This window comes from Stegostoma tigrinum, chromosome 6, assembly GCF_030684315.1.
Source record: "Stegostoma tigrinum isolate sSteTig4 chromosome 6, sSteTig4.hap1, whole genome shotgun sequence".
In the NCBI taxonomy this organism is placed as follows: domain Eukaryota; kingdom Metazoa; phylum Chordata; class Chondrichthyes; order Orectolobiformes; family Stegostomatidae; genus Stegostoma; species Stegostoma tigrinum.
This window is the reverse complement of record NC_081359.1, coordinates 107,045,406-107,165,992: the sequence shown is the minus strand read 5'-3', so window position 1 is coordinate 107,165,992 and position 120,587 is coordinate 107,045,406. Positions and strand designations below refer to the sequence as shown.

Here is a 120,587-nt window from a genome sequence, read left to right as displayed (position 1 = left end):
TTGTCAGACCACTATTGAAATATGAAACAAAAACAGAAATTGTTGGAAAACCTGCTGAGATTTTCCAACAATTTTTGTTTTTGTTAACGGTTTTCCAGCACCCGCAATTCATCTTTGTCACATGTGTGTAACCTATGTACAAGGCTGCCTATCTCTGAGACAGGAATCCCCAATTCAAGTCCCAGCTAGTACAGAGGTGTGTAGTAACATCACTGAATATGTTGTTTAGAAAATAAAATAAAACACTAATACATTTGAGGTGAGAGGTAAAATTCAATGGAGATATCAGGGACAATTTTTTTCCACAGAGAGCAGTGAGAATGTGGAAGATGCTGCCAGGGTGATGGTGGATGCAGATATGACTGGGGCACTTAAGGACTTTTTGATAAGCACATCAATGTGCAAGCAATGGACCAAGGGCAGGCAGAAGGTATCAGTTTAAGTGATATTGGGAACTGCAAATGCTGGAGAATCCAAGATAACAAAGTGTGGAGCTGGATGAACACAGCAGGCCAAGCAGCATCTCAGGAGCACAAAAGCTGACGTTTCAGGCCGAGACCCTTCATCAGAGAGGGGGATGGGGAGAGGGAACTGGAATAAATTGGGACAGAGGGGGAGGCGGACCGAAGATGGAGAGAAAAGAAGATCGGTGGAGAGGACAGTATAGGTGAGGAGGTAGGGAGGGGATTGGTCAGTCCAGGGAAGATGGACAGGTCAAGGAGGCGGGATGAGGTGGTAGGTAGGAAATGGAGGTGCGGCTTGAGGTGGGAGGAAGGGATGGGTGAGAGGAAGAACAGGTTAGGGAAGCAGAGACAGGCTGGGCTGGTTTTGGGATGCAGTGGGGGGAGGGGACGAGTTGGGCTGGTTTTGGGATGCAGTGGGGGGAAGGGGAGATTTTGAAGCTGGTGAAGTCCACATTGATACCATTGGGCTGCAGGGTTCCCAAGCGGAATATGAGTTGCTGTTCCTGCAACCTTCGGGTGGCATCATTGTGGCACTGCAGGAGGCCCATGATGGATATGTCGTCTGAGGAATAGGAGGGGGAGTTGAAATGGTTTGCGACTGGGAGGTGCAGTTGTTTGTTGCGAACTGAGCGGAGGTGTTCTGCAAAGTGGCCCCCAAGCTTCCACTTGGTTTCCCCAATGGAGAGGAAGCCACACCGGGTGCAATGGATACATTATACCACATTGGCAGATGTGCAGGTGAACATCTGCTTGATATGGGAAGTCATCTTGGGGCCTGGGATAGGGGTGAGGGAGGAGGCGTGGGGGCAAATGTAGCACTTCCTGTGGTTGCAGGGAAAGGTGCCGGGCGTGGTGGGGTTGAAGGGGAGTGTGGAGCAGACAAGGGAGTCGTGGAGAGAGTGTTCTCTCCGGAAGGCAGATAAGGGTGGGGATGGAAAAATGTCTTGGGTGGTGGTGTCGGATTGTAGATGGCGGAAGCGTCAGAGGATGATACGTTGTATCCGGAGGTTGGTGGGGTGGTATGTGAGAATGAGGGAGATCCTCTGGGGGCGGTTGTGTCGGGGGCAGGGTGTGAGGGATGTGTTGCGGGAAATGCAGGAGATGCAAGGGCGTTCTCGACCACTGTGGGGGGAAAGTTGCGGTCCTTGAAGAACATGGACATCTGGCATGTGTGGGAGTGGAATGCCTCATCCTGGGAGCAGATGCCGCGGAGGCAGAGGAATTGGGAATAGGGGCTGGAATTTTTGCAGGAGGGTGGGTGGGAGGAGGTGTATTCTAGGTAGCTGTGGGAGTCAGTGGGCTTGAAATGGACATCAGTTTCTAGCTGGTTACCTGAGATGGAGACTGAGGGGTCCAGGAAGGTGAGGGATGTGTTGGAGTTGGCCCAGGTGAACTTGAGGTTGGGGTGGAAGGTGTTGGTAAAGTGGATGAACTGTTCGAGCTACTCTGGGGGGCAAGAGGCGGCGCCGATACAGTCATCAATGTACCGGAGGAAGAGGTGGGGTTTGGGACCTGTGTACATGCAGAAGAGGGACTGTTCCACGTAACCTACAAAGAGGCAGGCATAGCTTGGGCCCATGCGGGTACCCATGGCCACCCCCTTTGTCTGTAGGCAGTGGGAAGAATCGAAAGAGAAGTTGTTGAGGGTGAGGATGAGTTCGGCTAGGCAGATGAGGGTGTCGGTGGAGGGGGACTGGTTGGGCCTGCGGGACAGGAAGAAGCGGAGGGCCTTGAGGCCATCTGCATGAGGAATACAGGTGTTTGGTGCATGCTCAGCATCATGATTGGCGCAACGTCGTCGGCCAAAGGGCTGTTCCTGTGCTGTACAGTTCCATGTTCTAACTGTGGATGCTGAAGATCTGAAACAAAAACAAATGCTGGAGGAAATCCAGCACTGACACTCAGCAGCAGCAGGATGTAATTTCTACAATATTCTCTGCAGAAGTTCACCAAAGATCCTTAGATAGCAGCCTCAAAACCCATGATCACTTCCACCTGGAAGAATGCAGGTACGAGGGAACACAAGATCCCCCCCAAGCCATTCACCACCCTGACTTGGAATTATATTGCTGTTGCTTCACTGTCACTGGGTCAAAATCCTGAAATTCGCTCCCTACAGGCGTCGTCAACCTACAATGTTGGCTGCAGCAGTTCAAGAAGCGAGATCATCACCGTCTCTTCAAGGGCATCAAGGGATAGGCAGAAATGGCCACATCCCTTGAGTGAATAAAAAAAGTCAGCAGGTCTTGCAACATCTGTGGAGAGAAAGCAGTATTAAGATTTCAAGTCAAGTGATCCTTCTTCAAGACATGTGTCAGGACAGGTAGACAAAACTGTTCCAGTGCCGTTATTATTCAAGGAATAGAGTGTAAAAGCAGGGAGGTTATGCTGGAACTGTATAAGATGTTGGTTAAGCCATAGCTAGAGTATTGTATGGAGTTCTAGAATCATCAATATAGAAGGGATGTGATAGCACTGGAGAGAGAGCAGAGGAGATTTATCACAATGTTTTTGGGCTGGCGAGTTTTGGTTATGAAGAGAAATTGGACAGAAGAGATTAAAAGGGGACATGATCGAGATGTATAAAATTGAAAGGCATAGTTAGGAAGAAACTGTTCCCCTTGATGGAGGGATCAATGACATAGCATAGTTTTAAGGTAAGGAACAGAATGTTTAGAGGAGACGTGAGGAAAACTTTTATCACCCATTGATCAATGTGAATCTGGGACTCACGGCATGTAGGGATGGTAAAGGGAGAAACCCCCGATAATATTTAAGGAGTATTTAGATCTCCACTTGCGACGCCAAGACATGTAAGATTGTGGGGTATCAGAGATAAAATTCCCCTCTTTCGACATACCACCCCACCAACCGTCGGATACAACGCATCATCCTCCGACACTTCCGCCATCTACAATCTGACCCCACCACCCAAGACATTTTTCCATCCCCACCCTTGTCTGCCTTCCAGAGAGACCACTGTCTCTGTGACTACCTTGTTCGCTCTACACTCCCCTCCAAACCCCACCACACCCAGCACTTTCCCCTGAAACTGCAGGAAGTGCTACACTTGCCCCCACACCACCTCCCTCACCCCCATCCCACGCCCCAAGATGACTTTCCATATTAAGCAGACGTTCACCTGCACATCTGTCAATGTGGTATACTGTATCCATTGTACCCGGTGTGGCTTCCTCTACATTGGGGAAACCAAGCGGAGGCTTGGGGACCACTTTGCAGAACACCTCCGCTCAGTTCGCAACAAACAACTGCACCTCCCAGTCGCGAACCATTTCAACTCCCCCTCCCATTCCTCAGACGACGTGTCCATCATGGGCCTCCTGCAGTGCCACAATGATGCCACCCGAAGGTTGCAGGAACAGCAACTCATATTCCGCTTGGGAACCCTACAGCCCAATGGTATCAATGTGGACTTCACCAGCTTCAAAATTTCCCCTTCCCCCACTGCATCCCAAAACCAGCCCAGTTCATCCCCTCCCCACACTGCATCACACAACCAGCCCAGCTCTTCCCCTCCACCCGCTGCATCCCAAAACCAGTCCAGCCTGTTTCTGCCTCCCTAACCTGTTCTTCCTCTCACCCATCCCTTCCTCCCACCTCAAGCTGCACCTCCATTTCCTACCTACTAACCTCATCCCACCTCCTTGACCTGTCCGTCTTCCCTGGACTGACGTATCCCCTCCCTACCTCCCCACCTATACTCTCCTCTCCACCGATCTTCTTTCCTCTCCATCTTCGGTCCACCTCCCCCTCTCTCCCTATTTATTCCAGAACCCTCTCCCCATCCCCCTCTCTGATGAAGGGCCCAAAACGTCAGCTTTTGTACTCCTGAGATGCTGCTTGGCCTGCTGTGTTCATCCAGCTTCACACTTTATTCTCTTATTATGTAAGATTATGGGCCAGGTGCTGGCAAATTGGATTAGAATAGTTAGATAGTAGTTTTGACTGACATGGATGCAATAGACCAAAGGGCCTTTTCCTGTGCTGCAGATCTCTGTGACTCCATGATCTGAAACATTACCATTGCTTCCTTTCCACAGATGCTGCCAGACCTGCTGAGTTTTTCCAGCAATTCCTGTTTCTGATGAACAAACACCTATATTCAAGGCTGAGATAGAAGAGATTTTAAATAAATAAAAGAATCAAGGTTTATGGAGACAAAGAAGGAAAATGAAGTTGAGGATTATCAGACAACCCATGATCTCATTGAATGGTGGAGCTGACTGAATGGGTCAAACTGTCTACTTCTGCCCCTACATTTTATGGTCATAGGGACCTCACCCATAAAATAAATCCAGCCTTTGGACAGACCAGAATACTTATAAGCGCAAACCACTTGGGCCTTCGAAATTACAAACACAGAGAACATTGGAAAACCTCACCAGATCTGGCAGCATCTGTGGAGAGATTCTTGTCCAACACAGGTAAACTAGTAGTTGTGCTTTTTCTATATGAGGGAGATTGCTCTGTTCAAATTGACTGCTTTGTTTTCTTGATTACAACGCTGATAACAGCAATAACATGTATTCGGATAGTAGTTTTTCTTGTTTATTCATGTGATGTGGGCACCACTGGCAAGGTTAGCATTTATTGCCTCTCTCGAATTGCCCAGAGGGTGTTTAAAAGTTAACCACACACAGATTTCCTAAATGACATTAGTGAATCAGTTGTGTCTTTACAACAATGTACAGTAGTTACATGTTTGCTATTAAACTAGACTTTAATTCCAGTTATTTTATTGAATTCAAATTTCACCACTTGCTATGGGTGTGATTTGAACCCATGCCTACAGAAGATTAGCGTGCAATCCTGAATTACTAGTAATTGTTATATCACCTTTTTACAGAATGGGAAAATCCCTGAGGAAGCCTGTGCAGCTTTATAGGAGTTGAGATGTTGCCCTTATGTTTTTATGTCTCAGTAGCATTTTATTAACATCTGGACCACTTAAATCTTATCACATTTTTCCTTCCATTACTGACAGAAGAATATACATTAAAATCATATACTAAGAACAATGGACTGAATGGTCTCCTGTGTTAAAAGTTTCACTTCCCTTCACTGTGTGCTGTGCTTTACTGAAGTACATTCTTTTCTATGATGTTACCTTCATGTTAACTCATTCAAGATATGCTGACCACCACACAGGAAGTTGTGGTGAATGTAAAATGCTTGTGTGTGCATTTAAAGAAAACAGCGCACTTCACTGGAAATCCTGACAAATGATGAATTAAGTTTAGATTTGTCTTCCTAATTAAGTGAATGGAAGACATCTAAAAGAAGAAGGTTTTGCAGTCAGTGATCATTTAAAAAGTAAATACAAGTAACAATAACCAAATTCAAAATTCCATTTGTTCACTTGGAATTTGGGCATTCAGGCAACATTTATTACCAATCCATAATTGTCAGAGGCCATCTAAGAGTCAACCATTTTACTGTGGACCAGGAATCCTATGTAGGACAGGCCGGGCAAAGATGGTAGATTTTCTTCCCCCAAAGTTAACCAGATTTGGTTTTTGCAACCATTAACATTGGTTGTATGGTCACCATTAGGCTAGGTTTTTGTTCCAGATATTTCTACTTAATTTAAATTTCACGATCTGCCATAAGTTTTGTTTGCCATTCTCTTGTATCTGTTTATTTACGGTACCTGAGTTGCCATGGGATTTGAGCCATGCCCTCAGAACATTGGTGTGTAGTTCTGGATTAGTAGGCAAGTAACAATACCAGTATGCCACCACCTTCTCTTAATTTGACACAACTTTCGTAGTTAAAATCATCCCGCAGAGCTCGAGTCCATTTGGCTCATTGTGCCAATGCTGGAACTTCTGCAGCAGAGAGCTATCTGATGAACTGCACTGACCTGTTCTTACCCAATTGTACTGTAGCTTAAATTGGAACAGGTATTTATTTTTCCTGCTAACTTCATTTTCCTCTCTTTGCATGTAGGCCTGAATGGTAAATGCAGGAGGACTGTGTCGTTTCAGCCACAGCAACCACGTGGCCAAGCTGATCCTTTTATTGCCTGGAGTCCATCCACACATGGGGTTGGGGTGGTCCAGTGGTCATGTCACTGGGCAAGTAATCCAGAGACCCAGGCATCATGACCATAAAATCTTCCGGCTGATTTCCATCAACTTCCACTCCCTCTTCCCCCAGTCCTGAAGGTTTTTTTTTCATTAAAAAAATGAAGGCATCGCTGGCTGAACCAGCATTTATTGCCCATCCCTAATTCCCAGCTGACAGTTCAGAGCCAACCATGGGTCTGGAGTCACTTGTAGGAAAGTCCAGGTAAGGATGGCAGTTTCCTTCCCTAAAGGGCATTAGTGAACCAGATGGTTCTGTCAACTGACAATGGATTCATGGTCATCATTAAATTCTTAATTCCAGATATTTTTATTGAATTCAAATTCCACCATCTGCTGTGGTGGGATTCGAGCCTGGGTCCCCAGAATGTTATCTGGGTCCCTGGATTAACAGTTAAATGATAATGCCACTAGGCCATTGCATCTCCTTAAGTATGAGACTTCAATATCTATCACTAAGAGTGGCTCGGTAACACCACTCCTAACTGAGCTGGACAAGACCTACAGGACATGCTTCATAGATTAGGTTTCAACAGGTGCTGAGGGAACCAACAAGATGGAAAAACCTACCTGATTTCATCCTCACCAATTTACTTGTCACAAACGCAATCTGTAATCAATTTCTAATTCAAGATGGTGGCAGAGTAGCTGTGCAACGTGTGGGCTCCTGCCTGGAGCTCATCTGCTCTGTCTACTTGTACTTATTTCCCCCCTTCTTTCTCTGCTCCTTTTTTCTTAATTTTAATCTACTTACCTGCTGTGGAGAGTAAGGTTGTGCAGCGTGGAGGAGATCGAGCCAATGTGGCAGCGAGAGAGGGCCCACAGCAACTGCACCAACGTGTGAGCAGGCTGTCTCCCAGCACCTGCAGCGACATCTAGCTCAGTGGAGATATAGCCAGCATGGGGAGAGGGAGTCCATTGCAGTAGAGGTGATTGAAACCTTGAGGACTACAAGGCCGTCATGCCTAAAACACTTATGAAGGACTGTAATGTTGAACCTGTAACTTTATTTCTTTATTTTTTCTAGTTTATACCCAAGTTGGTGCTGAGAATGGTGACATTGTAAGCTTTTCACTGTACTCCTGCATCCCTGTGCTTGAGAGCATGTGACAATAAACCTAATTCTAATTCTAAGATGCACCTGTCCATGACATTATTGGCCAGAATGACAAGTGCACAGTCCTTGTAGAGATGACATGTCATTGTCATGTTGAGGATATCAGCGTATTGTATGGCGCTACCACTGGTAAAAAGGATAGATTTCAAATAGATTAGGGAACTCAATATTGAGCATCCAGGAAAGGCCATCAGCCTAATTATATCCCATCACAGCCTGTACATAGGAATGGGTCATTCAAACCATATAGCTTGCCCTATCATTCTAAAACCTAGCTGATCATCACCTCAATGTCACTCTTCCACACTATCTCCATATTCCACAAAGCCATTGATCTCCAGAAACGTATGGGGTTCTGTCTTGAATTTCCTCAATTATTGAGGTACCAAAGAACACTTCTGAGGAGAGGTCACCGGACCCAAAACGTTAACTCCGTTTTCTCCTCCACAGATGCTACCAGACCTTCTGAGCTTTTCCGGCAACTTTGTTTTGTGTCTGATTTACAGCATCAGCAGTTCTTTTGTTTTTAACCGAAGAACATCTCAGTCTGTAATGGGCTCCACTTTGTTGTGCATTGAATTGGAATTTGGGAGAAGTGGCAGATAGAATACAATGTGGGAAAGTGAGGTTATGCACTTTCCCTGGAAGAATAGAGGCCTAGATTATATTATATATCAGAAAAATCTGTTGAAATCTGAAGCACAAAGTGACTTAGGAATTCTCATTCAGGATTCTCTTAAGGTTAACAGATATGTTCAGTTAGCAGTTATAAAGGCAAATGCATTGTTAGCATTCATTTCAAGAGGGCTAGATTGTAAGACCAGAGATGTACTGCTGAGGCTGTATAAGGGTGGCATGATGGCTCAGTGGTTAGCACTGCAGCCTCACAGCACCAGGGACCCAGGTCAATTCCAGCCTCGGGCGACTGTTTGTGTGCAGTTTGAACAATCTTCCTGTGCCTGCGTGGGTTTCCTCCAGTTGCTCCAGTTTCCTCCCACAGTCCAAAGATGTGCAGGTTAGGTGGATCGGCTATGCGACATTTCCTGTAGTGTTTAGGGGTGTGTGGGTTATAGGGGGATGGGTCTGGGTGGGATGCTTCAAGGGCGGTATGGACTTTTTGGGCCAAAGGGCCTGTTTCCACACTGTAGGGAATCTAATCTAAACTAATCAATCTATAAGGCTCTGGTACGACTGCATTTGGAATATTGTGAGCAGTTTTGAGCCCCACATCTAAGGAAGGATATGCTAGTCTTGGAAAGAGTCTAGAGGAGGTCCACAATAATGTTCCTGGGGATGAAGAGCTCAGTATATGAGGAGTGGTTGAGGACTACTCTGGGTCTGTACTCTACGGAGTTTAGAAGTATGAATAGAGAATCTGATTGAAACTTACAGGATACCAAGAGGTCTGAATAAAGTGGATGTGGAGATGATTCCCCTAGTTGGAGAGACTAGAATCCAAGGGCAAAACCTTAGGATGAAGGAACAAAAACAGAGGTTGCCGGAAAAGCTCAGCAGGGCTGGCAGCATCTATGAAGAAAAAAATCAGAGTTAATGTTTTGTGTCAGGGGACCCTTCCTCAGATGGTAGCTGGGAAAATGTTGGTTTATATGCAGAAAATAGGGCGGGGAAAGGGGTAGGGACTAAACAATAGGATAAAGCCCGAAGAGAGAGAAGAGCAGTTGGCTAGACAAAAGAGTTGATAACAAGATAGCAAGGTGTGGGGCTGGATGAACGCACAGGTCAAGCAGCATCAGAGGAGCAGGAAAGCTGACATTTCAGGCCTAGACCCTTCTTCAGAAAATGATAACGATCTGACTAGTGGGGTGAGTAGCTGTGAAGAGAAAATCAGAGTTAACGTTTCGGGTCCAGTGACCCTTCCTCACCTTGGGGTGAAGTGATGACTATTTAGAACTGAGTCAAAAAAGAATTTCTTCAGTAATAGCATGGTTAGTCTGTGGAACTCATTGCCACAGAATTCTGTGGAGGGCAAGTCATTGAGTGTGTTTAAGGCAGAGACAGGTGTGTTCTTGATTAGTAAGGGAGTCAAACTCTTTGTGTAATTTAGTAGTTTTGGAACACTGTTAATGTCTTCTACTGTTAAGACTGATGTCAAACTTCTTCCTCAGTCCAACCCAAGCCAGCTCTGCCCTCATCCCTTTGTAATTACCCTTAGTTAAGCATAGCACAGTATTTTTCTGACACAAGTCTCTCCTTGTCAAACTGAATGCTTAGTTTTACCATATAATGGTCACTGTTTCCAAAGAGGTCTTTCACTGTAATGTAATTTATTAAACCTGCCTCATTATATAAGACCAGGTCCAAAATAGCCTGATTCCTGGTTGGGTCTACACATATGGTAGAGAACTGTCCTGAATTCACTATATGAATTCTGCCTCATAGCCTCCTCTACCAATCTATCCCAAACTACAAGAAGGATCAAGTCAACCATGGTCAATATACTGCCTTTGTTACGTATATTCATTATCTCCTGATTTATTCTCTGTTCCGCTGTACAGCTACTTTAGAGGGCCTACAGACTACTCCTATCATTATCTTCTTTCCTTTTCTACTTCTTACATCTACCTGTATTAATTCAACATCTTCTAATTCAGGATCATTTCTTGCTATCGTACGTATTCCATCCTTTACTGATAATGTTATCCCACCACCACTTCCTTCCTGAGATAGTAGGAACTGCAGATGCTGGAGAATCCGAGATAACAAGGTGTAGAGCTGGATGAACACAGCAGGCCAAGCAGCATCAGCGGAGCAGGAAGGCTGATGTTTCGGGCCTCGACCCTTCTTCAGAAATGGGTAGGTGAAGGGGGTTCTGAAATAAGTAGGGAGAGATGGGTAGGCGGATAGACGATGGATAGAGGAGAAGATAAGTGGAGAGGAGACAAACAGGTCAAAGAGGCGGTAAAGGTGAGTGTAGGTTGGGAGGTAAGGAGGAGATAGGTCAGTCCAGGGACGATGGACAGGTCAAGGGGGTGAGATGAAGTTAGTAGGTAGGAGATGGGGATGGGGCTTGAGGCAGGAGGAAGTACAGGTTAGGGAGGTGGGGACGAGCTGGGCTTGTTTTGAGATGCGGTAGGGAGAAGGGAGATTTTGAAGCTTGTGAAGTCCACATTGATACCATTGGGCTGCAGGACACCTGCCCCTACACCTCCCCCCCTCACCCCCATCCCCGGCCCCAAGCAGACTTTCCACACCTAACAGATGTTCACCTGCACATCTGCTAATGTGGTATACTGCATCTGCTGTTCCCGTAGTGGCCTCCTCTACATTGGGGAAACCAAGTGGAGGCTTGGGACCCACTTTGCAGAACACCTATGCTTGGTTCACACTAAACAACTGCACCTCCCAGTCATGAACCACTTCAACTCCCCCTCCCACTCCTCAGATGACATGTCCATCTTTGGCCTCCTGAAGTGCCACAACGATGCTATGCAAAGGTTGCAAGAACAGCAATTCGCATTCTGCTTGGAAACTCTGTACCTCAATGGTATCAATGTGGGCTTCACAAGCTTCAAAATCCCCCCGCCCTCTACCGCATCCCAAAAACAGCCCAGCTCGTCCCTGCCTCCCTCACCTGTCCTTCCTCCCACCTATCCCCTCCTCCCATCTCAAGCCCCACCTCCATCTCCTATCTACTAACCTCATGCCGCCCCTTTGACCTGTCCATCCTCCCTGGACTGACCTATCTCCTCCCTACCTCCCCACCTACACTCACCTTTTCTGGCTCCACCCCCATCTCTTTGATTTGTCTGTCTCCTCTCCACCTATCTTCTCCTCTATCTCAATCTGACTCCCCCTCTTTCCCTATTTATTTCAGAACCTCCTTCCCTGCCCCCATTTCTGAAGAAGGGTCTAGACCCAAAACATCAGCCTTCCTGCTCCTCTGATGCTGCTTGACCTGCTGTGTTCATCCAGCTTTACACCTTGTTATCTCACCACTTCCTTCCTGCCTGTTCTTCTGGAAATTCGGATCCCAGATCATTCATGTATTTCCTTGTTTGGTCTCATTGTTTTATGAATTGGATAATTTGCAGATGAGACTTTCACTTCCACTACTTGAAATTTATGCATAAATGTGTAAATTAAATAGAAAGGCAGCCAGTTTAAAAATGTTTAATGCTTGGTTCCGATTGTCTTTGTTTATCTCACTTTGGATTCACAATGGTCAGATAATTGTGGTGGCCTTTTTAAGACTTTTATTTTCTTTGGTGTATCTGCTGCCACCACACTGGTTCAGGAAATCGGTGTCGCTGACTACTTTGCTCTGTGCCTGGAACAGGAAGCTAGTGCCAACTCCACTCCATCATATCTGAACTGTCTCTCACTGAAAGTGATGTCAAAAAAATTGATCCAAAAATGACCAAGAGTGCAACATATATACAGTGCTAAATTTGGACATGATCTCCCTTAGTCTCTGACATATCATGGATTGCGGTATTTAATACTGTCTCTGTGTCTGGTACAATATCAAGGAGAGATAAGAGAGCAATGTACATCATGCATAGTGACCCTTTAGAATAAAATAAGTCTTACAGGTCAGATTGAAAGTCCACTTTTCTCTATTTCTATCCATCATCTTATTTCTCAAGCCAATCTCTCTCTTATGTCAAACAGCATGGAAACACCTTTGCTTCAGAGTCATAAAGACCCATTTATAACAAGCGCAATATTGATAATCCCTCTCTCTCAGAGAGTCATACAGCACAGAAATAGAAACTTTGGTCCAATCAGTCAACACCAACCATAATTGCATACTAAACTAGTCCTACCTGCCTGCACTTGGCCCAAGTCCCTCCTAACATTTCTTATTCCTGTATGAATCTAAATGTCTTTTAAATGTTGTAACTGTATCTGCATCCACCACTTCCTCTGGAAATTCTTTCCACACACGAATCACTCTCTGTGCAAAAAAAAATTGCCCCCATGTCTTTTTAAATTTTCCTCCTCTCACCTTAAAAATATGTCTCCTAGTCTTGAAAACCCCAACCTGGGGAAAAGACATCCTCACGAATTTACGATTTTATAAACCTCTTTAAGGTTACCCTTTAACCTCTTGTGCCCCAGTGAAAAATATCTGCGACTATCCAGCCTATAACTCAAATCCTCCAGTCCCAGCAACATCCTGGTAAATCTTTTCTGAACCCTTTCCAATTTAATAATATCCTTCCTACAGTAGGGTGAATAGAACTGTACATTGTACTCCAAAAGTACTCACAGAACTCACCAATGTCCTGTACAACCTTAACATAATGTCCCAACTCGTATGCTCAATAGTCTGATCAATGAACGAAAGTGTTGTAAACATTTTCTAAACCATTCTGTCTACCTGTGATGCAACTTTCAAAGAACAATGTACCTGAACCTCTAGGCCTCTCTGTTCTACAACACTACCCAGGACTCTACCATAAATTGTATTAGTCCCACCCTTTTTGTTTTACCTAAATGCAATACTTTGTTCTTTCACAGGATAAGGACGTCACTGGTTAGGCAGCATTTATTGCCCATCCCTAATTTCCCAGAGGGCAGTCAAGAATCAACCACATGGCTGTGGGTCTGGAGTCACATGTAGGCCAGACCAGGTAAGGATGGCAGTTTCATTCCTTAAAAGACGTTAGTAAACCAGATGGGTCTTTTGAACAATTGACAATGGATTCATGGTCATCATTAGATTCTTAATTCCAGATATTTATTGAATTCAAATCCACCATCTGCCATTGCATGATTCAAGTCCAGATCCCCAGAATATTTTCTGGATCTCTGGCTTAGCAGTCCAGTGATAATGCCACTGGCCATCACCTCCCCTAATTCACTTCTCAAATCACACAGAAGAGGCCCTCTGGCCCAGTGAGTCTGCACCACTAAAAATATTCTACTATCTACGCTTGTCCCACTTTCCTAAACTTGGGGCCATAGCCTTGAAATACTCATGCAAGTACCTTTCCAATGGTTATGAGGTTTACTGCTACAATTACCCTTCCAGATAGTGCATTTGAGCTTTGCACTACAAAAATGTTTCACTCTAATCCCCTTTAAACCTTTAAATCATGCCTTCTTTTTATTGATGCATAGGACCTGCCATAACTGATTGGCCTGCATTTATTGCCTATCCCAAGTTGCCCTTGAGAAGGTGAGCTGCTTTCTTGAACTGCTGCAGTTCACCTGCTGGAAGGTTCACCCACAATGCTCTCCACCACCCAGCCTTTCAAAAACCTATCTACCCGATCTTTAAATATCCCTTCTCTCCCTCTTTGCAAGGTACCTGTGCCCTTAAGTGATTAGAGATAACAAAGTTTGGAGCTGGATGAACACAGCAGGCCAAGCAGCATCTTTTTGTGCTCCTGAGATGCTGCTTGGCCTGCTGTGTTCATCCAGCTCCACACTTTGTTATCTCGGATTATCCAACATCTGCAGTTCCCATTATCCCTTGAGTAATTAGGCTGGAATGGGACAGGGATGGGTAATAACTGTGATAATGGGAACTGCAGTTGCTGGAGAATCCAAGATAATGAAATGTGAGGCTGGATGAACACAGCAGGCCCAGCAACATCTCAGGAGCACAAAAGCTGACGTTTCGGGCCTAGACGCTTCATCAGAGAGAGGGATGGTTTCTCTCCATCTTCGGTCCGCCTCCCCCTCTCTCCCTATTTATTCCAGAACCCTCTCCACATCGCCCTTTTCTGATGAAGGGTCTAGGCCCGAAACGTCAGTTTTTATGCTCCTGAGATGCTGCTGGGCCTGCTGTGTTCATCCAGCCTCACATTTCATTATCTTGGGTAATAACTGCCTTGGCCTATGGGGCAGACAAGCACCTTCTGGCCCCGCCCCTTTGGGAGGTGGCGCAGTGCTGGCCGGGATACTGGAGGACGTGACAAGCTGTTGGCGGTCGTTGTTGGCAATGCCGGCCGTGAGCCGGAGCGTCGAAATCTGGCGGCTTGGGTGCTTCGTGATTTGCTTTCAATTATAAATAGATAACAAAAAATCCGCACTCTTCCTCCTCTATCCTTGGGGAAAATTAACATAAAAAGTGAAGGATGCCAAGTTTCGGCAGGACTCCTGAACTGCAGCGAGATCAGCACCGAGAGCCGTTGCCCAGAGACGCCGAGAGGTGAGGCGGCTTTTTTTTTGGTTATTTGTGAGTCTTTCCTTTCCCTGACTCTACATAGAATGTTGTAGGCACGGAGAACGTAATCACTGCTTCCCTTGGTAACCGATGGAAGCCGTTGTTAATATTTAACTGTCGCCGGGCCGCTCTGAGGAGGTAAACATTGGCCGCTGCGCATGCGTGCCGCCTTTTGAGGTGTGGATTGGGGTTTGGTTTGGGTTTGGGGTGCATGGCAACACCCTTGAATGAAGAATCCGTTTTTTCTCAGTTCATGGGATTTGAGCATATTGCCCATCCCTAAATGACCTCACTTGGCTGAGTGGCTAGTTTGCAAAACAGATTGGTGCCAACACTGTTGGCTCAATTCCCTCAACACCTTGTTATCAGGAAGGACTCTGCTTTTCTCCTTCTCCTTTGCCTCAGAAATGATGACCCTCAGCTTAACCCATCACCAGCTGCCTCTCGGTAAGGAGAGAGCAACACTATGGTCTGGTAGAACTGTGGTGACTTAATGGACCTAGAGATGGTGGTGCGGTCTAGGTGTTCCAGTGAAGGGTCGTATTGGACTCCAGACAAACATGCTTGCTTTCCACAGATGCTGTCAGAGCTGGTAGCTTTTATTGTGTTTTTAATTTCAGAATTCTACCATCCATAATATCTTGTTTTTGTTAAATAGGCCAGTCTCTGTGAAGGTGGCAGAGATCTTTCAGAGAATGGTATTAGTACAGTAGATATGTGTTTATGATAGTCTGTTTTAGAAACATTAAATCCCTACAGTGAGGAATCAGGCTGTTCAGCCCAACAAGCCCACACCAACTCTCCAAAGAGCATCTCCCTCCAGATGCGCCCCCTACCGTATCCCTGTAGTCCTTCATTTCCTGTGGCCAGTCCACCTAGCCTGTATATCTTTGGACTATGGGAAGAAAGCAGAGCACCTGGAGGAAACTCATGGGGACAATGTGCAAACTCTGCACAAACAGTTGCCAGAGGCTGGAATTGAACCTGTTTCCCTGGCACTGTGAGACAGCGGTGCTAGCCACTGTGCTCATGGTCACCAGTATTGATCTCATTGTTGCATTTGCTTAATCAGTTGAGTTTGAATTTCCTCTAGGTTACTAGTTCTATAGCAGAATCCCTACATTAGTGTATGGTATTGTATGTGCCATTTCTCCTTGTGTTGGTGACCAATGAAGTAAGCTCCCTCTGTGCGACAAAGCTATACATAACTAGAAAATTTGATTGACGCTCTCTGAAATAACTTCTGGAGTTAATTGTGGAAGTGGTTTGTATTTGATGGATGAGATAGCCACTTCCATGCTATTTTGTCATCTCAGACATGCAGTTTTAAGCTGATCTGTTACCCTGTCGAAGCCTAGGAAAAAGTTTCTCCATTTCCCCAATAGTATGTGTATGCAGTTCTTGTTAGGACAGGAACAGGTTTGAATTTGATTTCTGTGACTATTTTATTCTTCATTTTTGATATGTGGGCAACACTTGGAAGGCCAGCATTTCCTCAATTGTCTAATTGGTCTAGAGATGGCAGTGAGCTGCCGTCTTGGACCTTGCAGCCCATTTGAAATGGGGAAACACAATGCTGTTAGGGAGTGCTCTAGGGCTGAGTCCCAGAGGTAATGGAGAAATGATTGTTTAGTTCCAAATCAGGGTAGTACTGATTGACCTGGAAGGACACTTTCAGGCAGTCGTGGTCCCATGTTTCTGCTGTCCTTCATCATGTAGATGCTAGAGGTTGTGCATTTGCTGTTGAAAAGTTCTTTGACAAGTTGCTACTGTGACCCTCAGATGGAGGGCCTTAGCTATTGACTTCCTGTCTAAATGTATAGTAACTTGATGATAGTCCCAGGACATTGTTGCCATTTGGTAGAATTTAAACATCCAGAAAGTAAAACCAAAATTTTACAGACTTGTAGCCAGTCCACCTTCGTTTGCTGGTATTATATATTTTTAACTTTGGGCTTCTATGCATTATGTCACAACTAGTTGTTAATTTTAATTATTTTATGGGATCTGATTTTGCTGGCAGGACCACATTTGTTGCCAATCTTTAATTGCTGTTGAACTGAGTGGCTTGCTATGCCCTTTCAAATGGACAACCATATTGCTGTGTTTCCATGACATTCGGACTTTATTATCATGAAGCCCCCATTTAGGTGAAGACCCTTGGATGACAAGATATGTGGAACATCTAGTCGAGAGGAAGTAGGAAGCAAGGAGCAGACAGGGCTTTAGAGGTGTACAAGGTCACCAGGAAGGAATTGAAGAATGGACTTAGGAGAGATAGAAAGGGGTATGAAAAAACCCTGGCAGGTAGGATCAAGGAAAACCGCAAGGTATCGTGTGCTTATGTGAGGAACAAGAGGATGGCCAGAGTGAGTGCAGGGCCAATCAGGGATAGTGGAAGCAACTCGTGCACGGAGTCAGAAGAGGGAGGGGAGGTCTTTAATAAATATATTGCTTCAGTATTCACCAGTGAGAGGGGCCTTGACATTTGTTAGCACAACATGAAACAGGCAGATATGCTTGAACAGGTTGATGTTAGGATGGAGGATGTGCTAGAAATTTTGAAAAACATGAGGATAGGTAAGTCCCCTGGGTCAGACAGGATATACCTAAGGTTTCTACGGGAAGCGAGGGAAGGGATTGCCACCCCTTAGGCGATGATCTTTGCGTCCTGGCTGTCTACTGGAGTAGTAACAGATGATTGGAGGGTGGCAAATGTTATTCCCTTGTACAAGGAAGGGAATAGGGATAACTCTGGAAATTACAGACCGGTCAGTCTTTCTTCAGTGATGGGAAAATTGTTGGAGAGAATTCTGAGTATTTATGATTATTTGGAAAAGCACACTCTGATTAGAAATAGTCAGGATGGCTTTGTGAGGGGCAGGTCATTGCCTCACAAGCCTTATTGACTTATTTGAGGATGTGACAAAGCACATTGAAAGCAGAGCAGTGGCAATGGTGTATTTGGATTTTAGCAAGGTATTTGATAAGGTTCCCCATGACAGCCTCATTCAGAGAGTAAGGAGGCATGGGATTCGGGGAAATTTGGCCGTCTGGATACAAAACTGGCTGTCCAATAGAAGACAGAGGGTGGTAGTAGATGGAAAGTATTCAGCCTGGATCTTGGTGACCAGTGGTGTTCCACAGGGATATGTTCTGGGACCTCTGCTCTTTGTAATCTTTATGAATGACTTGAATGAGGAAGTGGAAAGGTGGGTTAGTATGTTTGCCAATGACAGAAAGGTTGGTGGAGTTGTGGACAGCATGAAGGGCTGTTATAAGTTTCAATGGGCCACTGACAGGATGCAGAGCTGGGCAAAGAAGTGGCAGATGGAATTCAACCCAGAAAAGTGTGAAGTGATTCCATTTGGAAGGTTGAATTTGAATGCAGAATACAGGATTCTTGGCAGTGTGGAGGAACAGCAGGATCTTGGGGTCCACAACCGTAGATCCTTCACAGTTGCTACTCAACTTGATAGGATTGTAAAGAAGGTGTATAGTCTGTGTGTTGGCTTTCATTGGCACGGGAATTCAATTTAAGAGCTGAGAGGTTATGCTGCAGCTCTATCTAACCCTCGTTAGACCACACTTGGAATATTGTGTTCAATTCTGGTCGCCTCATCATGGGAAGGATGTGGAAGTTTGAGAGGGTGCAGAGGAGATTGACTAGGATGCTGCCTGGACTGGAGGGCAGGTCTTATGAGGAAAGGCTGAGGGAACTAGGGATTTTTTTCATTAGAGCAAAGAAGGATAAGAGGTGACTTGATAGAGGTGTACTAGATGATGAGAGGTATAGATAGAGTGGATAGTCAGAGACTTTTTCCTAGGGTGGAAATGACTGTTATGAAGGGGCATAATTTTAAGGTGATTGGAAGATGTAGGGGAGTAGGTTCTTTACACAGTGGTGGGCGTGTGGAATGTACTGCCGGCAGTTGTAGTGGAATCAGCTAATTTAGAGACTTTGAAGTGACTCTTGGAAAGGCACATAGAGGATAGTAAAATATAGGATATGCAGGGTAGTTTGATCTTAGTAGGATAATAGTTTGGTGTAACATCGTGGGCCAAAGGGCATGTACTGTGCTGTTCTATGTTCCTGTCTATAAACTCATTGGCTTGACATTAGGAGAGGAGGGTAGTGGTAGAGGGTTGTTTTTCAGACTGGAAGCCTGTGACCAGCGATGTTCCATAGGGATCTGTGCTGCGTCCAATGTTTGTTATTTACATAAGCGATTCGGATGACCATTATAAGGAGCATGGACAGTGACTTTACAGGTGACAGCAAAATTGGTGGTATGGTGGACAGTGAGGAAGGTTATCTAAGATTTCAAAGGGACTTTGATCAATTGGCCAATGGGCAAAGGAGTGACAGATGGAATTTCATTTAGATAGATGTGAGGGTGTTACATTTTGGTAAGGCAAACAAGGACGGGACTTACATCGTTAATGCTAGGGCCCTGGGTCATGTTATAGAACAGAGAGACTTAGGGGTTCAGGTACACAGTTCGTTGAAAGTTGTATCTCAGGTGGACAGAGTAGTAAAGAAGGCATTTAGCAGGCTTGTCTTCATTGCTCAGACCATTGAGTAGAGGAGTTGGGACGTCATGTTGGGGCTGTACAGGATGTTGGTGAGGCTGCTTTTGGAGTATTGGGTACAGTTCTGGCCACCCTGCTGTAGGAAGTACGTTATTCAATCAGAGTGCAGAAAAGATTTCCAAAGATGTAGCTAGAACTGGAGGATTTGAGTTACGTTGAAAGGCTGGATAATCTGGGACTTTTGTCACTGGAGTGTAGGGATTTGAGGGGTGACCTTTAGAGGTTTATAAAATCATGATTTGTCAGAGGCAGGTCGTGTCTCTCAAACCGCCATTGAGTTTTTTGAGAAGGTGACCAAGCATGTGGATGAGGGTAGGGTTGACGTGGTGTACATGGACTTCAGTAAGGCCTTTGATAAGGTTCCACATGGTGGGCTGTTGGAAAAAATACAGAGGCTTGGGATTCAGGGAGATTTAGCAGTTTGGATTAGAAACTGGCTTTCTGTAAGAAGGCAACGAGTGGAGGTTGATGGAAAATATTCAGCCTGCAGTCCGGTCACTTGTCGTGTGCCTCAAGGATTTGTTTTGGGACCACTGCAGTTTTTATAAACGACTTGGATGCAGGCATTGATGGATGGCTTTGTAAGTTTGCGGATGACACTAAAGTCAGTGGAGTGGTGGACAGTGTGGAAGAATGTTGCAGGGAGACTTAGATAAACTGCAGAATTGGGCTGAAAGGTGGCAAATGGAGTTTAATATGGATAAATGTGAGGTCATTCACTTTGGGAGGAATAATATGAAGGCAGAATACCGGGTCAATGGAAAGATTCTTGGTAGTGTGGATGTGCAGAGGGATCTTGGTGTCCATGTACATACATCCCTGAAAGTTGCCACCCAGGTTGATAGCGCTGTTAAGAAGGCTTACGGTGTTTTAGGTTTTATTGGTAGAGGGATTGAATTCCGGAGCCGTGATGTCATGATGCAATTGCACAAAACGCTAGTGCGGCCTCATTTGGAATATTGCGTGCAGTTGTGGTCGCCACATTACAGGAAGGATGTGGAAGCATTGGAAAAGGTGCAGAGGAGATTTACCAGGATGTTGCCTGGTCTGGAGTGCAGGCCCTAATGAAGAAAGGCTGAGGGACTTGGGCCTGTTCTCATTGGAGAGAAAGAGGCTAAGAGGAGATTTAAAGAGAAATACAAGATGATCAGTGGATTAGATAGGATGGACAGTGAGAGTCTTTTGCTAAGGATGATGACTTCAGCTTGTACAAGGGGGCATAGCTACAAATTGAGGGGTGATAGATTTAAGATAGATGCCAGAGGCAGGTTCTTTACTCAGAGTGGTAAGGGCGTGGAACACCCTGCCTGCCAATGTCGTTAACTCAGCCATGTTAGGGGCATTTAAATAGTCCTTGGATAAGCATATGGATGATGAAGGGATAGTGTAGGGGGATGGGCTTAGATTAGTTCACAGGTCGGTGCAACATCGAGGGCCAAGGGGCCTGTTCTGCGCTGTATTGTTCTATGTTCTATGAAGAGCATAAGTAAGGTGAATAGCAGAAGTTTTTGACCTAGGGTTGGGGAGTTTAAAACTATACCCTCTACTTCTGAGGTGAGAGGAGAAAAATTGTAAAGGGGCCCGAGTGTCAACTGTTTTCACACAGGGTGTGGTTTGTGTGTGGAATGAACTGCCATAGGAAGTAACAGATGCAGGTACAGCTACAACATTTAAAAGGCATTTGGATAAATACATGAATAGGAAAGGTTTAGAGGGATATGGGCTAAATGCATGCAAATAAAACTAGTTTGGTCTGGGAAACTTGGTCAGTATGGACAAGTTTGACAGAAAAATCCAAATCCATGCTATGTGACTCTGACTGACTCTGAAAGACCAATAATGTTTGACAGTATCTATTGTACTGTTTAGAAATAAGCTTGGACAGGAGAGCATAGCCTCAAGATTAGAGGGAGCAGATTTAGGACTGAATTGAGATGGAACTTCTTCACCCAGCGGGTTGTTAATCTATGGAATTCCTTGCCCAGTGAAGTAGTTGATGCTACTTAAGTGAAAGTTTTTAAAGCTAAAGTAGATTTTTTTTGAACAATAAAGGAATTGAGGGATACCGTGAGAGCGCGGATTAGTGGATCTGAGTCCACGAGCCATGATCTTATTGAATGGCGGAGCAGGCTTGAAGGGCCGGATGGCCTCCTAGTGGTTATGTTCTAAGCACAGTTCTATAACAAGGTGTGGAGCTGGAGGAACACAGCAGGCACCTTCAGAGGAGATGGAAAGTTGATGTTTTGGGTCTGGACCCTTCTTCAGAAAAATTGTTTTTGTTATCTCAGACTCCAGCATCGGCAGTTCCTACTATCTCCGAGCGCAGTTTTATGTTGGTTTGAATTTGGATTATTTGTGGGGTTGAAGCCTACCTCTTTTATGTCATTTGTGATATTTTTCTCGCTGTGATTTACCTGTGCCTAAATATTTTAATAGTTCTTCCTACAAATCCTCTCTTCAAGGAGCCTTCCAAGAATTCTGTTTCACTTGACATCAAATAGGGCACTTTGGAAATCTCCAGTCGTCCCATCATTGTGAGCTCCATTATGTATGGTAATAAGAGATAATGGGAACTACAGATGCTGGAGAATCCAAGATAACAAAGTGTGAAGCTGGATGAACACAGTAGGCCAAGCAGCATCTCAGGAGCACGAAAGCTGACGTTTCAGGCCTAGACCCTCTCTGATGAAGGGTTTAGGCCCGAAACGTCAGCTTTTGTGCTCCTGAGATGCTGCCTGGCCTACTGTGTTCATCCAGCTTCACACTTTGTTATCTATGTATGGTAATAAGCTTGTTTGCATTGCATTTGACACTACCTTGTGGCTATGTTTACAGTGGACTCCTTTTAAATTGGCATTTGTAGTTAGTAGCTACACATCCCTGATTGATTGACAGCCAAATGTTGGCTTGGTAATTGTGTTGTTCACTGGAACCCCCCCCCCCCCCCAAAAAAGTAAATTGAATTTATAGATTTTTAACGTTTGTTTTTAGGATGTACACAATACTAGAAAAGTCACAATTGTGCCAATTCCTATTTGCTGTCAAAATAGTGACTGGTATTATGGTCCCAGTTGATATTACTACTGGACAGGAATGAAACCTCACCTAATGGAGTTCTTTTAAAAAAAGTCATGGTGGTCATTCATTGAGCCAGATGCACACAAAGCCGCAAACCTCTTTTAATGATAATCATTACAGTCGTTGAATTCCCTACTATCAAAATCCTGGAGTGTTACCATTGACCATGAACTGAACTGGAGTACGTCAGAGGCTAGGAATCTTGTAGCGAGTTAATTGCCTTCTGACTCCCCAAAGCCTGTCTGCCATCTAAAAGGCAAGAGTGTGATGGCAAACTGCTAACTGGCCCATGTAGGCTTCAAGAACACTCAATAAATAAACTTAACACCATTTAGGACAAAGCAGCCCATTTAATTGGCACCACTTCCACAAGTTTCACTGCTGATATTCACCAATTCATGAAATTTACCATTTAGACAGGACCTTCCAAAAGTAAGATCCCTACCTACTACTTAGTAGGATAGGCACAGCAGATACATGGGACCACTTGTAACTAAATCTCAATTTCATTGACCTTACTCGGAAATGTATCACAAATCCCTCATTTTCATTGGGTTAAAAACCAGGAACTTGCTATCTAAAAGCATTGTTGATGCATCAACACCGAAAGAGACTGCAGTGGTTCACGAGGGCACTTCACATTGATGTTTTCAAGGGCAAAATGGGATGAACAATAAATTCCACTTCAGCTAACCAAGCTCTCATCCCATGACTGAATAAAAGCAAAATAAAACAGAATTTTATGTAAAGGGACAAACAGTAAACTAAAACAATCATGCTCTCCAAATATAGAACACGATTTGAAAGATCTTATAACACACTGGAAAAAAGGTCATCCATTCCCCAGCACCATCACTTTGCAAATCCAGAGAGATTACCCTTGCGTCTCAAATCCTTAAAGCCAGTTCAGTTGTTCTTTTCTTGTGAACTGTGAAGTCATCATATGTGAATACGCTTAAAACTGAAGCCTTGGATGACTTAAGTCTTTAAATAATCTATTGATTTCTAACCAGATATTTCTGGTCTGGAAGTTACTTGACCAACTTTCTGTTAAGGTAACTTATTCCCTTAACCATTCTATACTCCTTGGAGAGGAATTTATACTGTTGTTTCTGACTCAATCAGGTCTAATCCTAAACTGCACTTAAATTCCAATCTTTGGATTTTCTGCGCCAACATCAAATAAACGTGCACTTAAAGTAACAAGAGTAAGTCACTTAGTTCTTAGGGCCTACTCCACAATTCAGTAAGATAATGGCTGATTGGATTTAACTTCAACACTACATTCCTGCATATTCTAACAACCTTTAATTCCTTTGATAATCAAGAGTCTATCTACCTCTATTCTACATCCACTGCCTTTTAACCAAAGGAATTTCAAAGACTTTCAACCCTGTGAGAAGAAAAAAATTGTTTCTTCTTCTTCTGTTTTAAATAGGTGCCCCTTTCATTTTTGAACTATGATCCCTCATTCTAGATTCTCCTTCAAGAGAAAATATTGTTTTGACATCTACCCAACAAAGCCGTCACATGCAGGATCTTGTATGTTTCAATTAAGTCACCTCTGAATCTTTTAAATTCAGATGATACGGGCCTAGTCTGTCTAACCTTTCTTCTGCTCATTCCAGTAGTGAGTTAAGTAAATCTTCTCTGAACCTCCTTCCAATACGACTAGTACTGAACACAGTACTCTATGTATGTTCTGTATGTTCTCGCCAATGCCCTGTATAACTGATGCATAATCTTCCCAATCCTGCATGTGATCTCCTCACAATAAACCAAAACATTGTTGGCTTCCTTGATTACTTGCTGTACCTGCATGCTTACCTCTGTTAATCATGCATAGAGTATCCAGATCTCTCTGCTTCTCAGAGCCTTGCAACCTCTCACCTTGTGCTGCTTTTTTATTCTTCCTGCAAAATGGAGAATTTAACACTTTGCCACATTATACTCCGTTTGACAGTACTTTTGCTTGATGATCCTTGATGTTTCTAAATTAAATACAGGTTAATGGCCCTCGATGTATACACTCAAAATTAATGAATTAGTGCCACAACTGTAGGTTGAGTATGATCTTGTGATCATATATCCACCAGGGTTATAAAGAGTTCAAAGTTGAGGACTAAATAGGAAGGAAGGAAGGAGTGGTTGGCCTAACTCTGAGTACAGGATGGAACAAATACAATAGCAAGAAATGATCTTGGATTGGAAGATGTAAAATCCATATATGCGACAATAAGAAAACACTGGTAGGTGTAATCTGCTGGCTTCTTAACAATAGTTGGGCATTGAACAGAGGATAAATCAAGAGATAACGAGGGGATTTTTAAAAAAGGCAGCACGTTAACCATGGATGACTTTCATCTTGTATAAATTGACAAAATCAAATTGACGGAACTAGCCATGAGGAAGTGTTTTTGGTTCCCTAGAACAATATGTGGATCCAAACAGGGATCAGGCTATTTTGGATCTGCTGATGTATAATGAAAAAAGTTTTTAATGAATAATAAATAAAATATCCCTGAGAAAACAATTACCATAACGTGATCGAACTTCTCATTCAATCATGAGAGGGAGTAACTTGGGTTGGATGCAGCTGTGCTGCTTTAAAATAAATGGTAATTTTGAATGAGTGTAGAGAGCTGGAATAGACACGGAAAGGTGTTCGGCAGTAAAGATGTTCAAGAAAATAGTTTGTTACTCACCAAAGATATATCACAATGAGAGAGAATGATTTGTGGAAGGAGATAATTATAGTTAACCATTGGAAATTTAGAATACCATCAAATTGAAAGAGTAAAAGACATACCTATGTAAAGATGAGCAAAAAAGTGGGAGAGTGTAAACTTACAAGTATTAGCAGTAGCCACAACAAGAGTTTCCTTAAATATATGAAAAGGAAGAAGAAAGCTGAAGTGAACGTCAGCTTCTTCGGGAACAAAGCTGAGGAAGTAACAATGGGGAAAGTGGAAATGGTAGAGGAGTTAAATAAATATCGTACAACAGTTCTACAGAAAACACTAATAGCATTCCAAAAATACTAAAAAATCAAGGGGCAAAAGGAGGAAAGGAAATACATGCAATATACATCAATGCTCCTGTACTTGAATTCGATTATTATATAGGGCAATGCACCATTTGCCTTTTTAATATTGATTTGTGGAAAGTGGGTGTTGCTGGCTAGGGCAGCATTTATTGCCCAGAGGGTAGTTAAGAGTCAACCACATTGCTGTAAGTCCGGAGTCACATATAGGCAGGATGAGGTAGGGATGGCAATTTCCACAGATTTATCCACGTTATTCTACATTTGCCCACTCACTCAACTTGTTGAAATCACGCTGAAGAATTTCTGCATCCTCCTCAGCTCATTCTCCCACCTACCCTTGTGTCACCTGCAGATTTGGAAATATTACAGTTGGTTCCCTCATTCAAAACATTATATATGTATATTGTGAATAACTGAGGTCCAAGAACTGATTATCTGTGGTACCTCACGAATCACTGCTTGCCGCTTGGAAAATATTGTTTATCCTTACGCATTGTTTCCTGTCTACTAACTAGTTTTCTGTCCACCTCAATACTCTACCCCAATCCCATGCGATTTCATTTTACACACTAATTTCTTCTGTGGGATGCTTTCAAAATAATCTGAAAGTCCAAATAAATCACATCCACTGGCTTCCCTTCATCACATCTATGAGGTACATTCTCAAAGAATTCCAGTAGATTTGTTAAGTATGTTTTCCTTTTTGTAAATTCATGCTGACTGTGAGTGATTCTGCCACTGTTTCCAAATGCTCAGCAATTAATTTTTTTATAGTGGACATGAGCATTTTCTGTGCTAGTAACATCAGCAGATTGGTCTATAATTCCCACTTTTCTGTCCACGCCTCCTCCCTCAATTAGACAAGTTACATTAGCTACCCTCCAATCAGTGCAAACTATTCCAAAGTGTAGAGATTCTTGGATGATGACCAGCAAAATAACCACTATGTATTGGGCCCTTTCCTTAAGTACTTGGGGATGTTGATTAATAGACCCTCGAGATTTGTTGGCTTTCAATCCTGTCAATTTCTCAAATATCACTCCCCTACTAATACTGATTTTCTTCATTTCCTCCCTCTCCCCAAACGCTGTCTTTCCCCAACATTTCTGGTATCTTACTTGTGTCCTCCTATGTGAACACAGAACTAAGTTATATATTGAGTTGATCAGCCACTTCCTTTGTCCACATTAAAACTCCCCTATTTCTACTGTTTGTCTTGCCTGCATAACCAATTTTTTTCGCTTCATACAATGATAGAAACATTTACTGTCAGTTTTTATATTCCCTGCAAGCCTACTATTGTACTTTATCTAACCTTAATTAATCAATTCATTTGCCCTCCTTTGCTAAGTTCTGGACCACTGCTCAGGTTGGCTTTGGCCAATTTGTATGCCTCCTACTTGGGTCTAGTACTATCTCTAATTTCCCTTGTAAGCCATAGTTTGGTCACCTTTCTTGTTCTACTTTCGCATCAGACAGGAATGAACAACTGTTGGAATTTACTCATGCTATCTTTGAATGTTTACCATTGCCGTTCCATTGTCCTTCCTTTCAGTGACAGCCTGTATCTCTATCATGGTCACCTCATGCCTCATACCATCATACCTGACTCTTATTTAGACTCAGGGCCCTGGTTGTAGAATCAACTATGTCACTCTCCATCTCGATGAGGAATTCCATCATACTATGGTTGCTAATCCCCGCAGGTTTGCCACAAGTAGACCCACAATTTATTCCTTTCTCATTACACAATACCCAGTCTAGGATGACCTGTTATTTGATGGGATGCATCCCACCATATTTTGAAAAAAAAGTAGCTACAGAGAGAGACAATGGTAATAGGCTTGCAAGAATCCTTTATATTCTGGAAAACTGACAGTAAAACGTTTTATCTTTATTTTAGCGCCACCTCTTTTTAAGTAAATTGGATCAGTTAGTATCTGGTCGAGAACGCCCTTGACCGCGTCTCCTGCATTTCCTGCAACACATCCCTCACACCCCGCCCCCGTCACAACCGCCCAAAGAGGATCCCCCTTGTTCTCACACACCACCCCACCAACCGCCGGATACAATGCATCATCCTCCGACACTTCCGCCATCTACAATCCAACCCCACCACCCAAGACATTTTTCCATCCCCACCCTTGCCTACTTTCCGGAGAGACCATTCTTTCCGTGACTCCCTTGTTCGCTCCACACTGCCCTCCAACCCCACCACACCCGGCACCTTCCCCTGCAACCGCAGGAAGTGCTACACTTGCCCCTACACCACCTCGCACACCCCTATCCCAGGCCCCAAGATGACTTCCCATATTAAGCAGAGGTTCACCTGCACATCTGCCCATGTGGTATACTGTATCCATTGTACCCGGTATGGCTGTCTCTACGTTGGCGAAACCAAGCGGAGGCTTGGGGACCGCTTTGCAGAACACCTCCGCTCAGTTCGCAATAAACAACTGCACCTCCCAGTCGCGAACCATTTCAACTCCCCCTCCCATTCTTTAGATGACGTGTCCATCATGGGCCTCCTGCAGTGCCACAATGATGCCACCCGAAGGTTGCAGGAACAGCAACTCATATTCCGCTTGGGAACCCTGCAGCCCAATGGTACCAATGTGGACTTCACCAGTTTCAAAATCTCCCCTTCCCCCACCGCATCCCAAAACCAGCCCAGTTCATCCCCTCCCCCCACTGCATCCCAAAACCCGCCCAGCCTGTCTCTGCCTCCCTAACATGTTCTTCCTCTCACCCATCCCTTCCTCCCACCCCAAGCCGCACCTCCATCTCCTACCTACTAACCTCGTCCCACCTTGACCTGTCCGTCTTCCCTGGACTGACCTATCCCCTCCCTACCTCCCCACCTATACTCTCCTCTCCACCTATCTTGTTTTCTCTCCATCTTCGGTCCGCCTCCCCCTCTCTGCCTATTTATTCCAGAACCCTCACCCCATCCCCCTCTCTGATGAAGGGTCTAGGCCAGAAACGTCAGCTTTTGTACTCCTGAGATGCTGCTTGGCCTGCTGTGTTCATCCAGCTTCACACTTTACTATCTTGGATCAGTTAGTTTAATGTGTGTTATTGGGAAAATGTTTGAGAGTATTAGAAAAGAATATAACAGCAGAGCATTTAGAAATACACAATATGATGAAACAGAGTCAGCTTGGCTTCTTGAAGGGAAATTGTGTCTGACAATTCTATCAGAATTCTTCCGAGGAGACAAAAAAATGGTACAAATAAGAGAAGCAGTAGATGTAACGCATTTGGATTTACAGTGTTTGATGTTAGGGGACTTACACTAGTAGCATCAAGTTGAAAGAACAAGCTTACAGTGTGGTTACCACATGTTAGGCTACTTAATACGAAAAGAGCCCGTGCTAGAACGTAAAACAGTACAGCACAGTACAGGCTATTATCCTACTCTAAGATCAAACTAACCTGCACACCCTTCATTTTACTATACTCCATGTGCCAATCCAAGAGCCATTTAAATGTCCCTAATGTATTTAACTCTACCACTGCTGGCCGTGCATTCCACACACCACACCACTCTCTGTGTAAAGAACCTACCTCTGACACTTGCCCTGTACCTTCCTCCAGTCACTTTAAAGTTATGCCCCCTCATGGTAGCCATTTCTGCCCTGGGAAAAAGTCTCTGGCTAGCAACTATGTATGCCTATAGTCATCTTATATACCTCCGAGGTCCCCTCTGATCCTTCACTCCAATGAAAAAAGCCCAAGCCTCCTCAACCTTTCCTCATAAGACCTGCCCTCCGTTCCAGGCGGCAGCATCATGGTAAATCTCCTCTACACCTTCTCTAAAGCTTCCATATCCTTCCTATAATGAAGCGACCACAAATGGACACATCATCTGTTCTTGATGAGAACATATTTACATGGATGATCGTTAGCTAACTAATAGAAAACAGAGATAACAAAGTGTGGAGCTGGATGAACACAGCAGGCCAAACAGCATCTTTAGGAGCACAAAAGCTGACGTTTCGGGCCTAGACCCTTCATCGGAAAAGGGGGATGGGGAGAGGGTTCTGAAATAAATAGGGAGAGAGAGGAGGCGGGTCGAAGATGCCTAATCCGAACAAGTTACCCTCCTTCCTCTGGACAAACCTCTGGGGATCTCTCTCCCACTACAACTCTCCAGCTATGTTCTCCTCTATCCATCTTCAATCCTCCTCCCCCCGTCCCTATTTATTTCACAACCCTCTCCCCATCCCCCTTTTTCTGATGAAGGGCCTAGGTCCGAAACGTCAGCTTTTGTGCTCCTAAGTTGCTGCTTGGCCTGCTGTGTTCATCCAGCTCCACACTTTGTTATCTCAGATTCTCCAGCATCTGCAGTTCCCGTTATCTCTAATGGGAAAAGAGGGTTATTTTCAGAATGGCAATCTGTAACTAGTGGAGCACCACAGGGAACAGTACTGGGGCCACAATTCATTAAAAAAATGAATTGCTTATTTGGATGAGGGAAGTGAAGATACTTTTGCCAAATTTACTGATGACACCAAAGTGAGAAGGCATTCAATGACGATGACACAGTTCGCAGGTGAATAAGGAATTTGAATGAGAGGGCATAACAGAGCAGATGGAATAAAATCTGAGGAAATGTACTTTGGCAGGAGGAATAGAGGAGCTGACTATTATTCAAATTGAGAAAGATTGCAGAAGGCTAGAGCACAGAGGAATTTGGGAGCCTTGTGCATAAATCATAAAAGCTAGCATCCAACCTTAGCAGGTACTAGGGATAACAAATTGAATATTGCCCTTTCTTTCAAAGAGAATGGATTATAAATATACAGAGATCATGCTAAAACTATAGTCAGCTGAAATACAGTTTTGGGTTCCTTTTCTAAGGAAAGATATACCGATATTAACGCTGGTGAAGGGAAGGTTGATCTTGATATCAAAGGACTTATAAGGAGATAGAACATAGAACATAGAAAAATACAGCACAGTACAGGCCCTTCGGCCCACGATGTTGTGCTGTGGAATAATCCTAATCCAAAAATAAAATATGGGCAAGTTTAAAGAGTCTTGCAGGCTGTTTGTGCATATTGAACAATATAATTCTTCTAACTAAAAGATAACGTGAAGCTGTCTGCAAAATGATCCTATTTATGACCCTTACTGCTCAGCTTGCCCTAAACTCCAGTGACAAAAATACTATTTAATTGTCGGTAAAAGCAAATTACTGCAGAAGCTGGCAAACAGAAAGCACTGATAAAACTCAGCAGGTCTGAAAACACTTATGAGCAATTATATTAGACTGGATGTGTCAACTCTGTTTCTCTCTCTATAGATGCTGCTAGACCTGAGTGTTTCCAGCACTTTGCATTTTATATACCACGTACCTTTTTTTGGGCAACAGAATTTTCACTAACTCCAATCCCATTCATAATGCTAAAGTAATGAGCCAGCAAGACATCCTAGCCCTTGGTAGGCATTCTATTTCATAGTCCACACAATGATAATTCTTCACGGTTCCAAGCTTCTCAGGGTTTATCAAGTTTATGATTACATAAACTTAATTTAAAGAGACATTTTAAGTATACATTGTCACCAATTATTTCCTGCTGCATTTAAATAGGGTTGTTGCCTGACACAAGATTGCTCAGCAATCTGTGTTTTAAACAGGCCATGCAATTTAAAGCTAGAATTTTACCTTGTCTTCTACCTTCGAGCTAGTTCTATATCCAAAAGGCTAATTCTCTGTATATTCCATGTGATCTAACCTTGCTAAATTGTCTACCATGAGGAATCTTGTCAAACATCCTACTAAAGTCCATATGGAGCACTGCTTTCAGCAGAACAAAATGCCTCTTGGTTGTCAAAATCCAGCCCATGCCGTATTTGGCCTTGAAGATGGTCCCTTGAGGTATGAGTGGGTGACAAACATCCATGCATAAACCACAACAAGAGACAGTTTAAGCACAGAAACAAACTTAAAAATAATCAAATACTTTTAACCATTTAATGCCCCAGGAGCTGTGGATGTCCTAGAAAGTCAAACATGCTTATTAAAATAGTACCTGTCGCGACCCAGAACCTTCTAAAATACCTTGTAATAATTTTTGAAACGCAGCGATGGTTGTAGCGTTGGAAATACCTCAAACATTTTGTGTGCAGCCAGCTCCCATAATGACAGCAATGACGAGATAATCTGTTTTGCTGAGGGAAAAACATTCGTCAAGACCTTAGAATGTTGAATAGGTTGAGCCAATATTCATTGAAGTTTAGAAAAATAATATACAACTTTACTGAAACATGAGTTTCATTGGGGACTTGACAGGATAGATGCAGAGAGGTTGTTTCCCCTTGTGGGAGAGTCTAGGACCAGACGGCATAATCTGAATGTAAGGGATCATCCATTTAAGACCGAGATTAGGAATTTCTTCTCTTAGCAGACAGTCAGTCTGTGGAATTTTTTACTGCAGAGTGCTGTAGATGCTGGGTCGTCAAGGATATTCAAGAATGAGGTGGATGGATTTGTAAACAGTAAGCGCACCGAGGTTGGTGGGGAAAAGGCAGAAAAGGGGAGTTGAGGATTATCAGATCAGCCGTAATCTAACTAAGTACTAGAGCAGATCTGATGGGCTGAATGGCCTACTGCTCCTATGTTTTCTGGTCATTTCTTGTTGTAAACCCATTACGGTACAAGCAATCTACCATTAATATTCCAGAGGTTCCCTGCTCTCTTGCACATACTGGATTTAGCTCATGGTTGTGGAAAGACTGACATAGTTATTTTAAAACAAGTTGAACACTGGTAGAAACCCAAACTGCTAATTAGAATTCTTTCACTGCACTCGTCTTCTGGAATTTGTATTGATATGGTTAAGTCAGAAGTGCCGGGATTATGGCACTGGGATGTTGAAGAAATAGTTGTATCAGATCTAGATGGTGTTCCTATAATTTTGCTGTGTGGGTCATGGCCAGGAATATTTTTGTTTGAATGGAGAAGCACAAGTAAATGACCAGACTTATGGAGCAAGAGATGGGTCAGTCAATGATGCTTTTAGCCTATGACTGTGTCACAAAAATGTCCAATCAGACTTGAAATGTTCAATAAAGAATTGGACAGTGTCCACCCGGGGTTTAAAATCTTCCTTCCGCCGGATAGTTTAGCTGTCTTCGCAAATGGTATGATACAGGAATAGTGCCAGAAGGCTGGAGGATAGCAAATGTTGTCCCCTTGTTCAAGAAGGGAGTAGAGACAACCCTGGTAATTAGAGGCCAGTGTGCCTTACTTCGGTTGTGGGTAAAGTGTTGGAGAGGATTTATAATAATCTTGAAAGGAATAATTTGATCAGGGATAGTCAACACAGTTTTGTGAAGGGTAGGTCGTGCCTCACAAACCTTAGTGGTCACCTTCTCAAAGAACTCAAACAGGTGGATGAGGGTAAAGTGGTTGATGTGGTGTATATGGATTTCAGTAAAGTGTTTGATAAGGTTCCACACGGTAGGCTATTGCAGAAAATACTGAGGCATGGGATCGAGGGTGATTTAGTGGTTTGGATCAGAAATTGGCTAGTTGGAAGAAGACAGAGGGTGATGGTTGATGGAAAATGTTCATCCTGGAGTTCAGTTACTAGTGGTGTACCGCAAGGATCTGTTTTGGGGCCACTGCTGTTTGTCATTTTTATAAATGACCTGGATGAGGGCGTAGATGGATGGGTTAGTAAATTTGCAGATGACACTAAAGTTGCTAGATTTGTGGATAGTGTGGAAGGATGTTGCAGAAGGACATCAATAAGCTGCAGAGCTGGGCTGAGAGTTGGCAAATGGAATTTAATGCCGAAAAGTGTGAGGTGATTCACTTTGGAAAGATTAACAGGAATACAGAGTACTCGGTTAATAGTAAGATTCTTGGTAGTGTGGATGAACAGAGAGATTTCAGTGTCCATGTGCATAGATCCCTGAAAGTTGCCACCCAGGTTGATAGAGTTGTTAAGAAGGTGTATGGTGTGTTAGGTTTTATTGGTAGAGGGATTGCGTTTCGGAGCCATGAGGTCATGTTGCAGCTGTACAAAACTCTGATGCGGCCACACTTGGAGTATTGCGTACAGTTCTGGTCACCGCACTACAGGAAGGATGTGGAAGCATTGGAAAGGGTGCAGAGGAGATTTACCAGAATATTGCCTGGTATGGAGGGAAGGTCTTATGAGGAAAGGCTGGGGGACTTGAGGCTGTTTATGTTAGAGAGAAGAAGGTTAAGAGGTGACTTAATAGAGACATACAAGATGATCAGAGGATTAGCTAGGGTGGATGCTGAGAGCCTTTTTCCTTGGATGGTGATGGCTAGCGCGAGGGGACATAGCTTTAAATTCGGGAGTGATAGATATAGGACAGAAGTCAGAGGTAGGTTCTTTACTCGGAGAGTAGTAATGGCGTGGAATGCCTTGCCTGCAACAGTAGTAGACTCAACAACTTTAAGCGCATTTAAATGGTCATTGGATAAACATGTGGATGATAATAGAATAGTTTAGGTTAGATGGGCTTCGGATTGGTTTCACAGGTTGGTGCGACATTGGGGGGCCGTAGAGCCTGTATGGCGCTGTTATGTTGTATGTTTTATAATGTGTACTCAAACCTTAATTTCTTAATGTGCAGTACCGTGTGGGACGGTATTCTTGAAGCATAATAGAGTTAAAGAAATATCAGAGCAGTAACAGCCACAATATTGATAAAATTAAGCTAGTTTGTGACAAGTTGAAATTCAGCGCCCGAGGTGTAGGAAGGTTTTTAAAGGGAGAATATAAACTCCATTTCTGTGGGAGACTATTAGTGATCTGTTATAGCCTAAGGATTCAAATGATTAAATGGATGAAAACCACAAAGGAGAAAGCATAGGAATATTTTTGAACGTGGAGGGAGTATGCATTCCAAGACTGTCTACATTGATTTTGCAGTGCGGCGTAAATGATTGCCTGCATGTTTGAATGAAACTTCAGGATTGATGTTTCAGGCATTGAAGTGCATCTCCTTAAATCTTTATCTCCGTGTTGCGGTTCTTTATCGTAGTACTGTATACAATGAAGATTCTTTTTAGTTTCTGCATCATTTGCAATATGCTTCATTATGGACAGGCTTGTTACTACAATTGGATTGGGATGATTTACTATTATTTCATTGTTTAAAAAGTCACGTCACTTTTATTTCAAAAGTGTTTTCATTCGTCGGTCGTAATTTGTTTTAAGATTGTCATGTGAGAGGAATTAAATGTCTCCTTTTGTAATTTAGTTGCAGGGTTAGGCTGACGCTGTAGGACATCGCCACCACTATGCCTGCTGTTTGGCCGAGTCTTCTGGATCTCAGCAGGGATGAGTGCAAGAGAATACTCCGAAAACTTGGTAGAATATTATAGATTATATCCTCCTTTCCTGCTATAATCAGATTGTTTTGTGAATTACTGATTTTTTTTTCCAGCTTTATTTTGTTCTGAGTTAATTGATCTTTGTTGAGGACACATTGAAGAATTGGGATGATGTACCCAAAATTTATACTAATTTGTTTGGGTACAAATTGTGCAGAATATTTTGAGGAAACAAAAATCTGTTTCTAATTAGAAAATAAATTGAAGGAGTGAAATATTGATTTTTCCTGGAACGGTTTGGAGATATTCGAGTTAGAAAGGTGTTTTATTATTTTTCTCTTGCTTTTTAGAACTTGAAGCTTATGCTGGTGCTATTAGTGCTCTTCGAGCACAAGGTGACCTTACTAAGGAAAAGAAGGACCTCCTTGGAGAATTAGCCAAGGTTCTTAGGTAAATTTTATAGGGAGATTATAATCTGTTCTGCTATGTTTTCTTTTCATTTCATATTCATAATTTTTAATACATTATTCCATCCGCCCCCCAACTTCGTGTTTTCAATTGCAGTTTTGAAATGATTGGAGGATGTTGTTCGCAGTGATCATCCAATGATCGCCTTAATATTGACTTTTTTTCTTGTTTCTTTTTCACTGTGGAGAAATCTCTCGCCGTTTGTTGTGATACGCGGTAATCTTACATTTATTATTGTATCTTTATCTTATGAAAATGCCCCATTTTACACACAAAATTGTAAAATTCATGAAGTACAAGTTTTCTAGTTCCGTCAGCAGGAACAACATCAATTGTATTGGAATGGATCCTCTCCATGCTTTCTGGAAATTGAAGCAAGTGTGACTTTCTGAAATAATTTTTGATGGGATGTGGTCATTGCTTAAAATTGTGCTTGAGCTGAGTGGTTTGCTAAGCCATTTCAGAGGGCAGTAAAGAATCACCCTCATTGTGGATCTGGGAACCTGCATAGACCAGACCTATAGGTAAGAAAAGGTAACATGTTGATTTTTGTGACAATTGACCACTGTTTCTTGGTCACCATTACTCAGATTATCTTTCAATTTTGGATGATATTAATCAAATTTAAATTCCTCAAGCTACCGTGGTATTTTGAACCTTATTGTCCAGTGACATTATTGCTGCACCACCATCTTCTCCCACTAATTTTCATGCCTTATCTCTTGTTCCTGTGGCATGAATGTTTGGAAGTAAATAGTACAAAAACGACAGTCATGCCTGGATTTATGCTCATGGCCTTTAGTGTGACATCCTAAATTGTGTTATTGTCAGTGTTGTTAATCAAAATTTTACATTGGGGCACAAATGGAGTTATGGAGTCAAGGACCCAGAAGATTCACCCAAGTGGTAGAGTTTTAAAGTTGTCTTTAAACATGAGTATTTGTATTGGAGAGGTTTGGGATGAAAATTCCAGATTAGGCGCTAGGCAGCTGAAGGCATTGTAGCCAGTGGAAGAGCATCCAAAAATTGATGCCTAAATTTCCAGAATTATGTGTACAGCGATCTCAAATATTTGTCAAGCTTGCAAAGGGCCGAAATAAGTAGGAGGGCACAAGCCCGTGGAGGGACTTTGGAAATGAACACAGTAATTTTCAAATTGAACTTTGCTGCAAGGGAACCAGTGTAGGTCAGTAAATTTGGGCATAATGGATGAACAGAATTTGATGTAAGTTAAGAAATTGGAAGTTGAGTTTTGGATCAGTGCAGGTTTATGAAGGGTGTAAAAGAGAGGACAGGCTGAATAGCATTGGTATAAGTAAAAACCATATTGTGGATCAATATTTTGAAGATTTTTCTTTTCTTCCATTATAGCATTTCAACAGAGCGCCACCGTGCAGAGGTTCGTAGAGCAGTTAATGATGAAAGATTGATGACCATTGCACATCAGTAAGTTTCCTTGTGAGGGGTTGGTTTTTTTCTGACCAATTTTCTGTTACACTTTATATGGCTTTAAAAGCTGAAGTCACTTCAATTGTTTAGCACAAATTAATGCCTTCCCTGCAGGATCTGACCCCTGGAATTTCAAGTTGGTATTGGCATATGTACAACAAAATCAAATTATTCTTTAATTTTCGGTCCTCGCTATAAAGAAGTTGACATTTTCTTTATTGAAACCCCCAGTTAATAATTGATGTGAGCTCATTAGCTACCCAATTGAGACACGTTTTACATGTATGTGTAAATTTGGAGGCTGAGACTTGAAAGGAAAAAGTCACTACTACTTGTTTGCTTCACTGAGTAACCCTGCTGATCCATAGTAGGGTGTTATTTTGTAGAAACTGTACACTTTGTGCTTCACTTTGGTGTTCTGCTCTATTACTGTGTAGACACACTTTAGAAGAATACCAGCAGGATTGAAAAAGGATTGGATATTCTAGGTGCAGAGACCAGTTGTTGTTTCTTACCACCAACTGAGATTTCAGTGAGAAGGTTCTTGTATATACAACTTTTCTTGCGACCTTTAAACATTTCAAAGTATTTTACAGCTAATTTGACCTAGGACCATGGTAGTCATAGTTGCACTGTAGGAAATGTGATACTAATGTGCACACATGACCAAATGTTGATTAAGGGACAAATATTGACTGGAATACTAGGAATTACTTCCCCACCTTCTTCAGAAAAAATGCCATAGGGCCCTTTTTTGTCAACTTGAGAACACTGATGGTGCCTTGGTTTAACATCTCATTCAAAAGATGACACCTCCGGCAGTGAAAGATTCCCTCAGTGCTGCACTGGAATATACACCTTGATTTGTGTGCTCAAGACTGAGAGTCGGACTTGAACCCTGAACATTGTGACTCAAACAAGATTGCTCCCAACTGAGTGACAGTCGACATTAGTTAATGTCACAGACTGGGATTCAAAATGAGATGTATTGATGTTACAGACATACTGAACATATAGCAGTTTGGATCAGAAATTGGCTTGCTGAAAGAAGACAGGGTGGTAGTTGATGGGAAATGTTCATCTTGGAGACCAGTTACTAGTGGTGTACTGCAACGGTCGGTTTGGGTCCACTGCTGTTTGTCATGTTTATAAATGACCTGGATGAGGGCGTAGAAGGATGGGTTAGTAAATTTGCAGATGACATTAAGGTCGGTGGAGTTGTGGATAGTGATGAAGGATGCTGTAGGTTACAGCCAGACATAGATAAGGTGCAGAGCTGGGCAGAGAGATGGCAAATGGAGTTTAATGCAGACAAGTGTGAGGTTATGCACTTTGGTAGGAGTAACTGGAAGGCAAAGTACTGGGCTAAAGGTAAGATTCTTGGTAGTGTAGATGAGCAGAGAGATCTCGGTGTCCATGTACATAGATCGTTGAAAGTTGCCACCCAGGTTGACAGGGCTGTTAAGAAGGCATACAGTGTTTTAGCTTTTATTAATAGAGGGATCGAGTTCCGAAACCAAGAGGTTATGCTGCAGCTGTACAAAACTCTGGTGCGGCCGCACTTGGAGTATTGCGTACAGTTCTGGTCACCGCATTATAAGAAGGATGTGGAAGCTTTGGAAAGGGTGTAGAGGAGATTTACTAGGATGTTGCCTGGTATGGAGGGAAGGTCTTACAAGGACAGGCTGAGGGACTTGAGGCTGTTTGAGAGAAGAAGGTTGAGAGGTGACTTAATTGAGACATCAAAGATAATCAGAGGGTTAGATAGGGAGAGTCTTTTTCCTAGGATGGTGACGGCGAGCACGAGGGGGCATTGCTTTAAATTGAGGGGTGAAAGATATAGGACAGATGTCAGAGGTAGTTTCTTTACTCAGAGTAGTAAGGGAATGGAATGCTTTGCCTACAACGGTAGTAGATTCGCCAACTTTAAGTACATTTAAGTCGTCATTGGACAAGCATATGGACATACATGGAATCGTGTAGGTTAGATGGGCTTCAGATTGGTATGGCAGGTTGGCACAACATCGAGAGCCGAGGGGCCTGTACTGTGCTGTAATGTTCTATGTTCTGTGTAAAACTAATTGCCTTGATAAATACTGAAAATGGCTCATACACCCTGGTAATTACAGACCAGTCAGACTTATGTGTGTGGTCAGCAAGGTTATGGAAAGAATTCTGAGCGATAGAATTTATGACTATTTGGAAAAGCATAGCGTGATTAAAGGGAGTCAGCATGGCTTTGTGAGGGGCAGGTCATGCCTCACAAATCTTATTGAGTTCTTTGAGGAGGTCACGAGACAGGTTGACGAGGGTCGAGCAGTGGATGTGGTGTACGTGGACTTCAGCAAGGCGTTTGATAAGGCTCCCCACGGCAGGCTCATTCATAAAGTCAGGAGGTATGGGATACAGGGTGATTTGGCTGTCTGGATTCAGAATTGGTTGGCTGACAGGAGGCAGAGAGTGGTTGTAGATGGTAAGTATTCTGCCTGGAGGTCAGTGCTGAGTGGTGTCCCGCAGGGCTCTGTTCTTGGGCCTCTGCTGTTTGTAGTTTTTATAAATGGCTTGGAAGAGGAGGTTGAGGGATGGGTTAGTATGTTTGCTGATGGCGCAAAGGTTGGAGGTGCCGTTGATAGTATCGAGTGCCATTGCAGGCTTCAGCGAGACATTTACAGTATGCAGAGCGGGGCTGAGAAATGGCAGGTGGAATTCAACCTGGATAACTGTGAGGTGATGCATTTTGGAAGGTCGCACTTAAATGCTGAATATAGGATTAAAGGCAGGATTCTCGGCAGTGTGGAGGAACAGCGGGATCTTGGTGTTCAAGTGCATAGCTCCCTCAAAGTTACCACCCACGTGGATAAGGTTGTTAAGAAAGCATATGGTGTTTTGGCTTTCATTAACAGGGGGATCGAGGTTAAGAGCCACGAGGTTTTGCTGCAGCTGTACAAAACCCTGGTGAGACCACACTTGGAATATTGTGTCCCATTCTGGTCGCCCTATTATAGGAAAGATGTGGAGGCTTTGGAGAGAGTGCAAAGGAGGTTTACCAGGATGCTGCCTGGACTGGAGGGCTTGTCTTACGAGGAGAGGTTGACTGAGCAAGGACTTTTCTCTCTGGAGAGAAGGAGGAAGAGAGGTGACCTGATCGAGGTGTACGAGGTAATGAGACGCATGGATAGATTCGATAGCCAGAGACTTTTCCCCAGGGCAGGATTGACTGCCATGAGGGTTCATAGTTTTAAGGTGTTAGGAGGAAGGTATAGAGGAGACATCAGAGGGAGGTTCTTCACCCAGAGAGTGGTGAGCGCATGGAATAGTTTGCCAGTGGTAGTCGTGGAATCAGAGTCATTAGTGACATTTAAGCGACTGCTGGACGTGCACATGGACAGCAGTGAATTGAGGGGAATGTAGGTTAGGTTATTTTATTTTTGGATTAGGATTAATCCACGGCACAACATCGTGGGCCGAAGGACCTGTACTGTGCTGTACTTTTCTATGTTCTATGTTATGATTGAGCAATGATGATAAAAGGATGAAAATGCAGTTTTCAACTGTTAAAGACTGAGGAAGAAGTAATCACCAACTTGACCTAATTGGATTCTACTCCTGTGAAGTAAAAGTCCATAATAGTCATGCATTCCATTTTAAAGAATTTTTTTTAAAAGAATGAAAACTTAAATTTGCCTCTCTTGATGAGTGGTACAAATACGAAAGTAGCATTGTATTAAACAAATATGTATTCTCCTGTTATCTACAGTATGTCTGGGCCTAACAGCTCAGCTGAATGGTCCATTGAAGGTCGTCGGCTTGTCCCCCTCATGCCAAGGCTAGTTCCTCAGACAGCATTCACAGTAACAGCGAATGCAGTAGCTAATGTGGCAGCTCTGCATAATGCCACTCTTCCTTCACCAGCTGAAACCGGTAACAAAGAAGGTGAGTTGTTTTATAACTGTTTATCCAGTGTTGGTTTTCTTTCATACAATTTCTTTTTTGATTGAGAAGATGTGCACTCTCCCTAATTCCATTGGTTCACAGCATAAGGTTTGAAATGGTTTGCGTTAATAACAGATTAAATATGTTATCTATATTTTATTTAGAATATATTAAAATAATTTATTTAATAAAGATAATTATTTATTTAGTTAGTAATGAAAATTCACTATACTATTCAGGGACTGGGGTTCTGAGATGGACAGAGCCATGTGTAATTTCAAGTTTGATTTGTAAGCTATCTTGTGTGCTAAGAAGAGCAGTTATAGCTTTAGTGTCATTATTCTGTTTTGTGTGGGGTGGTTCAGGCTTGTCTCAAAAGTTGTTTACATGCATTTAAATGAGATTTTAAATCGAAACAGTTGAAGTAACTAGTTTAGTGCTTATGCAGTAAAAGAGTAGAAAAGAAATTTAAAAGGGTTATTGCATTGTGGGTCTTATGACACTGGGAGACAGAAGTTCTTTCAGAAAGATAGAGCCATCCAAAAGTTTAGGAGTATGTATGTTTGTTTTGGGGGGAGAGAGCGAGAGAGACCGAGCGAGAGAAGCAGGTAATTTAGAGGGAAAAGGCCTATAATATCAGCAGAGCACATAATATTCAGTCTCCAAAACACTTGGGACAAAGAAAAGTCCTATGTAGGCCCAACATAAGGAAGAAAAAAGCTCCAGAAACAGCTTTTAGGGTATCAGGAAAGGAAGATATCACACTGGCTACTTAATGTATGAATTTAAGGAGTAAATGAGCTGTGTTAGCAGGTTTTATTATAGTCTTGTGAATAGGCAATGGAAGTACAAGGTAGCAGTGAATGAATAGAGGTTTATCAGAATACAACCAAGCCATACCAACTGTTCGGGATCCTTAAAATAGAAACAGATCTTTTACTGAGGATTGATTATCTGTGGTGGTTGTTGAGGCTAAAAGGGCCAAATCTTTATTTTTGATATTTGTCATAAGGCTCTTTCGAATAGTTATCTCACTTCGAAGGTCCCAATGTTACCTCCTGGTGATCCTTTAAGAAAAAAGGCCCAGGTCTCTGTATAAATTTGAAATGTCAATTTTTTTCTGCATTCTGTCAAAACTATGGAAATCTTCAGAATTCTCCTTTAAAGCTAAGGAACATAATTCTTGCTATTTAGAAAGAGATGTGTTTGTATGGTGATAGATTGTACAGCGGGCTGGCTGTATAGTTTTGGAATTCATTGAAAATTTAGTCAGCTTAGAATGATAGTAGCAGTGATCTGCTCATTTCTTCATATCTCACGCCTTGCAGTTTCTTAATTTTCTCATAACAGTCTCCCATTGTCAATTTTCATTTTCTAGTTGCCAAACACTCCTCTTCGCCTTCGACCTGCATTGAACTAATCTATATGCTTATAAACTCCTTAATTTGCCTCCCCCAAAAGGTTTGTATGTCTTAGAATTGAATTGGTCACATTCTATCACTATTTCTGTCTATTCACTATCTTCGGCCAAACTGAGAATTTCTTTATTGCTCTTTAGCTCTCCCCAGCTGAACTTCCTTGTGCAGATCGTATTTCACAACCTCCCGGTCTTTGGATATCTGTTTTTCTCAGGTCGATGTTTCAGCCCTATATGTCAAGATGCTCCAAATAGTCATGACTCAAAAAGATTTGGTGAAAGTACGCAAGATTCCTCCACCGCCGCCGCCGCCCGCCCCCCCCCTCCCCCCCAAAAAAACCTGTCATTTTATGTTCTGGTTGATAGAAATAATGGAGCATTTTTGTATACTTTAAAAGAATTACTAGTTAGTACAAATAAAAGCTACAGATGGAATATTGTGAACCATGAATATATAATTTTAATTAAAACTCTGCCTACACACGCACGGAATCGTTACAGTGCAGAAGGGGGCCATTTGGCTATCAAAACTGCTCAGGTTCTAATAACCACAGACCAACACAAAAAGAATAACATCAGTGTTATTGGAGGAGGGAAGACTGGGAAGACAATTCAATGAATCCTGTGCATGGGGCTTTTTGAGACTTTCTTAAAGTCCTTAACTTGTCAAGTCCTGCTCCTCAATCTTGCTTCTACAAGTACTTTTGCTTCCTTGCAAAAGGCACAAGGGGACATCTATGAAATCTGATTTATTTGTTTTTAAAAAAAACAGCTTGCAGCAACAGATGTGAGGAAAGAAATCTTCTTCAAGCTGGAGGTTTTTGCTTTGCTTCATTGAGAAAGGCATGTTCAGAGGTCTAATAGCTGTTCAGCTTGGCAGCCACTCGCAGTGATGGGCAACCAAAGATCCTTTGTCATTGAGAAGTGGCCATCTTTCCACAGACCAATCAAGTACTTGTTGACTTGATTTCCCCCACATTTGCCGCCTCCAGCTTGTGTGGTAACTTCCTCCACTGCCTGAACAATTAGCAGCATAAATAGCACTTACAATGAATGTGGTAATCCTTTCCACAATTCTTGTTTTTCAAAATAGTCCTTTTCACAGTTCAGTCCTCAATTATACAGAAAAATAAAAAGATACCATCTTTTGCAAATTCACCCCAATCTCTTCACTAAGTGAAAATTTGTATCAGTTGGGTGTTTAATGGAAAGACAGTGGATTGTTACAGAAGAGGTCTGCTGACCAAAGGGTAGTCACCAATTATGGAACATAATCAGAATCTGATTTTTACCTGTCACTGTTTTGGCTACAGATGAAAATGTCTGTTGTGGAACACTAGAACATAAGAACTAGGAGCAGGAGTAGGCCATCTGGCCCCTCGAGCCTGCCCTGCCATTTAATAAGATCTTGGCTGATCTTTGAGACTCAGCTCCTCTTACCCACCATAACCTTTAATTCTTTTACTGGTCAAAAATCTAGCCTTGCCTTAAAAACATTCAGTGAGGTAGCTTCAACCACTTGGCAGGGAATTCCACAGATTCACAACCCTTTTAGTGAAGATGTTCCTTCTGACCTCAGTCCTACACCTGCTTCCCTTTATTTTGAGGCGATGCTCTCTAGTCCTAGTTTCACCTACCAGCAGAAACAACCTCCCTGCCTCCACTTAAGATTTTGAAGGGAATGGATAATGTTTCTATAAGATCTCCCCTTATTCTTCTGAATTCCAGTGAGTATAAGCCCAGTCTACTCGGTCTGTCCTCATAATCCAACCCTCTCAACTCTGGAATCAACTAAGTGAATCTCCTCTGCACCTCCTCCAGTGCTAGTATATTTCTTCTCAAGTAAGGAGACCAAAACTGCACACAGCACTCCAGGTGTGGCCTCACCAGGACCCTATATGGCTGCAGCAGAGCCTCCCTCTTTTTAAACTCCATCCCTCGAGCAATGGTAGGCAAAATTCCATTTGCCTTTTTAATCACCTGCTGCACCTGCAATCCCACCTTCAGCGATTCATGCACAAGGACACCCAAGCCCCTCCCCACAGCAGCATGTTGTATTATGCTCTCTACCCTGTTGATAATTAATTTGCATTACTAGTCATTTTCAATGAATTGACAACTCTTGTGTTGCTAAATTAAATTTCTTTCCTACAACACAGTAATTGTGCTGGTCACAGTGTTAACTTTAAATGACATGGGGGCATCAAATGAAAGCTATTACAGTACTCTTACAGATTTCACTAAAATTGGCAAGATAAAATTTTGTGATGGTTGAGATAAAAGAAAAACATGACTTTTTGTTTCTAGTGATTGTCTGTTACTCCTACACAAGCACCACTGCTACTCCAGCATCAACCACAGTACCTGGTGGAAGTGTAGCAACGGTCAAATCTCCCAGACCTGCAAGTCCAGCTTCCAATGTTGTTGTGCTGCCAAGTGGTAGCACGGTTTATGTCAAAAGTAAGTGCCATTTGTTGTGTTTAAAATTAATACATGAAACTAGCACTTTTGCCCACTTCTTAACGTTGTATTTTGGGTATAAGATTGCATAAGATCAAGTGCTCTGTTAATGCTCTAATCTGCAGTCCACTCACTGTGAATGAGAGTCTTTGCCTGCTGGGAGTGGGAATGCTGAAATAAAACTGGTTCCTGAAATACACATTGGGTCCATGGGCAAATGAGAAAAAATTGACAAGCTTTTATTTTTGGGGAGGAGCTCAACTCCGTCAGTATCAGCAAGGTCCAGCTTGTTGAAACTTGGCAGATATCCATTGTGCTTTAGTCAAGATGTGTGGAGGATCACATGATACTCGTGCATTTGTTTAATATATTAAACTGCGTTACATGCTTTTAATGTTTACATTTGTATAATTAGTTTTCTTTTGTCATTACTTGTGGTAGATTGGCTACTGTAGTGCTTTCAGTGATATCTAATCTGTATCTTTGTGTTGATAAATTACATCTGTGCTTATCCAGACTGGTTCCTTCAAAATTGAAAACTCGAAGTATTTCCCAGAAATTGCATACACTCCATATTGCAGCCTGAATTTATTTTTATTTTTAATACTAAAATTATGGCATCAAACGTATTTTGTCTTTACCAGGGAGCTTTGCTGTACATTGCTGGTGACTGCATTTTAAGGCGTGTGATTATTAGAAGTTGAGTACAAGGAGTCATAATCTCTGGTAATCCTGAACTAACAACACTGTGGGATTAGCTTCACCTCAAATTGAAGTAATTTTGAAAAGTTCATATGTCATAGCCCAGATGGTGGCACTGTTGCATTATCAGAGAAGCATGATTTGGACGAGACAATAAGTGTATACTTCATTGCCTGCTTCAATGGCTTGTGTCCACTATAGTGTTCAAAAACCAACAAAATTTACCAGCCATCCTGACTAAGTTTTGCTCATGGAGACTACGATTCTGTGGGATTAATAAGTGATAATTGTACAATGTGGAAAAACTCCCCTGAATGTTTGGTGAATAAATGTGATATATTGTTGTAGACGATGACACCGGTTTAACCGAAGGCCTTAAGAAGAAAGGCTGAGGGACTTGGGTCTGTTCTCATTGGAGCGTAGAAGGCTAAGAGGTGATTTAATAGAGACATGCAAGATGATTAGAGGATTAGATAGGGTGGACAGTGAGAGTTTTTTTCCAAGGATGATGACGTCAGCTTGTACGAGGGGGCATAGCTACAAATTGAGGGGCGATAGATTTAAGACAGATGTCAGAGGCAGGTTCTTTACTCAGAGAGTGGTAAGGGTGTGGAACACCCTGCCTGCCAATGTAGTTAACACAGACACATTAGGGGCATTTAAACAGTCCTTGGATAAGCATATGGATGATGATGGGATAGTGTAGGGGGATGGGCATAGATTAGTTCACAGGTCGGCGCAACATTGAGGGCCAAAGGGCCTGTTCTGTTCTGTATTGTTCTATGTTCTGTGTTCTAACCCTTGAATTGTGCTGAGGTTAACTGATTTCTCCTAGGCCATCTGAATTGGCTTCAGTGACCCATGATCGAAGCTTGAGGAGTGAGGAGGAAAATCAATTCCCAGTCTTTGTTTTCCTTGTGTATGTACTTCCGCATGGGTGAAACTGCTGTTTGTGGATGTTGGGCGAGGGCAGGATTGTACCTGGATTCGATTTGCTTTTATGGTTGAAAACTATGCTACACTTGCCATCAGGTTCTCAAATGAGGAATACACATTCGTGCAAAGAAGTGAGGGACATGACAGGCATTAACAGTTGAATAAAGGCAACTATAGAGGTATAAGGGAGGAGCTGACCAGAATTGACAGAGAGGTGCCCAGCAAGAAAGATGATGGAACAGCAATGGCAGGAATTTCTGGGAGTAATTCGGAAGACAAAGCAAAAATTCATCCCTAGGAAAAGTAAACGTACTAAAGGAAGGAGGAGGCAATCATTGCTGACAAGGGAAGTCAGGGACAGTCTAAAGGTAAAAGAGTAAGCATACAGTGTGGTGAGGGGCAATGGGAAGCCAGAGGACTGGGAATTCTACAAATGCCAACAGAGCACAACGAAGAAAGTAATAAAGAGGTAGTAAATTAAATGAGAGTAAGCTAGCCAGTAATATAAAAGAAGATTGCAAGAGTTTCTTTAGATATCTAAAGGGCAAAAGAGAGGCATAAGTGTACATTGGACTATTGGAGAAGTCGTAATGGGGAGCAAAGAAATGGCTGAGGAACTGAATAAATACTTTGCGTCAGTCTTCACGGTGGGAGATATGCATAATATCCCGAAATTTCAAGAGAGTCAGGGGGACAGAGGTGAGTATGGTGGCCATCATCAAAAAGAACATGCGAGAAAACTGAAAGGTCTGAAGGTGGATAAATAATTTGGGCCAGCCAGATGGACTTCATCCCAGGGATCTGAAGGAGATAGCTGAAAAGATAATGGAGGAATTAGTGGTGATCTTTCAGGAATCACTGGAATCAGGGATCGTCCCAGAGGACTGGAAAGTTGCTAATTTAATCCTGTTTTTAGAAGGGAGTCAGGCAAAAGATGGGAAATTTCAGGCTGATTAGCTTCACCTCGGTCGTTTTAAAGATTTTGGAATCCATTGTTAAGGATGAGATTTCTGAATATTTTGAAGTGTATTGTAAAATAGGTCGAAGTCAGCATGGTGTCATGCCTGACAAATCTGTTAGAATTTTTTGAGGAGGTAGTGAGCAAGTTGGATCAGGGAGAGCCAATTAATGTTATCTACTTGGACTTCCAGAATGCCTTTGAAAAGGTGCTGCTCAAGAGGCTGCTGAATAAGGTAGCGCCCATGATGTTTGAGGCAAAATACTAGCATGGATAGAAGGTTGGCTGTATGGCAGAAAGCAGACAGTGGGGCTAAAAGTGTTCTTCATAGGATGACACTTGGTATTCTACAAGGATCAGTGTTGGGACCACAACCTTTCACTGTGTACAAGAATGATTTAGATGAAGAAAGTTGAGAGCATTCTGGCTAGGTTTGCAGATGATACAAGTATAGTTGGCAGGGCAGGTATTATTGAGGAGCCACGGAGGCTGCTGAAGGATTTAGATGGGTTAGGAAGGTGGGTAAAGAAATGACAGATAGAATAAAAATGGGAAGGTGAGGTTATGCACTTTGGTAGAAAGAATAAAGGCATGGACTATTTTCTAAATAGTGTGAAAATTCAGAAATCTGAAGTGCAAAGGGACTTGGAAGTTCTAGTCCAGGAACGTCAAAGTCCAGAATTTTCTTAAGGTAAACTTGCGGATTGAGTTAGTGGTTCGGGAGACAAATGCAATGTTAGCATTTGCTTTGAGAGTACTGGAATATAAAAGCAGGGATGTACTTCTGACGCTTTATAAGGCTCTAGTTAGACCACATTTAGAGTATTGTGAGCAGTTTTGGGTCTCATACTTCAGGAGCAATGTATTGGCCCTGGACTGGTCCAGTTGAGGTTCACGAGGATGATTCCAGGAATGACAGGCTTAACATATGAGGAATGTTTGTGGACTTTGGGTCTAAGCTCGGAGTTTAGAAGGTTGGTAGGGGTGTATCTAATTGAAACTTGCAGAATACTAAGTAGCTTGGACAGAGTGGACAATGGGAAGATGCTTCCATCGGTAGGAGAGACTAAGACCTGAGAGCCCAGCCTTGGAGTGAAGGGAAGATCCTTTAGATTGGAGATAAAGAGAAACTTCTTCAGCCAGGGAGTGGTAAATCTATGGACTTGATTTCCACAGAAGTCCGCAGAGGCTACATCATTGTGTATGTTAAAGACAGAGAGAGAGAGAGAGAGAGAGAGAGAAGATAGTCTTGATTGTCAAGGGAATCAAGAGTTGTGGGGAGAAAGTGGGAGAATGGTTTCTCAACACCAATCAACCATGATTGAACGGCAGAGTAGACTCGATGGGCGGAATTACCTAATTTCTGCTTCTATGCCTTATGGTCCTATGGACATGGAGTGGATAAATGATTAAATCTTCCAAGAAAGGTAATTTGCTTCTTCTGCATCTCTGTTATTGATAACACATCCTTTTAAACTAGGCGTTAGCTGTGCTGATGAAGATGACAAACCTCGCAAGCGCAGGCGTACAAATTCATCCAGTTCTTCCCCCGTGGTGCTTAAAGAGGTTCCCAAGGCAGTTACACCAGTTGCCAAGTCAATTGCAGTTCCTGTTGGCAGCAGTCCAAAAGTAAGCAACATCATGCAGAGCATCGCAAATTCCATTCCCTCGCATATGTCACCAGTGAAAATTACTTTTACCAAGCCTACCACCCAAACAACAAATACAACTACACAGAAGGTAAGTTAGGGCGTGTTTTCTGTTGGCTGAATAAGTCTTACCTGATTACGAATTTTATTGCAGTGACATTATTCTGACAGCAGTTAAGATTAATCCCGTAAAGATTCTTATTTTGTGTTTGTTTAAAAATAGGTGATAATAGTAACCACGTCACCAAGCTCAACATTTGTACCCAATATTTTGTCCAAGTCTCACAATTATGCAGCTGTCACCAAGCTTGTGCCAACATCTGTCATCACCACTGCAACTCAGAGACAACCAGTGGTCATTACTGCCACTCAGCCTCCTTTTACTGCTGGTAGTACCCCCTCACCTTCATCCACGTCCGTCACTGCTGCTGCCACATCAATGATTTCGTCAACATCTTCTGTTGTGATGTCAACAATAGCTCAAGGTAACGAAATGAATGTACTGATTCAAGAAATTTATCATCATCATTGTGTTTCCTTTCTAAAACAATTCACCCCATTTTTATACCAAATATTGAAATATGTTGTGGTCATAAAGGATGTATAATACTTTTTTTTGAAGTTGAAGTAAATCACAAAAATAAGGATGAAACTTGAGCTGTTTGTTAAGATCCTGCAAGGGTCTGACTTGCCTGAGTAACACCTCTGAGTTATAAGGTCTTGGATTTGGATTTAACTGCAACTCTGGAAGGTGTTGCCTTTTCTCAACAATTTAAATTTGTTAAATTATTCAACCTGTTCTTTGTAATATCGTAATGCTGTTCTCGTTAGTTTTTCACACAAGCACTGTCTTGGCTTGCTGTGGTTAAGAATAGGCAATCACATTCAAATTGCTGTGACCTGAACTGATTTCAGCTTTAGTCCAGCAAGCTTCTTTTTACTGTTATTTATTGCCTGTCAGTATCCTGCAGGTCAGAAGAAAAAGCTTGCGTTTTTAATGCACCTTTCCAGTTGCAGGATTCCCCAAAGCACATGCAGTTCATTTGATACTTTTGAAATATCACTCTGACAAAGTTGGAAACATGCAGCAGCCATTTTACACACAACAATGTCTCTCAAACAGCCATTATCTCAATGCTAGAAAATTTGTTCTTGTCATTGAGGGAGAAATGTAGACCAGGGTACCAGAAGGAGCTCCCTTGTCCTTTCAAAAGTCTCATGGGATAGTTCGTCTTCATCTGAGAAGAAGCTTTTGTTTAAGAGTTTATCAGATAGATTGATGGTACAGGAGCCCCTCAGTACTGTTCAACGTGGACCAATTGTTCAAGTCGCTGGAGTAAATTTGTATTACAAGTGTTGTATTGTGTGTGGAGGTCTCGTGGCACTGTCCCTGTTTCTGAGCCAGAAGCTCTGGGTTCAAGTCCCACTGCAGGACTTAATGGCTGTGAAAGCTGTTTTCATGACAGGGTTAATTTGTAAATTCCTCCAATATGTCAATAGCTGGTCATAAGAACAGGAGAGATCCTGGTTAGCCAGAATCCAGTGATACCTGTAGCACAACAGTTTCCACACACTGAAGGACTCCACATGCAAGGCCAAAGCCATTCTTGGCAGCGAGCACCCACTATGCTTCAAGGGATTACCAGAAGAGGAGGAGGAAATTATTGGTAATTTTAAGAAATCCTAAGTCAGGATGCCAGGCACAACTTTAGTCAAAGCACTTTATAAAACAAATGCTGATTGTTTTGTCTTTATGAAAGGTGCATCTGGTACTGCAGTTAAAGTTACCGCAGCCAGGCTTCAGTCCCCCAAAGCACTTATGGGCTCCCCAACTCAGATCTTGACGCAGTTTCCCAAACAGCAACAGCAGCAGCAAATGTCACAATCTCCACAGCAGCAGTCCCAACAGTCTCAAACATCACCTGGTGTCAAACCTACCATTCAGATCAAACAGGAGTCAGGTAAGTTGAAAATGCAGTGAAGATTTTATATACGTGTTGTTTGTGAGGAGTACTTGAGATACCCAGCAGTGGAAAAAATATGGATTTACGTGCATGATTTTTTGTTTCAGTAGTATCTGGAAATGGAACTTTTTTTTTCCAGTGTGCTACTAAAATGAATCTCAGTAACTTCTGTGGTGTTTATGTATATAGCATATCTTCATATTGCAACTCTTGCAGCATGTTTCTACCTCTCTGGGCTTTGATCTTGACAAGCCTGAGTGAGTTTTTTGTTAATTATCTTATGCAACATAAGTTAGAAAAGAATAATTGTAAGGTTTTAAAAATATTTTTATTTGTGCGTGGGATGTGGGTATCACTGGCTAGGCCATTATTTATTTCCCATTCTGAATTGCTCAGGAGAAAGTGTTGGTGAGCTACTTTAGATCACTGCAGCCCTTGCAGTGTAGAGTCAGTCACAGTGCTGTTAAGAGAACTCCAGGATTTTGAAACAGCCATTTGCTGCACGTATGATATGAAGTCATTAAGGGATTGAGCTTGGCTTCTTCACCTGGAAATTCCCAGCATTCCCCATTATACAACCTTCATCAATTTCCAGATTGGCAGGTTCAAGAGCAGGTCACAGGCCAGGAATTCTGTGGTAGGAAACTCCCTCCTGTGTCCCAGTGCTTGTCCACCATATACAGTCATAGATCAAGATGTGATGGACTCCTTTCCACTTGTCTGAATGGGCACAGCTTCAACAATACTCAAGCAGATGAACACGATCCAGAGCAAAGCAGTCACTTGATTGCAACACATTCACCATTTAGACCATCAGCACACAGTGCTGTCCACAAAAAGCACTGCAGTAACTCATCAAGGTTTACACTTTGCAAACTTAGCCTCCTTTATCCAGAAGGATAAGGGCACCTGATACATCAGAGCATCACCATCTGCAAATTCTCCTCCAAGTCACTTACCATCCTGATTTGGAGGCGTATTGCTGTTCATTCATTATTGTTATGTCAAAATCCTGGAGCTCTCTCCCTCACAGCATTGTGGTTGACCCTAAACTACAAAAGCGACAGCAGTTAGAGAAAACAGCGCCCCACCAATTTCCCCAAGGTGGTTACCAATGGGCAATAAGTGCTGTTTGAGGCAGCAACACCCACATTGTACATACAATGTGGAGAATGTTCGTTTATATTTAAAGTTTTTTTTAAAGTACAGAATTGCTGCAGGAATGATATTTTAAAAGAGAGGAGATAACACCCTTTTAGAACCTTGTGGAGCACCTTCCCATGTTTTGGCATTAAAACAAAAGGCCTGTGTCTGTGAATACAAAACTGAATGAGCTTCCGTTATAACTTGATTCAAGAATATTGAACCTTTTTTGTATTTTTTTGAGGGGGAGGTGCTCATTTAGATCTCCATTGTGGGCTAGAAAGAGCTTAGATGCTTAATTCCATTAAAGTGCACCAATTCTTACCTGCTGGTACTAATATACCTGGACTATTATCCAGAGACCCGGGTAATGACCTGTGGACCTGGGTTTGATTCCCGCCACGGCACATGGTGAAATCTGAGTCTAATGATGACCATAAATCCATTGTTGATTGTGGGAAAAATCCATCTGGTTCACTAATGCTCCTTTTAGGGAAGGAAAATTCCATCCTTACCTGGTCTGGCCTACATGTGACTCCAGACCCACAGTAATATGGTTGACTCTTAAACTGCCCTCTGGGCAATTGAGGGATGGGTAAGCCAGCGATACCATCATCCTGTGAATGAATAAAAGGACCTGTGTTGAAATTTAGGATTTATTTTCCGCTGAATCAGCAGCATTAATAACAGCCTGTGACAAACTGTTGGACCCATGAAATTCAGTTACAGATTGTGTCTAAGCAATGCAACTTAAAAGGACCAAACTTGCTGGTGATTTGACGGCTGTATTGCCAAAGTTTGAAAGCTGCATGTGGCCTTTGAGCCGTAATTTCTTCATTTTGGCCTTGGTCGTTTAAAACCATTCTCAGATATATCAAATGATATACCATTATCCATAAGCCAGGGAATCAACCCTGATTTAAAGAAAAGTGCAGGAAGGCACGTCAGGAGACTTACTAGACATACCTGAAAATGAGGTTTGAACCTGGTAGAGCTACAAAACAGGGTAATTTGCAAGCCAGACAGCATGGAAAGTGAAGATTAGACAAAACTGAGCAATCCCACAGCCATTGGATCAAATTTAAAGCTCTGCTGTCCTGCCACATCCAATTGTGAATGATGTGGACAATTAAACAACTCTCTGGAAGAGGCTCCAGAATTATCCCAGTTGGCAATGATTGGAGAGCCTAGAGCGAGTGTAAAAGATAAGGCTGAAACATTCACAACTATCTTCAACCAGAAGTGGTAAGTTGATGATCCATCTCAATCTCCTGCAGAAGTCTGCAGGTGCCAGTCTTCAACCAGTTTGATTCACTCTATATGATGTCAAGAAATAGTTGGAAGATTGGATACTTCAAATGAGGAGAGGTGAGGGCCCAGTAGTATTATCATTGGACTGTTAATCCATAGACCCAGATAATGGCCTGAGTACTTGGGTTCAAATCCCGTCATGGCAGATGGTGGAATCTGGAATTAAGAGTCTACTGATGACCATTGTTGCCCTGTGAATCCATTGTTGATTGTTGGGAAAACCCTCCTGGTTAAGTAATGCCCTATAGGGAAGGAAACTGCCATCCTTACCTGGTCTGGCCTACATGTCACAGCAATGTGGCTGACTCTGAACTGCCCTTTGGGTAATTAGGGATGGGCAATAAATGCTGCCTAGCCAGCGATGCCCTCATCCTGTGAATGAACTTTTTAAAAAGTTATAAGCCTAGAAGATGATCAGTCCATAGTACTGAAGGTTTGTACTCCAAACATTCTGCACACCTCGCAAAGCTTTCCAGTACTTCTACAGCACTGGCATCTAGCTGACAATGTGGAAAATATACTCATGCCAGAAGCACCAAACCAGCCATTACTTTTCCACCATCCCCGCCTGCATTCTACCCACGATCATTGGTAAAATGATGGAAGATGTTATCAACAACCCTACCACGTATCACCTCCTCAACAATAACTTGCTCGCTGATGTCCAGTTTCGATTCTGCCTAGGCTGCTCAGCTCATGCCCTCGTAACAGCTTTGGAGTCAATGCAAACAGGATTGAAAATTCTCTGCTGGTTGGAGTCATATTTGGTAAAAAGGATGATGTAGTTGTTGGAGGTCAGTCATCTCCACTCCAGGACATCTCTGCAGGAATTCCTCAGTGTAGCGTCCTACATCCAACCCTCTTCAGTTCATTCATCAGCAACCTTCCCTCCATTACTACGTTAGAAATGTGGATGCGATTCCTCAGATGGTGAAGCATTTCATGTCCAAAAGCAGCATGACATGGGCAGTATCCTTGTGCTAAAAAATGACAACTAATATGCATGCCAGGCAATGACCATTCCCAATAAAAGACAATCTAACCACCACTCAGTGAAACTCCCTTACTGTTGCTGAATGCCCCATTATCAATATTCAACATTGTGTGGGTTACCATTGACCAGAAACTGAATTGAAGTACCATAAAACCACAGTAGCTAAAAGAACAAGCTAGAAATCCTGCAACAGGTAATTCATCTCCTGGCTCCTTAAAACCTCATTACCATCTACGAGGCACAAATGGGAGTATGGTAGCGTACTCCTCCCCTGTCTGAGTGAGTGAAATTCCAACAATCTCCAGAAAGTACACACCATCAAAAACAAACTAGCTACTTAATTGGTGCATATTTTCTCACCCTCTGCCCTCTGCCCCGAAGTAGCAGTGTGCACAATCTGAGATGCATTTACAGAAATTCACCAAGGCTTCTTTCGCAGGACCTTGTGACTCATGACTACTACCATTTGATAGACAAGGGCTGCAGATACATAGAAACACCACCACAAGCAAATTGCTCTCCAGGCTACTTACCATCCTGACCTAGAAACACATTACAGTTCCTTCAGTATTGTTAGGTCAAAATCCTGGAATTTCCACCTTAATGACATTGTTGGTCAACGTACAGCACGCAGCCCGCAATCATTCAAGATTGTTCACCACCATCCTCCTGGATGAGCAGTAAATGTTGGCCAGCCAGTCATGAGAGAATTTAAAGGGAAGATAAACACTGAAGCTCCTAGTTCATCTTAGGCAGAGTAACTGACATTAGTTCTTCTCATCCTTCCTGATTTTGTTTAGTACTAGGAGAACTTAATAGTGCTGTGGCCCTCTGACCCAAGATAATGTCAGAGTGTATTGTTATTGTTACCTCAGTTGCATGGATGTTATCCTCATGATGAACAAAAAGCAAGACCAAAACCAGTCAGTGTTGTGTAGAATTGTATAACAGATGCTGTGTTTTTGGGTAGAAGATTTGCATCTGAATTTGTGGGACATTGATTCAGGTTCCAGTCCAGAGACTAGGCTAGCTCACTCAGTACAGTACTGAGGGGATCCTACATTGTTGGAGATGCCATTTCTTAAATGAGATGTTGAACCAAGGTTTGGTCTACCCTCTCAAATAGAGATTCAAAGCTTCCATGACACTGTTTCAAAGAAGAGCAGGGATGCCTCATTGTTCCCTCATTAATGTTAATTGATTAAACAAGTGCTAAAATAAATTATTTGCCATTTATCTCATTGTTTGTGTGATCCTGCTGTGTGTAAATTGGCTGCTGACACTCACTGTTCTTCCGGTTAGTCCTTTAAGGGATTGGAGTGGGACAAACCAGATGTAATTCAGTCCTCAGTGTAAATGTACATTCAATCTTTTCTTTGATTTTTTTTTTCAAGACAAACTTCCTATATACTTGTTCATAACTGACATCTCCTGGTTCCTGATGTCCCCTGCTTGAAGCATGGTAACAAGGTTCACGATTGGGAAACAAGTAGAGTTGTGCATCCTGTGAACAGAGAGACAATGGTGATGTGATGCTCACAAATGGAGGAGGTGAAGGCAATGAACACTGTGGGTGGGCAGTCAGAGGAGACAGGTTAAGTTGATGCTGAAAGGGGAGTTAACATTTCAAGTCCAGTGACCCTTTTGTTTGTTTCCAATCTGCTATTCTTTGTCTTATTTTAATGCTATTTTATAGGTCAATGAAGATTTTATCATCAACATCCTCACCCCTTCTAAACCCCAACCCGCACCTCTCCCAATACTGCCTGATAACTTTTTATTATGAAGAGAGATTGGCTCAACTGGGATTGTTTTCCTTAGAGCACAGGTCACTGAAGCAGGGAAACATGATTAAGATGGATAAAATCATGTAAAATCATCTGGGACATAGTGTAGATTGGAAGAATCTTTTCTCCTTGGTGTAGGATCTGTGACTAAGGACCATAGATGTAAAAGGCCAGGGACAGGAGGTTTAGAGGAATTGTGAGGGTTTTTTTTTCCCCTGCCTAGAGGGTGGTGGGAATCTGAAACTCTCTGCGTGTAAGGGTGGGAGAGGCAGAAAGCCATATAACATCATAGAAGTATTTAGTTGCGCATTCGCGATGTCAAGGCAAAAAAAGCTATGGATCAAGTGTCAGAAAATGGGATTAGAGTAGTTTAAATGGTGGTTTTTGACCAATGCTGGGCTTGAAGGTCCTTTTCCTGTGCTGTTAACCTCCTATGACTGTACCAAAACAAGTCCTTTAATTTTAACCCCACAGCACAGCGTTTTCATTTAGCTGTTTACATGATTTTTAAAAGTTATATGGCTTCAGAATGAAGGAAGTTTCCGGCTGATTACTGTTGCCAGTTTGCCTTTTATGTGCATGCGTTCTGCATTCAAATGTAGTTCCATCAGCTGGAAACTGGCTCCAGGTTCAGCTTGTCTGAGAGTGGCAGAAAACCAGAACTTTTTTTACAAAAAGCTCATTAAATTTAAAGCACGGTCAAAGCCACTTATTGTGGGCAAAGCATTTCTTGCGGTGAATATATTGGTCGTTTGTCCTGTGATTTTTGCCATACCTTATTTCCAGTTGGTTAACCATCAGATTTACAGGATGGGTAATAACAGTTCTCTGTCTTTGTTTGTCAGATAATGTTTAAAATATACTTTGTTCTTTGTGGTGTAGTGCTTTTCAACAGACATCATTGCATTTCTTGTTCAAGCTTTTTATTTGGTACAAGTTAGTCATCGCTATTAAATCTGTACTTGCGAATGGGAGAGGGTGTTATATTAAACCATGTTATTGGGTCTGCTGCTGACTACCTTCATTGCAGCTTATGTTTTTGATAGGGGTCAAGATTATAACCCAACAGATGCAGCCAAGCAAAATCCTGCCAAAACCAGCAACAATGCCTAGTACTAGCACTTCGCCTATAATGGTGGTTAGCAGCAATGGTGCCATTATGACAACAAAGTTGGTTACTACACCGACAGGTAAGACTTGAAGTACGGAACATTAAAGAAGTATGTGAATGGGTTATTTCATTTGTTCTGTTCTTGTGATTTGAGTTGCCTTATTTGTGAAGGATTGATGCTTCTGTTTAAATAATTATTGAAGTTAATTATGATTTTTACATTGCAATTGAATTCATAAAATATATTATTAAAAAAATGTGATTTCTTTTCATGATTATAGGTACCCAAACTACCTACACACGCCCTACGTTGAATCCCACCATCAGTGCTCGTATGGCAGCATCTACAGGATCTACTACCTACATGAAAACTACGAGTGGGAGCATCATCACTGTAGTACCAAAGTCACTAGCTACGTCCCTTGGAGGAAAAATTATCAGCAGCAGTATCATGTCTGGTTAGTGTTCACTAATACAACTGTTGATAATGAAAATTTCTTAAAGCCTAGGCTGTAGGGCAGTGTCACTTGCCTAAGGATTGGAATTTTGTAGTAAAACAGGAGCTGCTTTCATACTTCGGCAGGTCTGGCAGCAGCTGTGAAAGAGAAATAGAGTTGACGGTTTTCTGTGATCCCAGCTGATGTTATTACTCGACAATGTCAGATTCCAGATTAAAATCTTGGCCTTTTTGGGTTTAGCAATATGGTATCTCACTGAAACCTCCTCGTGCAATCTTGCAGATTTGATTTTTAACAATAAATTTGAACTTGTCTTCAATTATTTTGCATTATAAAATAAAATAAACCAAAATATTTACAACAATGTTTGTTGGTTTTGAAACATGGTGAAAATATGATCCCATTGCTTTGGGGATTAATCTTCCATGTATCGGGAATAAATCCTTTCTTTACCACCGCTCCTGGGCTTAGTTTAACTGTGGCTTTAACTTCTAGTCTTGACAATCTGAGAACGTGTTTCTGGAGCTTTCAAACAACTGGGCCTTATTTTTCTCAAAGAGACCCTTAGGGTTTAACCAAACCCTTCTGCGCTACAATTTGTCCAGAATTCCTCAGAGGTTAACCTATTTTTAACAATCCTAAACTATCTTCTCCCATACTTAGGAACAACTGCTTTACTTATCCAGCTCAGCCACGACTTTTATAGAACTGCCCAAGCCGAAACTTTTTTCAAAAAAAGTTCCCCAATTTGTCAGTGTTTCTTGCAGTTCAAAAAACAAGCAATCCCAATCGGAAATTAATGCACAACTGTTTACCTTGGTTGCATTTTAAAATTCTCCCAATAGAAACAAAAACCCATTGCTCTCGAGGAATTTAAAAGGAATTTTAAATGCGGTTACCTTGGCTGTTGGAGACCTTTATACGTTCATCATTTAACCTCTTCATACCCACGTGTCACTAGTTTAAATTCAACAATCCAAACTCAAATGTTATTAAAATATTTCTGTTTAATGCACATCACAGTTTTGAGCTCAATGAAGTAGTTTTGCTCTTATGATTTGAGAGTGATTAATGTTTCTGTTTAAATTTTGTCAGTAATTCCAAAGAATAGTAAACTTGGACTTAAAACGTTAACTCTGTTTTCCTCTTTCCACAGATACTGGTAAACCTGCTGAGTTTATCCAGTGCTTTGCATTTTATTTCAGAGCTCTGGTATCCACAATATTTTGCCTTTGTTTTGGAATTATGCAGTTTTGATACATTCTGCAGTCGTACTACGTTGGAACATTCTAAGCACGATATTTCAATCTCAAGGAATTGCTTTTTCTGGATAGATATCTTACCTGAGTAAATAAATCAATTAGTCTTAGAACAAGTTACGTGGAAAACAGTTCATTTGTTGAAATTATTGACTTAAATGATGCAGCTACAAATGTGTCATTAATGCTACAGTACATCTTGTTACCCTTGGCTCAGTTTCTTGTAAAAGCTGTTTCTGCGGCTCTTGATTTCAGATTAATGTTCACTCCATGTCTCGTATGCAGACTTGTACTAGTCTTTCTCTTTGTGGTATGTCGGAACTTGACAGAGGGAATGAAGTGAAATTTAGTTGAACGAAGGCTGAGGAAATTTGTCATCTTAACTGATGACTGACTTTCTTTCTCCCTGTATGTCAATAATTTGTCTTTTTTTAAAAAACAAATACAAGTGCACATGACATAAAGAAGCATGGTTCATAGTGCAGGGCACCACTGAACTTGTAAAGCTTTAGGAGTTCAAGTGGGATTAATAGTGACTGGCTTATAGTTAAATCAGTTGGGTTGGGCAATAGACCTTTTCCTGCTAGTCTGCTTTGAGCAGACTAGAAACTGAACAAAGCATATGATCGACGATCGCTTGTTTAAATCAAAAAGCAAAGAGCTGTACAGCCTTTGGCCCACCAAGACTGCACTGACATGATGCCTTTCTAAACTTTAAAACCTTTAGCCTCTGGAGAGTCCATATCCTTTTATTCCCTGCCGATTCATATATCTGTTAAGATGTCTCTTAAATGTTGCTATTGTATCTGCCTTTCACCACCTCCTTTGGTAGTGCGTTCCAGGCACTTGTCACCATCTGTGTAAAACAAAAAGCTTGCCACATCTCCTTTAAGCTTACCCCCTTTTACGTTAAACCTAGAATCGTGGCCAGATTCTTAACAAATTATTTACAGCACAAAGACCATGCTCTCTGCTTACAGTGCATCATTCCCTTGTCTTATATAGTTATTTTTATTATTGATTTGACTGTAAATATCCAGAAGGGGAATTCTGTCTCACTTTGCCCCACCTTCATTTACAAGAACTAAGTGATTATTTGAGTTTTGAACCAAGGTAAAGATATTTTTCTCCAACAAGATAAATGGGATAAATTCTTCGTGGGGAAACTTTTCAAACTTATGGCTGCTAGTTGGACCAAGGCAGCAAGTTTTTTTTTTACTTTTTTTAACCTGTTTTCTCTTACCATTGTTCTTATTCTTCTTGATCTTAAGATATACAGCCATTAACTTTAGTCTGAATAGGTCTTCATTGTATCTTGTTTTATAATTTTTTAATTTTACATCTTGCTTTCTGTGCTTGAAGTGCCTTTTCTTAATGTGGCAAATCTTGGATCTAAATGCCTACTTTGCTGTTGATTTACTGCCCAATCAGCCTGTCCAATAGCAGTTATATATATAACATTGTTTTAATGCATTTGCTGTAGGAACAACAACAAAAATAACTACAATCCCAATGACTTCTATGACGTCAAAACCAAATGTTATTGTTGTACAGAAGACTGCAGGGAAGGGAACAACCATCCAGGGTATTCCAGGAAAAAATGTGGTCACAACATTGTTGAACGCTGGGGTGAGTTCATAGTTACCTATTGTACTCTAAATATAAAGCACGTGCTCCATTGTGGTTCCATTTACTGCTGCCTAATCCCTTGGTGGAGGTCACTGAAAAGTTTCAAGTATGACAAAATTAGCAAACAAGCAAGAGTGGAACACCAGCACATGCAGTTAGTTATGGGTGAAGAATGGGTGGATATGAATGTGTATCATTAATTTTCCAGCATCACTGACCTCCTAGCATTCTCTTTAAGAAAAAGAGTCAGTAGTGAAAATAATTAGGGAAGCAGTAACAGGTCAATAACCGGTGCTGTGGCAAATTTCAAAGGTATAGGAAATAGCAACAGGAGATAACCAATTGGCTGAGCCTGTTCCACCTGTTAATGATATCATGGCTAGCTATCTATCCTTAAGGTACTGTTTTACCCCATTTTCCCCACATTCTTTGATGTCATAGTATCCAAAATCAGTTGATTTCTGCCTTCCCCAGACCCTCCTAGATAAGCAAATTCTAAAGATTTGTCACCTTCTAAGGAATTCCTTCTCATTTTTAGTTTTAAGTGGAAAAGCCCTCATTCTAAGACTGTCCTTTGATTCTAGTATCACCACCCATTTACTTAGAAGCTGAACTTCATAAACTGACCATATCTTGTTTCTAGAGAAGTGATAGTTAACAGCAGCAAGTTGTATTTATATAAAAAAGACAGAAATTGCGGGAAAAACTCAAAAGGTCTGGCAACATATGTGGAGCGAAAGCAGAGTTAACGTTTCGGGCCCAGTGACCATATTTCAGACCTACTGAGTTTCTGCAGCAATTTCTGCCATGTTTTTGTTCTGGATTTCTGGTATTCGCAGTTCTTTTTGTTTTATTTCAACATGTACTTATATACTGTCCTTAAAACTTAGCAAAGAGCTTCTCAGAGACATTATAAAACCATTGTATGACACCAGAGGTACTATTAGGGCTACTGACCAAAACCTTGGTTAAAGAGAGAGGTTTTAAGGAGTTTCCTGAAAAAAAAGAAAGTGAGGTAGAGAAACATTAGAAATTAGAAGAGAATTCTAGAGCATATGGCTCAGGAAATTAAAACGCCTGTTATGATCTCATTTAATGGTATGCTGGAGAAGCCAGATCTGAGAATGAAATCTGGGCTTAATAGATTATAGATTTTATTTTTGCAGTTGATACCAGCCGCTAAACATTAACAATCTCATGTGAATATTTCTTTAACGTAAAAATTATTCACAAAAGAACCAAGCAGCTAAATATTAATATTTACTGCAATTTGAATGAAGCATTACATTATGGGTGGCTGGTGGCTCAGTGGTGAGCACTGCTGCCTCACAGGACCAGGACCCAGGCCCAGTTCTAGCCTTGGGCGATTGTCTGTGTGGAGTTTGTACATTCTCCTCGTGACTACGTGGGATTTCTTCTGTGTGCTCTGGTTTCCTCCCACAATCCAGAGATCTGCAGGGTAGGTGGATTGGCCATGCTAAATTGCCCAGGGATGTTTAGGTTAGGTGTGTTAGATATGGAGTATGCAGGGTTAGGGGAATGAGTATGCGTGGGATGCTCTTGGGACATGTGGTGTGAACATGTTGGGCTGAAGGGCCTGTTTCCACACTTTAGGGGGACTATGATTCTGTGATAAACACAACAGCAAAGATTCAACTGTTTTCAGAGCAACATCCCTGTCAGATTCTCAATCCTAGAGAAAATCACTCCTTTCTTAGTCGAATAACACTTCCCAGCTTTTCTCCTTTGGACTGTTTAGGCAGTTTTAAGAGTCCTTCCTAGTTTCAGATGACCTAAATTTATTTTCAGTTCAGACAGCTTCACAAGCTCCTGTAACTTCACAAACTACCATTCTACGAAGGTGTAACTGTCCTCCCGAGCTGAAAATCTTATTCCTCTATGTAGATGAAACTGAAATCTGACTCTTTTTCAAATTGAACTTGAACTACCTGTATCCCTAGTCATTTGGATTTCTGTATGTCATAAATTTAGCAGTGTAAATACTTCACCAGCCATCTGGTTGGGCATTTAACTAAGTAATGAAATGATATATTTTGGTCAACACAGTGTGGAGCTGGAGGAACACAGCAGGCCGGAAGCTTCTGAAGAAGGGTCCTGACCCCAAACGTCAGCTTTCCTATTCCTCTGCTGCCTGGCCTGCTATGTTCCTCCAGCTCCACTCTGTGTTATCTCTTCACTCCAGCATCGTCAGTTCTTACTATCTCTGATATATTTAGGTCACTTTTCCAAATGATTTTTTGACTTCTTTTTGGAAAGGTTACCTTCACAGAACTAAAACTGAAAGCATCAGCCTCTGCTTTGACAATCCAAATTTCAAAGTGATGATAACACATTATGCACCTTTATCACAACAGTGACCGGAATTGGAGAAGTCTAAAGATCTCTCATGGTTGCAGGGCTAGAAAATATTACAGAAATAGTGAACCAGGAAGCTATGAAGAGATTTGAAAACGTAGCACCACTTAAACAGCAGTTAGTGTAGATCAGCTAGCATTGATACTGAATAAATTGACACATTGTATATAAGGGCGTATAGAACGGAGGTTTGAGTGATATCCAAGAACATCAGAGGCATCACAGAGTATATTAGATTTGCCAAGCCCATAGGTACAGATGTGGTCAGGAGATCATTTCGGGACAAAAATGCCACCAAGCCTCAGAGTTGTGGAGCACAGAAGATGCCCTTTGGTCCATCAAGTTTGTGCCAACCTAGATATACTAATCCCACTTTGCAGCACTTGTCATAACATTCAAGGCCATGGGCCATTTCAAGTGCTCATCCACTTGCTTTTTAAAAGTTGTGAGGTTTCCCGTGTCTGTTGCTGTCTCGGGCAGTGCATTCCAGATTCCCACCACCCTCTGGCGGAAAAGATTTTTGTTAGATATCCTCTTAAACTTCTGTCCTTCATCTTTAAAAATTATGCCTTCTCATTCTTGATGTTTCACAAAAGGGGGACAGCTGCTTTCTACTCACTACGTCCGTGCACTCATAATCTTATACACCTCAATTGGATTTTCTCCTCTGCCTTCTCTGCTCTAAAGAAATCTACCCAAGCATTTCCTACTCCTCTTTTTTGGCTTAAATACCTCAACCATGCAATGTCCTGGTGAATCTCGTCTGCACCCCCTCCAGGAGGATCACAGCCTTCCTGTAGTGTTGCAAACAGAATTGCACATTGTACTCCAGCTGTCGTCTACCCAAAATTCTGCTCCACTGCGCAGAAACCTCCCTGCTGTTATAATCTATGCCACATCTGATAAAGGAGTGTGTCATATGTGCTTCTAACCCCTGTATTAACCTGTCCTGCCATCCTTCGGGATTTGTGGTAAAATACTCCCAAGATCCCCCTCGTTCTCTGAGCTTCCTAGTATCCTGCTTTTCATTGAGTACTTCCTTGTCTTGTTACTACTACCAATTCCAGCTGTCATAGATCTGCCTATCTAACTGACTTATCTATATCATTCATCAGTCTGAGATCATTTTTCTCTCTATAAACCACCTGGTCAATTTTTGTGAAATCTACACACTTATCCCCTACATTCTCATCTGCATCATTTACATAATATCATGGACAATAAGGGATCCAGCACTCATCCCTGTGGTATGCTGCTTGATACCAGCCTCCAGTCTCACACAGCCTTCTCCACCACCCTATGTCTTTTTGTTTATTTATTTCCCAAACTTGGGCATTGCTCACTGGCCAGCATTTATTGCCCATCTCTGCCCTAGGTGGTAGTGAACTGCCTTCTTGGCTCAGTGCAATTCCATGTGCTGCAGGTTGACCCACAGTGTCACGTGGTACAAAATTCTGGATTTTGCCCCAGCAGCAGTGACGTATTTGCACGTCATGATGATGAGTGGCATGGAGGGTAGCTTGTAGATGTGGTGTTCCCATGTATCTGCTGCCAGATGAGAGTGGTAGTGGGTTTGGAAGGTGCTGTCTAAGAATCTTTGAAATTCTGCTTTGTGTCTTATCAATAGTACTACTGAGCATCGGTGGTGGGAAGAGTGGATGTTTGTGGATGTGAAACCAGTCAAACGGGCTGCTTTGTTCTGGATCATGTCAAGCTTCTTGAGTGTTGTTGGAATTGCACCCATTCAGGAAAGTGGGGAGTATTGCATCATATTCCTGTGCCATGAAGATGATAGAAAGGATTTGAGGAGTCAGATGATGCATTACTTTCTGCAGTATTCCTAACCTCTGATCTTCTGTTAGAGCCACCATGCTTAATGTGGCAAATCCAGTTGTTTCCGGTCAGTGGTAACCCCAAGGATGTTGTTAGTGTAGGATTGAGTGATCGTAACAGTATTGAATGTCGAGGTGCAATGGTTAGATCGTCTGTTATGAGAGACGGTCACTGTCTGGCAGCTTTGTAGTGTAAATGTTACTTTCCACATGGTAAGCCTAAGCCCAAGCCTAGATATTGCCCAGATCTTGTTGCATTTGAATGTGGACTGGTTCGCTGATGGCACTGAACGTTATGCAATTATGGGCAAACATCTGTGGTTCTGACCTTCTTATGATGGAGGAAAGGGCATTGATGACGGTTAGTCCTCTGACATAATCCTGAGGACCTCATGCTAGGTAAACTGAACAGAGATAATGGGAACTGCAGATGCTGGAGAATCCAAGATAACAAAGTGTGGAGCTGGATGAACACAGCAGGCCCAGCAGCATCTTAGGAGCACAAAAGCTGACGTTTCGGGCCTTGACCCTTCATCAGAAAAAAGATCTTTTCTGATGAAGGGTCAAGGCCCGAAACGTCAGCTTGTGCGCTCCTAAGATGCTGCTTGGCCTGCCGTGTTCATCCAGCTCCACACTTTGTTATCCTAGATAAACTGAAGCTAGGATGACTTGTCTCCAACAACAACAACGACCATCTTGTGTGCTAGGTATGACTGCAACCAGCAGAGAATTTGCTGCCTGATGCGCATTGATTGCAGTTTCGCTGGGGCTCGTTGATGTCGTGTTTGGTCAAATGCGGCGTTGATGTTGAGGGCTACCTCTCTCACCTCACCTGACCTCGCCTCAGGAATACAGCTCTTCTTTTCATTGTTTGAACCAAGGCTGTAATGAGGTCAGGAACTGAGTGGCCCTGGCAGAATCCAACTGAGTAGAGCTGAGCAGATGCTGCTTGATGGCACTGTTGACGACACCTTCCATAACTTTACTGATGATTGAGAGTAGACCAAAGGGGTAGTCATTGTCCTGTTTCCTGTGTACAGGACATTTCTCACATTGTTGAGTAGATGCCAGTGTTGTACCTGTGCTGGAACAGTTGGCGAGTTCTGAAGCACAAGCCTTTGGTACTGTTGCTGGGATGTTATCAGGGCGTATAGCCTTTGCAGCATTCAATGCCTCTGACTGTTTCTTGTCATAAAGCGGAATGGATTGAACTGGCTGATGACTGGTCTTTGTGATGCTGGGGAGCCTGGGACTGAGCACTTCTGGCTGAAGATTGCTGTGAATGCTTCAGCTCTGATGTGTTGGGCTCCTCCATCATTAAGGATGGGGATATTTATAGAGCCTCCACCTCTAGGGAGTTGTTTAATTGTCTACCACCATTCACGACTGCCTGTGGCAGAACTGCAGAGCGTAGATCTGATCCATTTGTTGTGGGATCACTTAGCTCTGTCTGTCACTTGCTTCTTAGGCTTTTTGGCATGCAAACAGTCCTGTTTAGTAGCTGCACCAGGATGACACCTCATTTTTAGGTATTCCTGGTGCTGCTCCTGGCATGCTGTCATGCGCTGCCCATTTGAATCAGGGTTGATGGCATTGTTTGAGTGGGAGATATGTCAGGCTATGAGGCTGCAGATTGTGCTGGCGTACAACTCTGCTGTTGATAGCCCACAGCATCTTGTGCAAGCCCAGTCTTGAGTTACTAGATCTTCTCAAAGTGCCACCCAACGCATTGGAGGGTATTCTCAATGTGAAGGCAAGACTTCATCTCCACAAGGACTGTGCGATGGTCTGTCTTACCGATACTGTCATGGATGCTTCTGCAGCCAGGAGATTGGTAAGGATCAAGTCGAGTATATTTTATCATCTTGATGGTTCTCTCACTAGGTGTCGCTGGCCCAGTTTAGCATCAACATCCTTTAGGACCTAACTAGCTAACTAGTGCTTTCACTGAGTCACTCTTGGTTGTGGACGTTGAAATCCCCCACCTGCATCCCTGTCATCCTTAGTGCTTCCCTCCAAAAGTTGCTCAACATGCAGGAGATTCATCATGATTCGTCAGAGGAGGGAGTATGGCCCGTGATTTACCAGCAGATTTTCATGCCCACATTTAACCTGAAACCATGAGAGCTCATGGGGTCCAGACTCCATCTTGGGTACTCCCAGAGCAGCACTTACCCAACTCTGATCCACTCTACCACCATGTCTGCTAGGTCTGGCATGCAGGCAGGGAAAGGACATAGCCAAGGATAGTGATGGTGTCTGGGATATTTTTTATAATGTATGATTCCATGAATATGACTATATCAGGCTGTTGGTTGACAGCTGAGATGGGTGTCCCATTTTAGGCAGTAGTCCCAATAAATTAGTAAGGAGGACTTTGCATGGTCAACAGGGCTGTTTCTGCAGGTGTTTAGGTCGATGCCAGGTGGGTCATCCGAAATCATTTTGTTGAGCTATATTGTGATTGATGCTGAGTGGCTTCCATTTCTGAAGAGCCAGTCACATTGCTTTGGGTCTGGAATCACACATAGGCTAGGCCAGACCAGGAAATGGTGGCAGCTTCCTTTCTCCTAAAGGACCAGATGAGTTTTTCTGACAATGGGCAATGGGTTTGTGGTCAACAGTCGATTCTTAATTCCAGACTTTTTTTTATTGCCCTGCACTGGTGGGATTTGAACCTCAGTCTCTAACATTAGCTGAGTTTCTGGATTACTAGTCTAGCAACAATACCACTAAGCCATTATCTTCCCTTTAGTGTCTCTTACCACCCCAAGCCAATTTTGGACGCATCTTACCAAGCTGCACTGGATCCGATGTGCTGTTATCTGTTTTTAATCAGTCTCCCATGTGATACCTTGTCAAAGGTTTCACTAAAATCCATATAAACTACTTTAATTGCACTGCCCTTATCAACACAGCTGATCACCTCAAAAAATTTTTTAGGCATGACCTCTTTCTGACAAAGCCGTTGCTTTTCTATCCCATGCCTCTCCAAGCAGAAACAAATTTTTTCCCTTTAGAACTTTCTCCAGCAGGTCCCCTACCTGTAATGAGATACTGACTGGTCTGTAATTCCCTTCTTAAAAGATAGTACCATGTTAGCTCTCCCCAGTTCTCTGGCACCTCCTATATGGCCAGAGATGAATTAAAAATTTGGGTTAGGGGATCTGAAATTTCTCCCTTGTTTTCCCACAGAGGCTGGGATGCAACTCATTGGACCTGGGGATTTATTCATTTTTAAGCTGACAAAAACTTCCAGTATCTCCTCATTTCTTGTGTCAATCTGCTCAAGAACATCTCAGCCCTTCTCCGGAAATTCTGTACTGAAATATTCCTCCTCCTGAGTGAAGACAGATGTGAAGTACTCATTTAAAACTTTGCCACAGTTTCCTGGCTCCACATACAGATTACCCTTAGGTCCTTAACAGACCCAATTCTTTCCCTGGTTATCCACTTCCCCTTAATATACTTTTTGAGTATCTTCTGATTCTCTCTAATTTTTCACATCAGTGTTTTTTTAATGCCCCCTCTTCGCTTTCTTAATTGCTTACTTAAGTTTCCCTCTACACTTTTGATGCGCGAAGAGAGCTGTTGATATGATGCCTTTACCCCTGCCTCCCCATTCCTCCTTATCAAGTCCTACCTATTTTGACACATGCAAGGTGCCCTGGCCATATTGCTGCTACATGTCATCCTAAAGGCCACACGTCTGACCTGCACTCTTCCCACTTCCGTTTTGAACACCTTCCCTTTACAGTTCTGTAGCTGAAGTTGTAAAACTGTTCTGTTGCATTTGATTAAGACTGAGTTGAATATGTTTGAAGCAAGTAATTTAAGTGCCAAGATTGTTTTGCAAGCTTTAAATGTATAACTAAGCCAGTTCTATAGAAATTATTGAGACAACTTTTAAAGACACAGGTTTTTGGAATTTTTCTGTCTGTGTATGTTCTGAATTTGGGTTGAAAAATTGTGCTTTAGCTCTCAAAGCTTTTACTTTTTCTGTTTTCCCTCACCTCTCCCTTTCAATCTGCCTTTTAGGGTGAAAAGACCATTCAGGCAGTACCTGCAGGGACAAAACCAGCAATTATCACTGCAACAAGGCCTATCACTAAAATGATTGTGGCTCAACCAAAAGGGGTGGGTTCGTCAGTACAACCCACCACAAAAATCATCCCCACCAAAATTCTCTATGGACAGCAAGGGAAAACGCAGGTGAGTGGGTTCTATAGCTGAAGAAATAAAAACCAGAAAATGCTGGTGGTGGAAAGGTGATGCCTTCTGAAATATTTCATTTTGTTCTCTTAATCTGATCTTTCTTAGGTCCGATCTGCCACTATTTCTGTCTCTCATATTCAGATTTACTTTTCATCCCTCAGGGTATTAATACAGCATGTACGTAAGGATTTTTTTTGTTTTGTTTTATTATGCTATTTCACTGTCACACCTGATCACCATTTTCCCATTGTTCATCACTGGGGAAAGTTTGAAAACACAACTCAACTGTGTGACTCTAGGTAAAAAGTTATATAGCATGGAAAAAACCCTTCAGTCCAAATCCTCTGTGCTGTCCAGATATCCTAAACTGATCTGGCCCCATTTGCCAGCATTTAGCCTATATCCCTCCTAAACCCTTCCAATTCATATACCCATCCAGATACTATTTAAATATTGTAATTGTACCAGCCTCCTCCACTTCTCATGGCAGTTCATTCCATGCATGCACCACCTTTTGTGTGAGAAAGTTGCCCCTTAGATCCTTTTTTAAATTATCCCCTCTCACCTTAAACCTATGCCCTCTAGCTTTTGGTTCCCCTACCCTGGGAAAAAGCCCTTGGCTATTCATCCTATCCATGCTCCTTATGATTTTCTACACCTCAATAAGGTCATCTCTCAGCCTCTGATAGTCCAGGGTAAAATGCCCCAGCCTTTTCAGCCTTTCCCTAAGCTGACATCCTCCAACCCTGGAAACATCTTTGTAGATCTTTTCTGAACACTTTCATGTTTAACAACGTCTTTTCCTATTGAAAGGAGACCAGAATTGAATGCAGTATTCCAAACGTGGTCTAATCAATCCTGTACAGTCACAACATGACATCCCAATTCCTATACTCAATGCACTGACTAGTGAAGGCAATCATGGCAAATGTTGTCTTCACCACCCTGTCTACCTGCGACGACTTCACTTTCAGGGAACCATGCGCTGTCACCCTTAGATCCCTTTGTTGAGCATGTTGGAAGGTAACAAAGCTTTTACTGCGTCCAGTGGATTTCCTTTTTTTGAGTTAGAACCCAAGTCTCCTCTCCTTTCTCATTCTGTGCCCCTCTTTCAACCCCACTTCTCCCCAGTCCCAGTCCAAATATAAGCCTGTTTGTATAAATGTTCGAAGTGGAAGCAGAAAGGAGGTCTTTGTTTCCTTCATGCACCTTTCTTTGACATCTTCTATATCCTGTCTTTCTTACTGTCGTTATTTTACTTCACTGGTTGTGTTAGCCGTGAGTTTCCATTGAGTTCCCAAACCTGAGCATGTTGCTCTTACAGCAAGAAATGAAAGCTGGATGATTACTCACATATAGGTAAGAGTGAGAGCCAGATGTTACTCAGCTACTTCCTTATGTCCATCATAATAGGTGAACTATCGGAATAGGTGCTCGAACACTAGAGTACTCGTTCCCAGATTGTGCTTGTGCGCTTAGCTTAAGTAAACACTTTGGCGGACATCATATTAGTGAGGGGAAAGCTGCATTCCTGGTCAAACACTTCTGAGCCTGGTATTCACATTGGAGAAGGATAGTTGACTAACATTTTTGGAGGCATGATGCCTTTTCATCTTGAAACATTGGAATATTGGGTGGGTATTGTAAAAATTTGTTTTTGTGTTTTAAATGGATAGATTTACACACAACGTATTACTGAGCATCCCTACAGTGCGCAAACAGGCCATTTGGCCCAACAAGTCCATTCCAACCCTTCGAAGAGCATCCCACTCAAACCCAAATCCCTACCTTGTCCCTGTATTCTGATGTAAACCAACTATTGAAACCCTATTTGAAAATTAAATTCAAGTAGTTTAATACAGATGAGCAGTCAGAACTTGAGTTTAAAATCCTCCTTCTCCTTCCATGTCCTGTTAATTGTTAAGTTTTTTTTTAATGGCCCTTGACAACTATAGTAACAAAGGATACTTTTCATTCACACTACAGGTTCTGATTAAACCAAAGCCTGTGGCTTTCCAAGCCACAATGGTGAGCGAACAGACCCGTCAGCTGGTGAGTGAAACTCTGCAGCAGGTATCAAGGGTCACGGAGGGAAGCACCTTATCTGGACAAGAAGGCAGTCTGAAGGAAGATGCACAATCCTTTGCTGAGGGCAGCAGTGGGAGTGGTTCCTCTGGTGACTCCGTACAAATCTCTCATGGTACAAACTGTCAAATGCTTGCATCTTTTGTGGTTTTTCTAAATTTGTGGGGAGAGGGAGAGGGTGGAGATTGAATATATTTTTTGAGGCTCAAGTATGCAACTAACAGAAAATGCAAGGAAGGAAGATCAGCCTTCAGAAGAATTGGAACTGAAATGTGAACAACAGATTTAATAGCTAATGTCAAATTCAAAAATATTCTGCTTTAGTACTTATGTCTGTCCTCCCATTCCAGTACTCTTCTCTCTAACTTTTTGCTGAGTACAAAATCCCAAGGCAGCAACATAGGCCGTGCATAAACCTTGAGTTATTGATGGGGAAAGCAAAGGGCAATAAGTTTATTCCTATTGGCATCGGTTGTATTTTTATAACTCAAAATGCACTTTTATTAGTGTCTATTTGAATTAAATCATACATAAGTAAACTGCTGCTATGCTACTCCTTAACTCTTTTTTCATGGAATAAATTGTGGTTGGAGATGGCTGTGGGCAGGCAATCATCAAAATGCGAACAGAAATCAGATGCATCACTAAGTGAATTTGATTATTTAGCCACTATAACCCACAGCCAATTCTTCTTACTAGGTGAACATTTTATTCAGTTACTTCAACACTTTTTTTGACTTGGAATAGGTGATTTCATCTTCTCTCAGTTCACTGACAACATGTTATTCTATTATCAAGATATAGTGAATGTGTAGCATTTTCCTACAAATTTCTGATGTGTCTACTGCTTCAGCCCTTGCCTCAGATTTGTCTATGTTTTAATTAGCAGTTGGCCTAACTACAAAACTGCTTGTAATCATATTTTTACAATCAAAGACACAATTAACTGGATTTTTATTGTCCAATTTGAAAGTAAACATTTTGGAAATCTGTATTTAGACTGGTCAGCATCTACAGTGAAGAATAGAGTTTATCTTTCTGTTTGACCTTTTCATCAGAGCATGTGCCTGAAGTGTTCCCTCTCCACTGATGCTACCAGATCTGCTGAGTGTTTCAAGTCTTTTCTGTCAATTTTGTCATCAAGCCATGGATGTTCAGTTTTTGTCATTACCTAGTTGGGAAATTTGTGTCTGCATGTCTGTGTGATAAGCTGAATTCCTTGATGTGTTAAATTTGAAGATTGTCAAAAACGGACTCTACTAATTGATCAAACAACATTCATAAACTAAATGCAGATGATGAAATGTCCAAACTTCATTTTGTGATATAACATACTTATAACTAGACGTTCATTTGGAGATTTGACATCAAGGTCATACTTTTATTACTGTGTCTCACATTTCAGCAACTGTCATCCACTTTTCTCCTGATAAGTTTCTGTATGTGTTTTCTGGGAGAGACAGGCTGATTTCTCTTTGTACATCGTCAAGAATATTTCTCTCATTGTATCTTGTATGAACTGATTTCAGTCAACATTGATCATGATTGTTCCGTGCATTGGTATACCAGCAAGATGTGTTGCAGAGAGTTATTGATGGGCATCTGACTACTTTCCCATCCCTGCCTTTGCTATTTGTGAAAGATGCTGATGGGAACCAAGACTTTTTGCTTGCTCCGTGTGACCAGCTGTCTCCTGGAGTATTAACACGAGTGAAAGCTTTGAGGAGACAAGATAAATGCCAATGGCTTCTGTATATATCCCTGCGCACCTCCCAATGGTAGATGACAGAATAGAATCAGCTAAGTTTGACTCCTCACTCATCTCAGAATGACTGGAGTTTACAAGATGTTTTGAAAGGCAGGTATTGTTTTAAGAAGTTAATAGGAAGTTTTTGTAACTTAGTGTGCTGCCAGGTCAACATTTGATCGAGTGGATCAGAGTGCGCTGTTGTCTGATATGTGACAAGCTGTCTTTGTGTATGAGCCATTTTCAGTATTTATCAAGGCAATTAGTTTTACACAGAACATAGAACATTATAGCACAGTACAGGCCCCTCGGCTCTCGATGTTGTGCCGACCTGCCATACCAATCTGAAGCCCATCTAACCTACACGATTCCATGTATGTCCATATGCTTGTCCAATGACGACTTAAATGTACTTAAAGTTGGCGAATCTACTACCGTTGTAGGCAAAGCATTCCATTCCCTTACTACTATGAGTAAAGAAACTACCTCTGACATCTGTCCTATATCTTTCACCCCTCAATTTAAAGCAATGCCCCCTCATGCTCGCCGTCACCATCCTAGGAAAAAGACTCTCCCTATCTAACCCTCTGATTATCTTTGATGTCTCAATTAAGTCACCTCTCAACCTTCTTCTCTCAAACAGCCTCAAGTCCCTCAGCCTGTCCTTGTAAGACCTTCCCTCCATACCAGGCAACATCCTAGTAAGTCTCCTCTACACCCTTTCCAAAGCTTCCACATCCTTCTTATAATGCGGTGACCAGAACTGTACGCAATACTCCAAGTGCGGCCGCACCAGAGTTTTGTACAGCTGCAGCATAACCTCTTGGTTTCGGAACTCGATCCCTCTATTAATAAAAGCTAAAACACTGTATGCCTTCTTAACAGCCCTGTCAACCTGGATGGCAACTTTCAAGGATCTGTGTACATGGACGTCGAGATCTGTCTGCTCATCTACACTACCAAGAATCTTACCATTAGCCCTGTACTTTGCCTTCCAGTTACTCCTACCAAAGTGCATCACTTCACACTTGTCCGCTTTGAACTCTATTTGCCACCTCTCAGCCCAGCTCTGCAGCTTATCTATGCCTCTCTGTAACCTCCAACATCCTTCGTCACTATCCACAACTCCACCGACCTTAGTGTCGTCTGCAAATTTACTAACCCATCCTTCTACGCCCTCATCCAGGTCATTGATAAAAATGACAAACAGCAGTGGACCCAACACCGTCCCTTGCAGTACACCACTAGTAACTGGTCTCCAGGATGAACATTTCCCATCAACCACCACCCTCTGTCTTCTTTCAGCAAGCTAATTTCTAATCCAAACTGCTATATCTCCCACAATCCCATTTCTCCACATTTTTGCACAATAGCCTACTGTGGGGAACCTTATTGAAAGCCTTGCTGAAATCCATATACACCACATCAGCCGGTTTACTCTCATCTACCTGTTTGTTCACCTTCTCAAAGAACTCAAAGTTTGTGAGGCACGACCTACCCTTCACAAAGATGTGCTGACTATCCCTAATCAATTTATTCTTTTCTAGATGATTATAAATCCTATCTCTTATAACGTTTTCCATCACTTTACCAACAACTGAAGTAAGGCTCACTGGTCTATAATTACCAGGGTTGTCTCTACTCCCCTTCTTGAACAGGGGAGCCACATTTGCTATCCTCCAGTCGTCTGGCACTATTCCTGTAGACAATGACGAGTTAAAGATCAATGCCAAAGGCTCGGCAATCTCTTCCCTGGCTTTCCAGAGGATCCTAGGATAAATCCCATCGGGCCCAGGGGACTTATCTATCTTCAGCCTCTGTAGGATTTCTAATATCTCTTCCTTGTCAACCTCAATCCTACCTAGTCTAGTAGCCTGTATCTCCATGTTCTCCGCGACAATATTGTTGTTTTCTGGGGTGAATACAGTCGCAAAATATTCATTTAGTGCTTCCCCTATCTCCTCTGACTCCACACACAACTTCCCGCTACTATCCTTGATTGGCTCTAATCTTACTCTTGTCACTCTTTTATTCCTTTATATACCTATTGAAAGCCTTAGGGTTTACCCTGATCCTATCTGCCAACAACTTCTCATGTCTCCTCCTGGCTCTTTTGAACTCTCTCTTTAGGTCTTTCCTGCCTACCTTGTAACCCTCGAGCGCCCTATTTAAGCCTTCACATCTCATCCTAACATAAGCCGCCTTCTTCCTCTTGACCAGAGATTCCACCTGCTTCATACGTCACAGCTCCCGCGCTCTACAGCTTCCTCCCTGCCTGACAGGCACATACTTATCTAGGACACACAGGAGCTTTTCCTTGAATAAGCTCCACATTTCTAATGTGCCCACCCCCTGCAGTTTCCTTCCCCATCCTATGCTCCCTAAATCTTGCCTAATCTCATTGTAATTGCCTTTCCCCCAGCTATACCTCTTGCCCTGTGGTCTACACCTATCCCTTTCCATCACTAAAGTAAACATTACAGAATTAGGATCGCTATTACCAAAGTGCTCACCTACTTCCAAATCTAACACCTGGCCAAGCTCATTACCCAGTACCAAATCTAATGTGGCTTCACCCCTTGTTGGCCTGTCTACATACTGTGTCAGGAAGCCCTCCTGCACACACTGGACAAAAACTGACCCATCTATAGTACTCGAACTATAGTGTTCCCAGTCAATATTTGGAAAGTTGAAGTCCCCCATGACAACTACCCTGTCTCTCTCGCTCCTATCGAGAATCATCTTTGCTATCCTTTCCTCAGTTTTGTAATCATTGAATAAAGTGAAGATTGAGTGAGTGCATTATAGATTTGAAGTTTACTTTGTTGAGGTACCATTTTGAAATGCAAAGCTTTGCGGTGTTCAGTAACCCCTGCTTGTTGTTTTGTCTTAATTGTCACACTAGGCAAAAGCAGATCGTACATCGAGATACAGAAAACCCGAAATAATTATTTGAGTAAGTCCAGATATTGTGCCCTCCCTGTTATATTTTAAAACTGACCACTTGTAAGTCTACATGGGATGTGATTCTCAACATTTTTTCTCTTGTATTCTGTATCTGCTTCCTCCTTTTTTAGTTTCATCTTTTGATTATACAGTGTCATCCATTTCACCTCATCATATGGAATTATTTTTAATTGAAAGGACTGTTGCAGAATTCCTACAGATTACTTTGTTTGCCATGTTTTCATACCTCACTTCTGTTCCATTGGAATTGTTTTGTTTTGTTGAAACTGATGCAGGTCAATGTATTTGTTATGCTGAAAACAGCAACTGTGTGCACGTATGTGTATTAAACTTTATTGGCAGGATGAATTGATATAAATGAGTGCTCTTTTAAAAAGATGCAAAGTTTTGATTAATTTATAATGATGCAGTAAAGGTTTATCCTTCATACTAATCACTGGAGTGATAAAGCGTTTCAATTAGATCAGTCATAAATACAACCTTGTAAGTTGTTAGCGACTTGCTGGCATTTAGTTGAAATTAATTTTGTATCAGATTCCTCTAGTAATATGTATTATTCTTAAATGGAGTGCTGGTTTTCATGAGGATAGCCATGTTCTCTCCTTGCTCTTATCCTCGAGGGCATCTAGGGCCCTCTTGGTCATTGTTAGGTTATAAGAAAAGTTTTGCTTAAGTGAAGCAATAGATTAATGGTATTACAAGACTCTGCAGGGACCCTGTTACTATTCTGTGGACCCAAGTTTAAATCCGGTAGATGGCGATATTTGAATTCAATAAAAATCTGGAATTAGGAGTCTAATGGTTTTTTTTCCCCCTTTATTCATTCATGAGATGAGGGTGTTGCTGGATAGACAAGCACTTACTGCCCATCCCTAAATTGCCTGGATGGCAGTTGAGAGTCAACCATATTGCGGTGGGTCTGGAGTCACATGTAGGTCAGACCAGGTTGGCTTTCCAAGGATGGCAGTTTCCTTTCCTAAAGGACATTAGTGAACCAGACGGGTTTTTCCGACAATTGGCGATGGATTCATGGTTGTCATATGATTCTTAATTCCAGATACTTTATTGAACTCAAATTTCAACAACTGCCACGTCGGGATTCTAACGAGGGTCCTCAGAATATTTGCTGGGTCTCTGGATTAACAGTCTAGTGACACCGCTAGGCCATTGCCTCCCCTAGATGTTGTTGTCAATTTTCAGGAAAAACTCCTCTCGTTCACTGATGTCCTTTTAGGGAAGGAAATCTGTCACCTCTAACTAGTATGGCCTGTGTAAAACTCTAGACCTACAGTGAAGTGGTTGACTTTTAACTGCCTTTGGGAACAATTAGGAATAGGCAATAAATACTGAGATGCCAATGTCCTGTGAATGAATTGATACAACCTTACTACTACTCTTGCAAGATGAATTCGTTTTTGTAACATGTCCAGCAATGTGGTAAGTGAGCTTCTAGAACCAAGCCTTGAATTTCAACCTACGGGGAAGGTCACCTAATTACAACTGTGGAGTAGAATCCCTTTGTGATTGCTGAGCTGAGTCTTACCGATGTCTCTTGGATCATTGGTTTTAGATACTTAAGTTTTATCCTTTAGGTTTCTAATTCTTTTACCACTTTAATTTAGGTGGTAGTAATTCCAGCAATTGGAATAGATGAGCTGGGAGTGCTGAGTAACTTGAGTTTTTATTGGATACTGGTGTATTATTGTTGTGTTAATTTATATTTATGCTTGCAGGCAAGGATAAAAGTTTAATTGCATCTCTTCAAAGGTATTGATACCTTTGATCCACACAAATTGGGGCAAGTTTCTGTTCCCTTATTTTAGAAAAATCAGAGTTCGAAGGCGCATCAAAGGATTTTGATGGAGAAAACCACTTTGTGAAGTAAATATTTAAAATTTTTCACCATGGTTGTCGTTGTTCTCCTCACAACCATCTTTCCACCACTAGAGCTGTTTCTTCCCAGTTTTCTCCACTAATCCTCAGAAGACATTGACAAATGATTGAATAGCTGCCCTGTAGCAACTGGCTCCTATGTGCTGGGCCTATACCACGAGTTTTCACATCAGACTTGGGCAGGGGGTTGGAAGTCATAGTCAACCTGAATTTAGCAGATGTGCACTACTGCAATGCAGTCCTGAACATGATGTTGGTTATGATGTTAATCACGGATCGGATAGAAGAGTTAACTTTTTTGGGTGTCATGGGACAGGCAGGTTTCAATAGGCAGTGAAGGAAAACAATTTAATTATTCTGCAATAACTTCTCTGAATTCATTCTGGGTGCCTGTGTCTGGGTCAGCATTTATTGCCCATCTCTAGTTGCCTTTGAGAAGGTTGTGAGCAGCTGCCTTGAACTGCTACAGTCTATTTGATATAAGTAGGTCAACAATGCTGTTAGCCAGGGTTTTTGAAATAGTAACACTGAAGGGATGGTAATAAGTTTCCAAGTCAGGGTGGTGAGTGGCTTGAATGTCATTATACGTACTTTCTAAGTCTCATAGCTATGAGACTGAGTTTGACAGTTCAGCCTCCGTTTGTGACCTCCATTCGTAGCCTATCTTAGTGTTTTAGTGCAGTCTTAGGGGAGTGCTACTGTGCTGGAGGTGTCATCCTTAACAGTAAACCAGACTTCTGACTTCCTCTCAAATGAATCTGAAAGCTCAATGACACAGTTCAGGGAAATTCAGCCATGTTATCTCCAGTGTGCTGATGAATATTTATCTCTGTCTACATCACTGAAATAGATTGTTGCTCGTCTCATTGCTGTTTGCTGGCTTCGCTGTGTGTACATTTGCTTCGCTTCCCTACAATGAAAAGAAACCGATTCATTTTGGGTAGTGTAGAAGGTTGCCAAAGGATACAGTGGGATATAGTGCAGTTGCAGATATGGGTGGAAAAACGGTAGATGGAGTTTAACCCAGATGTGAGGTGCTGCACTTTACACTTTTCCTTAATATTTGACCTCTTAGAGTTAGAGGGTCAGTGTGGTCTCAGTTGGCCGGTGGCCAGCTTCGACTTTAGGGATTCAGATTCTGTGATGTGGCCTGCTGGCTCACAAGTAGGAATGTCATCATTGTACTACAGTAGTCCCTCAGTTACAGTTACAGACTGAGTTTGAGACAGTCAGTCTTAAAGTTGAGTCCTAATTCGTTACAAGACACGTTCCAGGTACTTGCTTTCACAAGTTTTTGCAGAACTTGTTAATTGTTTCAAAGCTTTGCTGAATAAAAACCGTTTTTCAGTCGGTCCATTTCAGGATAATATTTACAACACTGATTGCCTGGGCGCATATCTTGTTCAATATTATTCTTTCGACTGAAATTTTCTTTCAGTCTTCCTTTCTTGTGCACCCAACTATGAGGAATCACTGCCGATTAAACCTTGCTAGTCACTACCTTTGTGTGAGCAGAGCTATCCTGGACTCATTGGCTTACCCATACATGGTCAGCACAAGATTAATCTGGATTGGCTAGGTAATGTGAGCCTAATACTTACTTGGTATCTTTAAAAATCATGGCCATCTTACTTACATCTCTTCCTACTGTCTTCTGATTTACTCTTCGACATGCTAATCATTTTGGGAGGCCAGCACTTTTATAACGTCCCAGTTTACTGATTTTATAAATCTTAACCAAGATTGGGTGGCACCAATGAATAATGTGTGTATCTGCTTGGAGAATGTAATGTCACCCCATGGTCTGTAACTCCATGGTAATTGTTGATGTCTAAAACAAATTTACAGCTCAAAGTAACCGTACGAACTAAGATGCACTAATGTTGACACCTGTTTACATTAGCATTTATATTAGCATAAACTACCAGAATTATATCATGATCTAAATGGCTAATATTATAAGGAATTAATTCATGTATTGTAATTCTTTCAGGCAAAAGTAGACAATAAGAAAGCTAGCCTAAACATGTTTAACAAAATAAATTAAGGATGGTATTAGATCCAAAGAAGAGTAAAATGAAGTTGCTCAAAAGTGTAGCAATTCAGAGCATCTGGAACAGTTTAGAATTCAGCAAAGGACAACCAAAGAGTTGATTTAAAAGGGAAAATAGTGTATAAGACCAAACTTGCAAGGAATGTTGAAAGTGAACTGGAAGAGCTTTTATAGTTGTTTAAAAAGAGCAAGATTAGTGATGACAGTTGTTCACTTTTTACAGCCTGAAATTGTAGAAATGATGATGGGGAAAATGCAAATGGCACAGCAATTATTTTTGTTCTGTGTTCACAGAAGAAAGCACGTAGTACTTTCTAGAAATGCTCAGGAAGTAAGGATCTAGTAGGAAGGAAGAATTTAAGAAAATTAGTAAATAAAAACAGTACTGGAGGAATTATTGGGTCAGGGTTTGATAATCTACATCCCAGGGTGTTAAAGGAGGTGGCTGTGGAAATAGTGGATGCATTTGTTGTCATCTTCCAAAATTCTGTAGGTTCTAGAATATTCCTGGCAGATTGGAGAGGGACCAATGTAACCCCACGATTTTTTTTAAAGAAAGTAGGCAGAAAACCTGGAATTACAGACTGGTTTGCCTAACATCAGTACTAGGAAGGTGCTGGAGTCTCTTATAAAGATGTAATAACAAGAGACTTAAAAATAGCTACCGTATTACATAGAATCACCATGGTTTTGTGAAAGGAAAATAGTGCTCAGCAGTCTGAAGATGTTTTGAAGTTTTAATGAGAAGTATAAATGATGATAAATAGTAGATGTGATTTGTTTAGATTTTCAGAAACCTTATTGATAAGGTCCCACATAAGTTACTGTACAAAATCAAAGCAAATCGGATTGGTGGTAATATTCTGGCATGGATTGAGAATTGGCTATCGGAGAGAAAGCAGTCAGAATAAACATTCCAAGGTTGGGAACAACACAACTGCAAGGGAGTGAAAATCATGAGGAGGATGTAAAGAGCCTTCAGGATAATTCAGACAAGTTATGAGTAGGCAAATATGTGATGAATGCAATGTAACATGGATAAGTAAAGGTTTTGCTTCAGAATGAGACTGGTTTATGAACAAATGGACCGGAGTTCCCTTGTATGCTGGTCTTTGAAGGCAAATAGTACGGGTGTAGCAGGCAGTTAGGAAGCCAAATGTTATGTTTGCTTTTGTTGCACAAAGGTTTGAGAACTGGAAGAAGGAAGTCTTACTGCTGTTATACAGGGCATTGGTGTGATCACACCTGGAGCATTGTGTAATTTTGCTCTCCTTATCTAAGGTGGTCCAGACAACAGGTTATAGTTTTGAACTGCCATGAGAAGTTATTTCAGTCAGTGGTGAACCTGTGAACAGGCTGTGGGGATGAGCTTACTGAATATATTTGAGAAATAGATTTTTGAAAGCTAAATGTGACAAGTGTATGGAGAGAGAGCAAGAGTATGGTGTTTTGAAAATGGTCATGTTGAATGGTGATTGTGTATGTTGGGCCTGTTTTCTATTCAACTGTACTTAGAAAGGATTATATATTTTCTAGTCAACCTGTTTAGAGATATTGTTACAAGTGTTGAGCAGGCAAGATTTGAACCCGGGCTTCCTGGTCTAGAGGGAACTATTGCCTCACGAGCCCCTGCTTTGAAAGGATTAGGTTACAAGGATAGATTGCTTAAAACTGCCTTTTATTCTCCAAAATTTTGAAGTTTAAGGGGTAAAAGTTAGCAGCTGTCCATCATATTCATGTAAGGATGATTTTTAAAAGTCCATTTCTGATAATTACAATAATATTTTAGAGTGTGCATTGAGAAATAATGGTAAATTCAGAAAATGCTGGCTTAATCTTAAAGATAAAACTAAGCCATTGTGATTGAAATTATGAATCTGATCAAGTGAGAGAAATAGAGATTTGTTGATTGAAGACCAACCATAAACTGATAGAAGTAGTTGTGAAACAGGCTTAGGAACTTTATGGCCTAATGCAGTACGAATGCATCAGTCCATTGTTTTCCCCTAAGAAATACATCATTTTTCCCCTCTTTATCTTAAATGTGTTAATTTATTCTAAAGGACCTTGATTTTCAACAGCATTTATTTCCTCTGAGAGTCAAAACAGTGAGATTTAATGGGATATTTGATCAAAGGATAATTTAATTATCATACTCAAATAAAAGGTCTTGAACAGGAGCCTGATGGACTCTTGTGGTGCATGGTGTTGTCCCTACTACTGGGCCAGGAAGCCTGGGTTCAAGTCCCACCTGCTCCAGAGGTGTGTTATTTCATACCTAAATCAAAGGTTGATTGAGAAAATTTGTAATCCAATTGTATAGAACCCGTATCATTTTAAAAATTGAACAGAAACCTGGCTGACTTGCTCCTGAATGCTGAGGCAAGTACTGCAGCTGAGATCAGTGAACTCGGCACAAGCTTTGGAAATGTTTACTTGTCTGCTATTGCTATCAACTGAGCAGTCAGGAGAACTGACAATATGTAGATGTATCTGTGCGTACGCATGTGCGTCCACACACTTGCATGAATATATGTTGGGGGGGGGCGTGTGCATGTGCATCTATGTGAGGGTGAGTGTGTGTTTCCACATCTATGCAAATGGAGCATGTATGTGGATGTGCATGCAGAAGCATGTTTAGATGTTTATAGCTGTATATGTGAAGAGAAGAATGAAAGCTGTCATTGTACCAGTTACAACATGATATTCTGAACATGTCACCTTCCCGTTTCACAAGTAGAAGTTAGATTTGAGGGTTCTGCAACTTTAATAAAAATTGTGTTTTTAATTGCAGACTCTCAGCAAGTGGTCCATGTTATTTCATCAAGGAGCCAGGATTGGGCCGAACACGAAGTTTCCATGGACACCAGCCCCACGATTATCTACCAGGATGTTTCTGGAGAACCCCAATCAGCGACCTCCACCATTAAAGCACTGCTGGAACTCCAGCAGACAGGTGTGCATTTTTTTAACTGCCGGCTTAAACTTCTTACAATTTGGGAAGAAGTATTGTGGTGGAAAAGTGGACAAATGCTTTATTCTAAAAATGGACAGGTTTAAGGAAATTGAATTGCCCTTCAGCCATCCAGATTTTTACTTTGTGTACAGGGAGATTGAAGCAAACAGTAGCAAACAACATTTCATATTTCTGTATCGCTTTTAATAAAACACTGCAAGACCCTTCATTGTCTCGCATGACACTGAACCATCTAAAGGATATTTGAGGTCAGATAACTAAAATGTTTGTTGTGAAGTAGTAGGTTTTAAGGAATAGCTTAAGAGAGGGAGAGCAAGGCGCAGAGATGGAAAAAGAGGATTCCAGAGCTTAGGGTTGAGGCAGCCACCAGTAGTAGAAGTTAAAATCAGGGATGCAGATGAGTTTGAATACAGGAGTGCAGATATAGAACCGTAGAACCCCTACAGTATGGAAACAGGCCCTTCGGCCCAACAAGTCCACACTGAACCTCAGAGCATCCCACCCAGGCCCATTCCGCATAACCCACCTAATCTAACATCCCTGAACACTACAGGCAATTTAGCATGGCCAATCTGTCTAACCTGCATATCCTTGGACTGTGGGAAGAAACCAGAGCAGCCGGACTAAACCCACGTAGACATGAGCAGAATATGCAAACTCCACGCAGACAGTCGTCCGAGGCTGGCATCGAACCAGGTCCCTGGCGCTGTGAGGCAGCAGTGCTAACCGCTGAGCCACTGTGTGAAGAGTGTGGGGCTGCAAGAGTTTAGAGTTAGAAAGGCATAATGCCATGTCAGTATTTGACAACAAGGATGAGAATTTTAAAATTACTATGTTACTTCCTAGGACCCAATGTAGACAGTGAGCACAAGTTGGAACAAAATTTGTTTCAGTTTAAAGCACGGGCAGTGCATTTTTGGATGGCCTTCAAGGTTGCAGAGAGTAGAACATGGGACTCCAGCCAAGAGTGTGACAAAATAATCAAGTCCAAGTGTAACAAAAGCATGAATGACGGTTTCAGCAACAGAAGAGCTGAGACAGAGGCTGGTTCAAGCAATTTTATGGAGGTGAAAATATCAGAGATGGCACAAATACAAAATTTGAAGCTTACCTTGTGAAATGTGGCTGAGGAATAGGAAGGAGCCAAGGATGGATCTTTCGTGGGACACCAGAGGCAGTGGTATGTGGCCAGGAACCGAAGCAAATGATTCTCTGGTTTTTCTTAAAAAGGTGAGATTGGGAGTAGTTGAATGCAACCCACCAGCTGGATGGTGGTAGGGCGGAGGTGGAGGAGGATAGTGTGATCAGTATGCAAAGGCTGCAGACAGATTGAGAATGACCGGGAAGGAAAGTCTACCTTTGTCACAGTCGCACAGAACATCACTTGTGACCTAAAGAGCAGTTTCAGTCCTGTAGTGGGACGTCTAATTGGTTGGCCTTGATCTTGGTGACAAAGAAGCCCTTTGCACGTACCTTTTTGAAGGTGAGAGTGCATGGGAGAGAAGAACTTAGCCAGTGGTCCAGCCAGAGCAGACAATACCTAACCCACTTGTCCCCTATACCCTTTTGAAGTGTGCATTCCTCGGCCTTAAAGGATCAGAAATGCGGGGTCATACTGGGGGAACAGCTTTAATGAGAGAAATCAGTGCTTTAGTTTGTGGCTAGGAAGGAAAGGCGAGATTGAGCAAAGCAGAGTCTGCAGAAATATTGTGGCGATGGAGGATTTAAGGCTGGAGAGTTGAGATTTTGAAGGTACCCCAGCTGGTCAATTGGAGAATTGTTTCTTTCCAGGCAGGAATACAGAAGGATGTTTTGGGGCATGGAATGCAGGTGTAAGAGGGGAGCAATGAAAGGAACTTATCAGAGATAACATATCTATACAGTTGGACTAGCAAGTCCATGTAGGATGGCAAGATGACCAGAATGAAAGTGGATATGATATGTTTACATTAAAGCAAGGTTTAGAGAGGTTGAGAGGCCAAACACACACACCTACCCCAACACCAAGGGTAAGAGTGAACTCACAGGAGAGCAAACATGATAAGTTGGGATGGAAGTTAAAATCATTCCATAATGAGACGTTACTAATTCTAGGAGTAAAACTGTGAAGCTGTCTCATTTATTTAAAAAAAATGTATTATTATCATACTTGGGACAGTGATAGAGATGGATGGTTTTGAAATGGTATTAATACGGAATTCTTTGAGGAGGAAACATGCATGGTCAGAGGTACAGTTGATGTAATATATTTGGATTTCAAAAGGTGTCTAAGTAATGCATATAGGTTACTTAAAAGAATTAGAATTAGCTTTTTTGTCATGTACTCATTTGAGTACAGTGAAAAGTTTAGAAGTCATGACATATGACACCAACTAAGGGACACGGGTTACCGGACCTGAAATGTTAACTCTGTTTTTTCCTTCACAGATGCTGCCAGACCTGCTGAGCTTTTCCAGCAACTTCTGCTTTTGTTCCTGATTTACAGCATCCTTAGTTCTTTCAGTTTTTATAAGGTACAAAGGTACCTGGCTACAGATTCTTAAGTACAAATTCTTAAGGGAAAATATCTAGAAAAATAAAGAAATCAAAAGTTCAGAATACCATTCCTTCCAACCCAGTCCATGCTGGCACTTGGCTTCTAATCTGCGCCGGGTCTTGATTCCAGACTGTGTAGGGCTTCGCCTCGAAACCAGGAGACTGCCCTGGAATCATTTCCAACCTGGAAAAGTGTCCGTTGAGCCAATGCCAGGCCACCATGCTGCTCCTGCGCTCAGGCCAGGAGTTCAGGACATTGCTGAGAAGGAAAGAAGAGGGATAAAAAAACAAAGGGGAAATAAAGAAGAGGAAAAAATAAAAAGACACAGCAGATGAGCTCTGGCTGAGGAATCCTACTTTACCACCTTCTTGGAATAAACTAAGAGTCAATGGTGTTAACAATGGTCTGTTTGAATCGTTTAAGAACTGGCTAACCAGTAGGAGACAGAGTTGGATTAAAGTGAATTTTTTTCAATTTATGCTAATTATTTGGCTGGGGGAAGTGAAGGTGCTATTGCCAAGTTTGCAGATGGCACAAATCTTTTTGAGAATTCAAAAAAATGAAAATGACACAGAATCTACAGAGGAATATGGACAGGTTAGGTGAGTGGTCAAAAACATTAACAGTTAGAATGTCATGCGGGAAAGTATGAGGTTATGCACTTTTGCAGGCAGACTAGAAGACCTGAATGTTGTTTAAATGGAAAAAGCTGCAGCACAGAGGGATTTGAGATCCTTGCCCATCAATCACAAGAAGAACTGACATCCAAGTTCAACGAGCAAGAGAGAAGATGTATGGAATGTTGGCTTTTATTTCAAAGCGAGTGGAGTATAAAATTATTGCCTAGTCTTACTAAACCTTTTACAAGGTATTTGTCAGATCATAGCTGGAATGCTGTGACTAGTTTTGGGCCCCTTATCTAAGGTAACATGTACTGGCATTGGAGGCAGTCCAAAGAAGGTTCACTAGATTGATTTATGGATATGCAGGGACTGTGAGGAGAGATAAGTCGAGTTATACTCATTTGAAGAATGAGGCGAGACCTTACTGAAACATTAAAGATTTAGAAGGGACTTGACTGGGTAAATGGGAAGAGGTTGTTTCCTGTTGTGGGTGAGACTGACCATAGAGCACAATCTCAGAGTAAGTGGTCATCCACTAAAGGGGAATATTTCTTAGAGGGTAGTGAATGTGTTGAGGCTCCTAAGCCTTATTATAGGAGACGTAGAACAAAATAAAATGAGAAAACGCAAGAGGAATGAGGAATTAGACCAAGTGTGATCAAACAAATTTCATTAGCTAAAGTTCATAGTGACATACGGATGATCAGAGGATTAGATAGGGTGGACAGTAAGAGCCTTTTTCCTCGGATGGTAATGGCTAGCATGAGGGGACATAGCTTTAAATTGAAGTGTGATAGATATGGGTCATATGTGAGAGGTAGGTTCTTCCTCAGCGTAGTAAGGACGTGGAATGCCCTGCCTGCAACAGTAGTAGACTCGCCAACTTCAAGGGCATTTAAATGGCCATTGGATAAACAAATGGATGATAATGGAATAATGCAGGTTAGATGGGCTTCAGTTTGGTTTCACAGGTTGGTGCAACATCGAGGGCTGGAGGGCCTGTACTGTGCTGTTATGTTCTATGTTCCACTAACTTGTCCTGAATCTTGGGCTGTTATGTCCCGGGTTACTGAAATTCCAGAGTTGCGAGGTTACAATAGTTACCCCACCAATTCCCAACCAATTCAACTGACCGTGTGACCAAACAGCCTGCATTTGTTATTTAAAAAAACAATGCCTCTGCCTTAAAGTGCTGGAGGTGCGTCACTCTAGCTTATTTTTAACTTGTTTCTGTGGGCATCACTGGCTAGGTCAGCATTTGTTGCCCACCCCTAATTGCCCAGAGAGCAGTTGAGTCAACCATGTTCCTGTGGGTCTAGAATCATATGTAAACCAGATTAGATAAGGACAGCAGAGTTTCTTTCCAAAGGGGCACTTATGAACCAGATGGGTTTGTACAACAATTGACATAGGTTACGTGGACAGCAGTAGGCCGACTCTTTAATTCAACAAAGATTTGGAATAAAATTTTACCACCTACTTTTGTAGAACCTAAACCTATGTCCCCTGAGCAATGGCTTGAGGTTCTGGATTGCTAGTGCAGTGACATTAGACTCTGCCGCCACCTTCCTTCTCTGACCATGAAAGAAGTTACTGTACGGTAATTGAATTCAGTACTATCCAGGCTGTGGCACTTCAGTGAATTATGTATGCTAGACTTTTCTTATTCAAGGGATCAGGGCCTCACTGCCTGTGTCAGCATTCATTGCCCATTCCTATTGCTCTTGAGAAGGTGATAATGAAGTGCCTTCTTGAACCACTACAGCCCATTTGCTGTAGGTACAATGAGAATGTCATTAGGGAGGAAGTTTCAGGATTTTAACCCAACAACCGTGAAGAAATGGTGATTATATTTCCAATTAGGATAGTGAGTAGCTTGGAGAGGAACTTGCAAGTGGTGATTGTTTCCATGTATCTGTTGCTGTTGTCCTTTTTAGATGGTAGAAGTTGTGTGTTTGGAATGCACTGTCTAAGGAACTTTGTTGAATTCCCACACCTCATTTTGTCAATGACAATAGACAATAGGTGCTGGAGTAGGCCATTCAGCCCTTTGAGCCAGCACCACCATTCATTATGATCATGGCTGATCATCCACAATCAGTATCCTGTTCCTGCCTTGTCCCCATAATCCTTGATTCCACTATCTTTAAGAGCTCTATCTACCTCTTTCTTGAAAGTATCCAGAGAGTTGGCCTCCACTGCCTTCTGGGGCAGAACATTCCATATATCCACCACTCTCTGGGTGAAGAAGTTTTTCCTCAACTCTGTTCTATGGTGCTGCTACTCTGTGGTGGAAGGAATCAATGTTTGCAAATTTGATGTCAGTCATAGGCTGCTTTGTACAGAGTTGTGGAGATCCCAGGCGATAAATTACTCGCTGCAGGATTTCAAGCCTCTGGTCTGCTCTTGTACAACAGTATTTATGTGATTACAAACACAATGCTGGAAAATCTCAGCAGGTTTGACAGCATCTTTGGAGAGAGAAACAGTTAGTGTTTTGAGTCAGATGTAACTCTTCAAAAGTCCTGGTTCTTGTGGTTAGCTCGGTTCGGTTTCTGGGTCAATGTAACCACTGAAGATGTTGCCTCTCGGGAGGCAAATAGCGATTGTAATGCTATTGAAAGCCAAGAAACAATGGTTGGAATTGCTTTTGTTGGAAATATTTATTGCTTGGCACTTGTGTGGTGTGAATGTTACTTGCCATTTGTTAGCCCATGCCTTTCATATCGTCTGGGACTTAGTGCTTCAGTATTTCAGGAGCTGCAAATGATGCTTGTTGTGCAATCATCGGTGAACATTCCCACTTCTCGCTTCAAGAACAGCCATTGATGAAGCAGCTGAAGAAAATTTGGTATCGAATACTATCCCAAGGATCTCTTGTTGCGATGTCCTGGAGCTGAGATGACTGACCTCCAGCAGCTATAACCATTTTCCTTGTGTTAGGTGTTATTCAAACCAGTGGAGAATCTTCACCAATTCCCCTTGAGTCTAGGTTTTAGGGCTCTTTGGTGCCACACTCTATCCAATGTTGCCTGATGTCAAGGGCTGTCACTCTTATCTCAACTCTGGAATTCATCTTTTTTTTTGTCCATGTTTCTGTGTCTTTCCTCCCTCATTCCTTTAACTCTAGCTTATTGCTTTGCAGGAACCTAGTAGGTTGACAGTATGTTCTAAGACTCCCACCCATTCCATGCTGACTGTGGTGTGTAATAGCTGTAGGTAAATTTGGTTGCTTACCAATTTTTGCATTGTTTGCCCTGGTGTACAGAATAAAGAAAGAACAAAGATCAGTACAGCAGGAACAGGCCCTTTGGCTCACTAAATTGGTGCCAACATGACACCTTTCTGAACTAAAAACCTTTAGCCTCAATGCAGTTTGTATCCCTCTCTTCCTTGCCTATTCATGCAAGTATCAAGATGCATCAAATATTGCTGTTGCACCTGGTTTTACATCTCTTCTGGTAGCACATTCCAGGTTCTTAGCACCCTCTGTTGTTTAAAAAAATAAACTTGTTTCTCACATCTCCTTTTAAACTGTTTTTTTCCCCCAGTAACTGATATACTATTCATTCTATCCATGCCTGTCATCAATTTATAAATTTCTATTTAGTTGTTCCCCAGCCTGTGATGTTCAAGTGAAAACCAAGAATGTGTTCAATCTCTCCTTGTAGCTAATACCCTCCAAACCAGGCAATGACCTGGTAAACCATTTCTGTATCCTCTCCAAAGCCTCCACAACCTTCTAGTAGTGTGGCAACCAGAACTGTACACAATATTCCAAATGTGGCCACTTTGAAGTTCTATACAGCTGTAACGTGACTTGCCAATTTTTGTACTCTGTGCCTTGACCACCTTATTTATCCACTTGTGTTGCCACTTTCAGGGAACTGTGGACCTGAACGCTTAGATCCTTCTGTAATTCTTCTATGGGTTCTGCCATTTACTGTGTACTTCCCTCCTGCATTAGAACTTGCAAAATATTTCACCTCACGTTTGTCTGAATTAAATTCCATCTGCTGTTTCTCTGCCCAAATCTCCAGCCTGTTTATATCCTGCTGTATCCTCCGGCTATATTTTTCACTATCTGCAGCTCCCCCAAGCTTTGTCATCCACAAACTTACTAATCAGACCAGTTTTACATTCTTCTCCAAATCATTTCGTATAATGCAAATAACAAGGGTCCCTGCAGAACCATCCAGTCAGAAAAGCACCCTTCCACCACTACCCTTGTCTTCTATGATAGTAAGCTAGTTCTGTATCTATCTTAGCAGGATCACTGGAAATCTCACGTGACTCACCTTCTGTAGAGCCCCCATGTAGACAACATCCACTACCCTGCTCTCGTCTTTGTCAGTTCCTCAAAAAAAATTCAATCAAGATTATGAGAAATTACTTTTCCCCCTACACAAAGCCACGGTGCCTATCGCTAATAAGTCCATATTTTTCTAAATGTGAGTAAATCCTGACCGTAAGAACCTTCTCCAAGAATTTTCCTATCACTGAAATAAGGCTCATCAGTCTGTAATTTTTCGGATTATCCCTGTTGCCTTTTTAAACAAATGAACAACTTTAGCAATTCTCCATTCCTCTGGGACCTCTCCTGTGACTAAAGATGATTGAGATTTTGTACAAGGCCCCAGCAATTTCTTCCTACCCTCCCTCCAGTATTCTGGGATAGACTCCATCGGGTCTTGGGAACTTGCCTAACTTAATGCTTTTCAAAACTACCATAACCACCATGGTTGTATGTTAAGGACAGAGTTAAAAGAGCTGATAGCTTTTTTTTATTGTCTGCAAGGGAATTATGAAAGATCGTGCTTCATTACTGTTAGTTTAGGTAGCTATAACTGAATACTGATTGCCAAAAAGCATTCTATTACACTTACTTATAACACTTTATTTGATGAAGGAATTGTTTCTACTTTGAAGCAAAAGAGGACACAATTTTAGAAAAATGTAATAGCTTCTGTTCTGTTTCAGTTCAGTAGCCTGCTCCTCATTGCAGTGATTGTCGGCATGACTGATGACATGTTTTTTGAAGCATCTGTTATGTTTTTAGCACAGGTCATTAGTCCACCATGTATGCACCAGTTCTTGCTGCAGCAGTTCAGAACTAATCTTGCTGACATTCTCACTTTATTTTCATAGCCTGGCTTTTTTGTTGAAATATTTACTCATGTTTTTACAAAGATATTGGTTTCAGCCTCAATGATTTCTTGTAACCAAGCAATTAGTGCTCTTTTAGAACTGTGTGCAAACCAGTTTCTCCTGTGCCTTTCATTTTTGGGGATGAGTTAAATTGATGGTCCCTTGTCGCTAACTTATCATGCAGAGAGGTGAATTTCTTTGCAGTCGCCATATTAAAAACCTTCAAAATTGAAAGTGTTTATAATATCTTCTCTTGCCTTTTTTTTTGCTCCAGTGAGTTTTGTCCCAGTATTTCAAGGCTATCCTTATTAATTATAGTTTCCCATTGCTAGTGTAGCCATGACTAGTCTCTGTCCTGCAATCCCTTTGGTTTTAATTTCCTTGGCAAAGGCGGTGCATTAAGGATCATACCGTACCAGCCATTACTTGCCTGTTATTTTGTTCACACTTTTGTATATTTACAATTTTACTGTTTCCCCATGACTTGATGTATTGTATTTTCATTAGAAGATGCTTAACCAAACCCATGTATTTGACTTTCACGTGACAGTGAATGGATAATGGTCTGTGCTGGCTTTTGGTCTACACTGATTTCATTTGATGTGCGAAAATCAGTCAGCATTCCTGCTAGAGAGTAGAATCCAGTAATTCCTGCTGAAAAGTTTATGCTTGCAGGTATTGATCCAGTGTTGACAAGTTTTGAGTAGTGTGTTTGAATCATTTTTGGTGAGGAACCATTTGGTCTAAGAAAAATGATTTGGACATTTCTTTGTTTGCATTTGGTGTAGGTAAAGAAAAGTTGGAGTCTAAATCTCGGCAACCCACTATTGACCTCAGTCAGATGGCAGTCCCGATCCAGATGACACAGGAAAAGAGATTATCACCAGAAAGCCCAGCCATCACTGCTCTTGACTCAGAGTTAGCTTCTGAGTACTTCAACTCTGGTAAGTGTCCCCTGCTTGAGGTTACCAGAGAAGTTTCTAAAAATCAAGATACGTGTAGGGTTGTGGTAAATAAATATCAGTTATTTTTCAGACTTTCAATATAGGAATTGTAGTGTAAATAGCTTTCTTTTTTAGTCACTTTTTTTAACTTTGTGCCAGAATTCACTGAGCCTGAGAGACCTGCTGATGATTATCGCTAAGCTATTAATCCAGAGATCCTTGTAATGTTCTGGGGACCAGATTTCAAATTCGAATTCATTAATAGAAAAGCCTGGAACTAAGAGTCTAATGATGATCATGAGACTTGTCAATTGTTAGAAAATCTCACTTGACTCACCAATGTCCCTTTTAGGGAAGGAAATCTGAAATCTTCACCTGGTCTGACGCACGTGTGATTCCAGATAACGTGGTTGATTCATAACTGCCCTCCTAGTAACTTCGGATGAGCAATAAATGCTGATCTAGCCAGTGATGCCCACAATCTGTTTATGAATTTTCAAAACTAAAACCTTCGAAAGGAATCTAGTACCAGTTTATATTGGAGTAGTTGCATATTTGATGGCAAGGACGCTTGTATTTGTTCTTCATTAGTTTTTGGCCATTTATACTATATTTTAAGTTCATTTGGTGAAGTTTTTACAATTATTCTCAGCTGTTGATGTTTAGTCGAGAGAAAGAAAGAGGGATAGTCGGGGGTTCTATCTACTGAGTGGAGTCAGTTGATATTTTTTTACGACAAAATGACATTTGCTGAAACATGTAGTGTTCACCTGTGAAGGCTTAAGTCATCAGAGCCAGCAAACCTAGCTGTTTAAATTCATCAGTGACAAATGTCTACCTGAATGAAGTGCTGCAAGGTGAATGTTAACCTTGTCATGGTACAAGGCATACTATTGCTTTCAGGAGGGGAAAAAACAGGAGTAAGAACAAATGGAGAAAAATATTTTCAAACACAGCAAGTTTGTATATATTGAAGAGTGAATGCAATTTCATTGTGACACCGTGATCCGTGTTGCTACCAGCCTGCCTCCCTTCTGTTTTGTAGTGTTACAATACTGAATTCTCTCAGATTTTGATATTTTTGTTGCAAGTTGTAAGTTGGTTTTATACTCTAACCTTTTATGAACTAGAGTACTCACAGCTATTCAAGGTGATGTTTTCTTCAAGAATATCTTAAAAGGACGTTGTTTTTGATCATAAATACATTTTTATATGGCTGCTTTATTGTCCATTTCTAGTAGCTTTTGACCCGAATGGCTTGTAAGGACCAGTTTGGTAGGCATTTAAGAGTGAACCACATTACTATGAATCTGGAATCACATGTAGACCGGACCAGGTAAGGATGCAGATTTATTTCCTTGAAGGACGATGGTGACATAGGTGGGTTTTTAAAATAATGCAGTGATCGAGTGTGGACATTGCTGACTGGCCTCAACATTTATTGCTCACCCCTATTCAATCCCTTGAAAAGTTACTTGTGAGCTGCCGCCTTAAACTGCTGAAGATCAGTTGGTTTAGGTAGATCCACAATGTCGTTAGTGAGGGAGTTCCAGAGCTTCGACTCAGTGACACAGAAGGAGTGATGATGTATTTCGAAATCAGGATGCTGAGTGTCTTAGAGAGGGATCTCTGCAGATGATGGTGTTCCCACACATCTGCTGCCCTTGTCCTCCTTTGTGGTAATGGTTGTGGGTCTATAAGGAGCCTTGGTGAATTTTATGCATTGCATCTTGGAGGTGATGTATCTACTTCTGCAACTGAACATGGTGGAGGGAGTGAATGTTTTTGATATGGTTAACAATCAAGCGGGCTACTTTGTCTTGGATGGTGTCAAGCTTCTTGAATGCTGTTGATGCTCCACTCACCTACACGAGCGGAGAATGTTCCATCACACTCCTCACTTGTGCCTTGCAGATGGTGGACAGGCTTTGGGGAGTTAGGAGATGAGTCACTTGGTGCAGGATTCCTCACATCTGACCTGATCTTGTACACCTAGTATTTACGTGTTAAATCCAATTAAATTTCTGTTCCAGTTTATGTAAATTGTGCAAGATTACATGGTTACCGTTATGCTAGCTTTTAAATCCAGAATTTCGTTGAATTTCAAATCTTGCATCAACTGTGATGAGATTCAAAGTCATTCCCAGAACATCAGACTGGTATTCTGGATTACATGTCCAATGACATTATCACTATGCCACTTCTTCATCTGAATACAATGTTTTTTTTTCCCCTCCCATAGCCCTGAGGGAGGCTCACTGGATCTGAAATGTTAACTCTGATTTCTCTTCACAGATGCTGCCAGAGCTGCTGAGCTTTTCTGGCAATTTTTTTCTCTTTTTTGTTTCTGATTTCCAGTGTCTGCAGTTCTTTTGGCTTTCGCCCCCAGTAGTTTTTGCCATAGTTGTTAGCAGCAACTGTATATGCAACAAATATTCTACATTTGGATAAGGTTGGAAAGTGCACGCATTGGCTAGCTAGAAGCAGGTTGATTCTAATTAAGGAAAGTAAATTAACTCCAGTGTCTTTATCCTTCTACTTCCAAACAATCTTTTATTTCTCTCTTATTACTTGCTGCAATTGGTCCTTATTGGATAATTTCCTTTTGGAAAACAGTCTTTGGTGAGTGAAATCAGTCAAATTGTACAATTTTTTTTTGAAAATCTCATCAGACTAAGTTGGAATATATATTTATACACAGTAGGTAATGTATGAGGCATCATTTTTTAAAAGATGTGGAACAGACTGAGTACATTAATAAGGAAGATGTATGAGTATCAAACAAGAATACTGGGAAACAAATGGTAAAGGTAAGTGATAAACTGTCAGAAACGGGGAGGCAGATGCTATAATAGGGCTAGTATTTGAAATGTGAGTAGGCAGTCAATGGTAGACATTGATTTGATGAGCCTGAATGAGAGTGGGGAGAAAGATAATAACATGAAGAATAATCAGCCTTAAGTTCATGCATCTCTTCAAATTGCCTGCAAATTCAAAATATGATTTTTGCAGTCAGGTTTTTTTCCTCAAGCCACCAGGTGGCAGCATTTTGCTAGTTTTTGGACATAGCTCTCAAATTGCTGACATAAGAAAATCCAGCTCGTATGTGGTAGTGTTTTGCAGGGGCCACTGGAAAGTGCTTCTCCAGCTAGTGTAGATAACTTAATGAGGCTTGGTCATTATGTAATTGCCTTACATAATATGTATTGACTGGAATCTTTGGCCTTTACTTCAAAGGGATTGGGGTATAAAAGTAGGGAGATGTATAAAGCTAAGCAATAGTCAGAGCACAGCTGGACTACAGTGAATAGCTTTGGGCCAGTTATGTCAAGAAAGATAGTGACACTGGAGGCAGTCCAGAGAAGGTTCGCTAGGCTGATACCAGTATGGCGTGACTGACTTGGGAGAAAAGGGTGAGTCAGTTTGGCCTGTACTCTTCGGAATATCAGAAAAACGATAGGTGATCATGTTAAAACATGCAGGATCCTTACGGGATTTGACAGGTTAGAAGTGGAAAAGTTCTTTCCTTTTGTGGCAAAGTCTAGAATCTGTGGGCGTAATCTTGGGAAGAAGGTGTTGCAAATTTATATGCAGATAGGGGAGGGTGTTATGAGTCTGTGGAATTTTTTTAAACCACAGAGGACGGTTAACTTATGACACCCTTGAATGTACATAATTAGTGAAGGAATCAAGGAATATGGAAAAAAGGCAAGAAAGTGGATTTGAGGGAAGATCAGGTCACTTATGAATAACAGAACAGACTAGTTCTGCTCCTACACCTTACGGTCTTTGTCTTTACAAAAAGGAAAATTCTCAGTCTGCAGTGATCTTAATTTGTATACTTTGAATTTTCATTTGTCATCAGATGTTTGCAATTTTTGTTCAATAATCCCTTTCGCGTTGCCTATCCACCTCACCTAAACAAACTGACAATAAATGTACGTTTGATCTGAATTAAAACATTTGAAGGATTTATTTCCGTTATTTTATTCATAGGGAACCAAGGCCAGTTTTCACGAGCTCGCTGATTTTGAAATTTGTCTTTTTTGCCTGCTCGAAACAGGCTGGTAAACCAACGTTACCATGCAAACTGGCCAAGAATCTACGACAGAGATTGCAACACCTATTAGACGGATCACTCATTCTATCCACTCAACCCAAGATTTCCTCAATACTGTCAAGGACATAAGAATCAGCGATGACAAGATTATGGGGACCTTTGATGTCACAGCTTTATTCAAATCATTCAACGTCCCACTAGCCAACAAAACAGTGGCCACATTTACTAGAGGAAACAGCAACGCAGACCAACAATTGCATCAGCAAGGACTACATACTTAATTTACTAGACCACTACCTCACCACACACTTATTCATCTTTTAATGGTCAGATATACAAACTGATCATTGGTACACCAAGGGGATCACCCATCTCAGGACTCCTTGCAGAAGCAGTCATGCAAAGACTAGAACACATGACACCCCCCCCCCCCCCCCCCCCCACATTCAACTTAAACTGTGGATCTGATACGTAGTTGACACATTTGTCATTATTAAACACAACAGATTAGAAGAGACCATCCCCTCAACAACAGTGTATTCACAAGGGAAGAAAAAACAACAATCACCTTCCATTTCCAGATGTTAAGGTAGAACGACTGACAAACAGGGAGTTCCAAACCTCACAATACAGAAAAGCAGCCCATGCAGATCAAATCCCCAGCGTCCACAAACAAAGCTGCATTAGGACACTATTTAAATGGGCCAGGACACACTGCAACACTCCAGAATTATACCAGGAAGAAGAACAACACTTTTGCAAGTTCCTTGCTTTAAATGGATATCCCCGCAACTTCATCCACAGATGCCTAAATAACAGACAACAGGAAGACGCAGTACGATCTAACACACTCACCACACTTCCCTACGTCAGGAGCATGTCGGAACTGACAGCAAGACTCCTAAAATCACTAGGAATCATGGTCGCCCACAAGCCAACAGCTGCTCTACGACAAACACTTACAAGGATTAAAGACTCCATTCCCACAACGTGCAAAACGAATGTGCCATACCATGCAATGACTGCCACAAACATTACATCAGACAGATGGGAAGGAAACTAGCCATCAGAACACACGAACATCAGCTAGCAGCCAAACAGCACGATGAACTTTCCTTAATATCTGTACATTCAGACAATGAAGGCCATCAGTTTAACTGGGACAAAGTAACCATAGTAGCCAAAGCCAAACATAGTCACACACGGAAATTCCTAGAGGTATGGTTCTCCAACCATACTTCAATCAACAAACATAGATTTGGACCCCATATATAAACGCGTACAGATCAAAACCGGAAATGACTGCGCTCACCATAATGGACAGGACAGTATAAAGTATATTCCAAGCAGAGTAGAATAACATTGCTTCATCGGAGGTTCCTGTGATGATGTCATCTAGCGTGGTGACAAAACGTCTAAACAAAAACAAGTCAGCTGGGTGAACTAGGCAACAACCTTATCCTCAACCTGAGCTGCAGATCTTTGCGAATATTTTAAATGCCAGAGGAAGTGGTAGAGTTGGTACAATTACAACAGTTAAAAGACATTGCGACAAGTATATAGATAGTAAAGGTTTAGAGGGAAATGGGATTAGTTGGGTATGGATGAGTTAGGCCAAACCGGCTGTTTCTGCACAGCATACCTCTACAACTCTGTCTTTTCGAAACTGCAGCCCCTTTGTCTTTCTATGCATTCTTCTGTCCTTCTGACTGCAACAACCAGTACAACACAGATTCTGGTATATTCTCAGAGTCCTACCTTTCTGGTCTGAAGCTTATTGTTCAATTCAAAACCAGGTCGTGATTTCAAATGCCCAGCACCACCCTATGCAGTAGTTAACTACCTTTTCTGTACTAAATTCCTGCAGATTACCACTTGACTAATGAGGGGCTAAAAATGAAAATTCTGAGTTAAGAGTTTTGAGTTGGAAACCAGCAAAATGCATTTGTCTGAGAAGCCAACCAATGAAATGTAGAAATGAAATAATTGTGGTATCTGAAGACTGTTTTGAAGGCATATGATTGGTACTGATGTTGGAAATGATGCTAGGAGTGGCAACGTGTTTGGTGGTCCTTAGCTTTGAAAAGGTATCACTTTTGTCAACTCAATTTAAAAATGAATGGCAGCCGGTGATTTTTTAAAAAAAATAATAAAAGTAGAAGCAAGCTGGAAGCTGTTTGACCCCATACCCATTTGTGAATTCAACCTGTCAGCAATGTCATGTTGACAAGGGGAGGGACTTCTCACCTCAAAAAGAGAGGGAAGGGTGGTGTGAAATGAAAGTACTAATTTTGTTTTAGTACCAGGACTTTCATTTTGACAGCCCTACTTATTCTGTATAGTTTTATTGTTCAGCTCTTGTGTATATTTCTATTAATAATCATTTCTAATGCAGGGAAAAGTATCAAACCAGCAGTTTCTGGTTCAAGCATCTGTTCTGCTGAAGTAGCACTGACATCGTTATTACCAAGCAGTCAACAGCAGCAGACAGCACAGTCTCCTGCAGCGATGAAATCAGTTCCAGTTTCCTCAGCAATCGCAGTCACACACATTTTTCAGCAGGTAATTACTTGGCTATAGACAATGCTTTTACAAATAGTACTGTCGATGAGATTGCCTAGAAAGTTACATTATTAAATAGGACACTTGTTAGTTCTAACAGAGGCAACTTCTTTGGCTGGAGGATCAAAGTTTGTAAATACCAAAATGCCATAATAGCACTGGAGTTTGGTGTTCTGCTTTCACACCCTCCACTAGTACTATGAACACTGCTCCTGGTGCAAGAACAATTAAAAGATGCCTGAAATGCTAAAATGTTGAGGATTACCCTAGGCTCCAAGGAGTTGACCAAAAATTGCTGCCAAATACAGATGTGGGCAGTTCACAGGAGAGTTGAGCACTTTGGCCTCTGGACAATCAGCTCCGGTGATCTCTTTTTGTAACCTCTAGAGATTGGAATGAGGGTCAGGTGAATCTTATTGAATTGAATCGTTGATTAGGGTTGTCAGCTTGTGCCAATCAAGGTGCCCTGGCTGACAGATATAAACAGGAGTCTCAGAGTCTCTTCATTTTAGGGACTGGCTCTGAGCTAGCTGATCAGAGCCCATTTACTGAGCACGTGTAAATAGAGTCAGAGCAATACAGCACGGAAACGGTCTCTTAAGCCCAAACTGATCTATGGTGTCCATTCAGCTAGTTCCAATTGGGTGACTTGTTGATAAGATATCAGCCTCTGTGCAGTTATTTTAGCTTCTGCAACAGTTGGTACATGGGGGTTGTTGGCTTTGAAGACTTAAGACAGTTAATTGCTAAAGTATTTCCTGTGATAGAGGGGTAAATTAGCTAGATTTCCACTTCTAACTGCTGGTCAACATGTTCTCACCTGATATCCGCAAGAGTGATGAGGGGAGGCACACCCAAAGACTTGACCCCACCATTGAATCTAAGGCAGAATAATTGATCGCTTAGGTGAAGCATCAGAGGACACTTGGTATTTTTGTGTTCTTGACAGCATGATGAGTGAAAATTGATTGAGAAAATTTAAGAAGCAACAGTGTTGCGTGGTTACTGTTATGGCAGTAATCCTTTTTGAGATGCAGTTTTGGCTTGCTGGGCTATTGCTGTATTTCAGTATGTTCTTCGTGACTTTGCTGGCAGCGCAGAAAAGTACAGTGCATTGACGAAGGGACAGTTGAGCTAATAGATTCAAAGCAGTCACCCATGCTTCCAATGCCATTACAAGTAATTTGGAAATTGTAGCTCCATTTTCTTGCAGAGGGTTATCTGCTAAGTTGGTCAATTTAGAACATAAAACATGGAACAGTACAGCGCAGAACAGGCCCTTTGGCCCTCGATGTTGCGCTGACCTGTGAACTAATCTAAGCCCACCCCCCTACACTATCGCATCATCATCCATATGCCTATCCAAGGACTGTTTAAATGCCCCTAATGTGGCTGAGTTAACTAAGTTTGATTTGACTTCCCATACTTATAGAACTTGTTTAATCAAGGTTATACAGAAATCAGTCAGAATTTCCCAGGGTATTTCCTGAAATTGATCACAGAATTTTCTTGTTGTCTTGCTTAAGTTCCGAAGGGTATTGAATGAGACTGCACAGTATAAGGAATTGGATACACATCGAAAGGTTACATAACTTTACTTGCCCTTTATATACACTTGTTTGCACAGGTTAGAATGCACAAATGATCTATATTTTGTGAAACGCTGTTTGTAACGAAGGAATGTGAGCATACATGAAAACATATCCATGTATGCTCATAGTGTTACTAATTGAACTGACAATCTGCTTGATTTTTATAGTGTGAATCCTATCTCAAACATCAATAAAACTTAATGAGGCAGCAAGCATACACCCATTTAGATTCCTTAATCATTTAGCCTGTTTAAGAGCTGTTGCCTTGAAATTAAGGAACTACTTTGAAAATCTGCGCAATTATTTTTGTCAGTATGCCATTCACTACTGTCACATCAAACATTCCTATTTTGCTTTATTTCCTTCCCCCAGTTTTCCCTTTCTATGGTTTTATTGCCTGTAAATGTCCTCCGCATGTCTGGCGATGCTATAAGTAGCATGTTGTGTGTACACCGAAGTTGTTCAACTTTGTATCTCCAATGGGGCAGAGCCTGAGATCTGAATGTTTTGTTTCTTTTTGTTTTGGTAAAAATCATCATCCCTCTCCTCTACCCGTTTTCACCCACTCTGTGTACTCTGATCACCCACGGTGAATTGTAAAATTGAATTTATGAACCTCTCAGGTGAGAGAGCCATGAACATTGCTGGAGGCCTGTTAGTTCACTAGTGTCATTCGGGGAAGGGAATCTGTCGTGTTACGCAGAAAAGATTCACAAGAATGGGCCCATATAAGAGGAACTTCAGTTACGAGGATAGATTGGAGAAGTTTGGACTCTTTTCTATAGATAAAAGAAGGCTGAGAGAAGATTTTCTCGAGGTGCTCAAAATCATGAGGTCAGACTGAGTCAATAGGGAGCTACTGTTCCCACTTTTGGGAACTGATCAGAAATGTGAGGGTACAGGTTTAAGCAAAAATGATATGGGGGTAGAAAAAGCTTTTCAATCAGTGAGTAGTTAGGTCTAGAACGCTTCCCTGAGTCTGTAGTGAAGTCAGCTGAAGCATTAGTAGGTAATTACATTATCTCGAAAGGAAGAATGTGTAGTGTTAATGGGGAGAAGGCAGGCATTGAGAACGAAAAGATTTCTTCATTTAGGAGCTGGTGCAGCATGACAGGGTTGAGTGGCATCTTTGCTGTCACAAATATAACGTGACTTAAAGTTGTCAGTTTCATTACATTATTCTTGAGACTAATAAGCATTAAAGATGAAATTTAATCCAAATATTTGAGAGGCAGTTGATTTCAGTAATTCCTATTTCGCAAAGGTTATAAAAGATGTCTCACTCAAGTCTTAAAACCAACTGTAACGTTATTTTTCTGATGAAGGGCCTAGGCCCAAAACGTCAGCTTTTGTGCTCCCAAGATGCTGCTTGGCCTGCTGTGTTCATCAGCTCCACACTTTGTTATCTCAGATTCCCCAGCATCTGCAGTTCCTGTTAACTCTAACTGTATTTTTACAAGATGCCTTGGTGCTTATTTTTATATACTTCGGAAACATCAGTGCTACACATGCAAATAGACTCCTTGAAATGTTGTAACTTGTCATGTGTGAAATACTAAGTTCGTTGTGCAAGGGATCTGACAAATGGCCACACAATTTGTTGAGTGTGGAGGATGTATTTTCATAAGGTTAGTCAAACTTGAAGGCTATGCTGGAACAGTATAAGATGTTGGTTAGGCCACTGTTAGTGTATCACTTGCAGATCTGGAATCCACATTATAGGATGGATGTGATAGCACTGGTGAGGATGCAGAGGCGATTTGCCAGGAGGTTGTCTGTGGTGGAGGCTATCAGGTTATGAAGAGAGATTGGACAGACTGGGATTGTTTTCCTTCGAGCAGAGGAGATGGAGAGGGTGGAACATTTGAGATGTATAAAATTGCAAGGCATATGTAGGCAGACAGGAGGGGACTTTTCTTCTCGATGGATAGATTGATGACCATTGCATAGTTTTAAGTAGGGGACAGGAAATTTAGAGATGTGAGGAAAACCTTTGTAACCTATAGATTGGTGTGAATCTGGAACCCTGTGCCTTAAGTGTGATAGAGGTAGAAATCCTCATAATGTTTAGGTATTTAAAAGTGCACTTGCAATGTCAAGGCTTGGAAGGGTATGGGCTGAGTGCTAAAAGAATAGTTAGGTGGTTGTTTGTGGCCAGCACTGACCCGACGGGCCACAGAATCTTTTCCTGTGTCATAGATCTTTGTGACACTGTTCCTCAATACTGCTATAGGATCTTTTAAGATCACCCCAACTGTTTGAAGCAGACATGGCTTTATTTAAATGTCTCACTTGAAGGATGGCACACCTTGAGTTTGCATCTGTCTTCAGTACTGCATGGCTACGAGTTAGTCTAGATCATGTACCTAATTCTTGGAGCGGGATTAGAACCTACATTTTGAGTTCAGAGATTTCAATACAGTTGGAATTTTTATTATCTCACCAAAAGTTTTGTGCATGGTATCTTCCCTCCAATATGATCAGTTTTCTCTCACAAGCTTGAGAAACTTCAAACTATTGAGTTCACACATGTCTTGCATTAATTTTGTTGCTTGATTCCTAAAATCTGCATCCAGATCCCGATAAAATTACAAGCAGCCACTGGTCAGGGTGCTGTTGCCAAGCAAGATGACTCTGAAGCTGAAGAAAGTGAAGTAGAGGAGGGTGACACGTTGGATCCACAAACAGGCCTCTTCTACAGATCCAGCAGTTCGCTACCATCATCCTCCTCCCAGCCTCAAGCGAAACAACAACAACAGCAGGAAGTGACACAGACTAAGTCTCCAGCAACAACCCAGACACAACCAACCATGCTGCAAGTGATCGCAGTAAAAGCGCAACAGCCACAACTTCCAAAACTAACACATCAAGCACAACAGAAGCCACAGTTGCCACCCCCCACACATCTGCAGCATCACCCAGATAAGACCCAGCTCATCATAAAACAGCAGGCTGTCTCATCAGAACAACCTCTTCCAGGCCAGGTAATAATGTTGCATAAACACCTGTCAGCAGTTTCAACAGGCTTTTTTTCTTATTACCGTGTACTAAAGATAGCTTAGCATGAGTAATAGTCAGTGTGCACTAAATTGATGATTGAATTAATATTAAAGATTAGTGATGTGTTCACTGGAATTTTCTGAAGTGATTTGGACTTGATTGCCATAAATGCTCATAATATGTATTTGTCTGTTCTAACCCAACTCTTTATGCCCCTTCCTTCCTAGTGGATAATGATCAGTGGCTGGAAACTTCACTGATCTCCCCATTCCCACTCCAAATCAGGAGTCTGACGCTGTGTAGCAAACCTGAAATTACTAACTTGCTATCAACAGAATTGGACGCCTATAAGTTTACTTACAAATTAAAGTTCTTCAGTTTGTACATTAAGTATGTTTCATTAGTTCTTTTATTAGGTAACTTGATCAATGCATGTTTTTATGTACAGAATTTTCTGGTAAACATGTTTTAACAGATCTAAAATTAGAATACATTTAAATTATTGATTGCTAAAAGTCACTGTAAATAACTTACTCTCAGTACTTTTTTACTAATTGTGTAGCATCAACATGCTGGTCCCTTCTCAAAATGGTTTGTATGACATTTAGTTGGCCAGAGATAAGTCTTACCTTTTTATTCTACACCCCTTGATTTTGTTTTGATGTTCTGTTGTACTTCACTTCCTTGTGACTGGTTCCTGTGACCTTGTATTTGCAACCCTTTGTCTTGAAGGAGATTTCTCCTGGATTTGTCATTTGCTGTCTTAGTTCCAGTTCTAAATTTTGTCACTCTGTTCCACCTCAAAGTCTGTGGCTGTTGAATTCACTTGGTCTTTGCATGTTGCATTAATTTGCTCAGCATTTCACCCCTCATTCTTGTTTAAAACATACCAGAATGTTCATTAATTTCAGATGCAGCATGAGCATTGCCAGACCCCCTTGGGTAAAATTGTGGTGTCAACGGTAGATGAAGTGCACTTGGGATAGTATTATCCTTCACAGTGCAATAACTTGGAGGCAAAACTAAAAGGACCATCTTTTATATAAGTTTAGAACTCTGTCGTCATATGCAAAATATAGATTGGATGGAGTGTTCGCACCTAGCATTCCACAGTGGGTTAATATCGTTGAGATATTTAAGGAGAAGCAGGAAAAAAGGAAAGGAATGGAGGGATAAGCTGGTCAGATTAGTTGGAAAGTTGGTGAGAGGAAGCTCATTTGGAACAGAAAAGATCTGACATCAATCCATTGAGCTGAATAGCTTGTTTCAGTACTCAGTTATAATAATGCCCCTTGATCTTACTCCCTAGCCTGCAAATTGCTGCAGTTCATTCGATTGAAAACTGGTCTTTTATCTCTGGATTCTAGTCTGCTTTGACATTCTACCTTGACTGATGTCTCAAAGGTATCTCATGCTACACCACTGTGAAAATTTCTCTTTTCTTGGGCCACCCATTCTGAGGCCTTGGCGGTTGGAATTGTCAGTGCAGTGACCATACTGGAGAAGGTTGGCGCAGAGAATGATGCTCAATAAAGGAATTAAAATAACTAATTTTGCAGCAAATAGGCTGGCAAATGTTTGTCTTGTTTGAAACCATTTTACACTTTCCTAGCATTTTTACACAGAGGAATCAAACTGTATTTTAGCCACTATTGCTGGTACAGCAGGTCAAATTTATGAATTCTTTTTAATTAATATTTCCAGAGGGCAAAGTATAAGGGCATGTTTCTATATTAGCCAGCCTAATTTATAAGTACTACAATTTTAAGGTTTTATTCAGAAGCATTGCAAATTTTCGCTCTCATTTCTTCTGCCGCTAACTTTCTTTCCCTGCACTCCATGCTCAACCTTGGTTTCCTGGATCCTGACTACCCTGTTGGGTTTTGCAAGGTGTCCAGCCTTCAGGTGTCAGCTCAATCAAAATGCTGAAAAGTTGTTTGAATGTGGACCGCATCACAGCCAAGCTTAATCCTGTATTCATTGACTACCTGTGTACTTGCTGTTTTCAGGAATGGTCATTGTAACAGTAAGGAATGAGCGGTATTTATTAAACCTCTCTATATTACATACAGTACCATGGCCGACTTCAGACTGTCTACTGCTAATCTGCCCAAAGATCCATTTGCTCAGTATTTAAAGGAAACGAAGCTAGAAATTTCCTGGTCTGTATGACTCAGTTTGACGTTCAGTGGAATTAGAACTAATCCATCGGTGGAAGACTGAGGTTTTTTGGGGTGGAGGGCACAATCCCTAGATCAGCCTACTGTGACATTCCAGGTATTTTCTATTTCAGACATAGAGAGCAATCATAAAACTTCAAATGATGGAAACTGAAATAAAAACAGAAAATGCTATAATTCAGCAACACCCAGACAAAAGATAAAAAATATTTAGTTGTAGACCGTCCTCAGAACTGTTCTGATTCAGAGTAACTTTTAAATCCATCCCAGAATGTTCTACTGTATTCTCCCGTTGTCATTTAATGGTTACAGTAGGGCTTCTGTTAATATTGGCAGGCACAACCATCCATCAAAATGCAATGAACAACAGTCACCAAATAATCTTTGGAAATTACCAAGCCACTACCATCACGAAAATGGCCAGTATCAGCTCAAAGAGTTCAGTAATGGCAGCAAACTATTACATGCTGCAATCTTCCAAAAAGTCAATGGAAACTGACTTTTTAGAGATTTCCATAATGGAGGCCCAAGTCAGGAAGATTGAGGAAGCCTCTAGCGTAGATGCTAGCAAAGAGAAGAAGCCCACAGCACAACAAGTAAGCTCACTGCAGTCAGCCCCTTCCAATCTGTTCTAGAAACCAGCTCTGGCCCCTGTACCAGAAGAACAACTGAACTAACAGCCCCCAGAGAAGATGCTTCCACCTAGGGAAGTCGAGGGATCTGGAAAGGCTAGTAAAATCATTTTATTCAAATTCAGAATTTAACATGAGAAGTCGAATGAAATTTCTGCAGATATTCTTATTCAGGTAAGCAGGTGTATCTGGTTAAAATCTAAACATAGCCTGGAAATGTGGGCAACACACAGGCACTTTGTCCTGTCATGTGTCAACTGTACCAAAAAAGAAATGCTCTGAGACGACAGACAGATTCAACCATGATTTTTGCGAAAATAGTACCAGAGAGACATTTCAATCCAGAAGCAGTTGTAAGTGCTTGTACTCCCTCCCTCTTCCCCCAACCCTCTGCAAACACTGGTCTTAGATTACAGTCAGAAACAAAACTTGCTTTTCTGTAATCTGCATCAGACAAAAAAAATTTTCAGAAGTTGTAACATATTTTGCCTCGCTGGTCTCGCAGATCAGTTTATTCGTCTGATTGTCCTCCAACCCTAGGATCTACCAATATTTTCGCTAGTCCTTCTTGTCTCATGGTTTTACGCTCAATTGTCAACACAATCTGTTATGCGCCTTTTTTCCAAAGTCTGGCTGAGAAGATAAATTTCTGTCAATTAAAATTGAATATTTGTGAGCAAATGTTCCCACTTTCAAAGTGGGCATTACATGGCTAGGGTTAAGCAGGATAACAAAAAGCCCAAAACATATTTATTTTATGGACGTGGGAAGAGTTACAGCATGTCTTGCATCTCAGACTCTGCCCTCCAACTAAGTTAATTAAACCACTTAGTGAGCAGCAGAACCATTGTTTGCATGTAGGTACCAGGATTGATGACTGGTCAATGAATTAACTGTTCTTGCGTAGTCTCAAAGCCCATGTTATGGAGGAAGAAATCTGTCAGCCCCCTCCTGATGGCTAAAATGCAGCTTCCACAGGATAAGGACGTGAAAGTGTAGCAACTGTGGACAAGGTTAAGCTTGGTTCTGATGTTTCCATTGGTTGAATCACAGAATCATCACAGTGCAGAAGCAGCCAATTTGCGCATCATGTTTGCACTGACTCTCCAAGTGACTAACTTATTAAGTGCTAATCTCCCATCTACTCCCTGTAGCCCTGCACATTCTTCATTTTTAGATAACTGTCTAAATGCAAGAAAACACTCTCAAGCATTATATTCCAGATTTTTAATTGCTTGCTGCATGAAAATATTTTTCCTTGTGTCACTTTGCTTCTTTTACCAATGACGACATTTGTGCCTCTTTTCCTCATTCCTTTCATGCATAGGAGCAGATTCTTCATATTTACTAAACAAATAAAACAAAGAATTGCAGATGCTGGAAATCAGAAACAACATGAGAAGTTGCTGGAAAAACTCTAGATCTGGCAGCATCTGTGAAGAGTCAACCTTTCGGGTCTAGATAGTTATGAAAGATTCACTGGATCTGAAATGCTAACTCTGCTTTCTTTGTGTAAATGCTGCAAGACCTGCTGAGTTTTTCCAATAATCTGATTTTGTTTTTTGTGTCTACTTTGTGCCGATCATTAACGATTTTCAGCGCATCTGTTGAATCTCCTCTCCACTTTTTTTTTCCCCCCTGCAAAGGAAACAGTGCTGTCTGCTCCAATTAGGTTAAGTTCATCAGCTCTGGAACCATTCTTGTGAATAGACTACTGGTATTCAGGGGTGTATGATTTAAGGCCACTTTGGCCATTAGCTAGAAGTATTTATATTGGAGGGATTTCTAACTAATTTCTTATTTTAGTATCTGTGTGAGTCTATAACATACAAACCAAGGTTAAAAATTCCCTTGTACTGTAGGAAGGGAAAGGGTTGATGTCCTGGTTAGTTCACTTAGACAATCTTTACAATAATTGGAAACAAAAACATAGTTGCTGGAAAAGCTCAGCAGGTTTGGCAGCATCTGTGGAGGAGAAAACAGAGTTAACATTTTGGGTCCAGTGACCCTCCAGTTCTTACAATAATTAATTGTCTTCGCTAGGAAAATGATTTTCAAAAATTGACTAGAAAAATGTTGTGTTATTCCTACATTGTCAGGTGTTACTAAATTGTCAGGTTTTACTTTAATTGTAAAGTGTGATGTGAAAGTAGAAAACAGCACAGACTGACAGGATATGGTTACTTCAGAACTATCTCAGGAGTATACTTGTATGGCTAACCTGTCAGCTCTACAAGATACTTGTTGAACTAATAAACCAAAGGGAGATTTGTATCATAGTAACGGTATGGTATTGAAATAGAGATCTGTTGTATAACTAAATCAAACTGGTATAAAATAGAAAGTATTGAAAATATGCAACAGGTCAAACAGTATCTGAAGTGAGAGAAGCGAAGTTAACATTTCAGATTGATGAAAATTCATCAGGAGCTGGCGTAACTGGTGTTTCGTAAGAATCTGAAATTGGTACAAGCTTCCCTCCATTTTTGTTCAGTTTGAAACTCCAGCTTAGTCTTGTGTGGCCAATTCTTTATAGATATTCCTTTCTAAACTTAATTTCTAGCATGATAAGCCTTCCTGTTGATTTGAATAGCTTCATTTCAAGTACTACAATGCATTTTGATGTAGTATGATTTTTACATTTTGCTTAGCAATTAGAGACTGTCACAGATATTAGTTGTAGCTTTCCAAAGATCAGCACAAATGGTTTATTGTGGGGAAAGATGAATTATCATGTGCATTATTTTAATAATAGCTGTAATTGTCATATCCAGTTTCATAGATTTGATTCCAGTTAATGGCTGAACACTGGCTATTTCAAAAATTCAACAGAATTATTCCAGAAACTAAAGGGTATAACTGAGGAGCCATTCGAACATTTGGAATCTTTTTCGGAGCAATGAGCATTAATGGTTTTGAAATCTAGCAGAGTAGGTGCTGAACAATATTTACTGATTGATAAATAAGTTTACAAGGAAACACGTCAGCATTGACTCTGCAGTAGCATCTTTGTCTCTTGAATCGTAAGTGTGGGGAGGTCTAAGCCCGACTCTAGATGCTTTGGCACACAGTCTCACCTCTCAGTGACGTTGAAGGAATGTTTCATTTGTTTTTTAGTTAGAATGTTGAACTAGAGCCTTAACTGCCCCATCAGCTGTGTGCTTAAACCTCCTACAACCACTGCTTGAAGAACAAAGGAGTTTAATCTTTCCTTACAGTCTGTTTACTCCAGGAATTAGTTGGGTGAACCTTCATAGCACTGCTTCATTGTGTAAAGTGTCTCTTTCCTTTGGTAAAGTGACAAATACTATGTGTGGTCTTAACAAGACTGTTAATTGACATAGCATAACTTTACTCAAGTTCTCTTGTAATAAACACAGCATAATATTTGCTGTCTTAATTGCTGACTGTACTTGCATGTTGACTTATTGATTTCATGTACAAGGACTCATAAGCCCTTTCCCAGTTTCTCATTATTTAAGTAGTATTCCATATTTACTAGTGCCCCCCTGCCCCCACTCAAGTGGATAACCACACATTTCTCCTCTTTGTATACCATATTGCCTACTCACTTAGTCTTTCTATATCCCCTCGAAGCATCTGTGCATCTTCCTCGCTCGAAACTCCTGCTTCATTTGGTGTCAGCTACAAACCTTGCAAATATTGCACTTAATCCCTACATCCAAATCACTAGAATGATTGGGGTCCAAGTACTAATCCTTGCAGTATCCTATTAGCCACTTATTCTTAACTTACTGTTTTCTGTCCATTAATCTCAGTCCATGCTATTATACTCCCCTCAATTCCATGTGCTGTAATTTTGTTTACTGACCTTTTGTGTGGAACTTTAGCAAAAGCTTTCTGGAAATTTAAATATACGACATATTATCTTGTTCCTTTTATCTCTTCTGCTAGTTATGTCCTCAAAAAACTCAAAACAGATATATTAAACATAATTTTTCTTTCATAGATCCATATTGGCTAATTGTACCATTATTTTCAAAGTGTCCTGTTATCCCATCCTTTATTATAGATTTTAGCATTTTCTCAATAAGAGATGTTAAGCTACCGGGTCTGCAGTTAACCTGTTTCTTTCCATCCTTTCTTACATACTGAAGTTATATTTGTCATCCAGTCAGCGGAAGCCATTCCAGAGTCCATAGAACTTTGTGGAATGATCACTAATGCACCTTCTGTTTCTAAATCAGCTTGAATTTCTCTGGTACTTTTCCTTTTAAAATGGTAATATCTTGATGCTCCTCATTTCCATTGATTCTCCGTTATTTCTGGGAGATTGTTTAAATTCTCGTCCATGAAGTCAGACACTTAGTATTTATTTATTTACTTGCTTACTTTATTGTTTCACAACGTTTGGGCATCACTTGCAAGGCAAGCATTTGTTGTCACATCTGTTGTTGCTCTTGTTAAAAGTCAACATTATTATTGTGGGCCTTGAGTCACATGTAGGCCGGACCAGGTAAGGATTGCAAATTTGTTTCCTTTATTAGTGAACAAAGAGTTTTTTTTTCTCCAATTGGTTATAGTTTCACAGCCGTCATCACAAAAACTAGCTTTGAATTCTAGATTCAGTAAATCTGATACGATTTGAAGTGCCTCGAGCATTGGGCTAGACCTCTGGTCACTAACCCACTGACTATACCTCAGTGCCAACATCTCCCAGAACGTCTATTTGCTATTTGCTTATTCCCTGTTATAAATTCATCTGACTGCCCATAATAGAACCACTTTTTGTTTTCTAATCATTTTGGTTTTACGTACCTTTCACAGCCTATTTTTATGTCCTTTGCTGATAAACTCTCATTCTAGTTTCCCATTCTTAACCTTTTCTCTTCATCCTCCTTTGCAGAATTCTAAAATGTTGCCAGTCATCAAGCATGCCTTTGTTTGATCATGTTGTATAGCCCTTTCTTTGATTGAATACAGTTCCCAATTTCTTTTATTTGCAAGGTTGGAACACTTTCCTTGCAAGGTTTTTGTATTTTAGAAGAAAGTCTACAACAAAAGACAATGTATTAGTTCTTAAAGTGCCATCGCTTGTCTACCATTACCTCTTCTATTGTAGCTTCCATGTACACAACAGCTGACTTCCCATCAGATTTAAATGCTAGTTTCTGATAGAACCACATTGCTTTAAAAGTTAATGTAAAAAAAACTGTCATATTATGGGCATGATATAGTTACCAATTATTTCCTTTATAAATTTAAGGTTAATTCTAGATGAACGAAGGGGCAAATTTTAAAATAGTTTTCTATTTTCTGCACAGGCTTATTAGAGCATGTGGCTATTTCGTGTAATATTATTCAAAAGAGCTCAATAAAGGCTGAAGTTGGATAATTGAAATTGGAAAGACAGCACCTACACAGAATGGTGAAATGTCCACCTTCCAGGTTGCAATATCTGTGATTCTATGATTGTTTTCTTTCTTTTCTAGTCTATACCTCAGTATTCCATACCTAGTCAATCCAGCTCAAATGTAGTGGTCGAACCCAGTGGTCTGCTGGACATCACAAACTTTACCAGCCAGCGAATCGCCGATGAGGAGTCTGTACAGTATTCAGCCATGGAACATGATGTGGACAGTAGTAACGAAGAGGGTACAGAGCCCAATTTGACAGAGAGCACCACAGGACAGTCACATTGAAACAATAAAGGGCAAAAGCAAAGCTTGTACCAAGACATTCTTCAGAATCTGGAGAGATTTCTCTACGAGGAGTCTGGACATGTGTGTTTTTTAAAAATATGTACATAAACTGTTTTTTAAAAAAAATGTAAAGTGTTCTGTATACATTTAGACTTTTAAAAGTGAATCTTGTGGAGGAAGTCCTTTTTTTTTGTAAAACACAAACCCTTTTCCTTATGATTTAGAGAAGGCTCCAACGTTTTGACCTTTCACCAGTGTGTGAAAATTGGCCATATCATGAAGAATGTTCTGCTCAGCATTCCCAAAGGAACACGAGGAATCTGGGCACGTTGTTGTGAGCCTGCCAACTGCTTTCAGCGATCACGCAGTACTGTGATAGCAGCAGGTCTGGATTTGAGATGAGATGCTTCTTGGTGGGGTGAGGGGCAAGTTTGGAAATGTGTACCATTAATAAAAAAAACTCTGCAGTTTACCTCATTGAAGTGAGTTATCTGAAGATCTAAGACTTCTAATTATACCTATTGTTCTAGTTTTGCATGATCTAATTTTGTCAGGAAGATGTTAACATACAGGGATAGTAAAAACTGCTGATGCTGAAGTCAGATAAGTGTGGAGCTGGAGGAACACAGCAGGCCAGGCAGCATCAGAGGAGCAGGAAAGCTGACATTTCGGGTCAGGACCCCTGTTCAGAAATGGGGGAGGGGAAGGGAGCTCTGAAATAAATAGAGAGGAGGGGTGGGACTGGAGGAAGGTAGCTGGAATGGTGATTGGTGAATGCAGGTAGGCAGTGGTGGAGAATGGTCAGTGAGGTGGGAGGAGCAGATAGATGGAAGAGAAGACGGACAGGTTGTGTCAGGTCAAGGAGGCAGGGATGAGAGGGAGGGTTGGTCATTGGATGAGGCTGGTGGGTGGGGAGACTTTGAAACTAGTAAAATCCACATTGAGACCATTGGGTTGTAGGCTCCCAAGGTCGTATATGGGGTGCTGCTCCTCCGGATTCCAGGTGGCATCATTGTGAGCCTGGAGGAGGCCCAGGATGGACATGTTGTTCGGAGGTGGGAGAGGGAGTCGAAGTGGTTCGCGACTGGAAGGTGTTGTTGTTTGTCGCAGGCAGAATGTAGGCATTCTACAAAACAGCCTTTGAGACTCTGCTCGGCCTCACTAATGTAGAGGGGGCAACTCTCTGCGACTTCCTCGTCCGCTCCACACCTCCCCATAGACCTACTGCCCCCGATACCTTTCCCTGCAATCGCAGGAAGTACTGCACTTGCCCCTACGCCTCCCACCTCACCTCTATCAAAGGACACAAAAAAGCCTTCCACATCAGACAGATGTTCACCTGCATATCCGCTAATGTGGTCTACTGCATTTGCTCCCAGTGTGGCTACCTCTACATCGGGGAGACCAAGCGGAGGCTTGGAGACAGCTTTGTAGAGCACATGCGCTTGGTTTGCAACAAACGACGAGTCCTTCCAGTCTCAAACGCTTCAACTCCCCCTCCCACCTCTGGACGACATGTTCATCCTGGGCCGCCTCCAGTGTGACAATAACGCCTCCCGGAAACTGGAGGAGCAGCACCTCATATTCCGTCTTGGGAGCCTACAGGCAAATGGCCTAAACATGGAACTCACCAGTGTTTAAAAACTCCCCACGCCCCAGCCTCATCCCATGACCAACCCTCCCTCTCATCCCTGCCTCCTTGACCTGACACAACTTGTCCATTTTCTCTCCCATCTATCCACTCCTCCCACCTCACTGACCAATCCCCACCACTCCCTACCTGCACTCGCCTGTCACCATCCCACCTACCTTCCCCCTCCTCACCCCTCCTCTATTTATTTCAGAGCCCCCTTCCCCTTCCTCTTTTCTGAAGAAGCGTCAGCTTTCCTGCTCCTTGGGTGCTGCCTGGCCTGCTGTCTTCCTTCAGCTCCACACTATTGTTAACTTACAGGGTTATTTGCCCAATTGTCCAGCAGTATTAATTTTATAATTTTGTTACAAAAGTCATGTGAAGTGGTTGGTTATACAGAGTGAAAAGTTTGAGGAGGTGACTACTTTGCATGAAATAAATTAACGTCCCTATTTCAATAGAAACCGTTCTAGGGGGAAGACATGTTTGCTGAAATGTCATCATGCCTTCACTAGAACCTCGGGTAGGAAATTAATGTAAAACATGATGGATAAAAATGCAAATCAGGCAACGTCTGAAAGTAAAGAGGCAGGTCAATGTTTTTTCGTGGAAACTTCTTACAGTTCTGATTATTGAAACAATTCTGCTTTCCCTGTGAATACTGCAGCTGGCTACATTGCTTATAACTTACAGTGACCAGTTACTGGATGCAAAGGTAATAGATATAAAATCAACATTACCTGATAGAAAGCAAATGCTGGCCTGTAATAGTTCTACTGATGTGCTTTTAATAGTACCTGTAATGCAGGTAAGTATACAATATTTAATAGTCTTGTTTCAGGTAATCTGCTAATTCACTCTTGGCACTCCAGAAGTGCCTAAGTATGGTGTAATTGTATGGTTATCACATTACATGTAAGCAGTTTGAGTTTTTTTTTAAAAGTCTAAAACATGCAAGAATTGAACCTTTCCTCAACTAAACAAATTAGCATAAAGGTATGTGTGCGTGCCCATATATGTGTAGATGTATGTGTTTTCCCTGAAGTATTTATTTTGATTTATAAGATATAGTCACGTAAACTTCTGTATTCTGGCACATTTTTACTTTTGGCATATGCCTGGCTTGCTGTGACATCAGGGACATTCCGCAAAATTACTTCACATAGACACAATATGTGGGTTAAAATTCCTTATTTTGTAATTATTCTGATCAGGGGAAATTCCAGCATCCTGGAGTTGAGTAGAAACTGAAAGGGTGACTAGCTATCATTAGGAGGAGCAGACAATGGCAGCTACTAGATCAGGCAAGTGTTTTGATTTGCTGATTGTGGTTTTTGTTGAAAGAGAGACAATTATGGAATGTAGTTCCTACATTAAGAATACTATGTCTAATGACAGAGACTGGGTGAGTGGGGAAATGTGCTCTGATTCTTTTCCAGTTGTGCTACTCTACTGCTTGTAAGCAATTTTAAGTTTAATGAGGGCGATGACATGGCAGGTTACATGAGTTTACATCGTGTCTACTGTAGTATTAGAAACAATTCAGCCAGGTTTCTAGGATAACAAGGAATAATTAATTTTATTACAAAAAAAATTAAGCAAACGCCCAAAAGTCATGGACCAAACCAAAGACTTGGACTGTGCAAGGGTATATGTAACTTGTATTCTCACACTTCAAACTTGACATGAAAACATGGTTAACTGAGTGAGTGGCGTTATTTCACAGAACTTCACAAAGGCTTCAGAATTTTCTCTCTCGACAACCTGGTCTTTAAACTCCATCAAAAGCCCCTCCCTCACAGAACAGGAACAGTCCCTTTGGCCCACCACATCCATACTAACCATGATGTCATTCTAAACTAATCCCATCTGTCTGTAAGTTGTCCATTTCCCTGTATTCCCTGCGTGTTCATCTTTTAAATGTTGTAATTGTACCTGCCTCTTCTACTTCCTCTGGCAGCTCATTCCATGCAAACACCATCCTCTGCATGAAAAAGTGGCCCCTCGGGTCCCTTTTAAGTCTTGCCCTTCTCACTGTAAACTGATACCTGCTAGTTTTGGGCATCCCTACTCTTGGAAGAAGACCTTGGTTAGTCACCTATCTATGCCCCTCATGATTTTATAAACCTCCTATGAAGTCACCCTTCAACCTTTGACACTTTAGGGGAAATAAGTCCTAGCATATTCAGCCATCCCCTATACTTCAAACCCACCAGTTCTGGCAACATCTTTATAAATCTGAAACAAAAACTGCTGGAAAAGCTCAGCAAGTCTGGCAGCATCTTTGAAGAGAGATCAGAGTTACTGCTGCAGGTCCAGAAACTGTCCTCAGTTCTGCTTTTCCAGCAAATGCGGTTTTTTGTTTCTGATTTACAGCATCTGCAGTTCTTTCAGTTCTTAATCTTTGTAAATCTTTTCTAAACCCTTTTTGAGTTGAACAACTTCCTTACAATAGCAGGGAGACCAGAACTGATTGCAGTATTTTAAGTGGCTGTGGGGTTGTTGTCATTGACAGCTATACATTTCCTACTGCTTCTTTAGGTGTTGAGGTGGAAAATACCTCTGGAAAATCTTTACCCCAATATCTGTCCTAAACCCAAAGTAGACAATTCTGAACTGTATCCACAAAGCACTTTGCAGTAAATACTGTTCCAGTTAATTCTTGGAGGTATGTCTAGTCAAGCATTAGGATCTTACCACTTCTGTACAATTAAAGAAATGTCATCTCAGTTTGGGTCTCAATATAAAAGATGGAGCGATGGTAAATTAATTACCTTATTTTTATCATTACTGAACTTACAGGCAGTTCCTGGATTGTGAACTAGTTTCATTTCCGAATGTATACTCGAGTTGATTTGTAAGCAAGTAGGAACGCAGTGCAAGACAGTGTAAAGTAGCTGTTCGTAAGTACAGGAAAAGTTCATTTGACCAATATTTAAAATTGCACCCTTATGTCAAACTATGTTCATAGGTCAGATGTTTGTTAATTGAGGGCAGCCCCTTCCCCTGTGCACATAACCAATCAATATTGATAGATTTCCTCTTTCATCATGCAGTGCATGAGAAATATCCTGTTCTTGGACCTGTCTACCGGGAAAAACCCAGATCATCATTTCCAGGCCCAGGATATCGTAGTAATGAAGTTGAGCTAGGACTTTTATGACACCCTGACCCCCCCCCCCCCCTCCCGCCCCAAAAAGAATGCCTGCACCACCATTTAGAGACGTCATTGATCTTTGATCTCAGTTTAATTTCCTAACAGTCCACACATCCACAAGTCGAAATATGTCTCTCTCTCGCCTTGGACTATATCAGGTAGGTGAGCAACCATCAATTTTGGAGGTCGATTAATCCCAAACGTTGGCAGTCTGACAAAATGTATCCTGATCTCAGCCTTCAATGATTGATGCCCTAACTCTGGCACTAAATGTTGAGCCACAGTGCCACCCAAAACATTGTTCCTCTTTACACTGGTATTCACATGAATGTGCTGATTAGTGCAAAACATAAAAAAGCTTTGAAAAGATGTCTTTATTTCAACAGTACTCAAGTCTGCATTTTATTAACAGTAACAGTTGCACATTTAGTCATTCCAAAGTGCAATTTATCAGTCAGCAGCCATTTAGGAATTGGTTATAGGAGCAGGTAAAAGGGAGAACAGGTATCTTTTATCTGTAATATAACATGAGAATGTAAAACATATCTGCTCCCCATCTAGACTATGATCTGCAGATTTGAAGTGTAAAATTTCCTTGTAAGTTAGGCAAATAAGGTAATACAGTCATATAGCACAGACACAGACCCTTTGGTCCAACCAAATAAAAACTGAAAGAACTGAGGATGCTGTAAATCAGAAGCATAAACAGAAGTTGCTGTAGAAGCTCAGCAGATCTGGCAGCATCTGTGAAGAGAAGTCAGAGTAAACGTTTCTGGCCTAGTGACCCTTCCTCACAACTGTGAAGGAAGGGCCACAGGACCTGAAATATCAACTGATTGCTCTTCACAAATGCTGCCAGAACCACCTGAACTTCTGCAGCAACTTCTGTTTTTCTTGCCTTTGGTCTAAACAGTCCATTGACCGTAATTCCAAACTCAACTAGTGCTGCCTGCAAATGTTTGGCCAATGTTCCTCTTAAAATTTATTATTCATGTACTTATCTAAATGCTTTTTCATCATTGTAGCTGTGCTCACATCCACTACTTCCTCTGGAAGTTCATTCCACACATGAATCACACTCTATGAAAAATAATTGCTCCCATGTCGTTTTTAAAGCTTTTTCTCCTCTCTCCTTAAAAATGTACCCCCAGTTTTAAAATCCCCCACCCTGTGGAAAACACGCCCACCATTCACCTTATCTGTACCCCTCATGAATTTATAATCCTGTGTAAGGTCACCTCTCAACTTCCTACACTCCAGTGAAACTCATCCAGCCTATGTAGCCTTTACTAATATCTCAAACCTGCCAATCTCAGCAACGTCCCGTTAAATTCCTTCTGAACCCTTTCAAAATACGAGTGATTTTGTCTGCTCAGTGCTTTTGGGATATTGGTACAAAGCATTACAACAAATTTAAACAATGTCCTTTGTCTTGAAGGATCATTTAATGAGTGGATTAATTCAGTCTTGATCCTTTTGACAGCACATAATCATCTGGGTGAATAATTTGGACAATTGGGACAACATCAATTAAAAAACTTTGTAGAGAGTAATTGGTGGGCAGGAACCAAACTGACAATGTTTGTACTTTGCAGCTTTGGCATTTCCTGCAAGAATGTTGGCCCAGGTCCTCAATGCAACATAATGAACTAACTAAACATTGAAACCATTAGTTAAGTTTGTTAGCTGCCAATTAGTGCTACAGTTTAATGTCTACTGGTAAATCAAACATTATACCCCGACAGCTCTCATGGTATACCTGACAATGCATGGCAGTGTCTGTGACTTCTATAAGGCATAGTACAGTTGGTGCATATTTATTTGTGTTAACATTCAATATTAGAGTTGGAAATCTTAATTTCACCAAACTTGACCAGGCCACAGTTTTGGCCAGGCAGCTTTTTGAGTTCTTCAATTAAGAGTTTGCATTGTTTCAATCTCATTCCAGTATCCAAGCACATCACAAAAGCGAAATGCTACAGTTGCTGCACTCTGAAATAAAAACAGAAAATATTCAATGCCTTCAGCGTTTTGGGCAGTACCTACAAACAGAGGAACAGAATGATATGGATAAGGACCTAATTGTTGAAGGTACATGATATTTAGGAAGGACAGGAAGCTAGGCAAGGATAGGATGGTGGCTCGGTTTTTAATGACGACTGTATTTACAAAATAGACAGGGATGACCTAAGTTCAGGACGTCAGGATGTGCAAGTAAGTTAGGTAAATAGGAGCAGGAGTAAGCTATTCAGCCCTTCAATCCTGTTCCACCATTCCGTGACATCATGCTGATCTGTGGGCTAACTCCAGGTACCTGCCTCTGGCCCATATTCCATAAAAAAAAATTGATCCAAGTGAAATGACTGCGCAGAGGCTACTATCCCCTCACCGAGTCGCCCTTGTTTACTGGTGCCCAGTACACAGGTTGGTGCCAGTCAGCTTGGTGTCAATCCCCTGAATTGTGGAGATTCTATCCCCTGTTTATATTGGTCAGGCATGACTCCCTGATTGGCCCAGGTTAACAACCTCAGTCAAGGATTTCGTAGTCCACAATGTCCACCTGGTTCCAGCTACTACACTCAGATGTTTAACACCTCGCCTGAATGGTCTTGGATAGTGTTTAGACTATGACCCCTAGTTCTAGAATCTCTAACCAATGCTAATATTTTATCTGCCTTTTTTCCAGGCAGTATCTTGAAGGCATCAATCAGATCAGTCCTTAACATTCTAAATTTAGAGAAAACAGGCCTAATTCGTACAGCCTCTACTCACAACCTATCCTTGACGTTCAGATATCATTCCTGTAACCTATGTTGTATTCCTTTAAAGACGAATTTATCGAATATAGCCCAGATTTGCAACAGATCGAACCAGGGTTTTGTATAACTGCAGCATAACCTCTTAATCCTTATACTCTAGTCCTCGAGATATAAAGGCCAGCATTTCATTAGCTTTCTTGGTTATTTTCTGTACTAGTTTGTGGGATTTTAAACATACATGCACCTGAACCTCCAAATTCCAAATGAGAAATGATAATGGCAAGTTTACTTGTAGGAGTAGTACAGGTTTGCTTATACTAGCCACATGGTAGGATGGATTATAAAGCCCGTAATAAAGGGATCCTATGAGAAAGACATGGCAGTAATTGTGGAGGAATTTAATCTCCATTTCAGTTAATATTCTACAAATGGGATAATCATTTGGTCAAAAGTAGCTGAGTTTATAGGATGAGTGATAATGGGAACTGCAGATGCTGGAGAATCCAAGATAACAAAGTGTGGAGCTGGATGAACACGGCAGGCCAAGCAGCTTTTGTGCTCCTGAGATGCTGCTTGGCCTGCTGTGTTCATCCAGCTCCACACTTTGTTATCTTGAGTTTATAGGATGGTTTCTCAGATCATGGTGTTCTGGAGACACCCAACAAGCAGCTTAGATTGGATGTGAGATTTTGCAGTAAATTAGGATTGATCAGTGATTTCACAGTGAGGGTGTCCTAGGTTACCGCACTCTCGGGACACCAGTGACCGGCAGATTAGAGCAGGGACACTGGCGCCCAGTGGGCTGGAGCGGGGACACTGGCACCCAGTGGGCTTGAGTGAGGCAGCAATGGTGAAGTGCAGGCTGTGTGGAGCCCTGCTGTTCCTGGTCTGTTGCGGAGAGTCTTCGGAGAGACACTGTCGTGTTTGTCTTTTTTAACTTTGCTTTCTGTTTTTCCGACCTGAGCTTAGACCATGTAAAGCTGTAATGTGACTTTTGTTTCTTCATTTCTCTAATCTTTTACTAAGGATTGTAGTTAAGTGTCTTTGTACCTAAGATGGTTCTACGCAAGGCGACTTATAAACTTTTCGTTGTACTCATCTGAGTACATGTGACAATAAAGCTAAGTCAATTCAATTCAGTAATATCATGGAACTTTGCACTAAGTGAAGGAGACAGTGAGTCCAAGACTAGTATTTTAAACTTAAGGGGAAAATATTCAAAAGTAGCAAATGTAAACCGACAAATTAGGTTAAGGGATGGTGGGATGTTAGTTCCAGATCATTAGTCTGGGGCTCTGGATTTCAAGTTTAGTCACATAATCTGTACACCAACTCCTTTCCACAATTTGAATTGTTTTGAGAAGATTTGACAGAAATGTTCAAAATGATTAAGGGGGTCTAAACTGGGGAGATAGGGAGAAACTATTTCCATTGGCAGCAGCGTTAAGAATCATAGAACGCTG

The 120,587-nt window shown here is 41.5% G+C and overlaps 1 protein-coding gene across 3 annotated transcripts; it reads left to right on the top strand.

Moving 5' to 3' along the window:
- The first annotated feature begins 14,562 nt into the window (after nucleotides 1–14,562).
- Nucleotides 14,563–112,050, top strand: emsy (EMSY transcriptional repressor, BRCA2 interacting). Of its 3 annotated transcripts, XM_048532647.1 has the most exons (20): nucleotides 14,563–14,811; nucleotides 34,793–34,902; nucleotides 35,216–35,315; nucleotides 36,705–36,779; nucleotides 40,540–40,715; nucleotides 44,440–44,592; nucleotides 48,669–48,928; nucleotides 49,061–49,322; nucleotides 50,598–50,798; nucleotides 57,083–57,226; nucleotides 57,429–57,605; nucleotides 60,348–60,493; nucleotides 68,740–68,913; nucleotides 70,903–71,116; nucleotides 75,654–75,704; nucleotides 82,456–82,617; nucleotides 91,734–91,889; nucleotides 98,345–98,511; nucleotides 102,680–103,087; nucleotides 111,369–112,050. In XM_048532647.1, exons 2-20 carry the CDS (start codon nucleotides 34,833–34,835, stop codon nucleotides 111,576–111,578), a joined length of 3,306 nt encoding a protein of 1,101 aa, XP_048388604.1. In that variant the 5' UTR covers nucleotides 14,563–14,811; nucleotides 34,793–34,832; the 3' UTR covers nucleotides 111,579–112,050. The 3 variants fall into 3 exon arrangements, with proteins under 3 accessions (XP_048388604.1, XP_059502821.1, XP_059502820.1); XM_059646838.1 differs by lacking the exon at nucleotides 50,598–50,798; XM_059646837.1 differs by lacking the exon at nucleotides 75,654–75,704.
- The last annotated feature ends 8,537 nt before the right edge of the window (nucleotides 112,051–120,587 follow it).

Coding starts and splice junctions, on each gene's coding strand:
- emsy (XM_048532647.1), top strand. CDS start 34,833: ATGCCTGCTGTTTGGCCGAGTCTTCTGGATCTCAGCAGGGATGAGTGC. Junction 60,494..68,739: donor CAACATTGTTGAACGCTGGG/GTGAGTTCATAG, acceptor TCTGCCTTTTAG/GGTGAAAAGACCATTCAGGC. Junction 82,618..91,733: donor GCTGGAACTCCAGCAGACAG/GTGTGCATTTTT, acceptor CATTTGGTGTAG/GTAAAGAAAAGTTGGAGTCT.